General features: G+C 46.9%; 5 protein-coding genes and 2 non-coding genes across 19 annotated transcripts; 4 read left to right on the forward strand and 3 right to left on the reverse strand.

Moving 5' to 3' along the window:
• The first annotated feature begins 6,892 nt into the window (after positions 1-6,892).
• On the forward strand, positions 6,893-59,758 carry CPNE2 (copine 2). 6 transcript variants are annotated; one of them, XM_062621297.1, is made up of 16 exons: positions 6,893-6,985; positions 24,370-24,566; positions 28,145-28,324; positions 32,016-32,090; positions 34,984-35,055; positions 38,771-38,854; positions 41,305-41,394; positions 41,632-41,730; positions 42,381-42,467; positions 43,172-43,231; positions 45,603-45,736; positions 46,508-46,562; positions 51,171-51,222; positions 52,433-52,566; positions 57,941-58,177; positions 59,167-59,758. In XM_062621297.1, exons 2-16 carry the CDS (start codon positions 24,399-24,401, stop codon positions 59,272-59,274), a joined length of 1,635 nt encoding a protein of 544 aa, XP_062477281.1. In that variant the 5' UTR covers positions 6,893-6,985; positions 24,370-24,398; the 3' UTR covers positions 59,275-59,758. The 6 variants fall into 6 exon arrangements, with proteins under 6 accessions (XP_062477281.1, XP_062477282.1, XP_062477286.1 ...); XM_062621298.1 differs by lacking the exon at positions 6,893-6,985 and adding an exon at positions 7,159-7,329; XM_062621302.1 differs by lacking the exon at positions 6,893-6,985 and adding an exon at positions 7,218-7,345.
• Positions 59,759-63,413: 3,655 nt separating this feature from the next.
• On the reverse strand, positions 63,414-77,901 carry PSME3IP1 (proteasome activator subunit 3 interacting protein 1). Of its 4 annotated transcripts, none has more exons than XM_062621311.1 (7): positions 77,751-77,898; positions 74,261-74,406; positions 73,974-74,072; positions 71,493-71,619; positions 67,255-67,383; positions 65,213-65,277; positions 63,414-64,140 (listed from the first exon to the last, which is right to left on the reverse strand). In XM_062621311.1, the coding sequence occupies exons 2-7, from the start codon at positions 74,388-74,390 to the stop codon at positions 63,923-63,925; spliced, it is 768 nt and encodes a 255-aa protein (XP_062477295.1). In that variant the 5' UTR covers positions 74,391-74,406; positions 77,751-77,898; the 3' UTR covers positions 63,414-63,922. The 4 variants fall into 4 exon arrangements, with proteins under 4 accessions (XP_062477295.1, XP_062477293.1, XP_062477294.1 ...); XM_062621309.1 differs by having other exon boundaries at positions 63,414-64,151; positions 65,209-65,277; XM_062621310.1 differs by lacking the exon at positions 77,751-77,898 and adding an exon at positions 76,141-76,198 and having other exon boundaries at positions 63,414-64,151; positions 65,209-65,277.
• A 12,345-nt stretch (positions 77,902-90,246) lies between these two features.
• Positions 90,247-117,637, forward strand: RSPRY1 (ring finger and SPRY domain containing 1). 5 transcript variants are annotated; one of them, XM_062621303.1, is made up of 16 exons: positions 90,333-90,710; positions 92,192-92,316; positions 92,804-93,301; positions 97,048-97,100; positions 98,533-98,645; positions 101,362-101,488; positions 103,276-103,334; positions 103,683-103,749; positions 104,429-104,560; positions 105,817-105,932; positions 107,032-107,175; positions 109,926-110,037; positions 111,038-111,140; positions 113,261-113,413; positions 114,984-115,088; positions 116,104-117,637. In XM_062621303.1, the coding sequence occupies exons 3-16, from the start codon at positions 92,955-92,957 to the stop codon at positions 116,198-116,200; spliced, it is 1,728 nt and encodes a 575-aa protein (XP_062477287.1). In that variant the 5' UTR covers positions 90,333-90,710; positions 92,192-92,316; positions 92,804-92,954; the 3' UTR covers positions 116,201-117,637. The 5 variants fall into 5 exon arrangements, with proteins under 5 accessions (XP_062477291.1, XP_062477290.1, XP_062477287.1 ...); XM_062621306.1 differs by lacking the exons at positions 114,984-115,088; positions 116,104-117,637 and adding an exon at positions 111,218-111,312 and having other exon boundaries at positions 90,322-90,710; positions 113,261-113,397; XM_062621304.1 differs by lacking the exon at positions 92,192-92,316.
• A 1,525-nt stretch (positions 117,638-119,162) lies between these two features.
• Positions 119,163-130,299, forward strand: ARL2BP (ADP ribosylation factor like GTPase 2 binding protein). Its single transcript, XM_062621315.1, has 7 exons — positions 119,163-119,183; positions 119,983-120,096; positions 122,614-122,675; positions 126,485-126,591; positions 127,242-127,327; positions 128,772-128,868; positions 129,991-130,299. Exons 2-7 carry the CDS (start codon positions 120,059-120,061, stop codon positions 130,069-130,071), a joined length of 471 nt encoding a protein of 156 aa, XP_062477299.1. The 5' UTR covers positions 119,163-119,183; positions 119,983-120,058; the 3' UTR covers positions 130,072-130,299.
• Positions 130,300-131,582: 1,283 nt separating this feature from the next.
• Positions 131,583-136,234, reverse strand: PLLP (plasmolipin). Its single transcript, XM_062621314.1, has 4 exons — positions 135,837-136,234; positions 132,844-133,017; positions 132,304-132,423; positions 131,583-132,225 (listed from the first exon to the last, which is right to left on the reverse strand). The coding sequence occupies exons 1-4, from the start codon at positions 136,068-136,070 to the stop codon at positions 132,112-132,114; spliced, it is 642 nt and encodes a 213-aa protein (XP_062477298.1). The 5' UTR covers positions 136,071-136,234; the 3' UTR covers positions 131,583-132,111.
• An 813-nt stretch (positions 136,235-137,047) lies between these two features.
• On the forward strand, positions 137,048-137,131 carry TRNAL-UAG (transfer RNA leucine (anticodon UAG)). Its single transcript has one exon. It is a non-coding gene; the product is annotated as a tRNA-Leu (tRNA).
• Positions 137,132-137,270: 139 nt separating this feature from the next.
• TRNAL-CAG (transfer RNA leucine (anticodon CAG)) lies at positions 137,271-137,353 on the reverse strand. Its single transcript has one exon. It is a non-coding gene; the product is annotated as a tRNA-Leu (tRNA).
• Between the last annotated feature and the right edge of the window lie 2,136 nt (positions 137,354-139,489).

The raw sequence follows: 139,489 nt of genomic DNA on the forward strand, positions 1-139,489 counted from the left end.
TTGTTTAGGAGTCACAATATTTTGTTTTCATAGACTCACAGACTGTGGTTTGGGTTGGAAGGGACCTCAGAACTCATCCAGCTCCAACCCCCCGCCACAGGGAAGGGAGGGAAGCTGAGAGTAACCAGGAATGCTTGCTCCTGGCCCAAACTGTGCAGCGGCCTTGAGCTTCACCTCTACCTCATGAAGGAAAGAAGGAGGCCGTTAACCTGGGAAGCTGGGAATTAGTGACAAAAAAAAACAACAAAAAGAAGAAGGAAAAGGACAAACAAAAGCAAGGGGCTTCCCCCTAAATCCGCTGTCCCCACGCAGAACCGCTTTGCTGTCCTGCAGGGGGCTAATGAGGAAACGCACTCGAGCCAGAAACAGCCGGCTGATGCACTGGTAAAGAAGATCTCTACTGGTGCTGCTGGGAAAAAGCGGCGGGTCGTAGTAGTAGGGGACTCTACACTGAAAGGGACAGAAGCACTCGTCTGCCGGCCAGACCCCGTCTCAAGGGAGGTGTGTTGCCTACCGGGGGCACGGATCAGGGATGTGGCAGAGAGGCTGCCTGCTCTAGTAAGTCCCACGGACTATTACCCACTCCTGGTGATACATGTGGGTGCTAGGGATATAGATAGTAGTAGCCTGGGGAACATAAGGAAGCCCTGGAGGAGGTGGTTAGGGGTTCTGGAGCTCAGGTGGTCTTTTCATCAATTCTCCAGGGTACAGGGGAGGACCTAAAAGAAGCTAGGAGGATTAGCCAGGTTAATAACTGGTTAAAAGGGTGGTGTCACAGTCAGTGGTTTGGGTGCCTTGAACACAGGACCCAAGCTTGTAGGCCAGGTCTAGCGGGGGCTGGTGGAGCTGGTCCAGTGATAAAGAAGGGAAAGAGCAGTTTTGGTAGGAGGCTTGCCAGACTGGTCAAGGAGGCTTTAAACTAGATGTGTTGGGGGAGGGGGGCATCATTCCATCCCAACACACCCAGTCAGTTGCCAGAACCTATAATAAATGCTTGGAGCAATGCAGATATATCCCAGCCGCTCCAGCCAATGAGCCGGCTTCATCTGGAGCTCGGCTCAGATGCCTCTATACAAATGCCCGTAGCATGGGGAACAAAAGAGGAATTAGAGATGTGTGGACGTCTACAGGGGTATGATATAATAGGCATCACAGAAACATGGTGGGATGGCTCCTATGACTGGAGTGTTGGAATGGAATGTTACAGGCTCTTTAGGAAGGACAGGCCTGGCAGGCGGGGAGGGGAGTTGCCCTTTATGTTAGGGATAGGCTGGAGAGTATGGAACTCTGTCTGGGGACAGGTGAGCAGTCCACAGAGAGTTTGTGGGTCAGGGTTAAAGGGAATATAGCTATGGGAGACATTACTGTGGGGATCTGTTACAGACCACCTGATCAAGGAGAACCTGCGGATGAAGCACTCCATAGACAGATAGGAAAAGCCTCACAGTCGCGGGCCCTTGTTCTCATGGGTGACTTCAACCACCCTGACATCTGTTGGAAGGACGGTACGGCCCAGCACAAGCAATCCAGGAGGTTCCTCGATTGTGTGGAAGACAACGTCCTTCTGCAAGTAATAGAGGAGCCAACAAAGAGAGGTGCCATGCTTGACCTCGTGCTCACCAACAGGGAAGGGCTGGTTGGAAATGTGACTCTCAAGGGCAGCCTTGGATGCAGCGATCATGAGATGGTCAAATTTGAGATCCTCAGGACAGTGAGAAGAGCGTGCAGCAAGCTCACTGCCCTGGGCTTCAAAAGAGCAGACTTTGGCCTCTTCAGGAACCTGCTTCGGAAGGTTCCATGGGATATAGCCCTAGAGGGCAGGGGGGCCCAAGGCTGTTGGTTGATATTCAGGGATCACCTGCTACAAGCTCAGGAGTGTTGCGTCCCAACTAGAAGGAAGTGCAGCAGGAGGGCCAGGAGACCTCCTTGGATGGATAAGGAGCTCCTGAGGAAAATTCAAATGAAAAAAGAGGCTTATAAAAGGTGGAAGCAAGGACAGGTGGCCTGGGAAGAATACAGGGATGTTGTCCGAGAAGCTAGGGACCAGGTTAGGAAAGCTAAGGCCCAGTTAGAATTAAACTTAGCTAGAGGTATTAAAAATAACAGGAAGGGATTCTATAGGTATGTAGCGAATAAAAAACAGACTAGGGAGAATGTAGGCCCCCTCAGGAAGGTCTTGGGAGAACTGGCTACACGGGATTTGGAGAAGGCTGAGGTTCTGAATGACTTCTTTGCCTTGGTCTTCACTAGCAAAGGCTCTGACCAAACCACCCAAGTCTTGGAAGGCAGATGAATGCAGGGACTGTGAGAATGAAGACCTTGTGCCCACTGTAGGAGAGGAACTGGTACGAGACCATCTTAAAAATATGAACGTGCACAAGTCCATGGGTCCTGATGAGATCCATCTGCGGGTCCTGAAGGAGCTGGCAAATGAAGTTGCAAAGCCGCTGGCCATCAGATTTGAGAAATCATGGCAGTCAGGTGAAGTTCCCGATGACTGGAAAAAGGGAAATATAACCCCCATTGTCAAGAAGGGGAAAATGGATGACCCGGGGAATTACAGACCAGTCAGTCTCACCTCTGTGCCTGGCAAAATCTTGGAGCAGATTCTCCTGGAATGCATGCTAAGGCACATGAAAAACAACAAGGTGCTTGGTGACAGCCAGCATGGCTTCACTGAGGGGAAATCCTGCCTGACCAATTTGGTGGCCTTCTATGATGGGGCTACAGAACTGATGGACGGGGTAGAGCAGTTGATGTCATCTACCTGGACTTGTGCAAAGCGTTCGACACTGTCCCACACGACATCCTTGTCTCTAAACTGGAGAGACATCAATTTGATGGATGGACCGCTCGGTGGATAAAGAACTGGCTGGCTGGCCCCATGCAAAGAGTTGTGGTCAATGGCTCAATGTCCGGCTGGAGACCAGTAACAAGTGGTGTCCTTCAGGGATCAGGGTTGGGACCGGTCTTTTTCAACATCTTCATCGCTGACATGGACAATGGGATTGAGTGTGCCCTCAGCAAGTTTGCCGATGACAGCAAGCTGTGTGGTTCGGTTGATATGCTGGAGGGAAGGAATGCCATCCAGAGGGACCTCGACACACTTGTGAGGTGGGCTGATGCCAACCTCATGAAGTTCAACCATGCCAAGTGCAAGGTCCTACACCTGGGTGGGAGCAACCCCAGGCACAGCTACAGGTTGGGCAGAGAAGAGATTCAGAGCAGCCCTGTGGAGAAGGACTTGGGGGTGTTGGTAGATGAGAAACTTAACATGAGGCGGCTTCAGTGTGCGCTCGCAGCCCAGAAAGCCAACCGTATCCTGGGCTGCATCAAAAGGAGCGTGACCAGCAGGTCGAAGGAGGTGATCCTGCCCCTCTGCTCTGCTCTTGTGAGACCTCACCTGGAGTATTGTGTGCAGTTCTGGTGTCCTCAACATAAAAAGGACATGGAACTGTTGGAACAAGTCCAGAAGAGGGCCACAAGGATGATCAGGGGACTGGAGCACCTCCCGTATGAAGACAGGCTGAGGAAGTTGGGTCTGTTCAGCCTGGAGAAGAGAAGGCTGCGTGGAGACCTCATAACAGCCTTCCAGTATCTGAAGGGGGCCTATAGGGATGCTGAAGAGGGACCCTTCACTAGGGATTGTAGTGATGGGACAAGGTAACGGGTTAAAACTTAAACAGGGGAAGTTTAGGTTGGATATAAGAAGGACATTCTTTCATGTTAGGGTGGTGAGGCACTGGAACAGGTTGCCCAGGGAGGCTGTGAATACTCCATCCTTGGTAGTGTTCAAGACCAGGTTGGACGAGGCCTTGGGTGATATGATTTAGCGTAAGGTGTCCCTGCCCATGGCAGGGGGGTTGGAACTAGATGATCTTAAGGTCCTTTCCAACCCTAACGATTCTATGATTCTATGATACCTTCCAATAGACCAGGTTGCTCCAAGCCCGATCCAACCTGGCCTTGAACACTGCCTGTGATGGGGCATTTTTATCTCTTTTATCAGTGTAAAATATGCTTTCTTGACTGTTTTTCCTCCTTTTTTTTTTTTTTCATGGGGAAAATGTACTTCAACTGAATAAATGAGAATGCTGCTCTGATGAGCATTTTTTTCCACTTTTTTTCTCTCTTTTGTTTCTGGGTGGTGGGTGCTGACCCTACATGGCTGTCTTGGGTAGAGCAGCCACTGTAGAGAGATTTCTTGGGTTTGAATTATGTCTCTGTTTCCCCTTGCAATAAAATGTGCTACTTAAAAATAGGTGAGACCTCAGATTCCCTGGCTCCTGAACCTAGGAAGTGTACATGTGCACCATGAGGTTTGCAGGAACATGAAGCATGCTATAAGTGCTGCTGTAGAGCTTCTCTTGACTTGGGATGATCAAGAGGGCCTCCGAAACCTAAGTGCACACATCCATTTCTCAAGCTCTTCCCCAGATTCAGCTCCCAGGTACGCATCTGGCCTGAGAGAGCCGCCACCCCAATGCATGCCAGGGCAGGGACTCGCGGGACGTTGCAGTATCTTTTCCGGAACACCGGGTGTCACCCTAACCCTAAAAACGGGAAGAAGCCGCTGTCGCTTTCGGCGGAGCTCCTGTCTGCTGCGTTTTAAGAGGCGTGGGTCGCGTTTGTGAAAAAGAGAGGTTTGGATTGAGTTGTACCCGAGACACAACACTCCAGCCCTCTCTTTGTTTCTTACACCGAATGACAAGGACTTTTGGGCCGCCCTCCCACAGCCTGCTTCCCATTCTCAGTGCACTTCTAATGTCAGCGCTCCAGCTTGAGCCTGAAACTTTCCAAGAGGAACCTGGAAACTTCATACAATTTTGAGTGATGAAAGGAATCTTCTGGTTTGCAGGAAGATGTGAGGCTGTTGGATGTTGTGTGTGATGGTTGAATACCAAACCAGTTCCCAAACAGCTGATCAGCATGGGCCTTCTTTAGAGTTGTTATTATTGGGTTTCAGATTTATCACAGCCCCAAAACGGAAATGCACTGGGATGCTCCAGACACCCATGTTGTTTCAGGCTCCTGCAGTCTCCAGAAAACAATGTCTGAGCTGGTCATCACTGATGACAAACACGGAAGAGATTTTGCCCCCGAGACCAGATCTTTAGCAAGAAATACCCTGCTGTTAATAACCATGCTGCCGGAGGGCGGTGAGGACCCCGAATTCTGTGCTGTGGAGCAGCCAGAGCCATACTGGGCTGGGCTTTGAACACCATGGCTGCTGTTCTGAAGAGCTGGAAATGCAGCCGCTGGTTATCCTTGCTAAAACCGGGTCCAGGTAGTGCTGAATCTGCTGCGACTCACAGACATCACTCTGAGCAGGAGAGTAAACACAGGGAAAACTGATAGTGGAGAAAACAGGCACATTGGCATTCATGAAAGACTGCCTGACTCTCCCTTTTCTCCCTCACTCCCAAGTGACAGTTTAAGCCACAGGCATGGAGGGAGGAGGACAGGGCTGGTGCAGACCCCACTTTTCCCACTTAAGTCCTCTTCTAGGTGCAACCTTATCCCTTCCTGTGATGTTTTCTGGCTGTGTTAACACAGGAAAAAAGGGTTTGTGCCTAAAAAACTAGGCTCAGCTTTTAGCTGGAGGCTGCCTGTTGTGGCACTGCGCTGAGCAGGAGCATTTGTGACCTGTAAGCCCACCCTGGTCCCCTACCCACTCCTGGGGTGCCAAGAAGGGAGCGGGACTGGCAAAGGGGGGGGGACCTTGTTCATGTCAAAATCCAGTTTGCTGCCTTGAAACTCTTCCAGCTTTAACAGCTGAAGCTGCAGGAGAGGGGAAGGCTGTCCAGGGGGAAGATGGGACTTGCTGCTTTTGCCCGTGATCTTTAAAAGCATGAGCAGAGCCCATAGTAAAGGGCTCTGTACAAATAAAAATGGTTTGTTTGATCTGAAGCCTCAGAGGGAGGCTTCCAGTATTACTATTACAGAATCCCAGACTGGTTTGGGTTTGAAGGAACCTTAAAGCTCATCCACTTCCAACCCTCTGCTATGGGCAGAGACACCTTCCACTAGACTAGGTTGCTTCAAACCCCGTCCAGCCTGGCCTTGAACACTGCCAGGGATGAGACAGTCACAGCTCCTCTGGGCACCCTGTGCCAGGGCCTCAGCACCCTCACAGGAAAAAACTTTGTCCTAAAATCTTCCTAAAATGCCAGATCTGCTCCTGGTGTAAACTTGATGCCAGCAGAATTAGGTGGAGGTAAACCTGATGAGCCTGTAACTTCCAAGTTATTATGTCGATAATAAGCCTGGCATTAGGGTATGGGGGTGAAAATTAAGGGACAAAACCCTCCGTCAGGTTAAAGCCATTCTCCCTCATCCTGTCCCTACAGGCCCTTGTCCAAAGCCCCTCTTTTGTATCCCCTTTAGGCACTGGAGCTGCTCTAAGGTCTCCCTTTAAGGAGCCTTCTCTTCTCCAGGCTGAACAAGCCCAGCTCTCTCAGCCTGTCTCCAGAGCAGAGCTGCTCCAGCCCTCAGAAGCATCTCCATGGCCTCCTCTGGACTCACTCCAACAGCTCCACGTCCCTCTTGTGTTGTAGCCCCAGAGCTGGATGCAGGACTGCGGGGGGGGGGGATGTCTCCCCAGAGAGGAGCAGAGGGGGAGAATCCCCCTCCCTTCACCTGCTGCTCACGCTCTGGGGATGCAGCCCAGGACACCCGATATTACCCTATCTCCACATCAAAACTCTCTCTATAAATATCCCTGACGCCTGATGATGTGACCGTCAAGCGTCAGCTGAGGTTGCTCACGGTACGGTGGGTGGAAACCGCTGCAGTTCCAGGCTGGAAGGTACGACTGCTTGGATGGAGCAGGGGAGCGTCGGTGCGATGCTGCCAGCCGCGTGCCCTGAGCTCTTCGGACAGCTCTGCGGACAGCACCCGCACCCGGGGCTGGATTCGGCACCAGGAGCACCCGCAGCAGCCGGGCTGGATGAGACCCACCGGCCTCCAGGCAGCGCAGAAACCGGTGCGTTTGGTTCAAAATTATCCACCGAAGTTCCGTGTTCGCTGCTGCCGGGTGGATAACGCGGAAACGCGTTTCCCAGCCGCATTGCATGGGTTTTTTAAAAAGCTGCTTGCTGTTGCGAAGAGCCCAAGAGCCATCTGGGAAGTTTTGGGGTGGATCCTTGTGGGTTTGTTTAATTCGAAAGGCAGGATGCTTCTCCGGGGGTGGCCCAGCCATGGCCGCGCCCCCTCCCCCCGGCATCACCGCCCTCCCTCCTTCCCCCGTTACCGTGGCCGGGGCGGCAGCGGGAGGCTCTGAGCCGCGGCCCCGCGGGACCTGCTCGACCCCGGCGGCGGGTACCGCGGGTGAGTAAGAACCGAGGTGGGTGAGAACCGGGGGTGGGTGAGAACCGGGGGTGAGTGAGAACCGGGGTGAGTACCGCGGGTGAATACTGGGCGCGCCGCAGAGGTACCGAAGAGGGGAAGGGGTCAGGAGCGGGACCCGCCGGTGTCTGAGCCGGGCCCGCGGCGGGATCGTCCCCCGTGAGTCCGGTGGGTAGTGACAGCCGCGGGGAATGCACCGGCGGAGACCGGAGACCTCGGGCATCCCAGGGGGAGCATGGCGCTGGCCGCCAGAAATCCCTGGGGACCTGCAGCGCAGTGTGTGTGTGTGCGTGTCCCCGGCTTGTCCTGGGAGTGTGTGGTGTCCCTTCTGCCTTCCATCCCCAGGGCAGAACTTCCATCCCCTGGGACAGACCTTCATCCCATAGGACAGACCTTCCAACCTCTCGATCACAACCCCCACCTGCTGGGACACCCTCCCTCATCCCCTCCTCCCAATCGCTTCACACCCTGCTCCCCAGCCAAGGCCACTCCGTTTCTGCACTGTGTAGAACTTGTCCCTCCCATTCCCACTTCCCTCTGCATCCGCTCCTAACGCTGCCAACCGGGCGCACAAAGCCTAGGCGAGCGCTGGGGCCACGTGACTTTGCTCCCCGGGCCTGGGACTTCTGGTTGGGGTTTCTCCTGGCAGCTGCTGCTTCTCCTCTGGCATCGAGTTCCAGAGGCATCCAGTGAGCTGATGGCTGGGAAGTGCAGAAGTGCTTCTTGGGGGACTGTTTGCAGCCCAATGTTGTTCTGCCTGGTGATGATACCTTTCATGCAGTGCAGTTCTGAGGGGACTGAGGGGATTCATGCTCGCAGATGGGCTGCCCCTCACTCCTCCGTGCCCGGCAAGACCTCGTCCACCACGACTGTGGTAAACAGAGCACTGCTCTCAGCAGCGTGGGGTGCCTGGAGCATGGCAGGCAGGGAGGTGTTTTCCCATCAGCTCCACCACCCTGAGGACCTGATGCAATAAGTCTTTGGGTGAGTAACCCTTATTTAGGCAAGTGGCTGGATTGAAGCCAGCCAGGCTGGAGGACTTGGTGGGCAAACACACCCTTTGGAGCAGGTCATTGCAGGGAGGGTGGAACACAAGTTGGTGGTGAGATGAGAGCTCAGCTTTGGTAGCAGAAACGTCTCCGAAGGGTTGGGTCCTTGCTGCTGACTCCCCAGGAGTCTCAGCTGCTTCTTGGGAAGGAATTAGAAGGATCCCTGTGAACCTTGAGCCCCAGGTTTGAAGCTTCCTGGAGATGCACTTGAACCTTGCTGGAGGAGCTGGAGTCAGGAACAGGCCAGTGCAACCACAGCCCAGGGGTGCTCAGCTCTGATATTGTTCCCCTATCACCAGCACCAGCCTCCTCCTGCAAGCCCAGGTGCCAGGCTTTTATGCTGGCATGTGATGCCACTTGGCTTCTCTAGGGTCACAAAATGTTTTATTATGGGCCAGAAATCCCACTGAAGCCTGTTAGGAAGCAGTGAACGGAGTGATGGGAGGAGAAAGGCTGGAAACAAAAGCTCTGGGCGTGTGGAAAGGATCTGTTGTGAAGAGCTGATTCGGTGGAGGATATTTTGCTGGAGTAGCCTCAGGGAAATGCTGCATTTGCTTTGATTGCAGCTGGATGATAGCTTGGGACATACGTTTTCTGATGATGTGAATGTCTTTCTCTGTTGTTGCCTCTGGAGCATCCTTGCTGGGATAATGTGAAGGGAAGGCACTCCATGAGGCTTCCCAGTGTCCCCAAAATTGCACCTACTTGCAGTGTAGACAACCTCAGCAATTGCTGGGGATTGCTGGGGTACACGAGCAGTCCTGGAGCTGCTTTCCTGGTTCCTGGAACCCCTTACCACTCGGAGATGGGGTTTATTTTCACTGTCGGCATATGCTGCACCATTCCCAGGGCCTGCTTAGTCAGGGTGACAGTTCACATCTCTTTAATGCTGCAGACATCAGGCTGTAGCAAAGTGAGGGTGGCAGTGCCATATAACTGCTAGTATTTGAGATGTGGCTGTGATGCTTCTCACTCCCCACTGCCTTTCTGAGCTCAATCTCAAGAGAAATTACTTCATCCAGAGTTGCACCAACCTGTCTTGCTACAGGGACACCTTTGCTCCTGGGGTCTGCACTGGTGGACAGTGAGGGACCCTGTGCAGGGTGCTGGCAAGGCAGTGCAGTCTGTAAAGCCATTGGTTGTGGGGTCGGATTAGGGTCTGTGCTGGGGGAGGAGGGCACGAGTCCTGGAACCTGGGGTTTCTAGTATGGAAAAATACAGTTAGGGCTGAGCCACAGGAGTTGAGCTGTGGGTGAAGCTGCTCCTTGCCCTGGTCTCTGCTCGTCTGTCCATGATCCTCTTTCCTCACCCCAGAACAGTGGGGTTACACAGTGCTGGTGACACGTCATGACTTACCAGCGTGCTCTGGTTGTGTACTGGAATTGCACTGGCTTTGTTCGCCTTTTAGCAGTCTCATCATGGTGTGTGAAGAGTCTGGGAGGAACAACAACTTCTCTTGCTCCCGTTACACCCAGTGGAAAGAGTTTCCCACTGACTACAGTGGAAACCTCTCCCTGGGGAACACTGGCCAGAGCCACTCATGCCGCCATAAATCAGGACTTGTTCTCCAGGAGCAGCCAGCGTGCCGAGAACGTAATACCAGGTAATTGAGGAACAAGCCATGCTTGCAGTCTCCTGTCCTGGTTCAGGGCTGTCAGCTCTCATAAGGAACTCTTTATGTGAGAGTCTTGGATGGCGTTCAGAACCAGGGTGAGGGGAGTGGAGAAGAAAAGGTAAATTTTCTGGTGTGGTGGAGGAGCTGGGCATCTGAAATGATGCACAGGGCACAACCACAAAACAGCAGGAAGAAAGAAGGACTGGATACTTCCACCCCTGAAATCTTACAACTTGTATTTTAAACCTCTGTAAAATATTTGTCAAGGGACCTAAGTCATCACTTTTTGCTGCTTTGGCTCAGTTTCCTGGCTGCTGCCTTTGCAAGGTTACTTGTCCGGATCACAGGAGCAGGGGATAAAGTAATTCCTGGGAACTCAGCTGGGTTTGATTATAGACATATCATTAAAGTGTCAGTAAAACAAACAAGTGTAGTACTTAGCAGGAAGGACTTCACTTTTTATTTGTCTGCTGCCTTTGCTAAGGCTTTGGGTTTGGGCTGTCAGATTTTCTGCCTGTAGCCAGCAGGAAAAAAACTCTGTCTAGAACAGTCTCCTTCCCCCCAGCCCTGGATTGCCTGTCATTGCATGATTCCAGAAGCCGAGGATTTAGGAAGAAACATCAGCTGTCATAAGCCTGATTTTAAAAATAAGACAAGCTGGGAACATAAGTTCTGCTGTTGAACAGTAAGTCCAGGGCTGTGCAGCCATTTAAACGCAGGTTTATAATCCCCTGAGCAGAGTCTAAAGCTGTTGGGAAGGAGTTGAGGATTTATCAGGCATAGTTCTCATTATAACCCACCACATTTTGGGGACGGGCTTTGGACAAGGGGCTGTAGGGACAGGACAAAGGGGAATGGCTTTAACCTGACAGAGGGGAGACTGAGATGAGATCTTAGGCAGAAGTTCTTCCCTGTGAGGGTGCTGAGGCCCTGGCACAGGTTGCCCAGAGAAGCTGTGGCTGCCCCATCCCTGGCAGTGTTCAAGGCCAGGTTGGACAGGGCTTGGAGCAACCTGATCTAGTGGAAGGTGTCCCTGCCTGTGGCAGGAGTTGGAACTGGATGAGCTTTAAGGTCCCTCCCAACCCAAACCATTTTATGGTTCTGTGATTCTATGAGATTTTGTTTCACTGGCAATACAAATCCATCTAAGGGTGAAGCTTCACACATCAAGGGGCAGCACCTCCCTGCTGCAAAAGGAGGCCTGTAAAATTCTTTAGGAAAAGATAGGATCATCACCTCCATGCAGGGTGAAGGTGGCCTCCAGCCTGTGGGGACATCAGTGATATTCTGTGTGGCTTGGTGTCAACATGGCAGGTCAATGAGCATTACACATAAGTACACATTAATTAATATTTAGTTATGTTGTCAGGGGATGGGCTATGGGAATGGAATGATGCTTGGGGTGGAGGGACCTGCATGCTGGGGCTGCTGGTAGGGCCTTTCTGGCTGGCACACATGCGATTTTGGCATGTGTTTATGTTAGAAAGCAGTTAAAGATGTTTCCCATCCCGTAAGTGATGATTTTTTAATCCATCTCTCACTTGCACTATGTGGTGCTGTCTGTAAATAGGAATTCAGTTAAAATTCAGAAAGCCAGCATTCCTGTTTTCAGTAACTCCGAAAAGCCTGTAACAGCCAGAACACATCAAGTATGTTGTGAGTGCAGGAGGTTCCCCTGCACCTGCGTGGGAGCCGTGCTGCCTGGGTGTCCCTCAGGGCCTGCTCTGCTTCCTTCCACTTCACAGGGTCTGCCTTTAATGAAACCAACTCTTTCCTCCAAATCTGGTGGTTAAAACAAATACAAACCCCCCCCCCCCCCCGTTATAAGACCATGCCTTGTTCTTCTTGCACAGCTGCCCATGCCCAGTGGGTACTGTGGTTTTCAGCTCTGGCATGGAGAAGGAAACTGGCTGTTGCAGAATGTGGACCTTTTCTGTGGGCGGTTGTGCATGGGGTTTGATGTCATCACCAGGATGCACAGTGACAACATGATCTTTTCTGCCCTATATCACAAATTTCCCTAAATTAGGCCCTAGAGGAAGTTTGTAGTCAAGGGGAAATGTGCAGTCAGCCAAATCTGCTCTTGCCAGTGGAGATTAGGATGGGATCTCCCTGGGTGGCTCATCCATTGCTCCTGCCCTGCCCCTCTCTTGCCCTTTCTCTATGTCTGAGCAGCAAGACCAGAGCTGCTGCTGCTGCTCTGGAAACCACAGATGAATTTGTGAGCAGGGTGCAGGATGTGCAGTGAGCACAGGGAAGCCCTGACCTCTGTGCAGCACTTGGCTCTCCTGCTCTTTGGGGTAACGATTTCTCACTGGTAAGTGGTTTTGGATATTAAGGGACAGTGTAATGACATTTTCAGACTTCATCTGTTTGGAGAACAGAATCCTGTTGCCCTTTGTTCCTTTCTGCTAGGGCAGCTCTGCTGGAGGACACTGGGTCCTGGAGCAGTGACCAGGCAGCGACTGTGTCCTTGCAGTTGCAAGGGGACTGTCCCCCACCCTGGAGGGACCACTGAGGGGCTGTCACTTTTCCCAGTGGAGAACAGAGCACTGAGGAGTGAGGAGGTTTGTAGAAAGCAGAAAATGGGATGTCTCCATCCTCTCTGGCTGTGGCTGGATGGCTGCGTGCCACAGCTGAGGCTGGAGCCACGGTGCCAGCAGAGCACTGGAGCCTGTGAGGTCTTCACAAGGGCTAAATGCCATTGTTGGTGATGCATGAGCAGCAAAGGAGCTCACCCAGTGTGGTGGACTGTAAATAATGATGTCTCGTAATCCCTTTTCCCTTGAGAGTCTCATGTGCTGGACCTGCTGATGTGATTACAGTGGTATTACAGTGTGATAGATGATGTTGTTATGGTACCTGTCTGTCCTGATTCTATGGAGCACCAGTGAAGCTGATGCTACAGCACCTTCGTTATGAATGGAGAGGACCCTGTTGATCCCACAGCATGCACTGGGAAATTGCAGTCTGGCCGGGGATGCCTGTGCCTGTGCCCCCCAGTGAGTCCTGCCCAGGTTCTCCTGGCCAAGCAGGCTTTCAGGGTGGACACCCCACCAGGGTTGGGTTGCTAAAGTGCACCCTGGGCCATCCTGCAGTGCACCCATGGGTGGGACAGGCTACTCCATGGTTCCTTTCCACACACCACACAGCTCCTTGCCACCAGCCGACTCCTTGAGCAGGGACAGAGGTACTGCTGGGAAGTCCCTGGAAGGTTTTATGGCTGCTGTGGGTTCCTTTTCACCCATCAGTCATCCCAAGCAGAGAAGCAGTGGTCTTTTCCCCTTCATCCATCTGGAAAATCTGGGTGGGGCTCCTGAATCCCTGGGTTGGACATGCATATTGTAAGGCTACAGGGGAGCAACAGCATCTCCATGGGCAAGTCCTTCTGCATGGGAAGTGCTCCTTTCCCCAGGTTATGACCCCAGATTTACTGATGTGTAGATGTGGCTCATATGCCGTTATCCATCTGGTTGCTCTCTGGAGAGGGATCTCCCACAGGGTGAAACTCTCTGCATGGTCAGGGTGGGATCCCGGTGTTCCTACCCACCTCGTGCTGGGGCTTGGGTGCTAGGATCAAACTGGCCTAACTTCAGCCACTCGATATCCACAAAGCTGTTTGCCACAAGTGTCCTGGGAGCTGGAGGAGAGGATGCTGCAGCCTGTTTGAGATGTGGAGAAGCCCTTAGGAGGCCGGTCTCTCTTGGGACTGCTGAGGGAAGTGGGGCTTCTTCTGCCTCATTTTCAGGTGGGGATCTGCATCCCACTTTCTTCCCAGTTGTGCTGCAAATCCTGTCTCTCTCCCTTCCCTTCTCCTTCACTGCCCCAGCCTATCTGTCCGGGGTGCTCGGTGGTATTTATACCTTCTTTGATGATCTGGATGAGAGGATTGAGGCCACACTCAATTTGCAAATGACACCAGGCTGGGTGGGAGTGTTGATCTGCTGCAGGATAGGAAGGCTCTGCAGAGGGATCTGGACAGGCTGGATCGAGGGGCCAAGGCCCATGGGATGAGGTTCAACAAGACAAAGTGCCAGGTGCTGCACTTGGGTCCCCACAGCCTCATGCAAAGCTCCAGGCTTGGGGAAGAGTGGCTGGAAAGCTGCTCATGGAAAAGAACCCAGGGGGTGCTGAATGACAGGGCTGAACATGAGCCAGCTTGTGCCCAGGTAGCCAAGAAGGCCAACAGCATCCTGGCCTCTATCAGCACCAGTGTGACCAGCAGGGCCAGGGCAGTGATGATCCCCCTGTACTGGGCACTGGTGAGGCTGCACCTTGAATCCTGTGTTCAGTTCTGGGCCCCTCACTACAAGAGAGACATTGAGGTGCTGGAGCAGATCCAGAGAAGGGCAATGGAGCTGGTGAAGGGCCTGGAGCACAGGTGTGATGGGGAATGGCTGAGGGACCTGGGGGGTTTAGTCTGGAGAAGAGAGGCTCAGGGGGGCTCTTATCGCTCTCTACAACTGCCTGACAGGAGGATGGAGCCAGGAGGTGGCTGGTCTCTGCTCCCAGGGACTAATGTATAGGACAAGAGGAAATGGCCTCAAGCTGCACTAGGAAAGGTTTAGACTGGAGATTAGGAACAATTTTTTCCCCAAGGGGTGCTCAGGCGTTGGAACAGGCTGCCCAGGGCAGTGGTGAAGTCACCGTCCCTGGAAGTGTTCACAAACCATGTCGATGGGGCCCTCACTGACATGGTTTAGTGGTGGCCTTGGCAGTGCTGGGGAATGGTTTGACTCAATGATCTTAAAGATCTTTTCCAGCCTAGCTGATTCTATGACTCTACAGGTGGTTCCTGGCCCACTTGTCTTCATCCCTCCCAGGAGTGAGTAGTGGTCTGAGGTGGAAACTTCATGCAAATGAAGCTTTGGCCTGATTCAGAGTAGTCTTTGGAAACTGGTGTGGGGTCTCAAGGGACACCTGGGCTTAAACAAAAGGTTTTACATGCCAATAGAAACTCAATGTTTTTACAGCCCCCGGAGCTTCCTGATTTCAGTTTTGAAGGAGCACTTCACAGTTACGTTGTCAGCCTGGCCCCACATCCCTCGAATGGTGTCATTATGGAAGTGCTACTAGTGACATCTTGGACAGTGGTAGGGAGACACCAGTGTATGCGGCAGGATGGGCTTGTCCTCACTGCTGACAGCCTGGGTGACCGCATCAGCTGGAGCCACACTGGCTTGGTGGTGGGTGGTTGGCCTCGTGACCAGCTCTGGCACCCACCTGCCCTGACCTCAGATGCTGGAGAAGCCCTGTCCCCAGTGCCTGGAGGAGCCCACATGGATGTGTTTGCACTGAGGATCAAAGGAAGGGCAGGGGCTGTTTTTTGGCAGGTGATGGCTGCTCTACTGTGTCAGGAACAGAGGGAATTTCCTCATCTCCCAGCCGTGGCACACCCCATGAGTCCGAATGTGGTTTGGAAAGGTCTTCCTGGAATGGGACCTAAGCATCACGGCTGTGGGACAGGAAAGGGTTGCCTTTTGCTGAGCGATGCCCTCCAGGGTAGGAGGATCTGGCTGCCTGGGTCAGGGAGCACACAGGATCAGTCCCACTTTTTGGCCAGCCTTGATCTTGCTGAGAAGTGCAATTCACCCCCTGGGGACCCCAGGGTTAAGGGTTAGGGTAATGCTGCAGCTGTGTGGGTGTGTGGAGCTGGGGACATGGGGGGAAGCAGCCCTATGCTTCTTGCTTTCACCAACTGCCTTTAGAAAGGGTTTTGGGGATGCTGGGTCAAGGATTGTGTTACTCCTGCTCTAGACTATCTCAGCTCCTTACAGATGCCCTGTAAGCAGCCCAAAGCTGAAAATTGAAATTCAAATCTAAATTCAAATTGACATAGAGCTATCAAACCACAAAAAAAGGTGTTGGAACAGTGTTCCAGACCATTAAACCTGCCTTTCACTCACTCCCCCATGATAAATTCACATGGCTATTGCCAAATGGCATTGTACTATATTAAAGCAAAGCAGAGATCACAGTGGGGAGGCACATAATGGGACATTTCAACCCACTGAAGACCTCTTTCCATCCAAAACCTTTTTCTCTTGAAAATGCCTGAATGCAAGAAATGCCACTGGGATGGAGTTGTGTTTGATGCGTTGGTCTGGCACTCTGGCTTATCCTCCTTTTCTGCCTCAGTTTATCCCTGTTCTCCGCAGAAGCTACAGGAGAGGGGCTTTGGACAAGGGACTGTAGGGACAGGACAAGGGAGAATGGCTTTAACCTGACAGAGGGGCTTTGTGGCGGATGAGCCATGAGGACTTCTGCTTCTGCACATTTGTCCTCAAAGTTGCAGTAAATTGGTGGCTGCCCACATGTGTCTCCATTTTGGTGTCACACTATCACTATTCTGGTGTGGATGTGAAGTGATGGCATGAGATGGGCTTGGTCTAGGCAAGGGGAAACAATGCTCAGGGAGAAGTCGTGGGACCTGCTTCAGTGATGTACATGTGTGTGCAGCCAAGGATGGGGATAGGACAAGGGGGAATGGCTTTAACCTGACAGAGGGGAGATTGAGATGAGCTCTTAGGCAGAAGTTCTTCCCTGTGAGGGTGCTGAGGCCCTGGCACAGGTTGCCCAGAGAAGCTGTGGCTGCCCCATCTCTGGCAGTGTTCAAGGCCAGGTTGGACTGGGCTTGGAGCAACCTGGTCTAGTGGAAGGTGTCCCTGCCTGTGGGAGGGAGTTGGAACTGGGTGAGGTTTAAGGTTCCTTCCAACCCAAACAAGTCTGGGATTCTATGACCAGACCTGGTGTATGAGGGCTTTTCTGAGGACAGCTGCAAGGAGGAGGAGATGGGCATTGTGGGTGACTATTCCCTGAGCACAAAATGAAGCAGCAGCTACTGTGGTACTGAGGCAGCCACCAGCCATTGTCATGCCTCACTTGCGACAGGTTTTCACAGCACCTGTGTGACAAACTGGGCTGTCATGAGCAGCGTTACCTGATGAAACACTATTAGGCACGGTTTCTGTTGGGAAGGGTTAACTGGGGAAATGATTTAATTAGGTTGTTCTGAAACTCTCTTTCTCACTTTGTCAGGCCCCTAAAATAATTCAGTACAGTCCCTGTGGCCTCTTGCATCAGGCAGGACTGTTTGATTTGCTCACAGCATGCCAGTGTGGAAAGCAGAACCCAACCTGGGCATCCCCCTCTGCCAGGTCTACAACAAATCTCCAGGAATTTGTGAATTTGAGCTCACTCCCAGCCATCCCACCCATGCTGGGATGCTCAGAGGCAGTTTTCAGCCTTTTGCTGCCTGTGGAAGAGTTGAAGATCCTCTGATGATAGTGGGTACCCAAGATACATCCTTGCAGGGAGTTTTCAACTACAAGAAGTTTCTGCCTCCCCTAGGCTGCTCAGCCCTGGCAGAGGCATTTGCTGGGAAGGGGCCATGAACATGACTAATTCCACATGCATCCAGAAGGAAACAAGGCTGTTATTAAGACCAGATGCAGGCTGGTGAATCCACGTGTTGCCTGGGCGAGACTGAAAGGCAAACAGTTCTGCTCTGCAAAATGATTCTGGAGATGACTGTATTTGTTGACAAGAGGGAGCAGAGCGTAGGGAGCTGTGCCATCATCCGTCCCAGTGCTTCCTGGCTTTTCCTGGTGCCGCCAGCTCTGCATGTGCTGCATTTCACCGTCACTGCTGCTCTGGGCAAATGTTTTCTGCATCCTTGTGCTCTTCCTTTCCTTTGCTTCAGTCTTCTGACAACTCATTTTCACCAGCTCTTTGTCATCCTGTGGGTACCACTGCTTTCTGCTGTGTCTCCAGTGCTGTAAGCTCAGCTATGTGCCTTATAGGAACCCAAATTACCTGTTTGACACTCATCTCACTTTCCCCTCCCAGAAAGGACATTTGCTTCTGCAATGAGGTAGCTGTAGTAGGATAGCCTGAGTGGGTAAACTGAGCCGTGTGTGACTCCTGTGTGGTGTTACAGGAATCACAGATCATCCCAAAGAAGGGCACAGACATTCCCAGGAAGGACCCAGGGGAATTTGCGTGGTATTACTGGTGGATATCAGTACTTCTGTGGCTGTTTCAAATATGTCTGGTATTCCCTGTGCAAATAAATCCAATCTCTTCAAGGAGAGGGGATCACGGAAGTTTGGCAGCAATATTAATACACCAAAATGTTTCACTTAAATTATATCTTCATTTTTTTTTTCTTCTCTATTTACTCCTGTTAATGCTTAAAACCGGGCCTTAGCATGGTCCAAGCAACTGCTTCTTGTGCGGCTTCTCTTCTGTGGAGGGAAGGGAACCTCCCAGGGCAGAAGTTAGTTTGTAAAACAGAAAACTCCTTCCCCTCCTCCTCTTTCAGATAAGAGAGAAAGAAAAGATGCCAGGGCTTCCAGACAGCTGTGCACATGGTTTGGGGATCTGCTGTACAGAGTAGGGGGCCGTGGGGTGAAGAGGAAGAGGAGAACATCTGTGTGCACTACTCTGGGGATCCCAGATGTTCATCTCAGATATTCTTGGTGGCCCCAAGTCTTCTGTGTGCCCCCAACCAGCAAAACCCCTCACTGCAGGAGGTTGTGGACACTGAGCACCTTGGAGGTGACCAAGTACTTGCAGAAATGGCTTTAACCTGACAGAGGGGAGACTGAGATGAGATCTTAGGCAGAAGTTCTTGCCTGTGATGGTGCTGAGGCCCTGGCACAGGCTGCCCAGAGAAGCTGTGACTGCCCCATCCCTGGCAGTGTTCAAGGCCAGGCTGGACGGGGCTTGGAGCAACCTGGTCTAGTGGAAGGTGTCCCTGTCCATGGCAGGGGGTTGGAACTGGGTGAGCTTTAAGGTCCCTTTCAACACAAACCAGTCTGGGATTCTGATATTAAGTCATAGAGAAAAAAACACTTGAAGTTTATGAAGCACAGAGATGATTCTGGTTCAGGAGGTCCTGGAAGCTGGACCCTAGAAAGGTTTTGGGGACCATGTTTCTCCACCCTGGTCTTACTCTTGTGACTCTTCAGGCAACTGCTGTGGCTGATGGTAGATGAGACCATGGGGATATCAGACTTTCATGCTTGTCCCTGAGACCTCTCATCAATATCCTGGCCGTGTTTAGGCAGGAGACCATGTGTCCATGTGATGGGTACAAAGCCTGCAGCCGGGATTGTACATTGGGAGAATATTTGGCCGCAGATGCTGAGTGAGTCACAAGACTTTGTTCAGGAGCAGTGAATGCAGGGAGAGAACAAAGAAAGGAGGAGAGACTGGAATACAGATGGTGGCAAGTTGGCTTGTCTGGTGCCAGCTGAAACGCATCCCTGAATTTAATGCATTTGATGGGTTGTTAAAATGCTGCTGGCTCACTGAAGCCTGGCGGTTGCCTCAGATGGTTCATGGCTAGTGAGCCCTCTGGCTAGGGGGACCTGCTGGGGATGATTATGCTCCTATGGGGTTTATACCAGGACTGGAGCTGGGGAGGAGGAGTAGGTTGAGCCATGATGGGAGAGCTGCCCGCCAATTTGGCATTTCCATCCCTGGTGGGCTGGCTGGACCAGCAGCTCCTCAGTGGGAAAATCATCTTCACTGTGATGGTGGCGAAAGGGGTGACAGCATATTCCTGCTGCCTTTTGCCTTCTTGGGAAGGTGGCAACTGCAGGATTTTGGCCTTGGCACTCATGAGATGGAATCAAGCTCTCCAGGTTGTTACCTGGGGGAGAGGCCAGTGCCCCTGATTTTGGGTGCAAGGGAGGGGAATGTTACATGTGTCCCTGCAGGTCTCTGCCCTCAGCTGGCCCTGGCTAGTGCTGGCCACTTCTCTTCCTCATGCCCATCTTGGCTTTGTGTTTTCTGAGGAGCTTGGCAGGCTGAGTGCAGGAGCTGGAGCATGGGTGGAGTGCAGTGGCAGAGAGGATGTTCTGGTGCCTGTCAGCCCTGGGAAAATGCTTTTCCCACTGAGTCATCTGCTATCTCTGCTTTTTGTGAAATGGTGCTGAGATCTGGGGGAAAGGGAGCTGGAAAAACCCACAATCTCCCTGCTCTGGGAGGACCAGGTCCACACCAGCACAGCTGCCCTGTGTTTGCTTCTCAGAGGGAGTGGCAGACAGACAGCAGCATCAATAGAACAGGCCTGGCTATTCTGAGACATCGATTACACAGAATCATAGTCATAGAATAGTTAGGGTTGGAAAGGAACTTAAGATCATGAAGTTCCAACCCCCTGCCATGGAGTAGGGACACCTCACACTAAACTATGTCACCCAAGGCTCTGTCCAGCCTGGCCTTGAACACCACCAGGGATGGAGCATTCACAACCTCCTTGGGAAACCCATTCCAGTGTCTCACCACCCTAACAGTAAAGAACTTCTTCCTTATATCCAACCTAAACTTCCCTTGTTTAAGTTTAAACCCGTTGCCCCTTGTCCCATCACTACAATCCCTAGTGAAGGGTCCCTCTCCAGCATCCCTATAGGCCCCCTTCAGATACTGGAAGGCTGCTATGAGGTCTCCACACAGCCTTCTCCAGGCTGAACAGCCTCAACTTTCTCAGCCTATCTTCATACAGGAGGTGCTCCAGTCCCCTGATCATCCTTGTGGCCCTCTTCTGGACTTGTTCCAACAGTTCCATGTCCTTTTTATGTTGAGAACACCAGAACTGCACGCAATACTCCAGGTGAGGTCTCACAAGAGCAGAGCAGAGGGGCAGGATCACCTCCTTCCACCTGCTGGTCATGCTCCTTTTGATGCAGCCCAGGATGCAGTTGGCTTTCTGGGTTGTGAGCGCACACTGAAGCCGGCTCATGTTCAGTTTCTCACTGACCAACACCCCCAAGTCCTTCTCTGCAGGGCTGCTCTGAATCTCTTCTCTGCCCAACCTGTAGCTGTGCCTGGGGTTGCTCCGACCCGGATGTAGGACCTTGCACTTGGCATGGTTAAACTTCATGAGGTTGGCATCAGCCCACCTCACAAGTGTGTCAGGGTCCCTCTGGATGGCATTCCTTCCCTCCAGCATATCAACCGAACCACACAGCTTGGTGTCATCGGCAAACTTGCTGAGGGTGCACTCAATCCCACTGTCCATGTCAGCGATGAAGATGTTGAACAAGACCGGTCCCAACCCTGATCCCTGAAGGACACCACTTGTTACTGGTCTCCAGCCGGACATTGAGCCATTGACCACAACTCTTTGCGTGGGGCCATCCAGCCAGTTCTTTATCCACCCAGTGGTCCATCCATCAAATTGATGTCTTTCCAATTTAGAGACAAGGATGTCGTGTGGGACAGTGTCAAACGCTTTGCAGAAGTCCAGGTAGATGACATCAACTGCTCTACCCCTGTCCATCAGTTCTGTAGCTCCATCATAGAAGGCCACCAAATTGGTCAGGCAGGATTTCCCCTCAGTGAAGCCATGCTGGCTGTCACCAAGCACTTTGTTGTTTTCCATGTGCCTTAGCATGCCTTCCAGGAGAATCTGCTCCAAGATTTTGCCAGGCACAGAGGTGAGACTGACTGGTCTGTAATTCCCCGGGTCATCCATTTTCCCCTTCTTGAAAATAGGGGTTATATTTCCCTTTTTCCAGTCATCAGGAACTTCACCTGACTGCCATGATTTCTCAAATCTGATGGCCAGCAGCTTAGCAACTTCATTTGCCAGCTCCTTCAGGACCTGTGGATGGATTTCATCAGGTCCCAGGCACTTGTGCACATTCAGATTTTTAAGATGGTCTCAAATCAGATCCTCTCCTACAGTGGGCGCAAGGTCTTCATTCTCACAGTCCCTGCATTCATCTGCCTTCCAAGACTTGGGTGGTTTGGTCAGAGCCTTTGCTAGTGAAGACTGAGGCAAAGAAGTCATTCAGAACCTCAGCCTTCTCCAAATCCCGTGTAGCCAGTTCTCCCGAGACCTTCCTGAGGGGGCCTACATTTTCCCTAGTCTGTTTTTTATTCGCTACATACCTATAGAATCCCTTCCTGTTATCTTTAATACCTCTAGCTAAGTTTAATTCTAACTGGGCCTTAGCTTTCCTAACCTGGTCCCTAGCTTCTCGGACAACATCCCTGTATTCTTCCCAGGCCACCTGTCCTTGCTTCCACCTTTTATAAGCCTCTTTTTTCAATTGAATTTTCCTCAGGAGCTCCTTATCCATCCAAGCAGGTCTCCTGGCCCTCCTGCTGCACTTCCTTCTGGTTGGGATGCAACATTCCTGAGCTTGTAGCAGGTGATCCTTGAATATCAACCAACAGCCTTGGGCCCCCCTGCCCTCTAGGGCTATATCCCATGGAACCTTCCGAAGCAGGTTCCTGAAGAGGCCAAAGTCTGCTCTTTTGAAGTCCAGGGCACTGAGCTTGCTGCATGCTCTTCTCACTGTCCTGAGGCTCTCAAATTCGACCATCTCATGGTCGCTGCATCCAAGGCTGCCCTTGAGAATCACATTTCCAACCAGCCCTTCCCTGTTGGTGAGACGAAGTCAAGCATGGCACCTCTCCTTGTTGGCTCCTCTATTATTTGCAGAAGGAAGTTGTCTTCTACACAACCGAGGAACCTCCTGGATTGCTTGTGCTGGGCTGTACCGTCCTTCCAACAGATATCAGGGTGGTTGAAGTCCCCCATGAGAACAAGGCACATGATCCGTGAATTAAAGAAAAAAAGTAAATTAATTTTTTATTTCAGCTACAACTGGCAGCATGGGCTCAAGAGGAGCTGGGCAGCTCTGGCAGGGACCCTGATGACCTCAGGGGCTTTGTGGTGGGTGAGCCATGAGGACTTCTGCTTCTGCACATTTGTCCTCAAAGTTGCAGTAGATTGGTGGCTGCCCACATGTGTCTCCATTTTGGTGTCACACTATCACTATTCTGGTGTGGATGTGAAGTGATGGCATGAGATGGGCTTGGTCTAGGCAAGGGGAAACAATGCTCAGGGAGAAGTCGTGGGACCTGCTTCAGTGATGTACATGTGTGTGCAGCCAAGGATGGGGACAGGACAAGGGGGAATGGCTTTAACCTGGCAGAGGGGAGATTGAGATGAGCTCTTAGGCAGAAGTTCTTCCCTGTGAGGGTGCTGAGGCCCTGGCACAGAGAAGCTGTGGCTGCCCCATCCCTGGCAGTGTTCAAGGCCAGGTAGGACAGGGCTTGGAGCAACCTGGTCTAGTGGAAGGTGTCCCTGGCTGTGGCAAGGGGTTGGAACTGGATGAGTTTTAAGGTTCCTGCGGCTACCCCATCCCTGTCCCCTATCCCCATCCCGGCTTGGAAGCTGAGCTGCAAGAGAAGAGAAGATGGTAACCAGCAGCTCCTCGCAGTGCAAGTGCTTGTAAATACTCATGCCCGGGCAAAACAAACAAATACTATTAAGTGGGGTTTTAATGCCAAGCAGCAGCAGACAGCTTATCAAAGTGGAGGAAGGAGATGTTTGGGGTTTTCAGATAAATTTGATGAGCCAGGAGGGAGCCCTTCTTGAAAAAAAGGGTGAAAGTTGTTGAAGGAGCTGGTGAAAAGAGCTCTCTTTCCACCAGAAACCCCAGCCATGAAGATTTATTAGTATAGCTTAATCTGAAAATGCTTTTTCTACTCTTTTTTCCCCCTTTTCTCTTGTTTGCTGAAGACCACTGGTGGTTTTTACCAGGTAAACTGCACATCAGAAAGCAAAGCTGTCATGTGGGATGAGGTTTTGAACTCATAATGGTATAGAACACATTTATCTCTGCACAATGGCTTTAGTAGGAGACTTTTGGCAAGCTGTTCTTGTGACAAAGGGTTTTTCATCAGGGTCCTGTAAATCATCCCATCCACCACCAGGTCATACAGTGATTGTCACAGTTGCCTTGTACTTCTGTGAGACAGCTATTGCCACCTTTTGATTGCTGCCAGAGCCTCTGCTTTCTGATGGCCTCATGAGTAGAGCTGCAGCTGTCCTCCACCCCACTCATCCTCCCAGACTCACCCCTTTCCCTGTGATGATTTCAGAGGCAGAGCTAAAGTTTGGCCCTGGTAGCTCAGGTCCATGAGCCATGGCTTGTGACCAGCTCGATGACGACCAGTTTTCATGCAGAAAGGTGGTGTGGAAGTGTAGATCCTCCCCACAAAAGCCCCACAGCATGCTAGAAGAAGAGGTTGGGGATGCTTTAACCCTTTGGAGAGGGGTGAGCAGAAGACATTACCTTTCCCTGAAAATCTCTTATTTATGAACAAAACCCAGGCAGGTTGTAGGTGCTCTGCTGGGCATCTCAGAACATCTGCCTGGTGTGGTGGCCACATGAGGATGGTGGCTGGGCAGGGTTAATGCTTTGAAGCCAGCACAGCCTCATAACTTATGAGGTGTAACTTAGAGGATGACATGGCCCTCTGCCTGTGGCATCAGAGTGGTTTTGGCCTTTCTGCTTGCACTGAGGTTCCTCTCCATTTCCTGTCCCACAGACCGCCTGGAGCTGCTGCCGCTGGAGTCCATGGCGTACACCATGACTCCCATGCCGACAGGGCCTGTCGGCTCCCAGTACTGCGTATGCAAGGTCGAGTTGTCTGTCTGCGGCCAAAACCTTCTGGACAGGGATGTCACTTCCAAATCTGACCCCTTCTGCGTCCTTTTCATGGAAGTCAGTGGGAAGTGGGTCGAGGTAAGTCCTGAGGTTGTGTGCATTCCCTCCTCCAGTGGTTTGCCCTTGATGGTGTCTTCTCTGTGCTCCACTACAAGGCTGGTCCTTATTCCTTCAGAGGTGGAAGTTCTTCTGGTCCTCCCAAGGCTGTGTGCATGTCACCAGTGTGTTAACTATTCTGTGTTTTGCTATAAGTCCTTTCCCCATTGGTGCTTTTTGCTTCATGCTGGGAGTCAGATTTAACTACATATCTCAAAATGCCAGCCTCTGGTAAAGCACATGGCAGGCATGAAAGGATCTTGCCACTTTCAAAGTGGTCCCAGCCCCTTCTCATTATGCTGTAAGTTTTGAGTGCTTTGGATTCAAGTGCCTGAAATGTCAGTCCTGCATGATAGTTGGGTGTTGTGAAGTCCTGCTTGCAATGGGGTGTTTCTAAGTGAGACAAGCTGGTTCTTGGATCATGAGTTGTATAGACAGCTGGTCTTCGGATTTCACTTGAAGAGTGGCTATTTCTAGGGGCCAGGAGTCTGCTGGTTGAGTGTCTTGCAGGTCAGTCCAGTGGGGAAATGCTCATGCTCTTAATACCTGTGGCCTCCTTCAAGAAATATTTCAAAGTCAACAGTCTTTAAGCTGGGCGTTTCATGGACTGGGTGTTTTCCATGGAGAGGGATGAACCATGGGATGGGATGGAGACTGTTGGGAGCAAGGTGTGTGGGGAGGTTGGATCAGTTCAGCTGCAGGCAGACAGCATCCAGATGGTAAATCCCAGATAAATTTTTTGCAGACATTGGTCTTTTCTCCTTAGTAGAAATCTCATAAATATGTGTTTCAACTGCTGTATTTGATACCAGGAGCCCTTGATAAGAAACCTTGATAAAAGATCAAGAGACCTTGATAAAAACCTTGATAAGGTTATCTTGTTATTTGCTTGGTTTCAGAAGCCAGCTCCTTACAAATGAGAAATGTAATTCCTAGAGGAAGAGAGGAGGGGAGGGATCATGATGTAAACAGTGGGATGGAGTGCACCCTTGACAAGTCTGCAGGTGACACCAAGCTGACTGTTGTAGCTGATTTGCTGGAAGGAAGGGATGGGATCCAGAGGGACCTTTTCGGGCTGGAGGAGTGGGCCCTTGATAATCACATTAAATTCAACTGGGTCAAGTGCAAGGTTCTGCCCCTGGGCCAAGGCAATCCCTAGTACCCATAGGCTGGGGGATGGACAGATGGAGAGCAGCCCTGTGGGACTTGGGGATACTTATAGGTGACAAAATGGACATGACCCTGCAGTGTGGCTGGCAGCCCAGAAACCCCCTGTGTGCTGGGCTGCATCCCCAGAGCGTGAGCAGCAGGTCAAGAGAGGGGAATCTCCACATGTGCTGTGTCCAGCTCTCGAGTACTCAGTGCAGGAAAGACATGGACCTGTTGGAGCAGGTCCAGAATTGGCACATGAAGATGATCACATGGCTGGAGCACCTCTCCTATGGAGACAGGCTGAAAGAACTGTGATTATTTAGCCTGGAGAAGAGAAGGCTCTGTGGAGACATTGTTGTGGCCTACTTAAGTATAAGGACACTTGTAATAAAGATCAAGAGAGACTTTTTACAGAGGTCTGTAGAGATAGAACAAGGGGCAACAGTTTTAAACTGGGATAGGTTTAGCTTGGATATAAGGAAGAAATGTTTTCTCGAAAAGGCGGTGAGGCACAGGTTGCCCACGGGAGCTGTGGCTTCCCCATCCCTGGCAGTGTCCAAGACCAGGTTGGATGAGGCTTGGAGCAACCTGATCTAGTGGAAGGTGTTCCTGCCTGTGGCAGGGGGTTGGAACTGGATGAGCTTTAAGGTCTTTTCCAACCCAAACCAGTCTGCCATGCCATGACTCTCTTTCCTGCCAGCTCTGTGTGTCCCTGCTGCACTAGATACCCTGCTCAGCAGATGTAGGTGCTGCTCACAGCCTGTGGGCTGTGGGCACTGGGGTTCTGGGCACAGAGGAACACGATGGCACACTCCTGCAGCTCAGGGCAAGGTGGCTTGTGCATATTTTTATTTTTCTTGTATGTGCCAAAGAGCTGAGAGCTGCATTCATCTCCTCTGCCCACCCACTCCAACACAGACTTACTCCAGGGTAACACCCTGCTGATAAAAGGCTCTTTAAAGACAGGAGGACTTTCCATGGCTGTGCTGTCCTGGCAGTGACAGGATGCAGACAGTGCACAAGGAGCAGTTGTGTGTTGTTCCCAGCCCTCTGCTTCAGTAGGATGAGGCTGTCTCTATCTAGTCTAATGGAGCATGAGAGAATTGACACTCAGCAGTTGTCTGAATTATTTTGAAGCGTAAGTAAAATATTGGCTTGATCCCAAAAGCCTGCTTCCTAGCATACCCACCAACTGGATGTGTATTCCTCCTTCAGGGAAGGGGCACACAAATGCCTCACCAGGGAACGGGAGTGTGTTTGCTGCTGGCACCATAGTTCATCTAGAGGTGCCCAAACTGGCTTTTCTGCAGCACAACCTTGGTCATCATGACCACGAGGATGATCAGGGGGCTGGAGCATATCCCATTTGAAGACAGGCTGAAAAGATTTGGGCTGTTCAGCCTGGAGAAAAGAAGGCTGTGTGGAGACCTCAGAGCAGCCTTCCAGTATCTGAGGGGGGTCTATAAGGATGCTGGTGAAGGGCTCTTCATTAGGGACTGTAGCACTGTAGGAGAAGGGGCAATGGGTTCAAACTTAAACAGGGGAGATTTATATTGGGTATAAGGAATAAATTCTTTACTGTGAAAGTGGTGAGGCGCTGGCACAGGTTGCCCAGAGAAGCTGTGGCTGCCCAGTCCCTGGCGGTGTTAAAGGGCAGGTTGGATGGGCTTGGATCAACCTGGTCTAGTAGAAGGCATCCCTGCCCATGGCAGGGGGTTGGAACTGGATGAGCTTTAAACTCCCTTCCAACCCAAACCACTCTGATTCTATGAAAAGGGGCAACACAGGAGCCATCTGTGTCCCTTCACTGATTCAGAGGATTTGGGAGGAGCTCTGCTTCCTGGAGCATGCGACTCTGCTTCCTGAGGAGGGTCTGTCTGTAACTGGCTGTAGTTGTCACACGAATTGAAGGTTGCTCCAGCATTCATTCCCCACTGAACATCACCAAAATCACTAACCAGGATCTCACTAGACTAACAGACTAACCAGTTTGTGATTCTATGATTGTATGATCACCAGCAGTGCTGCTGCATCAGCAGGTCTCTCTGGGGTGGGTCTCCCAGGCAGATGCATGTCTCAGGATGGTTCCAACCCCCCTGCCATGCGCAGGGACACCTCACACTAAACCATGTCACCCAAGGCTCTGTCCAACCTGGCCTTGAACACCACCAGGGATGGAGCATTCACAGCTTCCTTGGGCAACCTGTTCCAGCATCTCACCACCCTCACGTTTTCCTTATCTTCAATCTAAACTTCCCCTGTTTAAGTTTGAACCCATTACCCCTTGTCCTGTCACTACAGTCTTTAGTGAAGAGTCCCTCTCCAGCATCCTTGTAGTACCCCTTCAGATACTGGAAGGCTGCTATGAGGTCTCCACACAGCCTTCTCTTTCATTTTGTTCTTTGCAGCTCGACAGGACAGAGACAGCTGTGAACAACCTCAACCCAGCTTTTGCCAAGAAGTTTGTCATTGACTACCACTTTGAAGAAGTTCAGAAGCTCAAGTTTGCCCTATTTGACCAGGACAAGTCAAGCATGCAGCTGTATGAGCATGATTTCCTTGGTGAATTCTCCTGCACACTGGGCGTGGTAAGTCTCTGAGGTCCTACAGCTTGCTGTCCTCCAGCAAAGGGACCCCAAATCATATCAGCCACAGGGACATGGGAGGATTAGAGCTGTGGCTCTTGGAAAAGTTGATTTAATTTGCTTGTCACACTTCAATTGTTGAGGTTGCACTGTTCCACATTAGGGCTGTTAGCTGCTTGCTTGAGCCTAAGTTAGTCATAGTGGGAGCTTCTGCTGGTGCCTGCAGAGAGATACCAACTGGAAGTGTTTGAGGTACCTGTATCTTACCAGGGGTTATAGAAAGCACCCTGAAGAACATCTTGGATTTGGACTTGGGAAACTTCCAGATGTTTAAAGTTAGGATGTACTGTGGTCTACCTTTCTATCTCAGTTTTGCGGTGTTTTTTTTTTTTATCATTTTTTTTATTTTTTTGGGGAGAGGGTAGGTTTTTAGGAGGTTATTTGAAAGCTGTGTCTATTGCAGTGTGTAGCAAACCATCTCTCCTACTTTAGTGTGCTGGTGCAGGAATGTATTTTCTGCTCATGTGGAAAAGCTTTCAGGACACAATGGGATTCATAAGCCTTTGGAAGGTCTTTGCATTCATGAGCCCAGATCCTGTCAGGAACTGGCAGCTATATTCTTCAAATGTTTCTGTCCTCTGAGCTTGCACTGACTCAGAGGCCGGGAATGAGGGGAAATTCCTCCGTTGTTTTGCAGGATCCATCAGCTCCGGGCTGATGCGGTACCCAGCACAAATGTAGAGGCTGGGAAAAACTGTCTCTGCTGTGCTTTGTGCTGGGAACAGGAAGGTAAGGAAACATTGTAATAAGTAGGTTGGTACAGAGAGCCAGCCCAGGGTGTTCAGGGGGTCTTGTGAATATGATTGTTTTGTTATACAGACTGCAATATGGCACTGTATATGGCAAGGCAGGGTAAGTGACCTTACCATTGCCAACTCAAGAGCCTGATGGGTTAGAAAAGCACTGGTGTTTACAGAGCTGTGGCTTAACCCTGGGTTTTTGGAAGTGCTCTGAGATGACCTAATTCTGCTCCTGCAGAAATTAAGAGACAGTGCAGGCAACAACTCAGGCTGGTGTGCAGTGATTTAGGCCAAACCCATCCTTTACTGTTAGCTCTGTTGTGGAAACACAGCCAGCTCTGGTGTGGGGCAGTTCAGCAAAACTCACTGTAACAGTCCTGATCTTGATGGAAGCTGCAAGCAGGGAATTCACTGACATAAGGAAACGGAGCTTAAACCTTGCTGTTCCTAGATGTGGCTCTGCAAAAGTTCAGGGCTCTGCAGGCTCATGCCAGTGAGAAGCGTTATCTGTACGTACTGGAGAAGAAGGTGGAAGAGTCTTGTTCGGTCTCCCAGAAAAGCTCAACCTTTTCTAGTGCTTTGCTAGCTGATTAACTCAAAGCATGAGGCTGGACAGACCATGCTGGGGCTGTGGTAATGGTGGGAATGGGCAGCTGTTGGCAGGTCTCACTCACATCCAAGGTTGGTCATTTAGCCATAGTGGCTGACAGATATGGAATAAGTGTCTCCTGTGTCTTTAGGCACAGCTAGTGGGCTTAATCTATCAGAAAAAAAGAGAGCTCTGAACTTTGGTAATCTCATGTAAGTATTTACACCTTGCAAAGAGCTCAGTTTATGCCAAGTGTGTGTCCAGTTTTTGCAGCAGTTCCCATGTGATCTTCTTGATGACCTGTAGTCCACAGTGAGACACCAGCTTGGCATGGAGGAATCTTCTCATTTTCTCTTTTCTTCCCCAAGGTTCTGTTAAACTCCTCTCTCTGTGGCCAGCATGGGCTTGCAGCACAGTCAAGCTGCGGGGCAGAGGTAGACTGGAGGGGTAGCGTGTGCGCAGCATGTACCGTAGCATGTACAGTATGGGTAGCATTCAGGGTGCCTGATGAGGACAGGGGTGAAACAGGTGGATGGGGCTTGTGGGTTCAGCCACCCTGCTGTGGGTGGCTGGATTTTGTCTGGTAAGGTGTGTCCGTAAGTCCTTCCCCAGTTCTGAGGCACCAACAGCCCTTGGAAATGGAGGAGAGCAGCTGTGGGCAGCAACAACCGCACAGTGAGCATCTGACTCTTCAATTTTGAGTTAGCATTGCAGCTCTGTCGGATTAGCCAGATTGTTTTATTGCAGCTAATTATGTCTGGGGTGAGAGTTAAAAAGATGGTTGGATGATTCGCGGGCTTGTCATGACCTCTGTGGCCAAACGAAATGTAGCAGGCATCACACTGCAGGCTGAAGGGTGTCCATGGTTTCTGCTAGGCAGGGTGGCAAGGAGATTTTGCCTCCCTGGACACAGTGTGCCACAAATGTCTAGTTACGCTGGCTAGTGATACCTATGCATTTATGGATCAAAAGCACCATAGGAAAAGCAACTGAAACTCTTTCTGTTTAAAACCATCACCTGTTGTCCTATCGCAACTAACACCTTGCTAAAAAGTCTCTCCTTATCTTAGGGACTGCAGCGATCGGACAAGGGGTAATGGGTTTAAACAGGGGAAGTTCATGTTAGATATCAGGAAAAAGTTCTTTACTGTGAGGGTGATGAGACACTGGCACAGGTTGCCCAGAAAAGTGGTAAATGCTCCATCCCTGGCAGTGTTCAAGGCCAGGTTGGATGGAGACTTGGGTGACATGATCTAGTGTGGGGCCTGCCCATGGCAAGGGGGTATGAACTAGATGATCTTAAGGTCCTTTCCTTCCCTAACTGTTCTGTTATCCTATGATCTTTCTTATAAGTCTCCTTTTAGTACTGAAAGGCCACAGGAAGATCTCCCAGAAGGGAGAAGAACATTTCTGGGGAGGAATGGGAGGAATCCAATCATGGCTGGGTCACCTGAATGTCAGGAACAAGACATTTCATTGCATGTTTTTTTATTGTCACTATTATTTTCTGACTGTGTGACATAAGACCAAAGGTGGAGGCAGAAGAATGGGTGGGACTGCACATTTTTAAACTGCAACCTCTAGATCTCAAATGTATCCCCAGTAGGTACGGGAGCAGAGCACAGACAGTTCCGGTAGGTTGCTAGATCCCCATGTGAGGGTCCATGCCTCTTGGAAGAAAATTGCAGGATCCCCAGATCTGGAGGGGACTGAAACTCAGTGAGCTGGGAAAAATCTCAAGGGGTTACATTCAGCTCCTGTGTCACCCTGTCTGACCTCTCACAAGCAAAAAGTGAAAGGGAGAACATGCCTTCTGGGGATGCTGACCTCTGTGCCTTGCTTGGCAGCTGCTGTGTAGGGTGTCCAGAACAGTGATGGGGGAGAGCATCTGGCTTGTAATCAGGATTCAACAATGGGAGTATGTCCCAAAAGAAAGTTGGTGGCAGGGTCACGTTAGAAGTATTTAAAATGGGGTCTGAAAAGTTGAGTTATGATTTTGCTAGGAGCAAACCACAGTAGCTCTGGTTGTGTGAGGTTCCACCGACCTCTTCCACACAGGAGCTGGTCCCTGGATTCAGCAGAAAGTAGTGCTTCAGCCTCTTGTGCTGCTCTGCACTGTTCAGCTGCTGCCCTGTTCCCTGTGGGCTCAGGTAATGGTGGTGATATTCACAGTATCATGGTCATCTCCGAGTGTGATGCCTTTCTTCTACTCCTGTAAATGCTTAATCAGAATTAAATGAGTCGCTTATGAGACTGCTTTTGATCATTTGTACAATCATGACTTTATTTTCTTTGGCTTCCCTAGATTGTCTCCAGCAAGAAAATAACAAGGACTCTCCTTTTGGGGAATGGCAAGCCAGCTGGGAAAGGGATGATAACGGTACAGTTACTCCTTTACATTACCTACTGTATGCAAGGGCGGATAATAACCTGGGGGCAATGCAAGGCACTCACCTGGGGTCCAGGAGACTTGACTTTATCTCATGAACATTTTTCCCTCCTGTTTTTCTGCCCACTTTGGTCTCTTTGGAGCACTGTGTATTCTAGGCAGGGACCATGTTGCCTAGTGTCTGCCTGGTGCCCAGGGCTGTGAGTCTTCAACCTCTGCTTCAGTCTCTGAAACAAGAAAAACCTCAATCGGGAGAATTATAAAGTAAAAGCCTGCTGCTGCTCTTTGTTATCTGGTACAACATGACTGCTCAGCCCTTGCTGGCACTGTGGGAGGTGAGAGGGCTGATGCCTTTGCTGTTCATGTGTGGTTTTTTTTTTTTGTAGGAAGAGGATGGGAGCTGTGCCGTAGCAACAAGTCTCATAGCAACAGCCGCTGCTTCTGATGCAGACCCCTTTGGGCAGTGGCCTACCCACTCTAGATCTCTTTAGCAATAGGGTTTTTTAAAAGAAAAGACTAAATTTAGGTGCATTTCTCTCCCGCCACATTGTCCATCCTTTTTGATCTCTTTTGTGTTCTGGGTTTTGTGAGACAAGCAGCTGGGCAGCAAAGGTGTGGAGGAAAAGGCAAGCAAGGAGTTAAAATTCCACCAGGTTTAAAAGTACTGGAAGGATTTAAAAGCACTGGAAGGGTTTAAAAGCCCCAGGACCTGGCTGCTGCATGTGCATCTCCATTGCTGTTTGCTCTAGAGGCTAGGAAGATGCCGCCAGCTTTTCTCTCTTAATCACCACAGTTAGTCTTTAAAAGAAATAGTAAAAACCATACAAGCACATGTGCCAGTCCCAGGATGTGCATTAGTGACACCCAGTTCAATGCTCAAGGAGGAAGAACTGGACCGGATTAAAAGCTTCCAGTCAAGTTCAAAGGTTACGTATGTTATAAAAAAGGAAGGTCACGAATGTGTCACTAAAAATCAAAAGGTCTGAGACATCTGCTTAATTTTGTACCATCAATATGACTTTCTGATCTGTGGGTTTTGGTTTTTTTTCCCTGGCTTGGGCTGGGTGATGACAACAGGGTTTGTGTGGTGGGCACCTTTACCTACTGCTTGGCACAGCACACTGCTATAGCATGGGCTACGGACACTATTGGAGGAGCAGGCTCTAGCTTTAGACTGACACAGACAAGACATGGAGTTTGGAACAAAAGCCTGCCTTCCTCACCCCTACCGTCTTTAATCTTGTACAAGTATCTAGCTCCTTAGCTGAGATGCCACAGGGGTGAATGCAACAGAATAACCTTGGTTGGGTGGATAAGGTTGTGTGAGGGTCCCTAGGTTTGAAGAGGTGGAGGAAAATCCCAAAGCAACTCGCTGTGTTTGTAAAATCAATCCTGAGACCTTGCTCCATGCCTTTGCTGGGCACAGAGGTGGGGATGTTGTTACTGTTCATGCTGGCTAAGAGAAAATGCCACCAGCAGCCTGCAGCAGCGTGGCACAAGGATGTCCCTGGCTGTCTGCACAGTCCAGCTTTTTTGTAGCCTGCAGTGAGCCCTAAAATGCTGGACACTGGCTGAGTGTGCTTTTGTGGGGATCAGCAAAAGGCAAATTTCATCCACTTCCCTACAGCTCCTCTTCAGCCTGCTGGTTGTGGTGACTGTGCATGCCCAATGAGGACTAGGTGGGAGAGAAACTCAGCGCTGTGCCTTTGCAGTAGGGAACTTTTGACTTCCCATCTATACAGAGCAGAGGAGAAAATTGGGGTTTGCATGTGGTGAATGGGTCCTTTGTGGACAAAAGAGTTGTGTTTGCCATGGAAAGGCTGGCAGGTTGTTCAGGATGTTAAAGAGCTGCCCAGGCAGATTCAAAAGCTGCATCTCTGCAGACTCGCTGGCTCTCCTAAGTGCCAGTAACCCCCTGACTTCTCATTCTGCAGAAAATTGTCCCCTTTATTTCTACAAGTTTTTCTACAAACCTTGCTGTGATTACTCCACATACCTCCAGAGAGGAAATACCTCCCTCCAGGACAATCTCCTTGGGAGCCAGCAAAGAGCTGAACTTGGGAGCACTGTGTGTGAGGGAATTGTCCACCCCGTTTTCCCACAAGGGAGGATGCTGCAGCCGAGGATGCTGCAGCCAAGGGTGCTAGGGAACGGCTCAGCCCACAGCAGGGAGTGGAGGAGGAAGAGGTGGGGAGCAGATGCTTGGGCAGGACACAGCCTTGAGGAGGTAAAATACAAATGATTCAGAAAATGGCTGGTAACAGAAGTGAATAAATGTGAGGTGTTTTTTTTTTTTGTTACAAACATTCATTTTCTTAAAATACCAAGATACTCATTAGACCACATTCCAGACAAAACTAGCCCACTGGTGGCTGGCAGCTGAAGCCCTTCTGGAGTGTATGTGAATAAAGTCTCTTAAACTGAAGTAATCTGGGCTGTACTCCTGACTGCTACAGTGCCTCAGGAGCAGTGGTGGAGTTTTCACTCTTGGGGCTGCCTCTTCAAGTGATTGTGGGGATATGTGGCTCAAGATCTTGCTCCCACTGGCAGCTCCCCCAGGGGATGGGGCAGCTGCATTTTGCTGTGCTCAGCCTGGAATATGGAGGATGAGATGGCACATCTTGCAGGTAAGGGGTTCTATGGCTCCTGCCTCCTCATGGTTCAGTCCTTGGAGGCTTCTCCAGGTCCTGATGAGCCCTGATGCAGAAAAGTCTTGTGAGACCAACTCAGGTATGACACACAAGAAAGGGGCTTCATTTTAGAGCCAATAGTATGGGGGAAGGGGCTGTCTGGGGACTCCTGGCACCTCATTCTCCCTTCAGATTGTCCATTCAACAGGCTTAATTGTACCAGAAAATCAGTGCAACCTTGCCTTGTCTTTCAGATAGCTGCCCAAGAGCTCTCTGACAACAGGGTGATTACTCTGAGCATGGCTGGCAGAAAACTGGATAAAAAGGTGAGTGGGGTTCTGACTGGGTGATGCAGTGTTAAACTTCTGACCCTCATAGGCTAAAGAAATCTCTCTTTTGGACATAGCAGTGACATAAAATACTCCTGCTGGAGCAAGCATCAGGATAAGACTGGAGGGGTTCAAGTCCTGGCAGTGCCACTGAGTACACCTGTGCCTCAGATTTCTTATTGGCACATATTTATTTCTTCTTCATGCACACTGAAATGGAAAGATAATGTGTGGCACACGATCTGCATACTTGTGTGTCCTAAAGGCAGCAGATACACTAATTTAGTGGCTGTCATTTGGAAATGTCTCCTGATGTGTTGATGCCCCTTGAACCTCAGAAGTGCTGACAGCTCCTGGCTCGTTGACTTCAGCCCCTCTGGAAATGGACTGAACATCATCTTGTGTCTTGAACAGTAGGGCCCACCTTTTCTGAGGAAGAAGTATTGACCTCATGGTGTCAAGTAGTGTCTGAGTTTTGCTTTGGATATGATATGCAGGAAATCAAGAACTTCACTGAACAAAGCCATCTGACCTTATTTACTAGGCAACTAGTGATATTCCTCTTAAACCAATGCTTTTGCTAAGTGATCGAAGGGAATATTATTTTTTCCTTCTTCCTAGTCAGAGCTTGTGTTACTGGCAGGATAGCTCTCAGTTTTTAAACTGGGATAAAGCAAGCATCCAGGCAGAAGGGTATTTGCTGGGGCAGAAGACATTGTTTGTTCAGTCCTGTTGTCCAAACCGGATGGATGCCTGGTTTACCCAAGTGTTCTTTCCACTTGCAGGCAATAGCTTTTTTCTTGCCCTCCTGCTTACCCTGCCTAGTGCAGAGAACCAAATGCCCCTGCTAGAAAATCCCCACATAACTTCATAAATGGTCTTGAAAATGTCTGGGATGTGCCTGAGGGTCAGTCCCCATGCATGTCAATGAAGACATCTGTAACGCAACAGTTTTCTTCCAGCACTCCAAGAATAAGCCTCTGCTCCCTTGCAAAGCAAGGGATGGGATTTCACAGCAGGCTTGGCACCCTTCCTTCAATATTCAGGGTTTCTTTGCAGCTGTGGCCACTGTGAAGATCACAGCCAAGGACCTGGGTCCTCCCTGCATGCCTGAGGCACACCTCCACTTGTTGTATCAGCCACTTCCTTGGTGGCACCATATGCTCCATGGGCAGGAGTTGCCTTTCTAACCAGGTTTGCAACCAAGCTCCTCTACCAGGCATAACCTATTGCATCTTCTGATATTCCTCAGCTAGAACACAGTACCTGTGCGTCTGCTGCTCCTCAGACCCACAGTCAAGGTACAGAAATTCAGCAACTACCTGGTTACACAGGGATAAGGACTGTGATATTCTTTCTTGGTCTCCATCCAGCTTATCAGTAGGTGTCAGCAGAAAGCTCCTTCCTTAGTGAATACCTGCTGATGGGGTTTCTGTGCGGACTCACATACCACACAGCACAGCACTGCTCAGAATCCTGCTTATATGCAAAGGATGTTCATGTCACTTCACAGAAATTAAAATAGTCTCTGAACAAGGAAATTGGATGATACACAATTCTTTTTGGACATTATTGGCAGCTCCCACCATGAGCACTCAAAACCTGGGACCTTTCTCAGGCTGTGAGCAGGTCCTCCTCCCCATTACATGTCCATGGTTTCTCTACCTACAGCTCACCACCTTGCTTTACACGCCAAAGCTGCACAGCAAGAGCATGTCAGCAGCAGAACCAGCCTGAGGCTCTTGTTCCTTATCAGGAACCTGATCAGAGCCTGGCCAGCTCTTGGGAGAGTTGTTCCAAGGAAATATCTCTTGCAGAAGGGAGGCACTTTCACATGGTATCAGCCCTGGTGAACTCAAGAGCTGTGTGTGCCACCACAGCCATGGGGACAGCCAGAGGGCAGCGATGCTTCAGCATGGTTCAGGAAGAGCAAACACTGTGAGCTGGGACTGCTGCTGGAAGCTGTGGTTTGAAGATGCACCTGGTGGAAGTGCCACCTCCACCCTCCTCATCCGTGGTGTGCAAGGACTGGTTTGGATGATTTAGATTCTTGGATCAGTTTGCAGACCAATCTGGTCTGCTAAGCTTCTGTGGTTGCTCAGCTTCCATCTCCCGCCAGGTTTGCAGGAGAGAGGTGTTCGTTGTTTTGATGTTTTAAAATAGCAGCATGTAATCCTGTGGCTTGGAGGCATCTCCCAGCCCCTTTTGAATGGAACAATATCGACTGGGCTTGCAGACCACTCTGGTCCACATGAGATGGCAGCTGACATCCTTCAAAGTTCCCTGCTGCCATCTGAGCTGGTGCCTCCACTAACCCACGCTGGGCTGCCTGTTGAAACTGCACCGGATTGCAGGTTAAGCTAGCAAAAGCAGGGTCAGGTACCCATTGCTGGTTCTTTAATCCATCAGTGAAGCTTGAAAGTGCCAAGGCCAGGCACTGTGAGTGAGCAGGATCAGAACTGTGCCATAACCCTAACCCTGCAGAAAAAATGGCTTGGGTTTCTCTTCTGGAAACATGTGAAAAAGGGTAAGAGAAAATAGTCCCATGTTACCAGAGCACATCCCTGTGAGACTTTTTGGTCTGCTCTTCTGACAGAAGAATTCTGACTGAAGCAAGTTTTTGTTTCTCCAAGCCCAAACACTTGGCAGTGATTTACTTTTCTGGCTGGCTTTGGAAGCAGGATTTGGATACAAATGTTAATGGGTTTTCTGCTGGAGCCTCACTAGAGCCTGTGTCTGTCCCAGCTGCCGCCTCCCATGCTGGCTGTGGACAGCAGCTCCTGGGGCGTCCATGCTTCCGCCTCCTCCATGAGCAGTCCCCTGCATCCCTGATGCATCACTTGGAAGCCCAAAAGCTCCTGTTCAAACTCTTAAGAAGTTCCTCCAGCTTTCTGCAGGACTCAGGCACCCACATCCCTCTGGGAGGAAAAACCCAGCTGCAATGGCTTGAGTTCCCAGTAAATAATTTGGGATATTTTAGGCTGGTTTTTTTTTTGTTCTTCACCTCCTAGTCTTGCTGAACGGGAATGAAGTCCTGTGTCGGAATGCTGTAGTTTCCCTGTGTGGGTGCCACCAGCGCTGTCCTACTCCTCTGCAGATGACCTCATGTGCGGCAGGGATGTGTTTTTCTCATGGGACATGTATTTCTTGTAACCAGCAGCCCTTTAGTATCTTTGAATATCTGAGGAGACAGGCAGGAAAGGCAGTACACACTGACTCAGGGCTGTGTATCTCGGCGGGTGTTACATGATCTCTGTCAACACCAGGGCAGCTTGCTTCTGAAAGATTTGCTCTGCTTATACTTCACAGCTGTGTGGAGGAGGGTATGTTTTTTTTTGTTTTCCCCCAAGGCACTCGTGCACTTCATAATTCTGTTTTTCTTTCGGATCTTTGGATGTTTTTCAAGCCCAAATGCAGCTGCCTCCCATCTGGGGCTGTTTTCCATGGTATCTCCATCCAGAGAGCTCACTGGTGCCAGGGCACCTGCTGGGGTGCTGACTCTCCTGCAGCATCAGTGCCAAAATGTGGCATGGAAGTCCATGGGATCATGTGGCCAGGGCACAGAGGAGTGGCTGCCCACAGGTGCAGCTGGTTTGCTGGCCACTCTCTTGAGGACATGAGTCTGTGGGGTTGGCACTGCTTAGGGAAGGGAGGTGTCTTGGACTGGCTGCTTGCAGAGCACTGTGCGACCCATCCTGCCCTTCTTCCCCAGGACCTGTTTGGAAAGTCAGACCCTTTCTTGGAGTTCTATAAACCAGGTGATGATGGGAAATCTATGCTGGTCCACAGAACAGAGGTGAGTGCAACTCTAACCCAAGCTGCAGAGACATAACCATTCCTTTCAACAGCTCCTCTTGCCCTTCATGGCACTATCTCCCCAATGACCATAAAATGTGGTGGGATCCAAGGATTTCTAAAACTTACGGCTGCCTTCCTGGTACACAGTCGAGGCTGCTGGACTCCAGTGGATAAAGATTTACCAAGGCTAGCAAGGACCTGAGATCTGTTCTGTATTATTCCCTCCTGTATATACCAAGCAGAGATGGAGATGGTTTTCTAATCCATGTTAACCACTATGCTCAGCTTGGCCATGGGCTGAGCCCTGGACCACTCTCCCTCCACTTGCAGGACAGCAAGACGATCTGTGACCTGGGCAGATGGTGGCAAGAGGTGGCGGGAGGTGGCCTAGGGAGTAGCAGTGGGGAAAGGTTTAAATGAGCTTTTGCCAGATCCTCAGCTAGGAGGATGCTCAGGTGTCTCCAGGTGTCTCCAGCTTCAGAGCACAAGCACTTGGCTCATGTGTAGTGGAGCTGGAGCCCCTGCCAAGAAGGCTATACATATACCAGGGTGTTTGTTTACCAAGTCTTGCAGTAGGTTGCTTTTTACCACTGTTGTGCAGTGCATGAGGATTTCCCCCACCCACACCAGGACGTGTGTAACATCCCATGATCTGTGGTCCTGATATGGGCTGACCCTAGCCCTGCTCTTTTTTTTTTTGTTTTGTGCTTTCCCACACACATTTCCATGTATATTTAATTCATATAAAACTTAATATTTCTCTTTGTATTTCTGTGGGAGCAGGCTGGGACCTTGTTTGGTTGTTTCCTCCTGTTTTAGTGTGGGTAGCAGGGCTTTGACTCACCGAGATATGTTTCTCAGACACATGGGAATTCAGAGTGACCTTCAGCACTTCCTCGTGGAAGAGGCATGGGAATTGGTAATGTGTCTTTGCACCAGCCATCACTGTTAAGCAGATCAGGTTTATGGGGAGCACATGTATATACTGGTTTTCCCCCTGTGTTGCTGCCCAGTTTCTCTCTCTGTTTCACTGGAAAAGGATCTAGCCAGGTTTTGTTTCAAGTAATGGGTGCTCTAACAGTCTCCTCCTTACCAGCCCCAAATGCATCCCATTGCCCTCAGAGGAATCCCACACCACGTGACCATCTATGTGTTTTGAGGCTGGATATGAAGTAATAAGGTTCCCCATTCTTACAGCTTTTGGTGTGGAAATATAACCAGCTCTTGGTCTGATGCTGGTATTCCCTGTGCCATGATGGAGGTACCTGGCAGGGAAGGATCAGGGTGCTCATTACAGGTGGTATTGAAGCATCAGTGTGGATGCCCAGCTGGCTGCCATGCAATGGAGGTGCCAGATCCTTCTCCAAGCACTGCAGGGCATGGCTGGCAGCACAGGCACTATCTTGGAGTGCATGGGCTCCCTCTGCTCTTCCCAGCCTCCTGCAGGACGAATTTACATATTCTTGACTAAACTGTGCTTGCAGCATCAGGGTTTCTTTCACCTGGTCTCATATCAAAGCCTGTCTGTAAAACAAGATGCCTGTTTCAGGTCCTGTGTTGCTGTTTGCCTGCAGCACAGCCATGAACCTCTTCCATCTGTGCTGTTGCTGCTGCAGCTGCAAAGGTCCACAGTCCTCCAATCCCTGTGTTTGCCTTGCACACAGAAGGGTTAATCTGCCACCCATATCCAGCTTTCTAACACTCACATGAATCTCTCTTTTAAAGCACCACACCTTCATGAAACAGGGTCTTCACCTGCCTGCAGGCATCTCTAAGGTACATGGCATATTCCTGGAGCCTTCCAGTGTTTGCTTTGTTTCCACCAAGGAAACCTAAGCAAACAATTGTATTTTCTCAGGAAATGTTAAAAAGCTTCAATTAATATTTCTCCAGCTGAGGCAGCAGATGTTACTCAGATGAGGCAGGAGAGCTGGATGTGCCCAGGGCTGTTTGGCTTTCCTGGCTGGTTGCAGCATTCTGCTGCTCCATCTTCGTGGTGGTCAGACCCCAGATGGATATAGGCTGCCCTGCAATGCTGGGAGAGAGTAAGCAATGAGTAAGGTGCAAGCAGTGGGAAGCAGAGGGTGTAAATAGTAGCTCCTGGCCTTGGACTGGTGGGGTAATTGGTTGTGCCCATGCTCTGGGCTTGGTTGTTCCCATGCTACCCAGTCTGATGCAGCTGTTTTCTCATGCAGGTTTGTTTAATTGCCTTGGAGACATAATGTAAATGAATCTGTTGGAACTCACAAGTGCTACAGCCTGAGAAGGAGGGGGGATGCTGTGTCTAAGTTAGGAAGGCAAAAGAGGGCTGAGATGGAGCTTCTGCAGCTTGCTTGGCCTGCCCCACTGAGAACCTGGTCCAGGGTTGGAGACTTGTCCCTGCTTCGTGCCAGTCCCTCCCAGCAGATGTGTCTGTTGTAACAGCATCCCTTTGTTCCCACCCTGCAGGTGGTCAAGTACACGCTGGACCCCACCTGGAAGCCCTTCACTGTGCCTTTGGTGTCACTGTGCGATGGAGATGTGGAGAAGCTGATAAAGGTAAAGGGGGCTTTAATGGTGGTGGTCAGCCTCTGGGATTGATCATTAAACATCTAAAACCCCATGGCTGGTTTATTCAAAAACAAACAAACCAACCAAAGCAGAACAACCCCCAAACCTCGCAAAAACCCTACCCTTGTTTGAGGTCTTCAACAGGAAAGGTTGGGAACTTCAGCAGACCTCCTTGCAAGGGGTAGTGTCTGTGTCTGAGGCTGGTTTGTGCTCCCTTCACCCTAGGTGGTGTGTTACGACTATGACAGTGATGGAGGACATGACTTCATTGGGGAGTTTCAGATCTCAGTGGCCGGGATGTGCAAAGCCCAAGATGCCTTTCCAGTAAGTGCTGACACACTTTCAGGGAAGAACAAGGAATGAGCTCCTTGGAGCTGACGGTGGATTTCGGTACTAGCTCTGAGACCCTCAACCTGTTCTGAGAGGCCAAGTCCAGCCACCTTTCTCCTTCCACCCACATCATAAGTGACCAAGGCCACAGCTGTAGCTAAAGCATCTGGGCTAGAGAGAGAGCTAAGGCTGTCCTGGGCTCTGCTGAGATGTCTGAAGCAGTACCTGTGATTTGGGGGTACCCTGTGGCTTGGGGGCCTGAAGGTGACGTGATATGCTGCACTGGTTTTGTGGCCAAAGGTGTCCCCATCTTCCTCTTGAAGTTTTGGACAAAAGCCTTGGCAGAAGCCACCTGATTTGAAGGCATGTTGTGAAGACTCATGGATAAGCAGGTCTGCTGTCATTGCTAGGAGTACTGCCTGCCCTAATTATTCATGTGTTTGAACCACCCCATCCCCAGCAGGTTCTGTGCCTGCAATTCCATCATTAAATACCTGTAACTCACTCTGATTCTTTTCTGTCTCGTCAGCACTTTGAGAGGCATGGAGGGAGGGTGCCCTTGGGATGTGGCTGCTGGTGGAATCTGCAGTCCATAGCACAGACCAGCACCACTTTCACACGGGTGTCTGCCTCATGTGTTACAGCTTGAGATGGAGTGCATTAACCCCAAAAAGCAAAAGAAGAAAAAGAATTACAAGAACTCAGGGATCATAATTGTCAATTCCTGCAAAGTGAGTATGATGCTGTGATGTTTCTTTCTGCTCCTGTCTGGGCTTGGCTCTTCCTGAGCTCCCCCATTCCTTCTGCCTCCAGCACCCTTGCATTTACAAGTGCAGGTCCAGCAGAGCATGAATCAAAGTGTGATTTCCTTTCTGCCTGGGTATCTTGTCACTTGGAGCACCCAATGTATCAAATTCCTGGTGCCACCCTATGCTCAGGTAGGCACAGACCCAGGAGGAGGTGTTCAATATGGGCAACACCTGCACGAAGCCCAAACTTTGGGTGCTTACCAACTCCTCTGTGTCAGGTCAGGTGAGAGGGGTCTTTGTTCTGAGCTAAGATCTTGAAGTCAGCTTTTCCCACACCAGATCTGCAGGTGGCATGAGACTGTTTTGGCCGTGGGGAGAGGACTTTCCATTCATTTCACCATGACAGACACTTCCAGCTCTCAGTGACCTCTGTCTGGGCCTCCCAGCCCAGCTCTCACCCAACATACAGCCCTGCTTGGCCTCATATGGCTTGTGAACTGCCAAAACAGTGCCATGGGAGTCCCAGGTGGTTTTCCCATTGCTCTGACAAGTGGCTGAATGTCCCCAAAGGCCCAGCCTCACAGTGACACAGGCTTGGGCACTTTCTGTGGGTTTTCTGGTATTTTTTTGTTCTGCAATGGTGAAGATGCTGAGACACTCCTTGTTTTGGTTTGGTTTTCTTTCAGATAACCAGAGATTTCTCCTTTCTGGACTACATCCTGGGAGGCTGCCAGCTGATGTTTACTGTAAGCACTTTTGCTCCTCTCTGCCCAGTAATAGTAACACGTATCTAACAGTCAAAACCAGGGAGGGAGGTTCTGTATGAGATTTGGCGCCAGCTTGGGTGGCTTTTCATGGCAACAAGGAGCTGCCTTGTTTTGCTGTTAAACTGCATGGGTTTGGGGTGTTTGAGGGTCATTACTGTAATGCTCAGGTGTATCCAGTAGCCTGGAGGGAGCTGGCTAGACTCTGGCTGAAGGTCAGACTTACACAAAGACCCCCTGCCCCTTCTCAGAATGTTACCGGCTTTTCTCCCCATTGCAGGGGTTTTTATAGAAGCTTTCCTTATTTTGAAGCCAGCTGAGAGGCTTTGGGCTGTTAATGAGATGGTTTTCTGCATTTTTACTGCCATTTCCACCTTCTTTCAAGCTGGACCATAGCTTGTCAGGAGTAACTAACTGAGGACATTACAACCCTGAGCGAAACCACCACAACACAGAAGCGGGGTTTTCAATTTCTCCAAACTTTTCTGGTGCAGTATGCAGAGAGCTGTGAGCACGCACAGGATTTCAGTTTGTATTTTGTTGTTTCATCTAAAAACATGGTGGAGTGGGAGAGTAGGAGGAGAAGGAAGAGTTGTCATAGGAACAGGAGAGATTGGGAGAGCTTTTGTGCACTGTTCTGCCTCTGTGTGCTCAGGTTGTGGTGCTGGAGAGTGAAGAGAAAATCATTAACTTTGTTGTTAGCATAGAGCTCTTGTGTGAATTAGGCTTGAATAATGAAATCTCCCCACACCCCATCTAAAGATCTGCCGGTTACTGGAGGGCTTCTCCCCTGCCCAAGGCATCTTTGGTCCAAAACCCCGGGTGGGTTTGCGATGGGTGCAACACTTCAGAAACACTGGAGCTGGGAGGAGGCAGCTGCTGCACATGCTCCTGCTGCACATGCCCTCTGGAAAGGCAGCTGGTGTCCTCCTAAGCGTTGGGGAGAGAAGGGCTAAAGCCACAGAGGAGAGGAGCATTGTGTCCAGCCGCTTGCTTCGTGCTGCAGACAGCTGCATCCCTCTGGAACCTGTAGCCCCAGTGCTGCTCTTTATGCCATTGCTTGTCTGACTCCTCTGGGCCCCCTTATCATGCTTCCCTTTCCCTCTTGCTCTCCAGCCATGCTTGCGGTGGCTCAGCAGGAGCTTGGCTCACAGGCATGGGTGTTACAACATTTTTGGCAAAATTGTAAGGTTGTTTGATGAAGAAGTTGGGTTTTCATAGAATCATAGTTTGGGTTGGGAGAGAACTTTGAAGATCATCAGTCCAACTTGCCCTGCCACAGACAGAGACACCTTCCACTAGACCAGGTTGCTCCAAGCCCCTTCCAACCTGACCTTGAACACCACCAGAGATGAGGCAGCCGCAGCTCCTCTGGGCAACCTGTGCCAGCACCTCACTACACTCACTGAGCAAGTTTTCTCTTATCTCCAATCTAAACTTACCCTCTTCCAGTTTAAGACCATGTCCCCTTGTCCTGTCAAGCCTGTTTTATCAGCCAGCCTGGCACAGAGTGGTGGCATGTCCTGGGCTGTGACTATTTTCTTGCCCCAGCCAGGCCAAAGTCCTTTCTCATCGGGATCACAGTTCATCCTCTCCCATTACAGATACAGAGCAAAATCCCGTGTGAATCCCCTGAGCTCAATTTAGCCCCAGAGTTATTCTGGGTTTTGCATATTTGCTGAGCAAACAAGGTGAGCGCAGTTGCACCTCTCGCTTGCCTATTCCTGGCTCTTCCTTCCCAGTCATTTCAAATCAGGTGGTTCAGCATCTCCTCTGTTGACCAGATTTAACTGAATCTGGGATGGGTATTTCTACACGTCTTTAAATAGCAAGCCTAATTGAGGAGGGAGAAGGAGTGCCTTGCCAACAAAGTCCCCTGAGAGCTCAGTATACACTGGTCCTCAGGAAAGCCCAGTGAATTCCCCAGGGAAAGATGTGCTCAGGGTTGAGACTAGTTCATCAAAGACCTTGAGATCCAGATGCCCAGGTGGCCCTGACTTCTTTAGTGTCCATGGAGCTACTCAGTTCCCGAACTTAACGCATGGGAGATGGGCAACGAGGATCCTGAGCTGGAGATGGTATGGCCTGCTGCAGCAGCAGGGGCTGTTTCAGGACATGATTTGTGATGCTGGCTGGTGAAAAATGTAGGTGTAATAGTGAATGGCTTTGCCTAACTTAGTATTGAATCAGCTTTTTTTAGGGAAGGTGAAGAGCTGTTAAACTTTTTCAAGTTTGAGGTTTGGATCTTGATGGGGCTGTGTGTTGACCTCAAAGTCAATGAAGGCTTGGTTGCCAAGTCTGTGGTGATGTCTGCTAATGGAGGACGGGTCTGTGCTTCTTTCTTGTCCCCCAGGTTGGGATTGACTTCACAGCCTCCAATGGGAACGCTCGAGACCCCTCCTCTTTGCACTACATCAACCCCATGGGGACAAACGAATATTTGTCAGCTATCTGGGCTGTTGGCCAGATCATCCAGGACTATGACTCGTAAGCACCATGCCCCTCTGCCTCCTCCCCGTTTTGTGGATGTTTTCCTGACTTCCTGGGGGGCTGATGGGATGCAGCTATCTCGATGTCCCAGCTGCAAGGCTAGGATTAAATAGTACCTTAACTTTGAAAAGCTCCTTGGAGAAACTTTCCATATACATTGGGGTGCAGGAGGAGGACAGGGTAAGAACAAGGCTTCCCCTCTCCCCCCATCACTGCTGTTGAGAGAAAGGGTGCCTTAGAGAAGGTGGGGCATCCACTTGGTGCTTTCTTGGTGCAAAGGCAGATGCCCTCAGCTTGCTGGTATTTGCCTTGCTCCCCAGTCACCCTGTGGGTACAACACAGAAAAACATCTTCTTAGACATCAACAAAGAAGACAGAACAGGAATCTTGGTCTTGCCATAGTGGCGTCTGTGGACAAAATGGATAGTTAATTTTTGTTTTAAATCTCTAGGGTTACATGTCTACAAGAGATACAGGTGTTTGGGCAAGAGGATGCTCCTGATCCCTGTGGGTAATGAAGCAAAGCTGAGATCTTAGTTTTCTCTAAGGATCAAAAGCCAAAGGCAATCATATATTCTGTCTCTGTTCAGCTCCTGATTTTTTAAAGTCACTGTGTTCTGGGGGAAGGGAAAGCTGGCTCCTTCTCTAGCTGTCACTCACTGTAGCTGCATGTTGGGGAGCTGGTAGCATGGGGAGGCCATGGCAAGAGCTGTGCCAGCCTGCTTCCTGTGTGTGAATACACCCACTGTTTTGCTTCTTCTCTTTCAGAGACAAGATGTTTCCTGCTCTGGGATTCGGCGCCCAGCTCCCGCCAGACTGGAAGGTGAAGTGTGGCTAACTGGATGTCTGAGAGCGGTTTGTCCTGATATTGCCTGGGCAGAGCGGAGCTGGCTCGATCAGGGAAAAGCTGCCGGGCAGAGCAGGAATGGGCAGATGCGGAATTTCAACTGGTGGAGAGTGAGATGTGACAGTGTGGGTGGACCTTGAGGTGGGGATGGGGTACGGGCAGCCTATTCCTCTCTTCTAAGCTGGTATGAAAGCAGCAGCTCCCTGGCATTAATGGGCAGAGTCAGGCATTGATTCATTTTCCTGGCAAGAGGCAGGAACAAGACCAGCCAGGGGAATAGGCCACTGGATGAATGTGTCCAATGGTGGCAAAGCCTGGAAGGGGTGTGGGATCTAGTTAGCCTTGACATGATGCAGCCCCCAGAGCCAGCAAGAACTGGAGCAGAGGAATTTTCCCCAAAACCACCATGACCTTTTTTTGGGGATTAGGCACCAAAGGAGTTAAAGACACCCTTGTCCTGCAAGGGCCTGAGTTGGAGCATCCTGCTCCTCAGGTGGGCAGGTACTGCTTTGCCTGTTGGGGAGCATGTTCTCCTGGCTGAGAACATGTGCTGGGACACCCCTGTCATTCATTACTGGCTGGGTCTTTTGTCTGCTCTTTGCTCATGCCCTTAATGTGCATTTTCTTTCTGCTTGTTGTTTTTGAGAAGTTCCCAGCTTCGTTCTGGGGTTCAGTCTCAGTGAGCCTGCTGTGTTCTTTGGGAGGGGAGCTCTGCTCTGGGCTGAGAACAGTGGTCACGTTAAGTCACCGAGCTGGGGATATCCTGCCTGCTCTGGCTTTGCACTTTTCTCTGCTTTCACAGCAGCCAAAATTCATGTGACTCAAGTGGGAGCTCTTGCTGTTTGCTAGCCACAGGAGGAGACCCCTCCATGTGCACTTTGGAGCTGATTCATCCTCCTTGGCCGGCAAATGTCTCTGGTCTGTCATTTCACAGCTTTCAATGGGAAAATCTTGGTAAGCAGCTTCCAAGGACTTACAGCCATCAGGGATGTATTAGCTGAGGAGAGAAATAGCAATGGAAAGCATAGTGGGGATGGAAGGGGTACAGTGGCTTGGGCTGCTGAGGGAATGGGTGAATAATCACAGTGAGCATCCTGCTGTGCTGCCTCTGTGTGTGGGTCAGTGCCCATGGGAAAGGCATTGCTGGGTTGGAAGTACCCCTTACTGCAAGGCTGGAGGTGGTACTGGGATGAGGATGCTGGCTAGGGCCTGTGGGGCAGAGGGATGCTTCTCCTCTTCTCCCGCTGTGTCTGCCTCTTGCAGCCTGCCACAGAAATGTTTTGGGCTGCTCCCATAGGCCTGGGGATACTCCGTAAGCACTACCAGGAAAAACACCTCCTTTTCCCCCAGAATGATGTCTAAGCCCATGTAAGCTCCAGCAGAGAGCAGCTCTCCCTCCCCACGTGCTTGGCCTGTGCCTAAAGGTCACCCACCCAAATGCCCAGAGTGACCCATCTGTTGCATCAGGTTAGCAGTGGAGGCATCTCCAGTGCATCATCCTGCACCACTCCAGCCTGGAGCTTCAGCCCTGCCCAGCTCACCTAGCATCACTGCCCAATTCCCTTGTTTGGTTTTTTGATCACAAAGCTCATTGAGTAGTTTCAAAGCCAAAGCAGTCACTGAAATCCATGCCCTGTGTTACAGCGGGCAGGAGGTGTTACAGTGGGCAGATGGCGGGGAGCAGCGTGGCCGATGCTGCTCCCCAGGGGCATGACAGGGGGTGGCTGTTGTACCCACAAACCTGAGTGAAACAGAAAAGATGATTAAGAGCAGTATAAATCACATGTTGCCATGGCTCCCCCAATGCTTCCCAGGCACTCATCGCAGCAAGATGTTTTGCGCACAAAGTCTCATTGGAAATGTCAAAGAACATCTTGCCGTGTGTCAGCTCTATAGAGAGCCTCAAGCAGTTTCCCAGCAAAGGAACAGGAGAGGGAAGCAGATGAGTTTTGGTTTCTGGGGGATGAGCAAAGGCAAGGCAGCAGTGGAGAGGGTGATGGTTAACATTGGAACCCCACCGGTCACCCCAGGTTTGGGAGATGGGGTTGACCAAAGTGAGCTGTTGTCTTTGCCAATGTGCCATCCTCAAGGCTTTGCCTCCATTTGCTTTTTATATATATATATAAGGAAACTGAGTCACAGGAGGGGTGGGATCACTACGGGAAGTGGCAGACAACCCTCTGCAGTGTCAGTTCTCTGGCATAGGCTCTGGTTGTGTGTCTGCAAGACACATCACTAATTCCTGATGGTAAAGGATGGAGCTACGGCTGTCTCCATCCTTCAGAGGAAGAAAGCACAGGGTGGCTGCAGGTGAACGTCTTACCCTTTGGGGTGGTTTGAAAGAGTTTCTCCCTGTGAGTTACTGGTGAATGTGATACCTGCAGGTGCTCCAAATCCATTTGCCTACACAGAAACTGTTTTTCAAAGTATGAGCTGGATAGGGAACAAGATCACTTTTTTACTTTTTTTTTTCATTTTCTTCATTATTTTGAAGCCCTCCTGTTGAGTTTTCCAACAGATATATATATATAATCTGTAAAAACTCCATAGGAGGTTTTGAAACACTTCTGCAGGGGGTCTGCTGTGTAGACAGTGAGGAGCGCAGCTCCAAACCATTTTGTTGCAGCTTAAAAGAAAGAGAAACCCCTCTTTTGCAGTGCAAAGCATGAAAATATTTTTGCTTGCCTCATCTATAAATACTCCTATGGCAGAATTTTGAATACAAAATTGAGCCCTTTACAACTGAAAACCAAGAGATTGGAATTTGGATATTTTGCCAAAATTGAGGCTGCTACAAGAAAGGGTGTATGCAAAACACAGTCACATATTTCAGACTCCATCTTTTCTCTAACCCAGGGTTACTGGTGGCTGGGAGTGTTACTGGTTGTGCTTAACAGGCATGGGGAGACCCAAGCAGGCTGTTGACGTCCGCCGGGCCGACAGCTAAGCAGCTCCGCAGCATGGGGAGGAATTCTGGTTGACCTACTTTTGTTTTGATGCTGTTTCCCACCCTACAGCCTCTTGCAAAAATAATTTCTGCTGCTGTCGACACAATGCCCGGTATAATTGGAAAGTCTGAATCAGATGAATGCTGCTATTGAAGTCTCAGGCGGACTTCTGCTTCCATGGCGCCTTAAAGGACAGTCATTTTGCCAGTGTTATGAATACGCATGTCCCCAGCTGCTCCCCTGGCTGAGAAGCTCAGCAAACCTCCACCCTTCTGAGAGGGAGAAATATCCTTGTTTTGTAACTTTGGCACAGACAGTGTGGGAGCTTTTTGTTTCAGAGCCCTCGAGCTGGTGGCCTGAAAGCCTAGATTGTCCCCTTCAACCTTCAGACGTTCTGGGAGAGGCAGTTGCGCATCCTTGGTTCTCCTTAGAGTCCGTTTGCTTCTTACGGTGCCTAAACTGAAGGTAGCAGAGTGAGGAATGCCCAACCCCCCCCAGGTCTGATGGTTGTTCCCCAAGCAAGCTGTTGACCCAAGCCAACACTGGCGAGATTCATACGGAAGGGCAGGAGCCTTGACCCTCTCTTGCACCCAGGCCATTGAGCTGCCCTGCCTTTGCTGGCAGAGAGGGGTTCAAATCAACTGTTGACCAGCATTTTGTGGTTTCTGTCTGCAGGTTCTTCCCATGGAAGCAGCTGAGGGAGGTGTTGTGATTACAGCCAGCACTGCTGTTTGGTTTTGCTGGATGGGTTAGTGCAATGCGCTGCAGATCAGGGTGTGCAAGGCTACTTGCTGGTGCCGGTGTCCCACAGGGCATCCTCATGAGAGCATCTCCTTCAGCCTGAAAGAAGGTGGTAGAAGGATTTTGAACCTACCTTGGAGGCCAATGAAAACCAGCCCAGATTGTGCTGGCACTTGCCGTCCATCACACCCAAGCATTTACGTCACCTCTGCTGTGCTGCCTTTCACACTCATGCAGACCCAGATGATGAAGATAATCATCTGCTGGCCTTGCCATGATGATTATGCCATGGATTTGCCATGATGATTTGCCATGATAGCTGGCATGCCAGATCAGGTCTTCAACCCATTTTGCTCTGTGCCTGCATCCCTTCTGCTGCATCAGACCACTTGCAGAGAACTGGGGAACTGGGATGCTGCCAGAACTGGGCCTCCCTGTGATGTTAATTGAGTTTTATCCCTTTATAACCTGCAATAAGATGAAGTAATTCCTCCTAGTGATTGGTGAGAAGGCCCAGCTGGCTGAGAACATCCCTTCTGCATGTTTTCCCTCTAGGCAGCCAGTAGGAAGCCACATGGGCAAACCTGCTTTGATAGCTGTAGAAGAATGCATGATGTAATAATTTCAGGTGGCTCCTGATGGGGGGATTAAGGAACCAGTTCATCCTCAAACACTGATCAACCCTGACCACATTCATATTTGCTGCTACTTCCTGCTTGGGTGGCAAAGGGCTCTAAGTGTTACTGACCCAGAAAGATGGACTGTAACATCTGTGACCATGGGGTCCTGCCCCAAGGAAGCACTAGGCCCAAACCAGCTTTGCAGCACCACCTAAACTGATAGTGAGCAACCTGCTCTTCACTCCATGTTAATTTAGGCCTTTTCTTCTCCACAGGTATCCCATGAATTTGCCATTAACTTCAATCCCACAAACCCATTCTGTTCAGGTAAGCATCTTTAAAAATCCTTAGATACCTTCAGTGTCTTCTGTCTTTCCTTCTGCATTTGCATTTCTTTGTAACACCTTGGACATTTTTCAAGGTGCATTCAGACAGGAATTGACAGTGAAGCAGAGCACATACTAAGGGTGTGCTCAGAGGAAAGCAGAGAAAATTTGGAGGTGTGTAGGAATGCTCAGCGTAAAATGCAACTGGGTTCAGGCAGCATAAAATCATCCTTCATTATGATGTCTGTTGTGTTCTACCAGCCGTCTTCTCCTCCAGCAAGCCTGCAAGAAACTAGGCATTTTTAGCAGATGGGGAATTCAAACCTAATGCTTCATTTAGCAACTGGGGGCTAGTCTCAGTCATGGCTGAAGAACTGCTCAGATCCTAAGTGGTTAGGGGCCACCATGGACTCCTAAAGTCATCTGGTTTGACCTACCCCAACAAAATGGGGGCTCAGGCAGCCCCCAAACCTTGCTGGCTCGCCAGTTCATGGAAGCTGGCTGTGAACATCTGCTCTTCTGCTGCCTTGGCTTTGTTCAGCTCCTCTCCAGTAGCTGTAAAGAATTCACTGGATGTGATTTGTTGCAGGAATTATGGGATGCAGAAGACACGTGCAACTCTTAGCTGTGTCAGGTCCTTCCCAAAGGACTGGCTGTCAGCTGGTTAATTGTGGAATTGGTCATTTCTGAACTACACACTATGCATCCTTCCAGGAGAGCAGCCATTTACCTTGTTCTGGTGTGGCAGAAACAAAAGGGTCTCTGCCCTCTGCTCCCAACACAGTCTGGGAGCTCAGAGGGTGCTTGCGGGATTGTTTTGCCTCTCTCCACAACCTCAGCCCCACATCTGTCTGGGTTTTGGCTCTGCTCAGAGACCAGGAGTTGCTTTTCTGTTTGCTATTCCTCTTTGTCTGATGCTGATTTCTGTGGAACCCCAAGGAAAGCTTTCTTTGGCTGTAGGCACCATGAGAACACTCTTACCTCAGAACTCAGAAGGTCTGAGGACCTACTACAAAGTAACTAAGAAGCAAAGCCCTGATATTAGGAAATTTGAGTTGAAGTGGATAAAACCTGTGGATCTGGATGGGCAGGAGGGGAATAGGTCTGACTTCAGCTCCCATGACAGTATTAGCTCATGAAGCCTAATTGGACTTGTGGTGGGCCTGAACTGTGCTGAGCTGTAATGCTTGGTTTTTCTGCTTTCCCTGAAGGTGTGGAGGGCATTGTCCAAGCATACTCGGCCTGTCTGCCCCACATCCGCTTCTATGGACCCACCAACTTCTCCCCTATCGTCAACCACGTGGCTCGCTTTGCGTCTCAGGCCACCCAACAAGAAGCTGCATCTGTAAGTCTGTCAGATCCCATAAGGCAATGGCAATCCCCATGGCTTTGGGCAGGGCAATGCAAAGCCTTTCATATCTTTCAGGAATGGTGAAAAAGTGATTGATTTCTCCCTAATTCTGACAGGGAAGGGCTGCAAGCCCCCCCTGGAATGGCTGAGTGATGGGTATTGAACAGGTCAGTATGGAGTGGAGTCAGGGACATGAGACTGTCCTGGGAAGGGCACCTCAGAGGAGCTTGAGGACTGTGATGGTTCAAAGAGGGAAAGGCTGTATTTGTGGCAGACTATTCACCACTGCACCAGTGTGAGCTCAGGCTCAGGAGTCCCTGCCATGTGCTGGGCAGTACATGGCAGGAAACAGGAAGGACAGCTTTGTTCTTTCCTAATTTTTTTCTTAAAACATCTTCTGAGCTCCAAGGGGCTTTGTTCTAAAGAGACATCCTCTGTACTTATGGATGGACTAATAGTCCTCAGGAGCATGGTTCTTCCTTTCAAAACAGCTCCTGAATGCTGCAGGACTGTCCTGGTGCAGGATGGACCAGACAGTCAGGGCTGGGGGGTGAGCCTGGCACAAGAATGGTGATGCTGCTGCCCTGGCACATATGGAAAACATGAGCCACAGGGAAGAGGCTGAGCATGACTTCAAACCTTTGGCTTATTTTCCTTGGACAACAAATAGCTGGAGGAAGATCTCTCTGGGGGTGCACGTCCAGCCCTGCAAACAACGGGAGTGAGCAAGCCTGAGCCATGGTGTAAACCATGATGCTTCTGACATGGCTGATGGCCAAATTCAAACCAGAAAACCTTTCTGCTACTCCCCTTTGAAGAGTTTTTTATATTTAAGGGGGAATTGCTGAAAACCACAGGGAGGCTCAATTTGATCCTTGCTTTTTTACGCCACTTGGACAAGTGGTAGTGGGCTCAGGGCCAGGCTTGAGGTTTTTCCAGGCTCTCCAGCCTCACAGCAGTCCTGGAACTCCCTGTTAATAAGTCCATCTGAGCATTCACATCTGTATATCAAAAATCTTCTAGTCAGCCCTGGGGCCCTGTGCAGCCATGCTCAGTCATGCTGGGTCACGTGGGAGCCAGAACCAGCCTGGTATTGGAGGAGCAAGCTGGTGGTGAAGGGGTGCTGGGATGCCCTTGTGTGCTGGGAGCTGCAGCCGGTGGTCCAGCCTTGCTGGAGGTGGCTGGGGTGTCCTCTTAGGGGTACAAAGATGCTGCAAGGGCTGGAGCAGCTCTGCTCTGGAGACAGGCTGAGAGAGCTGGGCTGGTTCAGCCTGGAGAAGAGAAGGCTCCTTAAAGGGAGACCTTAGAGCAGCTCCAGTGCCTAAAGGGGATACAAAAGAGGGGCTTTGGACAAGGGCCTGTAGGGACAGGATGAGGGAGAATGGCTTTAACCTGACAGAGGGGAGACTGAGATGAGATCTTAGGCAGAAGTTCTTCCCTGTGAGGATGCTGAGGCCCTGGCACAGGTTGCCCAGAGAAGCTGTGGCTGCCCCATCTCTGGCAGTGTTCAAGACCAGGGTGGACGGGGCTTGGAGCAACCTGGTCTAGTGGAAGGTGTCCCTGCCCATGGCAGGCGGTTGGAACTGGATGAGCTTTAACGTCCCTGTCAGCCCAAAACATTCTGTGAGTCTATGATTCTATGAAGACAGTAAGATGAAGCTTACTTGGGTCTCTGTGGCAGCAGGCTGCCTATGAAGGACACCAAGTCTGGTCCCTGGGTTTAGATGGCCAAAAGCAGCTCAGCTTGAGCATCAGCATGTGTGTGGCAGGAGCTGCCTCAGGGTAGAAGCTTCTCTGATTCCTGCCTGGAACAGAGCTGGATCACACCTGAAACCTCCTCTTGGATATTTTCCAAGAGGATATTTTCTAGCCTTCTCTTGAACTCTGTTACTCTTCCCAGCTGCGGGCACAAGGAAATACTGAATTTGGTTTAATTCAGCAAAAATCCATGTCGCTTTTGGGTTTTTTTGTTGCCTGTCTTGGCATCAGTGGGGGAGGGAGAAGCCCACGGGCTCCGTGCTGAGCAAAGGCACTAATCGTATGCAAATTGCACCCCTCCGCTGGCACTAATAGTTTGATCAAGGGAGATTTTAAATAACAGGCACTGGTAGTGCCAGCAGAGGCAAGCCTCCGGTGACTCCTTAGGGTTTTATGGAAGCACAAAGTGTTACTGATGAGTAACTCCCCTGGGGTCGTCTTCTCTTCGGTCTCATCTTCAACACGTGCAGCAAAGACCCCCTGATGCTGCTGGCTACGGTGGCTGCCGAGACCTGCCTTCCTCTTCTTTCCACTCTTGCTTGTTCCCAGCACTTCAAATAGAACCAAAGAACCTTGTCGTTTTACCATGGCAACACACATCACAAACACAGGAGCTGTCTGCTCATAAGGGATGGCAGTACTAAAACATGTCAGTGTTGGGGGGGAGAGGCAGAGGGATTACACACAATTTCACTCTCAGGGAAGGATTAATAAACTCCCAGGAATTAAAATACCTTTCCAGCAGGGTCACTGCATTCAAACCTCCTCTTTTCTTACTGCATGCTGTTTAATGCTGCTTAATCCCTTCAAGTCCTGCTCACACGTGAGCCTCATTATTCATGTCTTTAGCAGCCTGTTCCAAGCCGCAGAAGCTCAAGGTGGTACCTGGCTGTGAGCTGTGGCCAACCCTCATCATCAGCTCTTATCCCACTTGGCCTCTGAAATATGTTGTGATACACATTGGATAAACTCTGTTGTCCCCTCTTTTCTGGCAGACTTCCCAGCATTTTTCTCTGATCCCATTACGGATTTTGCATTAAAAAGGGAACAAAGGGAAATACTCCTTTCTGGGTTTCCTCTTTTTGATCACACATAGAGGCCAGGGAGAATCAGCTTAAAGGTGTTTCTGTTATCAGCTGCCCTCCACAAGATTCTATTCTTCTTCCTGTACTGGTTCCTAGAGAGGGTCAGGCTGCAGTCACTTGTCCTGGCCACATTGAAGAGAATGCAGGTCGTCTCCCGGTCTTACCCTCCAGGCTTGGATGACAGGGTCCTGCTCTTTAGACCTACATCTTCCCCTAATTTGCTCTGAAAAGTCTGGATTTAGGGCAAAAGTAAACCCTGAGGGTGCTTCGTAGGCAGAGCTAATAAATCAAAGGGGTTGGGAATGGGCTATCTGTCTGCTTGGGAAAATCTCCTTGCCCACATTCTTGGGTTATGTTTAAGCTCAACCCAGCCTTCTTTGTACTTGGGAGTGTAGCACTGAAGAGTGTTGAGGCAAGATGATGCTTAAGGGAAGGTTTCAGATGTGGGCTGGAGGAAGACCAGGAAAATGGGCTTTTCTGGGATGGCTGCACTAGTGGTTTTCAGAGGAAATGGAAAGAATGAGGAGAGGAACAAAGGGCTTTAATGCGCTTAAGTGCTTGTTTTTGTCATTTCTCCAGCACAATCAAGATGTGTAACATTGTCGTGGTTTAAACCCAGTCAGGTAACTCGTTCTCTCACTTCCCCCCCTTTTCTTGCCCTCCCCCTGCTCTCGGAGGGACGGAGAGGAGAATCGAAATGAATGCAACTCCCACGGGTTGAGATAAGAACAGTTTAGTAACTAAGGTATAACACAGATCACTACTGCTACCACCAATGATAATAATGATAAAGGAAATAACAAGGGAAGAGAATACATCATCTCACCACCAGCCGACCGATAACTTGCCCCCCCAGCCCGATCAAGCTCTGACCGATACCTCCTCCAACCCTGCAGTCTCCCAGCCCTTCCGGCTAACTCCCAGTTACATCCTGGGCATGACGTGCTGTGGTATGGAATACCTCTTTGGTCAGTTTGGGTCAGGTGTCCTGTCTCTGCTTCCTCCTGGCTTCCCCTCCTCCCTGGCAGAGCATGAGGCTCACAAAGTCCTTGGCCAAACCTAAACATCACTATCAGCTCTGTTCCCAAGCTGAAAGTCAAAACACTGCACTCCACCAGCTACCAAGAAGGGGAAAAATGACTGCTACTGCTGAACCCAGGACAAACATGCAAAAATTGAACCGTTTCCCCAGAGGCAGAGGAGATAGGCTTTTTGGAGGTCCCCATTCCCCAGAATTGTTTTGCTGAGTCCAGCAGGATGCTCCATTTGTCCATCTGCCCATCCTCTGCCTGCTCTGCAGGACCGGCCTCAACCACTCTCCTTTCACCCTGGGGAGTGGTGCAAATGCCGCTGCTGTGGCATCCCCCCCCCCGGCCCGTTCCACCCTCTGCATCCTCCCTCATACCTGTAAGACCTATAGCTTTGTATGAGGTACTGGGCTGGGATTCAGGGGATGCTCCCCATCTGTGCAACATGTCGATGAGGACCCCGTAACCTGAGCTTTTTGCCCCACGCTCAAACTTCTCCTGGCTGTGACACAGAAGGTCTGCACAGATTAGCCTTTTTCTTCCGTCATTAAGTACATTCAATTAGTAAATCAGCAAAACATTTTGGGGTGGAAGTTGGCTTGTTGTTGGCTTGATCTTTCAAAAACGGGGCGAATACCTGAAATGTCTGGGAGCTGCTACGCGGGGTGATGGTGGCTGCCCTGAGGAGCAGTAAACCTTGTGCTCCCAAACCAAACCTCATAGTTCAAAGACAGGTATAAGATCCTGCTCCTGGGTCAGGTCAATTGCCAGTACAAACACAAGCTGGGCAGAGACTGGAAGGGGCAGCCCTGAGAAGAAGGACTTGGCACTGTTGGTCAATTAGAAGCTCCCCATAACCTGGTTTCAGTGTGTGCTTGAGCCCAGAACTTCCTTGTGTGCTGGGCTGCATCCCCAGAGCGTGAGCAGCAGGTCAAGGGAGGGGATTCTGCCTCTCTACTGTGCTGTGGGGAGACCCCCCCTGCAGTCCTGTGTCCAGTTCTGAGTCAACAACGTAAGAGGGATGTGGAGCTGTTGGAGTGAGCCCAGAGGAGGACACAGGGTGCTCTGAGGGCTGGAGCAGCTCTGCTCTGGAGACAGGCTGAGAGAGCTGGGCTGGTTCAGCCTGGAGAAGAGAAGGCTCCGGGAGAGCAGCTCTCTTCTTAGAGCAGCTCCCACTGCATGAAAAGGCTACAGGAAAGCTGGAGAGGGGCTTTGGACAAGGGCCTGCAGGGACACGGCAATGGGGAATGGCTTTAACCTGACAGAGGGGAGACTGAGATGAGATCTTGGGCAGAAGTTCTTCCCTGTGAAGGTGGTGAGGCCCTGGCACAGGTTGCCCAGAGAACCTTCTATGATTCTGTGATTCTAAATCCCCAGAGAACCTGCTTCCCCCCATGTATGAAGTATCCTGTGTGCTCACACTCCATGGGCTCTGGCTTCAGTGTGAAGGTGCACCTGCATCCCACTGAGTTTGACCCTCTGCCCTCCCCTTTGCAGCAGTACTTCATCCTCCTCATCATCACGGACGGGGTGATCAGCGACATGGATGAGACGAGACACGCCGTGGTGCAGGCATCCAAGCTGCCCATGTCCATCATCATCGTGGGGGTCGGCAACGCTGACTTTGCTGCCATGGAGTTTCTGGATGGGGACAGCCGGGTGCTGCGCTCCCACACCGGCGAGGAGGCTGTGCGCGACATTGTCCAGTTTGTGCCCTTCCGGGATTTTCGCAACGTGAGTGTGGGCAGCGGCAGGTAACTGCAGGCAGGAATGGGGTCTCAAGCCTGGAAATGACCCTGGAAGTGGAGCAACCCCTGGAGAGGCAGAGAGAGGGAAGAGCCCACCTTACCTTGGCCCTGGATTCCATATCCCTCCAGTGCTGCTCTGGTGTGGACCATATAAATCAGTGCTGCAGGCAAGCACAGGCAGGGGCAACAGTGATCTGTATATCCATAGCGTGCTCCACCTGAGCATTCCCCCATCACCGCCACCCCTGTCATTGCCAGGCAGGTCAGACCAAAAACCAGTTCACTGCAGCAGGTTTCCCACAGCAAGCCAGGCCAATGCTGGGCTCATGTCCCTCACCATGGTCCTATGTTGGTGTCTCCCACCCAGGCCTCTTCTGCACCCATCATGTGCCATGTGCTGAGGGCTTAATGCTGGGGTGAGCTCCTACTCCCCCCCATCCTCTCCCAGCGCCTGTGGAAAGGGGTGATGCTGGCACTGGCCCTGCATGGGTAACCTCTATGGGATGGTGGCCCAGGCCAGCCTTGTGTTTTGGAAAAAAAGCTGATCAAGGAGGAAAAAAAAAGTCAAAATGAGATGCTATTGCCTGCCCATCATGATCAGCTGGGAGTCAGCCCTGGGTCAGATGCTGTTGCTGGCACAGGATTGCCAGAGGGTGCATAACATCAGCCCATATTTATCTTCACTCTTTTTGCACCTAATCAGTGTTTTTCCATTTCACCTGGAAATACTCAATACCAGTTTGTTTCTAACTTAACCAGGATGTTTTATTCCTTCCTACCACTGAATTACCTCCTGGAGGGAAGGTGTAGTATAGAATGTCATCTTCAGAGGTGTATAAAATGCTGGCTGCCAGTAGACTTGAGGGGGCATTAAATGAAGTGCCACACTCTGGAGTCAGGGACAGCTCAGCCACATTTGCTCAGGCAGTCCCCATGGCTGTTCTTACAATGGTGTTTGCTCCCTTTTGCCTGCAGGCCCCCAAGGAGACCCTGGCCAAAGCTGTGCTGGCAGAGCTGCCCCAGCAAGTCGTGCAGTACTTCAAGCACCAAAACTTGCCACCCATCAACTCGGAGCAGGCATAGAGCTCTGCAAGGCTGCGCCCCCTGCATGTTGCCGAAGTCCGTTGGTCCTACTGGAAATGCATGTTCCACATGCTTTTAAGAGAAAAATACCCCCCCAAAACACTTTGTAATTTTTAATTTAGTTGCTAAGTTCGTAAAACTCATGTCAGAGAAACATCTGGATTCATTTTGTACAGTCCCAACCTGAGGTGACATTGAGCAGCCCGGCCATGCCCTCATCCCACTCTGTTGTGTCACTTTTCAGTATTGAATGTACTTTGTATCATTTCAGTGGAACAGGATACAATTTTTACAATCAAAACTTGCTTTTTCCAAGTAATGAAATGCTTAATATATTATTGTCATTCAATGAACTGGTCATTGTATAGTTCATGTATCTGTATTGTACCTGTACATCTGTCACTCTCTGCATTCATTTTTATACTGTGTACATGTTATATTTGTTATACTCAGGTTAATAAAGAAACTTGGACATTTAAAACAAGGGTCTCCTAGATGGGAAGGTCTGGGAGCACCTTACGAGGTCAGCAGTGCAGGGTGTTTGAGTCACCCTGACAAGGCAGTCCTGGTCCCCAGCCACTCCACACTGCACTGAGTGGTTCTGCTCACTGTGCCCTGGAAATATCCCAAAGCCACCAACAGCAACATGCTGGAAGATGCTTTACTGGAGGTGGAGGTGAATATGGATGTCCAAGGGAGAGCAACATCCCCACACCCTCCCCCCATCAGCTCTCATATTGAGAGCAGGCCTAAGGAGGACTTGGTGGTTTTGAGTGAGGAGAAGCTCCCCATGACCCAGCTTCAGTGTGTGCTTGAGCACAGAACCCACTCCCACCCCCTCCCTGGGTTGGGCTGCCTCCCCAGAACATGAGCAGCAGGTCAAGGGAGGGGATTCTGCCCCTCTACAGCGCTGTGGGGAGACCCCCCCCGCAGTCCTGTGTCGAGCCCTGGGGCAACAACACAAGAGGGATGTGGAGCTGTTGGAGTGAGTCCAGAGGAGGCCACAGAGATGTTGTGAGGGCTGGAGCAGCTCTGCTCTGGAGACAGGCTGAGAGAGCTGGGCTGGTTCAGCCTGGAGAAGGCTCCAGGAGACCTTAGAGCAGCTCCCAGTGCTTAAAGAAGCCAACAAGAAACCTGGAGAGGGGCTTAGGACAAGGGCCTTTAGGGACAGAACAATGGGGAATGGCTTTAACCTGACAAAGGGGAGACTGAGATGAGATTTTGGGCAGAAGTTCTTCCCTGTGAGGGTGGTGAGGCCCTGGCACAGGTTGCCCAGAGAAGCTGTGGCTGCCCCATCCCTGGCAGTGTTCAAGGCCAGGCTGGATGGGGCTTAGAGTAACCTGGTCTAGTGGAAGGTGTCCCTGCCTGTGGCAGGGGTTGGAACTGGATGAGCTTTAAGGTCCCTTCCAACCCAAACCACTCTGTGATTCTAAGATTTGGTGCCTGCCTGAGCCAAGGGCAGCAAGTTAGCGTGCACACACCATGTGTGTGGGGCAAACGTCAGTGAACCTACAACCAAGTGGCAAAGGGAACTTCATGGTTCACTGCTGCTTTACCCCTAGACATTTTTCCAAGTCTGAGTAACAAAAGCTCCCTGCTGCCTGGGAGAAGATGGGCTGGATAATGAAATCCTGCTTTCCAGCAGCTCCCTTGGGCTGCTCATCAGCAACATGCTATCTCCAGTGCTAATTGCTGCTGCTGTTGTTAATTAGATTAAGGGCTTTTGAAGCTGGCAGGTAGAAAGTTGAATACAGTGCAGGGATCACCAGCCTCACTCCAAACTCAGACTTGATCTCCCTTCTCCCCCTTAGCAAATGCACTAGGGTGGAAGGTTGGCATCTGTGTGAAGCCTACAGCTCATCTGCATGCACGTGAGCTACTGGCTGTGTTCATTGCCACTGACCACCGCTAGGAAAAGTGTGGTTTCCACCACTGCCACTGAGTTACCAGCACACAGGCTACACTATGAGGCCCACAACTCAACCAAAGCACAGAACCAAAGCTGGTGGTGCAGCTGCTCTGAGCATGGCACTGGTTGAGACCCTATCTCTTGGGAGAGGTGGGACTGCTCCTTGAAGTATGTGCCTTGCAAAGCCCTCTTGAATGGAAAAAGCCCAACAAGCATTGCTCTTTCTCAAATGGAGAAGCAGCCTTTAAAGGGTGGCTCACTTAAAAATGATGCTGTACGCACAGTTCAGCTTCCATATTGGAGTCTGTGGCTCTGGAAGAAAATGTGTTCTTTTTTTCTTTCCACAGGAGAACCTCCCATGCAGCTGCACCAGCCAGCAAGCTCTTCTGCTAGTAGAGTGTACTTTTTTTTTCCCCACCTTTGTGAAGCTTTAACAGCTAGCACAGACAACATGCCATTTACAAAGCTATCCCTGGGGAGGGGGTGAAGCACATACTATGCAGTCATGGTTTTTCCTAAATAATAAATCCACCACCGACTGCCGGCATTGTTGGAGCCAGCTCTTCTCCAGCACATCAGCCCTGGGGCAAGGTTACTGCCACAGCTGATTTATCCTCTACCCCTTGCACTCCTCATGCCCCAGCGTGCCTCTCAGAGCCCTTAAGTATTTTATCAGATGACTTCTGACTGCAAGAAGGCAAATGGGACCAACTGACAGAACAAGGAGCTGCGCCAGCTCTGCAGTTTGTTGACACAGGCCAGGCCATGAGAACAGCAGAGGCGGCTCACGCAAAGGTTTATGTGAGTTCCCCAAATGCCTTATTCCTGTTTCTGGAACAAGAGGAAAACAGGGGGCTCCCACACCTGCTTTTACTGAATTACATCTCCTGGCTTTGCAAAGGTCAACATCCCCTCCTGATCTCACCTGCAGTCCCTGTGGACCACCATCATGACACCTGCTGCAACTGACTGGCAATTCCCCTGAAGAAGACATCCAAATCAGCCCTTTTCACAGCAGCTGTGTGAAATGTCACTCAGGAAAATGACCCCAGCATGTTCACAGCCAGGCCAGGCTGTTCCAACTCTCTCAATAGAGATTATTCATACAGCTTAATAATGCCAGGGAGACACCTTCATCTCTCACACCGACTGCTCAAGGCTCCTACAGATTCAATTTTCACGAGAAACAGGCATTTTTTGGTGCACCCTTTCCATTCCACTCCATAGCTAAGTACGATGAAAATCATCAAAACCAATGGATTAGGGAGGCAGCAAGAGCTCTAGCTGTGCCATAATTATAGTAGCTACAGAAGAGGTAGGAGCAACTGGAGCAAACACAAGAGGCGATGGGCAACCCAGAAGAACAGGGGAGGAATTAGTGTTTTAAGGATCTGATTGTGGAACAGTGTTGTCAAATAAAAAGGGTGTTTGGCTAAGGATAGCTTCACTGTGAGCATAACTCCCCTTGTTTCCTCTGTGGAAGTTCAACACTCAAGCTAAGATGTCAATCCAACTAAAGGCCTTCAGCTTTCCCTTCTTTTATCCCAGCTGCTCTTACCAGTTGCTCAGCATCACACTCAGGTAACTCCTCACTAGTATGCACCCATTGGCTGTCTTCTCAGCATCACATACACCAAGTGCAGTACCAAGAGCACAACAGCTGTGAGTGAGACTGTCACAAAGGCATTTTCACCTCCAAGTGCCTCAGCTGAGCTGTTCCAACCCACTGACCTCCCACCCACGCTGTTTGCATACAGAGATTAAAAGGATGGGCCCTCAGCTTCCACAGCCAGTACTTCTCACTCCTGCCTGGCTCCTTGGTCCACAGCACCCAGAAACATGCCTAAGTAAGGTTTCTTAAATCCAAAACAAATTCAAAACCCACAGACTGCAAAGGAATGTGGAGTTCCCAGCTTCTGCACAAAGAGATTTGGCTGCAATGGGGAATCGCACCTACTCTGGACTCATGCTGGTCAGGATGCTGCTGCATAAAAGCTGACCGACTTGTCAAATGCAGGTGCAGGAGCAATGGCCTTGGAGCAGAACAGTCAACTGCAGCTCCCACCAGTTCACTCGGAACAAGAGCTTCCCCTCACCCTCTGCACTCACATGAGGCTGGCTTGCACCTCTCCTGGAGGTTGGGTTGAGGAAGGGGCTGGCTGGGTAGTGCAGAAATTGATTAATGGAATGGGGAACAATTATGAATGGCACAAGCCAAGATAAAAAAAAATGCATTCAGAATATCTTTAATGATGTAACACAAACTTCTTTACAGTGTCATGGCAATCTACACTTCACCATCTGCTTGAATTTTGTTCTTCCCCCATTTCTCTAATACAGAATAAAACCAGCATTTTAAAACAGAACACATGGCTCTTTCTACAAGACTTCACTGCTTCAAGTGAGTATTTTTTGCCTGTTAGTCTTGTGTAAACTTCTTAGATCATCAGAGCTCATTCTTTCTGTAAAAATTTTAAAGATAAGACTTTCTCCTCCCTACCCGCAGGCCTTCACTAAGTTACTAGGTTTAGGATTGCAGCCCTTCTTACAGGCTCAGTATACACCCCAGAAATGGAAAGGTGGTGGTGGGGAAATATTATGAGTTATTTTAGGAGTAGCTGAGTGTATTAAAGTTGAGAGGTTAGCTATAAAGATTATATTTGGGGCAGAAGGATGCATCAAGCATCCATCAGGGCTTTAGAAGATACACTGCACTACATTACACACGGAAGGATTTCATTATGGACCATCAAAGAAATTGTTGCTACGGAAGACAGAAGACACGATCTTCCCAGTGGAATTAATAGTGCCTTCACTATCTGAGCTGGACTCGGAGTCACTGCTGCCAGAGTAGGCGCCCAGGCCAGGTAGGATCCCAATGCACACGGCTGCTGAAGGACAGTGGACTGTGGAGCCTCCCGCTGAGCTGCTCCCCAGGGGAACACAGGATGGTTTTTCTGAAAGAGAAGTACCCAAGTCAAAAATGAGAGTGCAGGAAAAGGGCTTATAATCAGCCTCATGTCAATCACCTGCTACTGTCACAGCAGTAGATGATTGCAGGATTTAATCAAAGCATAAGGCAGCTTTATGTTGCAATGAAGCTATTCTGACAGGAAGAACTTGCTGTCTCAGGGGATTTTTTATTTCCCCCCCCCCCCATCACTCATTTAAGTCCAGATCTATGCTGGCATTACAGATTTTCATTCTAAAGCTGTCAGTTTAATGCTCATCAAGTACCAAACCCACTAAATGAGAATAAATAGCCCTGCTTTGTGTAATTGAGGATTTTTCTGTGATGTAACAGCATAGTTGAAGAAAAAGCTATAGTCCATCATTCTGTAGTCAACATCTCTCATCTTCCACTGCTAACTAATTATTTCCAGTGTTCTGAAAGTATACTGAACAGACGGAGATTCAGGAAGCACCTTGGATTGCTATTACACAATTGCAGCTCACCCTATTTGTGTCAGAGTATCTTGACAGCAGGGCAACTGCAGCCCTGACAGCTAAGACTGAAATGCAACTCAATTTTCTTCTAATTAATAGCTAATAGTGGATATATACAAATACATCAAATGCTGCTGTGAACAGGAAGGGAATGATCTGCTCTCCACATTTCCTCTTGACAGAGCAAGCATTAGGCTCAAAATGGAGCCAAGAAGACTCCTATCAGCTATCAGGTAGAACTCCTTAAAGGTAGTATCAGTTAAGTATTAGAATAAACTGCCTAAGGAGGGTGAATAAACTCTTATCTACGGAGATTTAAGAGCAGCTATCAGGAATGGTTTAGACAGGGGATAGAATGATGATCCGTAGAGGTTCCCTCCAGCCCTATTTTCTATCAAGGCTGCTGTCAGCACCTACAGTTACTGTTTCTGCTGCTTTAAGAGAGAATATGCCAACTGCAGCCTGTGCTGTCTTGCATAATAAAGGACCAGACAAGCAATTCCTCTATCAGATTTAACACCAAGTCAGTTGCTGTTCAGGTGAGAGACAGCCAGCTTCCCACATGCAGAAATCAGGACGTACCTTGATTCTTTTCATCATGATCAGTATCTAGTTTCAACCTCTTCACACTGTTACCACCATCTGAACTGTGGACAAAATAAAGTATCTTGTTCTTCATAAGGTAACCATTTAATTACTGTGAAGTTAAAGTTGCATCTTTGCCTCAAATGCTATAACAAATGCCAGTGGGATCCCCTGATGACCATCACCACTTCTAACTGCTGTTAACTGGGGCTTCTCAGGGAACATGCAGGATCCTAGACAGAGCCAACACCTACGTTGCAAGTAGGTTAACCTGGGAAACAGACACACTTGGACTCTGGGAGTCGAAGTCAGACCTCTTGCACAGAAACCCAGAGCTGCCTATTCACCTGGAAGTACCTCAAAGGAGATCAAGAATGACAACCTGAACTTCAGCCACCCCATGTGCCCACAGGCTAGCTCATGCAGATGACTACCACAGTTGCTGGTGCAACACCTATGTCTCTTCCCTTCCAGGGTTTCCTTCCCCTCCTTCAAGCACCTAGAGAACCTGTTCAAAAACATCTGGAAGTCTTGCACCCAGTAAGAAGCCCAGAAGGGTTTGCAGCAATTCACAATGGCAGTGTCTGACCTAAAAAAGAAAGGGGTCCTGTTGGGAAAAGGAGCATGACTTCGACTTGGACTCTGCAGAGCTTCTATAGGTCTTTCTTGTCACTGCTCAGCTTCTTTTCCCCGCTCTTGCATGTTCCCAGTCCTAAGCCATTCACATAAACAAATGCTTCCCAGCTTCAGCTGTGATGAATCAAAGTGATGAAGCATGAGCATCCTTACGCACTAACTCTTTGCTGTCCTGTCAGAGCGTGCAGTAGAGATGAAGGTTTTAATAACAATACATCCTTTCCAGGAAACTACAAAGCTCAGAGAGCAGATGCTGATCTCATGCTACACTTGATTTTGGACAGTTTGCAATAAAAGATAAGACAACAAAAACAGAACACTGCACACAGTGCAAGCCTGTGATGGCACTGACATGTCAGTTAAGCTGCTCTCTTCAAACAGATGCCACCTGCAGACTTCAGATGTGCCATTAAGCACATACCAGCTCTTTCTCTACATTCTACAGTGTTAAGTATTAGTAGTTACATGAAAGGAAAAAAAAAATTAAAAAAAAAAATCCAACTCCAAAACATTTTTGGCTGCTTGTTATTAGTTCAGGGCTTTTCTTTTCTGCCTTCTGAAAACCCAAACAACTACCCAATCCCACACATATTAGGTGGTGGAAGTGCTTACTTCAGTTTTCAGACATGCAATTACTGCTGTACAGGAAGCTAAACATCACCCTACAAGATAAACTTCTAAAATAATCTCTCATTCTCTGGGACTAAAACATTGACTGAATTTTGAGATCTCAGTAATCATCTGAAGTATTAGATGATTCATCTGTGGAAAATAAGCCTAGTCCCATGTGCCTAATTTTCCATAACCTGTAGCACACCAGCAGCTGCATTTGCAGACCATGATCAAAACAGCAAAGAGGTCACAAACCCAGCTGCCATCTCCCTGGTATGGAAAGGGTGTTGATGTATCAGTGCTAATCAGTGAGGAACAAGGGAAATTTGCCTGATGTCCTCAAGATCAAATTGGTACACCAACCTCCTTTCTTGTAACCTCCGTCTCCCTCACGATGCCCCCAGCAGCAATTATAACACAGATAAAATCAGCTGATACATTATGCAAACCTGAATGAAATCACATAAGTGAGCCGACACTGATATCTATAAATAGAGATGTAAAGTAGATTCCCTCTAGATCCCCAACGAGGATTGCCCAACCCTGGCAGTCTAGAATGAAGAGCCTACCCACTTGCTTTTACACATGCTTATCTATTTAAATTGCTTCATGTTTTTCCCACAGTTTGGGAGAGCCTATGGAAACAAGGCTGGTCTTTTCTTCTACCTCCCCCCTTTTTTCTTTAGGGCTAAGGTTCACAGCTCACTCTCTGAAGGCAGTTTTGGCCTGCCTCCCTTTACACTGCTTTCTGGGTTCTGTTCCTCATGAATTTATAGAGGTGTGAAACTAACCTTCTGTGTTTCACAGCTCCTGCCAACAGCTTTGCCTGAGAGAATTTGTTCTTGTTTTCCACTGACTTCATGGGCAACTTCTTCTCAGTTTCCTTCTTTGGGTCCATACTGACTCCCACTTTGGTGAGAGTGCTGTGAACTAAGGGTTAAGGATCATCCAGGAAGGAATGGAGAGAACAGATACTTCCTCTCTTGATATATTTAGCCAGCTCTGCTGACAGCAGCAACTAAAGTTCATTCACATATTCTATCAAAATAACCTTATTTGTAATGACATTTAGCTGACACCTTCAGCCAAGACAGCAGAGACTTCATCCTCTGGGTTTGGAGCTCTCTCAGTATCAATACCATCTCTCCCTGAAAAGACGTTCAGGCAGCAGATCACGAAATGTTTTTCTGAAGGAAGAAAGGTGCAACACATGACACATCCAGCACCCATAAACATACCCAGCACCCTCCCTTTTCCTAAAGATCTTAGAAAAGCAAAAAGGTCAGACTGGACCAATGGGGGAAAGAAGAAGAAAAAAAAAGGCAACACAATACTTCCCCCTTCTATGGGGATCAACACATTTGTAATTAAAGTTTGCTGCTTCAACCTCTAAACCCTTAAAAAAAAAAAAAAAAAAAGAAGTAGCAATATGTGGGCTCACTTTCACTCCTCCAACCCTTCTTTTGCTGAGCCCAGCAGACATCAGCCGGCCACAGCAAAACGGTTCAACTATCTCGTTGAACTTTAACTTTTTTCTTTAACTTTTCAGCTCATCTAAGGGCCACAAGGCTACTACTGCCAGTTTGAACAACAAACCCAAACAAAAGGAGGCACATCTGACTAAAGGTGCATGGGGCTCAAGATTCAACCAAAAAGACTGTGACAGCATAGAAAATCTTAAGTCATGTAAAACAGTGTTAGAATGGTGGGACAGCTGAAACCTATAATGAGGTGGAGAAGCTTAAGCAGGTTCTCAGACAGGATAAGGAGGAGCTTGATCTGTTATTAAGGCACACTCACACTGCACACATACCAAACAGGTCTCCTTCTGTGCAGGACCTACTCCTGTCCCTGACAACTGTTCATGTCCAGCTGTTCCTGATGAAGCAATATCCTGTTTGTTAATGAGCTTCTGCAAAACTTTTAAACTGCAAACATAGCAAAGGCAAATCGAGCCAGTTTAAAAGGACATTTGTTTATAATCCTAAATCTAACCTGACCACAATTCTACAAGACATCACCACAAGCTGGAGTTACACAGGTGCCCCAGTTACTGCAGACAAATTGAACAGTGAATTTCATATAAATGGACCATATATTTGACATCAATTTTTTTTCCCCACTGAACATCTGCAAATCAAAAACCCCTTACAACTTCCTTTGAAGTGACACACTCAAAAACTCCAATCGCTTTACAATTAACAGCATTCAGGTGCCATTCCTTATTGAATTTTCCTAAGGATACAGCAGTAACCTAGATTGCTCCCTACCTCAACTGAAAGCTGCCTCAGCCAAAACCCCTGCTCAGATTTATTTTAGCTTGCACAGGAGTGCCATCCCGTGGCTATCAAAAGCAGTCTGAAAGCTCATTGTGTCAAACATGGTTTGATGTTGCAATACATGATTCCACACATCAGTGATCAGCTTCCACGTGTCTGTTCATTACCTTGCTGTATTCTAACACTGCACTACAAAAGCCAGGCTGAGGAACCCAAGGACTTTTCTTTCCAATGATACCAAACTACAGGCTTTCCACTTCTATCCAGGAAGTGTTCTCCTGACACTCCTCAACTACCAGAGTCAACACCATGCATTTTTAACAGAGATCTTCTATGTGCTGCTGCCATTAGCAAATGTAACACTAAACAAGAAGCATTCCCTCTCAGGAAGTCTACATTAGAAATACACCTCCTGATCCTAAATATAAGTGCATTTAAAAAGCTGTTCTACAGTAGAGCCTGCTTCTTGGGAGTCGGACTTTTCCTACATTTGGACAGGATTTAAGACAAGAGAATGCTGTTCTCGAACACTTCTTTTGAACAGCTTAAAAAAAAAAATAATTAATCTTTAAACACTGTCAAACCAGTGGGGTCTGGATAGGGCAAGAAGTAAAAACCTCTAGTTGTTCATGTAGTAGAAGTAAAATTCCTATGCATCCATGCATAGGAATTTCTAATGCTTGAGAATGCATTAAAATATTCCAAGGCATGTTTATTCTTTAAGATACTAGATTTCATTTACGTTGTTTTTGCCCTGAAGTTAATGCCTCTGGGTAGCTTAAATTGGGTGTTATTCCAAGCAAAAGACCAAATAATCAAACCCATGGCGTTGACATTCTTCTTACTGGTTTGGAAGAGCCAATTGGTTTGAGCAGTGCCTATAGATCCAGCACATTTACCTAGCATCCACTGGTTTTCATCACTGATAAACCAATACTAAAAACCTGAAGATATAAAAATGCCTTTTCTGTTTCAAAAGCATACTACCAAGCTTTCAAAACACAGGTGAGTCATTTTGCAAGTTTCCTTGAGGTTGCTTGAAATAGAATGCTTGAATTTAAAAAAAAAAAAACAACAAATGGAAAGGAACAAGCAAAACTCCTCAGTTGCTCATGAGATGAGGTGGCTATAAAACATTCTCCCTATGCCCACTCCATCAGCAATAAGTTCTGCAGTTCAATTTACAGCAAGACTGCAGATACAAAGCCAAACAGTATTTCTAAGACTGCAAAGACTGAGGTTAGGTGGCATGTACATCTTGAACAGGCCCTGCTCAGTAAATTCAGGGATCCATGTGTTATGTGGCTAATTCAAGACAATGTAAGATTCCTTCTGGGCTGGTACGGTTCACCTCTGATATATGTGACCTAACTAGAGCTGTCAGCTGCTTCCACAGCACAATCTTATATGGCACATCTCCACACCAGCCAGACCTCCAAGCAACAATCACCAAAACTAAATATATCCCACATGAACATCCCATCCAGCAAATCAAGAAAACATTCCAAGTCATTCAATCAACTACAGTATATTTCTCAAGTGAAAAAAATGCACAAGCATTGCCAAGTTGGAGGCGTCTTGGAGCAACCTGTCCTAGTGGAAAGTATCCCTGCCCATGGCATGAGTTTGGAACTTTAAGGTCCCTTAGAACTCAAACCATTTTAGGATTCTAGGATCATTGCTTTTTCATAATCACAGTGCTGAGGTAACTTAGGTGCTCTTCTCAGAACACATGCTCTAACTTGTACATCATTAACAGATACAAGGTAATGCAGATCTTTGTTGCTTTGGTACTATTCAGCTTCACTTGCTGACTGCTTTTAGTTACCTCCTTGTGCCGAAAAATTCTTTCATTTATACTCAAGCATCCTGGAGAGCTTGTGCTTTGCTCACTGATGACTTAAAAGCAATGGATTTCATCAGGAGGCAAGACACCATCAGGTTCTGCACAGATTCAGTAAACCTCAAAAACCCAACACTTAGCTTAGCACAGAAATCCTCAAATCATTCCAACCTCCCCTAACTGGCATGCTCAGAGAGGAAAAGCATCTTGTATAATTTTCTAGCACATTTTCATGAAAGTTTGGCATTTAACAGCAAAGCCAAGCCATCCTGCTCTTAGTACTGCCTGAAAGTCTGTATTACCCAAAGGAGCTGAGTCTCCATGGGCACTGACTTCCTAGAAGAAAGTTAGCACATCTGCACAGACGTATGTAATTTCTCATCCTGCAGTTATTAGCAAGGGAGAAAGTAGCTAAGACTTCAGAAAAAAATAACACAGACATTCAAACATTATTTCAAACAGCCAATGTTAAATTTCAAACAGCAAATGTTAAAAACAGCCGATATACAGTTAAAAAAAAACCAACCAAACAAGGACATTTACTTTTCAATAAGAAGGCAAAACAAAAAGATTAGAAGTAATAGGCTGATCTTCCTCTATGTTCTTTTTCTCTTTTTAGCTATGGTATTTCATGCCCTCCATAACAGGGAAAACAAAACCAAAATCCCAAACAACTTGGAGGGAGAGAAGAAAAGTACCAAAGACATGTGGGGGTTGAGGGGGAGGGAGGATCATCAAAAGTTACAGTGGGAGATCCAAGTTACAATGAAAACATTAAATGTTAAAAAGTCTATCACAGTACAGGTTCTCTAACGCAGTTCTATAGAAACAATGTCTATCACAGAATAAAACTACTGCCCCATCTCTTCTCCTCCTCTATACAACCACCAGCCATTTTAATGTAAAGGATATTCTGTATTCGTTTAGTTCTTTCAGCTCTTCTTCTCTTCGTTGCTTTTCTAGTAGCTCCTGCTGCCGAGACACCTCATCAAGGAAATGCGTCTCATCTTCATCTAAGCCTCTTACCATATTTTCTGAGCAAAGGAAAAGCATGCATGTTGATAAGCTATAAAACCACTTAGGAAGCAGCTGAATTCTGCTGGATTCTGTAATTAAGGAGTAAAAATACTTCCCTGTGAATGATACTGGATGTTAACAAACTGAAACTCTTACACCTTCAAGCATATGAACTACAACAAACTAACACAGTTTGAACACAACACTATTACTACAGAGGAAAACAAGACACAATTCATAGGAAACCATTAAATGCTATTAGACTTGCTGATACAACTAAGGAAAATCAATCACTGCAGGTCTGGAATGCCATCTGGAACAGCTTTCACAAAACAAGGAATAACCACAGTAAGCAATATCTTTATTGTTTTGGTTTCAGGCACCAAGTTTAAGCCTGTCTCCTCAGAATCTGTTCTTAAGCCATCAATAACTGGAAAAAAAACTCACATAACTCTCTCCATAAATCTTACCTCAAAATAGGAAGTACATTTCCTTAGAGCAAACAATTAGTATCTTCTCTGAGATTAACATCTGTGGTTTTGTTTTTTTTTAAGTAGAACCAGGATAATTCCTAACTTCCAAACAAAAATAAATTCCTTAGCTGCCCTAAGGATAGTGCACGCTAGGTCTTTAATTTTCTGTCCTGTAAATGTTCGATGTCTTTCAATCAAATGATTTAGTTGAAAGGTAATAAAAAAATCTTTTTTAGAAAGACCAAGGCTTGCTGTCTGTAGTCATTATTCCCTACTAAATACTGTACAGTACAGTTTGTCCTCCAGGTTACCAGATATGTTATTCTGCAGTGGTTGCCTTAAAGGGAGCAGTTGGTTTACCTCTCAGTTACTCCCTCTCAGGGATGCTTTTGATTCCAGTACTTGGTTTATAGGTTTCCTGAACCAAAGGGAAGACAGTACAGATCTAATATAACTGGGCAAGGGTAACAATCAATTTAGACAGTTACCAGAAGTCTTTCCCATCCAGGTTGCCAGCAGTCAGTTTCCTGGTGGCTACCTGGACAAGAATTGCTTAGTCACATCACCAACAATGACCTGGATCAAGAGTTTGCTTCAGTAAACTGGAAACTCTCCAGCTGGAAAGAATCCTGTAGGTATAGTTGGCGACTTTGATGCATTCATGCTCCTATCTGTCATTTACACTTTTCACCACCAAAAATAAAAATTACATTTGAGAGACAGGAAATAACTTCCATTTCTCCTTATTTTAGTTACATGATCATTCAGAAAGAAAATTTTGAAAGTTGCATTATAAAGAATGGAAAAAAATTCTTCCCTGTGAGGGTGGTGAGGCCCTGGCACAGGTTACCCAGAGAAGCTGTGGCTGCCCCATCCCTGGCAGTGTTCAAGGCCAGGCTGGATGGGGCTTGGAGCAACCTGCTCTAGTGGAAGGTGCCCCTGCCCTTCGTAGGAGGTTCTACTGGATGAGCTTTAAGGCTCCTTCCAATCCAAACCAGTCTACAGTTCTATGATTATTCTTCATTTAAAATGCTGTTAACAGTCTACTAAGATTACTTTACTTTGAAAAGGAAGACACTCTTGCGATACTGAATAACCCAGCAGAAAGAACTGCTAGTCTGTGTACCGGTTTTTATCTGCACAAAAAGTTTAGAGCGTAGCTAAATTTGCCTGTTTATGCAAACACAACTCTTCAGCATTAATATGTTTCTCTTCCCACATCCCATTATCAATTCTGACAGATAGGAATGACAGCACACCAAAATAATTTTCCACTCTTCCAAAATTCCCATGGATAGAAAAATATTTTATGAACATTTTAAGGCAAATTCAAGCATATTAGCGGACAAATTTTGTCACAAGTGGCCAAACTGGGCTGAAATCTGATAATGTAAACTAGTGGTCCACAGTCAACCCAACACTGATCTTTAGTTAGTCAGTTCCTCCCACTCACCTTCTCCCAAAGAAATTTGGCTACAGGAATAATTCTAAAAGCATCTAGTACAAAACAGAAAAGGCAGTCATGGTCATCAGCGCCATACTTGATAGCACCTGCAGAGGCTGGGAGCGTTACCTAACAGAACTCATATCATCCCACAGATAAAGATAAAACATGATTTTGTCACATCAGATATACAAGAAAAATTCTAGACTGGATCCAGCTATGCAAACTGAAGCTTAAAGAACACAATCATTTAAGGGTAAGGCTTCCAGCCAAAGAACCAAAATGGATCAGAATCCACCTTAAAAAGGACTTTCACAGTATCCTCCTCACTTCTCTTTAGATAAGAGCCAATAGCAATAGATACATCCCTCAGTCAGATGTTGTACACAGCTGTTGCACACAATATACGCAGCTTGCTGGGGTTTGTTTCAAAATATGAACTACTGGTGCTTACTGAATTTAAACTGCTCCTCAAACTCCTGCTGCTTTTTTTCTCTCTGTTCCTGCAGTCTTTCATACAAGGAACGTGGGTCATATGCCTCCTCTGGGCATTCTGAAAGGAAGGAATAAATTGGGAAATGAGACCATATCTTAGGAATACTAAATCACAAACAGATCTTAGTTTTTTTATGTAGAAACCTTCTGAAATTGCAGAATACAAACTATTACCTTTTATTTCTGTTTTCCATGAAAGCAAAATATTCTCAGATCACCTTCCCATAATTAAAATCTATCCCATACCTTCTGGATCCCCAGGTTTTCGGACCTTTTCCCATTCCTCTTGCCTCCTCTTCCGTCGCTCTTCTAGCTCTGATTCAGACACAAACCTCTTGTTAATCACAAGGTCAGCAGTACCACCTGCCCCATCCATTATGGAACAGCCCGTCCTAAAAAAACAGTACAAAAGACATCAGAGGCCTGTTTTCACTTGTCAGTGAACAAGACATTACTACACTACATCCTGAAAAACAGGCCTGCAGGACTTGCAGAGATTTCAGTTCTCAAAAGACCACCACACAGTAAGCACTGATTGAGATACCTACTCACTGCATAACTGCAATAGCACCACCTGTTACTCCTTCTTTACTTTTTTTTCCTAATTACGTCTCAGGCTGCTTTCCTGAAAGTCATATTTTAATGGACTTTTCCCCACTCCACTTCTGATTTACCTCGCTTAAATATATATATATATATATATACATATAAATCCCCCTAAAACGTTAAAACCCACCCCTACACTCAAAACCTTTCATTTCAGTTCTTGCAACTTTCTGTTCTGGAGAAAGGATTTGACACTCTGCCCTCACTTTTCCCAAGTTCTTTTCACCTACTGAGAAAGCTGGCCTGTTTCCAGTGTCTTGGATACATGTATTTACAAGTGGTTAACACTGAGATTTCAGAAGTTAGCAACCAATCTCTCTAACCTTCAAAAGCATGCTGCACCTCTTTGCAGCTCTGGGGTAAGCTAGGCTTGGACACATGATGCTGGGGGCTGTCTGTCAGGGTTACACAGAGCTTGAGGTAAATGAGAGAGGGAACTCCCTTGGGCTAAAACGGAGCTGGAAACAGAAAACAGGAGCAGCCCTTGTGACCAAGTGAACACAGCTCCTTCTCTCTGCTTCAACAGATCCTAGTACTGAGTACTGGCCAGGTCCCTATTTCAATACTTGGCAAAGGGTGGAGATGCTCCAAGGAGTCATCCTAAGAAGGAAACTCAAAGTCTTGACAGCTGTAAGCCCAGGATGAAACAAACTGCTTCTGCCAGTCTTATGTGGCTTCTTTCAATATTTACCCTGAAAGTTCCATGCTATAGAACTTTCCTGTTTTGGCTGGAATAGTTACTTCTCTTCCTAGTGGCTGGTACAGTGCTGTGTTTGGACTTTAGCCTCAAAACAATGCTGATAACACACCAATGGTTTAGTTGTTGCTCAGTAGCACTCACCCTGATCAAGGACTTTTCAGTCTCACATTCTGCCAGTGAGGAGGGGCACAAGAGGCCAGGAAGCAGCAGAGACAGGACACCCAACCCAAACTAGCCAAAGGGGTATTCCATATCACAGCACATCATGTCCAGTATATAAACTGGGGGGAGTCACCTGGAAGGGACTGTTCACTCCTTGGGTCCAGCTAGGTATCAGTCAGAAGGTGCTGAGCAATTGTATTGGGCATCACTTGGGTTTCTTGGGTTTTACTCCTCTCATTGCCCCCTCCGCCCTTACTGTATTTTACTTTATATCAATTATTAAACTGTTCTTATCTCAACCCCCAGGTTTTACTTTTTTCCAGTTCTCCTCCCCAGCCCACTGGGGTGCAGGCAGGGAGTCAGAGTCAGTGAGCAGCCTTGTGGTACTTCGCTGCCAGATAGGGTTAAACCACGACAAGAATGGAGCATTAATGCCTATTTTTGCTTCTTACGCCAAGCCTGTATAGGCAAGTACAAGGTAAACACAATCTAAAGCTGTTCATTTAAAGTCATGCTAATGCTATTTTCTTCTACTTTCTTATTTCCTTGTTATAACTTCAGCAGACACCTCAAGGACTACAGACACTGCCAAGAATTATTCACTTAGGATATCAGCTGCCTGCATTTCAGCTCTGGAAGAGAACCCAGGAACACTTACTCTTCCAGAGAGGGAAGGATGCAGTAATCCAGGTAATGGAAAGACTCAGTTTACCCCTCCTTTGTACCATCAGGAACCACTCCTGCAGGAAGCAGAGTCTCAAAGTTCCTACAAAAACTGGCACTTTTGTAAGGCATTGTTTACAATACAAATGACGAACAAACATCTCAGAATACATCCAGCTTAAGGCACTGGACAAATATTTGTTACACGAGGGGGCATTCTTAAGATGGGAATTATTAAGAGAAGACAAAAGGATCCTCTTAAATGTTAGGGAAAGGAAGGTCAGGCCAAGGACAATTTTTTTTTTCTTTCTTTTTTAATAGTTAACAAAAATTCACCCAGTCCCTTTTCCAGAAAGCACAGAACACCCACACTTTGAGTGTCATTTCTGAAGGTGGTTCAAGCTGGAAACATATACAGAAAATGAGAACTGAATCTCCCTAGAAGTCCTAATCACACACAGCCAACTTTCCTGCTCATGCGCTGTAAAACCAAGATAACCTGGTTCTCCACGTGTGTCACCTAAGCCAGTCCATTTAAAGAAGAAATAAAAGGTTCCAACGCAATTGTGACAGAAAGTCATAAAAAAAAAAAAAAAAAATGGAAAAGAAGGATTCAGCAAGAGCACAGTATCATCTCGGACTACAGCCTTCAACAGCAAACCATCTGCCTCCTGGATCAGCCGGTTCACTTAGACATTGTATTTTAAGACACCTAAAGTGGATTAAGGTTTTGACATACTGTTAGGATGTTTTCACTGCGGTCCTGGGAACCAGTCCCTGAACAAATGCATTTCAGCAAATAACAACTTAACTGACAACCACCTGTTGGAGCACAAAGGTGTGGGGGAAAAAAACAAACTTGCACTTAGGACTGTGTTCTAGCGAGTGACACCCTGTCAGGGTGAATGACGAATGTTCACGTTGCACCAGTGAACTGTTTCCAGGATCAAAACAAAACAGAACAAAACCTGTACAAACCTCGCCACTGCTAAGGCTGGAAGGGATCTGGAGCCGTTGCTGGGTAACCCTGTGCAGCTCCCGACACCCTCCGAGCTTATTCAACAGCAGGGCCGCTGCCCACCATTGCAATACAGCCGGCGGCGCTTCCTGCACCCTGCCGCACATCAAACCCGGAGCAACGTGCCGAGCTTGGAGGCACCGCAGAGCCAGGACGAGGCGTTGTTCCCACCACGGTGTACCCAGGCCGAAACCCACCACCGGGATCCGGCCTCGCCGCTGCCGGTACCGCTCGGAGCTGGTGAGCCCCCCCCAGCCCAGGCCTGGTGTGTGGCGCCGAAGCCTGCTTCAGCCTCCACCGCCGAGCCCTCACCGCAGCCTCCTCTCCCCACCTTCCTCCCGCCGCCACTGGCTCCGGAAGTGGCTACCCCCACGGCGCGACCCGGCCCACCGCGCTCGCAAGGCCCGGGCCCGGCCCTCTCCACCCCTGCACCCGAAGGGCCCCGCAGCCCGGGCACGGCCGGCTCCCTCGCTCTGCCCGCACTGCCCCAGCCCCGCCGCAGTTCCTGCCGCGCCCGCAAGGACCCGGCCCTGCCACAGATCTCGCCGCCACCCCCCGGGGCCCGGGCCGCAGCCACCCGCACGTACCGCAGCCACCGAGCAGTCACAGCGAAAAGCGCGGCCCAACCCAGCGCGCCGCCATTGATCCCCTCTTGCAGCCCGCCCCGGCTCGCTATCTGCCGCCGGCCGCACCGCCCCTTCCACCGGTAAGAGCCAACCGAATAAGCTCTTCTTTAAGCGTCTCCTCCCCTCCGACAGCCAGTTCCCCGTAGCTCCTGCGGAAGGAAGAGGAACACGCAGGCGACAAGTGACATCAGGGCGGCTCCGCGCCCCGATTGGGTAAAGCACTCGTGCCCGGGGTGTGGCTGGTCGCCGGGGAGACGGCGGGGGGCGGGACTGGGAGGGGCGGGGCGGGCCGTGCGTCGCCTCCATCTTTTCGCCGTCCGCTGCCGCGGCACAAAGGAGCGGTGGAGCTGTGCTGGGCTGGAGAGTGTAGGTTTTGCTGCACTTCGTTAGTGCTGAGGTTAGCTGCGTGCGGGACTGCAGTGGGGTGGGGAGAGCCGCGCTCTTGGGCTGTACCGGCGGGATGGAATTGTTTGCCTGCTTGCGGCGGGGCTGAGGTGGAGTGGGGCGGCCAGTGGGCTGGTGCTGAGGGGAAGGGGCAGCGCTGGGTTGGGCTGTGGTCGTGGCGGGTCTGGTATGCTGGAGCCCGCCTCGGGTTAATGGGGGGAAGGCACGGTGCTTGTCCCCACTCCGCCCTCCGCCTTCCCGCGTGTGCTGCTGCAGCTGTCGGGGCAGGGTCGTCGGGGAGGTAACGTTGAGGACTGCAACCTGGTGCGAGGTAGCGGCCGGGTCTGAGGCAGCGGCTGCGCTGCGCCTCCCTCGCTCTTGGGGCAGCGTGCTGCCTCTCCGGGGTCTCCCGTAACCCCCGGGAACGGCAGCCGTTGGGAAGAAACTGCTGCACGCCAGGTTCTTCTCGTGCTAGTCGGGGAGGCCCTGGAGCCGGTGAGATCGGGGCTGACGTGCAAGCAAAAGAAAGCAGCGAAACTGGCATGAAAAGGGAGTTTGGTGGAATCAGGCGCCCCGGGCACGGGGGCGTTTGGTGTTATGGCATGTGCCGAGAGCTCGTCCTGGAGCCTCAATGACTTGCAAATCACGGGCTTTGTTGCAGCAGTCCCGGGCGGGCTGGGGGCGAGGTGACCCGCTCTTCCGGGATCTCCTGGGAGCTCAGAAGAATCATGTTGAGTCCTGGGATTTTCTTATGTCGAGGTAAAAAGTCAGAATCCTATAACTTTTTACCACTATCACTGTAAAAATATTGCTGCAGAGCAAGTTACGCTCTTACAGAGAAAATACGAAAATGTGGAGTGAACTACCACGTGCAGCCCTTTAACTTAGGGGTTCTGGTTTGGGCACTGGGTTGGGCAGCAGTAACGCCAGGGTGCTGCTTTGCCCTTAGTTCACAGCTTACAAAGCAGGTCTTTGCACCGCCTGCATTGTGCCGATATCAAGCATGGATTTCTCTTTTAAGCCCTTTGATTCTGTCCTGCTGATCACTGTTTCTATTTCGCGTATCTTCATTGCTCCTGTTTCTTTATTATTGCTGTTTCTTACCTTTTGTTGTGCAGGAGTAGGTGTAGAGTCTTAATGTCAAGGAGACATTACTGAGGATGACTGTAGTTATCCTGGGTTTCATTTTGTATTATGTTATTGCAAAATCTTGCTCTGAAGCTCTTGGTATCCACCCGACCACAGAGCTGGTTCTGTTTGCAGCCTGCACTTGTCAGTGTTTCTCACGCAGGGGAGCTTTGCTCCATGGGAAGCACCGACAGAAGAGCTGCCTTTTCTCTTCTGAACTTACTCAGCCTTGTAGATAATTGCACTGTTTTCTGAATGCTGGTGTGTTTGGTAGCTTGTTTTTTCTTTTTAGTTTTGTGTCAATGTTTGTTTTCTTCAACATACGAGAGGTTTTTTTTTCTGCTTAGCACTGGCTTTGCCTCATATTTTTAATTTTTCTGTTATTTGTCTCACAGTGAATGCATTTGTACAGGTGTGGGGTTTTTTCTCTCATGCTGGTCCTTGATTCAGTTTTTCCACCTTAAAATGTTCTGTACATGGATCGGCAGTATGAGATTATTGTCACTTGGAGACCTGCATCCATTTGATTGATCCCCCATTTACTTCTCAGGCTTAAAACTTTCACTGTTTCCCTGCTGAACTGTAGAAATCTGTTCACAGTGGATGTTGTCAGCACCTACGCGCCATTGGAAATATTCACTCACATCTTGTCTCCTCTTTGTCACCAGTATTTGACTGTGGGTTTCTGCAGGACTGTGCAAAAAAAACAACTTAAGTCTCATACTTTTTTAAGAATCCAGGATGCTGCTAAATGTGTTTTCCTTGCATTTATCCAAATGCAAAAATTGATCTCTTTGAGCTAAATCTGGCCCTTTCTTCTGCAGGTGCTTTTATATGTCTGTTCTCTGAGGAAGCCCACTCAGCAAACGAGGCCCCCTCTCTGCTGGCACCTGTTTTAGGACGTTAACTGTTACTCCTTCGTGCACTAATCTCTGCTATTTGTTCTCCTAGGTCTGGTTGAATATACTGTGTATTTCTCCTGGTGTGAGTTTGGCTTATTGGGTTCTTTTTTATTAGATGCATGAAACTCTTGTATTTACATGAGCATTTCTTGCTGTCTCTCCCCTTTTCATCCAAATACTCTCTTGAGGTTTCTGCTAACAGAAAGTGTTCAGCATGTGCTGTCACCTGCCTGGGAAGCTCCTTCAGGATCTTTTACTGCAGAGTCTTGCATTCTGCACACGTCTTGCCCTTACTCTTACTATTGTTGATTGTTAGCTTAGTTTCTGTTCTCTACTTGCTCTTAGATTGCTGATACTCAGCTAGTCCCCATGCCTCCCTCAGCTTTGGTACTGATGTATGTTTCTGTGTAGGTGGAGTGATTGGTTTGCTTGAAGCCTGTGAGTTTCCTTTTTGTTGGCCTTTACCTCCTATTTATGGAGTTTGGCTGCAGTGCTTCATGTTGGTCACTCTGGTATACTCCATAGCCTTGGAATTCAGTGATCTGTCCATGGCTCCCTTCATCTTGCTGTTAACTTTGTTCTGTGCTTTTAATAATGCTCCTTTTTTTTTTTTTTTCCTCTTAGAAGGGGTGTGATAGTTTTCTGCACAATTTCAGTGCTCTTCCTTGGTTGTTTTTTTTTTTCAGTAATTTCACACTAGAGGTCTGGCTCTCTGCATGCTTCATTTGCTGTAAGCCTAAAAAATAGGCTGAAATAGATTACTTACAACATTTTGGTTCCCTCCTGTAAAGTAAGACATCTTTCGTACTCTGTCCATAAAGTGATACCAATGTCTATTTCCCTCAAGCTTTCTGCTAGTTTGTGAAAATTAAGGAATAAAAGGTGGATATTTAGTGGTGTAAGCAATAAGTTAGCGTTATCAGTAATCAGTGATTACTGATAAAGATGGTAGTTTGTCATGATATGCTACCTCGCATTCTGTTCATTAAGCTTTGTTCAGACTTCCTTTCACATCCATCTCCTTTAGCTGCCAGCATACTGTGTTTTAAAATGTCTCCTCTTGGTCTCTTAAGTCACTTCAACATGTGTTGCTACCTTCAGAGTGGAGCAGAGCTTATCCTATGCACTGCTTGGTTTCCCTGTTGACACAGGAGCATCAAGCTAAAACGCTGTCACCTTGTAGTAAATTAAAGGCAAACTAATGTGATAAAGTTTGACCTGTTCTGCTGCGTCATCAACATGTTGTGTTCAGCATTTTAAACTTTTTGGTTTTGTGGTGGTGGTGTTTTTTGGTTTTCCCACTCCTGAGATCATGATTGCTCAGTAGACTTTGAATTTATTCCTTGGTTTAATGTAGTGCAGGCAGAGGTACTGTGCTGGGATTTTGTCTTTATAATTCTAATTAAGTTTGTGTTGTGTTGCTCTGTTTTGTGTTTCCTTGTGTCCTGCCAATTCCCAGTTTTTATGTGGGGGCTGTGAAGCTGGTGTGTCACAGCAGCACCTGTGCCAGCATAATCTTTATTGTATTTTCTATTATTCATTATGGTGTTGAGGTCTAATGGAAGTCAAATGTTCACGTGTGACTGACTGATACATCGTCATCTCTCTTCAGCCCTGCTTGTAATTACTTGAAACCTTGACCTACTGTTACTGTGGCCAGGCTTGTGCTTTAGAAGCACACCTCCTCCAAGGGAACTCTGTGTTTGATAGGTTTTATCCATTCTGGAGAAGAGAAGGCTCTGGGGAGACCATAGAGCAGCTTCCAGTGCCTAGAGGGGCTACAAGAAACGTGTAGAGGAGCTTTGGGCAAGGGCCTGTAAGGACAGGACAAGGGGGAATGGCTTTAACTTGACAAAGGGGAGACTGAGATTAGACATTATTCAGAAGTTCTTCCCTGTGAGGGTGGTGAGGCCCTGTCACAGGTTGCCCAGAGAAGCTGTAGCTGCCCCATCCCTGGCAGTGTTTGAGGCCAGGTTGGGCAGGGCTTGAAGGAACCTGGTCTAGTGGAAAGTGTCCCTGCCCATGGCAGGGAGTTGGAACTGGATAAGCTTTAAGGTCTCTTCCAGCACACACCTTTCTAGGAGTCTGTGGAGATACCTGACAGTTCAAAATCTGGGGTGCCTCATTGTTAATGTATGCTTATTAATGGGAGTTCAGCGGCTCACCATAATCAGTGACAGGTAGGCCATCCTTTATCTGATACATCTGTGCCCTTGGGAGAAGATGCATGCAAAACACTTGCAACTGTAGTTATTTTTCTTCCTTTCTGAGGCTTCTTTTGCCACAGGGAATACTTTACTCTTGCTGTTAAGTTTCTGAATATCTTGATGTTTTGCCTGGCATGAGGAGAAGGACAAGAACTGAGGATATTTTGGTTTGAAGTATTGGTGTAGCTTTTGGAATTGCTTGCTTCAGTGCTCATGCACAAACTGATATTAATATAGCTTTAAACACAGGTTCGAGGATAGCCAGTGAACCACATGCTGGAAGGCTAGGCCACTAGTTTGTATTTTATGTGCTCTTGTAGACAGTGGGATGTGCTAGAAAGCGATACTGGAAAATGATATACTGATGCTCTTTTTTATTTAAAAGCAAAGCTGTCTGGTAGCATGCAAAAAGCTTAGAGTTCTTCAGTGCGTCAAAAAACATTCACCTAATGATGAGTGAAGAATCGTGTGTGTGTTTGCACCCAGACTCTGGTCAATGTATCAGTCCTGGAATGAAAGGTTAAAAAGTATTATAAGACCAATGGGTGAGTTGTTCTCTTTAAATTTTTAACCCTCTGGAACACTTAGTAAAATAGCATCTAAGTGTAATTATCAAAAGAATTTAGTCTTAATTCTCCTAGAAGTCCCAAATGATGGTGACTTTATGTTCCTTATGTAGTTACAGCTTTTTGAAATCTGTTTAAATTGCTTTGTGCTTTCTTCCTTTTTTGATGTTCAGCAATAAACTAAATGGCTACACACTCTTGTTTAAGCTATTTTTTAGATTGTCTTATGAAATACATACGTGTTTGTCTTCATCCCCCTTCCTAACCCCTTTGCTCTTGTCCAAGTCTTGGCCAGTCAGTCCCCTTCCTCTTCTTGGCCACGGGAGCTGTGAAACCTATTGACCAACTTCCTCTGAGTTTCTACATACCAATGGAGGCCTTAGAACACTAAAAAAATAAATGCCCCAGCTCAGTGGTAGGAGCAGGATACCTATGAGACCTGGAGTCAGTGGCTGTGCTGCTGACGGAAGCACTTGTCACGCATGGTTGGCTATTCCACATCAGGATCCTCCTTCATTTTGCTTGCCTGGTAGACTTGCAGCAGGGCAGAGAGAAGAAGTCCCCAAGGCAGAACCTGAAGAGACAAACGGGTAGAAACAAAACTGGGCTCTTTTGTGGGTTTTTGTTGTATTTTTTTGTTTTGTTTTGAATAGATGAGATAAGGGGTTTCAGTGACCTGCCCAGAGTTGTGCATCAAGTTCTGTAGACTTCAGCTTTAGAAGCCCCAGACAAATTGGTACACCCAACACCAGACTGAGCCATCCTCCAGTGTTGCTTCAGTTAATCAGGAATAGGAGTTTTCTTCAGCCTGTTTCCTGCTGCACTGTTAGGTTTTTCAGGTTTGATATCACCAGTGTCACAAAGTGACAAATTTGATGAGGCTGAGAATAGGAGGGTGTAGACATTGCTCTGCTTAGCTCTCCAAGGCAGTTGTCAAACAGCTGAAAATGCAGGCTTACCACTGAGGCATCACTGAATTCTTCAGCAACGTTATCAAAGTCTTTCACACATTCAAAACTGTTTTCAGTGTTTTATGCACTCGTAGTAGCTTAGTCATGCTGTCTAGTGGGGTTCCTTTCTGCGGTCTACAGCAGGAAGCTGTTCTGCCTTCTGCAGAGTAGTTCTGTACCTGACTTCCTTTGAAAACAAGCCCAGCTCTGACTTAGAAGAAACAAAAGCACTGAGATTACTTTACAGACAAGAAACAGCTCAACTCTGGGCTGTCACTGTTACATGTTACAGCTTCAGTTACATGAAGCTGGTGGTTTGCTGACAAGGATCTGCCCCTGCTTCCGGCGCACCTTGCTTGTAGCAACTTTCTGTAGCCCATGGGATGATTACCTGGGTGTCAACCCAAGATCTAGTTTCCACAGCAGGACTACCCTTTGTGACTGAGCTGCTTGGTCTCTTGATTTGTCCCTCCAAAATGTTTTTATGGTTTATATTTTATTAATGTATGAGGTGCTTTAAGTATGTATTACTGCAGTTTACTACAAGGAGTTGATCTCCCCATAATTTGAGAGAACTTTCATTGGTTTTTGGGTAGTAAGATAGGTAAAGCCTTATTCTTTCTGAAACAGACTATTATTTAAATTTACTAGAAAAAAAACTTAAAAGCCAGTGGATTGTGTTTGCGGTGTTTCTGTGTGATTCTACGCCTCTCTTTGGTACCCAAAGTCTCCACACTTTCCTCCCATCACTGTCTGTTCTGAAATGTCGTGATTGTTATGGTTTTTTTTTTTCCCTTAAATTTTGAATGCTGGTATTGGAGATCTTTTTGTCAATGTTTAGCTAATTAATTTATTGTTAAGGTCTGTAACCTTCAGGGCAGCAAGAAAGATTAACTTGAATTAATTGAAGGATTTATATTTAAGCCTCCAAATGAATGTGCCAAAACTTGATATGGTATAGCTTTCAATTTTATTCCATGTGCTTGTATCCCTTAAGGCTGTCAGATTACATCTGCAGGGCATTATCCTTATTCTCCTGCCACTTCTGAAGCAGTGCATTATACTCTTTCCTTGGGTAACTGCTGGGATCATACAGCTTTTCCACACAATGTCAGCCTGCTGGAGTCAACTCTTGTTCAGTTGCACCAGAGCTGTCAAATACCACTATCTGGTTGAAAGATCCTTATCTCAGAAGTGTAGTAATCTGCCTCAAAGCATAACCCCCACACACACACACACAGAAGTTTGAGTTGGAAAGGACCTTAAAGATCATTTCGTTCCAAGCCTCTTGGCCTGGGCAGGGACACCTTCCACTAGACCAGGTTGCTCCAAGCCCTGTTCAACCTGGTCTTGAATGCTGCCAGGGATGGGGCAGCCACAGCTTCTCTGGGCAGCCTGTGCAAGTGCCTCACAGGGATGAAAGTCTTCCCAGTATCTAATCTAAATCTACCCTTTTTCAGTTTAAAGCCGTTCATTCCCCTTTGTCCTATCCCTACATGCCCTTGCAAAAAACCTCCCCAGAATCAAGAGGACTGAAGCAGATGAACAGCTAAACTTTGAGCTTTGTCTCTGAAAAGAAATATAATGACCTGTGGATAGCTTGGGGAGATAAGAACCTGGAAGCATGACTGATACGAGCATTGAATGGGTGACTTAGACATAAAGCGAAGCTCAGGTTTTCTGGAGGCTGGGGTACACAGTTCCACGTAAGTAATTGTGAGGAGACAAATTAGGACTCTCAAATGGGGAAGCTCAGAAAGTGATAACTGCTTCAGTTTCTTCTTTGGAAAGAGCTGTAGCAGAACAGTCTCTGGTGCCTGTGGAGCCCTGAGCATGGGTGTCTCTGTACCCAGGGAAAACCTGGCCAGGACAGGAGTCTCTTTACTACGCCTGTTTTGGAGGTACCAGTTTAAGAGATAAAGTGAAGTTGACTTTAAATCCATGTTGCATTTTTAGCATTTCTGTACCAGCTTAATAAATGGATTTAAGGCAAGTAAAAAGACAAAGTAGTACAGTGTACAGGTGATGATAAACTCTGACTTTCACAGTGAGTCTACATAGGAAGAATCACAGAATCCCAGACTGATTTTGGTTGGAAGGGGCCTTAAGGCTCATCCAATTCCAGCCTCCTGCCAAAGGGAGGGATACCTTCCACTAGATCAGATTTCTCCAAGCCCCGTCCAGCCTGGCCTTGAACACTGTCAGGGATGGGGCAGCCACAGCTTCTCTGGGCAACCTGTGCCAGTGCCTTACCACCCTCACAGGGAGGAAACTACTGTGGTGGTACTTGGTGTCTACTGCATCTTCCTCCTTTGACTGTTAAGTCAAATGAGAGATCAAATCCTTCAGCTACTTGGTGTTTCTGACCATGCTAGAATCACCTAGAGGAGACTGCAGGAGTAAAGCCCTATTAAAGAGTAAGCCCTGCACACCCCTTTGGGGTTTTACTGACACATACCTTGGCAGAAGCTGGAAAGTTTCCAGATATGATCAGTCTCTTTATGTGAAACAGGCATAGTCAGTCTGCTTTCAGTTTAGGGTGCTCTGATTACAGCAGGGGAACAAATGATTGTGGTAATGGCTTTGTGCGTCAGATGGTAACATACCGCTCGCCAGTAAATGCTGTCTCCCATTGAGTTTTTATACCAGCAATAACCCTCCAGGATATTTGAAAAGAAATAGAGTTGAATTAGGGATTTGCTTCCAATTACACAATCCAGTGTTTGGTTACCGCATGCACAAGGACTCTCACGGCATTTACTTGCTCCCCCTGAAGGCTGTTGTCCACTTACACGTGTGCTGTGTGATAGCCACGTTGGATGCCAAGTAGTTACTTCTCTTTAGTTGCACAAGTCTTACAATTGAAAGGTTGACCTCTGATGTCAGTGTGATCTTCTGAGAGAGTCTCAGTTTCACACTATAATTACAAGGTCCTGTGCCTGAGTTGGGGCAATCCCAAGCACAAGCACAGGCTGGGGAGAGACTGGATGGAGAAGGATTTGGGGGTGTTGGGTGGGGAGAAGCTTCCCATGACCTGGCTTCAATGTGAGCTTGAGCCCAAATCTCCCCCATGTTCTGGGCTGCATCCCCAGAGTGGGAGCAGCAGGTCAAGGGAGGGGATTCTGCCCCTCTACAGTGCTGTGGGGAGACCCCCCCCCCCAGCAGTCCTTGTAGCCGTGTCCAACTCTGGGACAACAACACAAGGATTTGGAGGGAGTTTAGAGGAGGCCATGAAGATGCTGCGAGTGCTGAAGCCCCTCTGCTCTGGAGACAGGCTGAGAGGGCTGGGCTTGTTCAGCCTGGAGAACAGAAGGCTCTGGGAGAACTTGGAGCAGCTTCAGTGCCTAAAGGAGCTACAAGAAATCTGGAGATGAGCTTTGGATAAGGGCCTGTAGGGACAGGATGAAGGCGAATGGCTTTAACCTGACAGAGGAGAGACTGAGATGAGATCTTAGGCAGAATTTCTTCCCTGTGAGGGTGCTGAGGCCCTGGCACAGGGTGCCCAGAGAAGCTGTGGCTGCCCCATCCCTGGCAGTGTTCAAGGCCAGGTTGGACGGGGCTTGGAGCAACCTGGTCTAGTGGAAGGTGTCCCTGCCTGTGGCAGGGGTTGGAATTGGATGAGCTTTAAGGTCCCTTCCAATCCAAACCAGTCTGGGATTCTATGGTTCTATGGTAATTGTATTTATTTTCCTGGAAATTCTTGGTTTTCATCACCTCCCCAGTCATTTCCACCCTGATATCCCTTCCATGTTCTAAAAGCTTCTTCTTGCAAACAGGCTTCTTCCTCCTCTGATTCCTGTATTGAAGACTATTATCTTGCAGCAATTCATCAGCTATGTTTCCTTCTTGGTGTTTGAACTTTTCACCCGGTGTCACAAGTATTTCCATCTTTTAACTTGTAGGAGCATTGTGTCTTTGGGAAAGAAGTCCTCAGGAAATATTTCTAATTATTTTATCTCTTTAATTGGAAGCTGCTGACCGAAACTGCTTTGCATTTGAAAACCTGTTAACTTCAGTATGTGGTTTGCTGACTGAGCTCCTGTGTTACTTCGCTCTTGAGAAATTGTTCGTCTTATTCCTGTAACAGTGGCAGAAGCTGGAAAAGCAGTTCTGGTGGCTGAAACCTTCCCTATTTATTTATATGTGTGAAGTTCTTTTTGTTTGCTTGGCAATACACTCCCATTTCATGGAAAGGAAAGGCATTTTCCATCATGAGGCAGTATTATGGTTGGCTGTAAGCAAATATTTGAGGGGATGAATCACTGGCTCTTGGACTGCACATTGCAGAGAGAAGGAGCTTAATGCCACTTGGAGCTGACTTCTCCATGGATGTGCTCCATGGCCTGGTGCAGAGGAGGCCTCCTTTGGGTTGGCTGGGTATCCTCACTGCCCTGCAGGTGCAGATCTGCTCAGCAGTTGTTCTGCTGGAGGATGAGCTCATCTTGCCCACTTGGGCTTTTTGCAGTAGCAAGCTCATCAGTCTGTGCAGATTGCAGCTCCTTCATGCATCCGTGTATGTGCTTGAGCCTTCCAGGAGAGCGGTTGCCTTGTTGTGGCAGGGATGCTCGCAATGGCTGGTAGCACAAGTAGCATCTTGTGATCATAATTCAGGGTGAATGGATGGCCCTGCCTGTTGGAAAGCAGGCAGTGGCTGCTGCTACCTTTACTGTTTTTGCGCTTCAAAACATGGGTCCAGCTTTTTTTTTTGCTTTTTTTTAAGAAAATGGTGCTATTGCTTAGTTGAATCATAGCTGTCAGCTCACAACGTTTGGGTTAAAGTGTGTTTGGAGGGGATGTTCAAACATTCAAAGTAAATGTTGCAAGCCACACAAATTTCTCCAATAGCATAATTTATGAGGAAACTGGTACTCTTTGGTTAACAGTAGGTCATGGTCTTATCATGGAAGACTGATGAATTTTCAGAGCAGTTGCAGAGACTCAACTGTGTAACTGCTGAACACTAGGAAACTGCCTGTTTATTAGCATGTGCTTGCTGTTAAGCCTGGCTTTAAGTGTCTGCTGCTGGGTAGGATAGGAGGCTTTTCTTGGCCTCTCTTGATGCTACTTTTGTAACATTCTTTCTTTGCTCCTTGAAATTTTTTTCTTCTTCTAGACAATGTCTTTAAAAAAAACCTCATATTTATTCCCACAGTATTTGCAAGTGGACTGTGAAGTATTTTTAGAATTAAAAGCCAAAACAAAACATTTTTTGTGTCAAAATTTTACTGAGAGGAGAGATTTTTCAAAAATGAGGCTAGAAGTTAAATTTTAAAATTTCTTTCCATCTCTGTATGCAAAGATTGTTACATCATATTGAAACAATAATATATTTCATCTTTCATGATGTACAAAATGTTTTTGGTTTTGTGTGTTTGCAGTGTCTCTGAGCTTGGACAGAAGCAGAATTGTTCACTCATCACTTGCATCTCCCTCTCTACTGTATTTCTCCCTCTGTTCCATCCTGCAGCTGACCTGAAGTTTGATGCATTCATCATCTTCAGTTGGGGTGAGGGAATCAGGATGGCCTCTGGCAGCCAAATGCTGAAGTTCATTATGTTGTAAAGCTGCCTGAGAAAAATGCCACAGCTCTAATGCAATCCAGTACATCACTGTTTTAAAAGCCTTCTCTTGGAAACCTTTTCCTGTGCACTTCAGAACCTCTCCTCACACATTGGTACTGTGTTGCTCATTTGCAAGGCAGATCTGTAGCAGTCTTTTCTTCATAGAATCACAGACTGGGAGGGATACCTCCCACTAGACCAGGTTCCTTCAAGCCCTATTCAACTTGACCTCGAACACTGCCAGAGATGGGGCAGGCACAGCTTCTCTGGGCAGCCTGTGCCAGGGCCTCAGCACCCTCACAGGGAAGAAATTCTGCCTAAGATCTCATCTCAGTCTCTCCTCTGTCAGGTTAAAGCCATTCGCCTTCATCCTGTCCCTACAGGCCCTTATCCAAAGCTCATCTCCAGCTTTCTTGTAGCCCCTTCAGGCACTGGAAGCTGCTCTAAGGTGTCCCCAGAGCCCTCTGTTCTCCAGGCTGAAGCAGCCGAGCTCAGCCTTCTACCTTATGTTCCTGATTACTGAGCCTCCTAGTTTGTCTGACACTTTACAATTAACTCCTTGTACATGATGGTAAGCAACAGCCAAGGGAGCGTTGTCGAGCTCAGTTTCTACTAAATAAGGGAAGCTTACCCTGTCGTTTCTCTCTTCCCCTTCATCTAATCAAGTTTTATAGTCTGCTTGCATTTATGTTCTGCTGTCCCTACTTGAGGGTGAGCTGGAGCAGATACTATTTTGCTCCTCTTCTTGTAAGCAGTGATTTGAAGTGAGGAGTTGGTCACTGCTGTGCACTTGGTGCTGTGGTGTCTGGAGTACCAAGGCTGTAAAAACAGACTGTGCTTTTCTGTAGCTGTGCCTAGTCCTAAAGCTAGTAGGTGGCAAACTGGTTTTTGAAGCCTCAGGAGCATTTATCTTCTAAGGCTGAATGTAGCTGAAAGTAACAGCATGGCTTGATGTCATGGGGGGTGTAGGGAGGAGGTTGAAAACATCTACCTTAGAGGCAGTTTCCAAGTGAATTGTTTGTTCTTTTCCATCTGTCTTCAGGGACTCTTCAGCGTAGTTCCTAAAAGTGAAAACAGAGTCAGCCCTAATGACTCACTTCTCGCCATAAAGGCTTACAGAGTGCTGCTTCCAGATACAACTGCATCTGCACCCTGAAGTACAGTCCACTCACACAGCTCTGTGTGAGCAAGCCCATCTGTTCCTGAGCCAAACAAACCTAAGGGTGAGTTGTCCAGAGCCACTTGTTCTTATTCATGCTTTAAGTTGTTGACCAGAAAAAACTAGGTTTCACTTAACTGGTTTTGATCTTGTCTTATGTCTGTTTTGGTCCTTAGGTAGGTTCTTACTGCTAATCCATAAAATACAGCTTTTCCTTGCTCATTTTGATGAGAAGGGATTCACTATGTTAGTATTTTTTGTAAGCTACAGAACAGCTTAATTCGGATTCTAAATCTGTAACCGTTTTACATTTTAGTATTATGTTACTAAAATGCCCTTAAATGATCTAGATTCATAGATCCATGCATATTATTTTGCTTGGGAAGACATATTTCATGTTTAATATAACTAGTCCATTTTAAAAAATAACTCTTACCAGATACCCCCCATCCTTTCAAAGTCATCTGAACCTGTTGTGATCTTGTACAATTCTGTTTAAGATCCATGCAATCTTTGTTGGATCCCTCACATGCACTTTTGACTGGCTGACTATGAAGCCGACAGCTGTGTAGGCTCAGGTGGAAGGGCTCCTGAGCCTTGTGTCCCACCACTTGTTGTAGTCCAACTGCTTAAGAGAGTAAGGCAAGCACATTGTGGTGCCAGAACCCTTCTAATGATCTGTGGTTTAGGCATTTCTTGAACAAGTTGTCCAGATCTTGTAATTTTTTTGCAGTTGATATCCCTTGAGGGATTTTTTTCTTCCCTAGTTAGCCTTCAGTTAATTTCCTAATACAGAACCTTTCACTGTGCTAGAAAAAGTTAACATAGCTCAAACTAGAAAAGAGTCTGAGAGCTTGCTTGCAGTGCTCTCCAGTGACATCTGGACATCCAGAGACTTGCTTATATGACCAGTGTCTGGCTTCCCAAGTAATGTTGTTATGATCTTGTCCCAATGGCAGCCTTTCATGTTTGAAAGGTCTTTGCCTTTTTTTTAACTTTATGGTGCCACATGCGTACTGTTAAATTATTTAATGATTGTATAATAATAATAACCTGTTACAGGATATTCAGCATGACTTCTACCTTAAATCAGTTTAAACTTGATTCTTAAAAGAGTAACATGTGCTTAGTCTTAAAGTTACTTATTTATTCTGGTATGCCTGAAGTGCTTAAGTAGTGAAATGATGTCTTTTGTAAGGTTTTATTTTAGGTGAAACTTTAATGATCTATAGAAAAACACCCTATGGCTTGAAAAATCACTTCTGATGAAATGGGGGTCTGAATCTTCTTGCTCTTACTAGCATTCTCAATGTATGGTTTGGAGAGACTACCCTACAATCTTGGTTGCTAGTGGGCCTGTATTTGATCCAAACCAGTTGAATAAAGAACAAAAGAATGATTGAATTAGTTTTTGTTCCCAAAAAGGGAAGATTGGTTTGACACTAGATCTGAACAAGCATAAACCTGCATGGAAAACACCCCGTTCAAAATTCCAGTTAGATCTGTAGGCATTAAAATGTTGTCTGTAATTCCTGTTTATTTCAGGGTCAGTACTTGGTGCTGCTTTGAGGATCCAGTTGATGTAGACACGTTCCAGAAGATATGTTTATGCACAGATGGACTAAACAGTTCACTGTTAAATCTACAGTTTGTTGAGATATGCCATTACTGTAAGTTCAGCTCTTCACAATTTTGGCTATTTTGTAGACTCTTTCTGGAAATGATATTGAATAATCCTGATAAGAAACAAGACCTTTAAGAGTTCAGCCTTTATTTGGGTGGCCTAAGCATTATGTCTTTATAAAGAACAGACGAAATTGGTTTGGTAATAATACTTAGTACTTAAAGGGTAGCAGTGTGCTCGATTTAAAGTGTGCTAGGCACTGCTAGACAAAGTTGTTCCTCTGTATCCAAAAACCGTGGAAGAAATGGGAAATAGTAGGTAGTATAGAAAAGAATAATGTGTGGGCAAGAGCTGCTTTACCCAGGGCACTTCCTCTTCCTTCCTTTCCCCCTCCCTGCAATAGATTTCAGGTACAAACTTTGTTTCTGAGGTGCTTTATCCATCAAGACTGATTCTGTTGACTATAATAGGAATTCTTCTGCTATTCATTAGAAGCAGAAACACTGACTCCTGTTTTGGATTTGCTTTTTCAGACCTCCTTCTGGATGACCAATGTGTATTTTAACTGATCGTAACAGAAACTAAGTCTCCGATTTCCCATTCAGTCCATCTGGTAACAACACTTATAATGCAAAAAAAATCACGATTCAGGATCCCACAAACATTACTCTTAAAGCTTTCTAGATGATTGTAGTTGCTTTGGTTGTGTTCTATGCTAGCAGAAGCCTTTTTCAAGGTTTACTGTTGACTCTAGAGCACCACATTCCCTGTTTACTGGGAGCCCTGAGGGCTGGCAGTATGGGAAACTCGTGTGTTTGCCGCGATGACAGTGGAGCAGAAGACAACGTGGAATCTCGGAGTTGGCAAACGGAGAACAGTAGAGTACACGTTCCTGAAGCAAGAAGCCACCCAAGGGACCCTGTCCGTCCACCCAGGAGGGGTCGAGGGCCTCATGAGCCAAGAAGGAAAAAACAGAATGTGGATGGGCTAGTACTTGACACGCTGGCTGTAATTCGGACATTAGTAGATAAGTAAGTACCTCCTCAAGGAATAATCCAACATGAATGAAAATGTTCTTGTCTCCTCTCAAACTGTGGCTCCATCCTCTCACTGATCTACACCTGACCATCCCTGAAGCAGTCACATGTTTCCATCTGGAGACTTTGGAGAGAAGCACCTTTCCTAGGTAACAGAAGTAGCTCCTAAGTGTACAGGTACAGACTCTTCCAAGAGCTGAGAGCTTTTTCACAGTTCCTGTCTGGTGCTACACCCAGGTGGGATGAGGAATGTGCTCAGTGTTTCTTATGTGGCATAGATACACAGTTTAGGAAGCAACAAACACTCAGAGTTTGGGAACTTCTGTCCTAAAAATTGGTGGTTGTGCAAGATTTTTGTTTTCAGGCTGTATTTACTTCTTTGGAAATGGTTAAGCAAAACTAAGAGCTTTGATCTTTGTTAGCTTGTATAAACAGACTGAGGTTTTCTCTCCAGTTTTAAGTGACTGCATGTTGTGACTGTTCAACTCCTGATCCCACTATTGTGTTCTTTGCATGCTCAAAGCATCTATTAAGGGTGTTGGGGATATTTATGGTTTAGTCCTATTTTGTTTGTTTTGCATTGCTTTCTACGAAGCTTTAAAAGGACCTTTCAAATGATAGGATAAATTAACTCATCATCTTTTGGGTTAGGTGCAGGCTAGGAATTGCAAGGCCAAAACAGAAGGAAAAGAACTGTTCTAGCTTCACAGCTGGGGTTTGAGTTTAAGGTCTGTGAGGATCAGAATGTGAGCCTTGATTCATACACCTGCTTTTTACTTTGGAATGTGCCTGCAGAGGAGGAGGTTGCCTTCCTGCTGTAAAATGCCTTAAATGGAAATACCAGCATTTTTTTCCTGAACATGTAAATCTGAAGGCTTTGTTTTTTTTAACCAGGTTTTATTTTGTGGTCTGTCTTCAAATCATAACGGTAAAACTGTTTTGAAAGCCTTTCCCTAATCTCGCATGCTTTTGCCTCAGTTCAGCTTCTTAAGTTGTTTCACAACACTTCATGCATAGCTGATCCTGTTCCTGTGGATCTTGCAATCAGGTCTGTACTCTTGTAAGTGCTTTCCTACGCTACTGAGGGACAATAAGCAGTTATTTTGCTGATCCTGGAGTCCTCTTTCTGACAAATTTCTGAAGCTGTGTTTCTTATTTAACACAGGCTCCAGTGAAATACTTTCAGACTCCCATAACCATGTGAGTGGGACCTCATGAAGCTCGTCCACCCAGTCTCCCACTTAAAACCCAGGTCTAGCAGGAGCAGGTGGCTCATGATTTTATCCAGTCAAATGCTGGAACATCTTCAGGATACAGAGAATCCTCCACCTCTTTAGGTCCCAGTTCTAGTGTTTGACCATGCCCATGGCTTAAATAGTTTTAAAAGCTGGAATTTCCCATATTCTAACGCATGCTGTGTGCACTCTGGAAAGCCTGACTCTGCTCTTTCTTTCCTATTGCACAGTTGCAGACAGCAGTATGATACCTCCTCCTTTCTACTACTCTCCCTTAAGGATAAGCAAACCTATTTCTCATAGCTTATGTTTCTGTGTCATGTTCTTTAGCCACCAACCATCTTGGAAGTCCTCTGCTAGACCCATTTCCTTGTATGATATCTGGATGTGGGGAGCTCAAAAATGAGTTTCACTTGGTTTGTATTAAGGCAGCTGGTAAGCCCCAGCTGGTTTTATAATGCAGCTAAGTATTACAAGCTCTTGCAGAAAGACAGAAAGCTATGGCTATGAATAATGGAGGAGTCTGTTCATAAGGCAAACTCTCTAAATGTGTCTGAAAAAATTTAAGGAGCTCTTCTGCTGGACTTGAAGCTGATGATAAGCCCTTGTTAGATTAATAGGAATGCTTGCTTGGGGAAAAAAAAGTCACATCTGGAAGTCTTGGTTTTCAGTGTAGGTGCAACACTGTAGGAGTAAGTATGTTCTGTTGTCACCTGTTCCTCCTAGAACCTGATTTTTTCAGTTTTGAAAGCACTACAATGGAAGGAAATGGTAGGGAAGCTGACAAATCTCTTTGCGTGTCAAAAAATGTGCCAGAATAAAGTCATGCTAATGTGAAACTATGTAAATAACAGCAGGTTGGAAATACGGGTTTCAGTGTGACAGTAGAGCCTTGGAAAGCAGAAGGCAGCAGTCCAAAGAACAGAAATCAAACCCATTCTTCTGACATTCTTTTCCAAAATCTATACTCAAAGTTAATGCATGGAACACTCTGAAATGAAGTGTAAGTAAGTTGTTACCCTGTGATCTACAATGAATTCTGGTTTGCTTCAGTTTTATGTTAGCTTTCAATCTCAAAGTTTGGACCTAAACCATATTTGACAAGTGCTATTTTTCACCTTGTGTCTAGAGATACCTCTTTTCTACAAGGAAAGAAGTTTCATTTCCTAGCCTCAGAAGAATAAGTGCTAATTTTTTGGAGTTTATACGAAGTGCTGCTTTGCAAATTAAGAAATTACAAGAATGACTGCTCTGTTTCTAAATGAGGAAGCTCATCTGGAAAAAACTCTTCCCCATAAGGGTGGTGGGACACTGGCGCAGGTTGCCCAGAGAAGCTGTGGTTGCCCCATTCCTGGGAGTGTTCAAGGCCAAGTTAGATGGGGCTTGGAGCAACCTGGTCTAGTTGAAGGTGTTCCTGCCTGTGGCAGGGGTTGGAACTGGATGAGCTTTAAGGTCCCTTCCAACCCAAACCAGTCTGGGATTCTGTGAAACTTCATTTTAGCCTTGCCTTGTGGAAATAGTCAAGATTGTGTTAATTTGCTTGGTACGAAAAACATGTGCTTACAGTGAATCTCTTTAGTCACAACAGATTTTTCTCTTCTAATTAATCTCTCCAAAGTAGGTAGTTTTATTATCTGCATGATTAATCTGTGTTGAAAGTGTCTAAAATTCTGTATTTCACATTTCCAATTTAATTTCAGGCCTGTATGATAGAAATTGAGTGTGGCAGGTACCATTCTAAGCCTGGGGTTAATCCACAGTGCCCAAATAAGGTGTTTAGGGCATGCTGCAGTGTCTGATTTCTGTGCTGCTTACTAAGTAAGATTTTGAGATCTTGCTTTAGGTACTCCCAGCAGCAGTGCATGCTCAGATGGACAGACCTGGCCATAGCTTCTTGTCCTTGGTCCATCACTGAGCCTCAGGAACTGATCTAATTTGAACTCTTTATGGTTTTCATGTTTGAAAGGTGACTGGGTTAAATAGCTTCTATTCAACTGCCTTCCTTCTTAACAGCTTGTTACTCAGTTTGAAGTCTGTGATCCTCGCAAGTGGCTCACCTTTCAGTTTTGTGGATGGTTTTTGTTTTGTTCTCTTTTAGTATTTATATATTTAGCAGAGAATTTCTGGGGGAAAGTATGTTTAAGCTGCGTCCCTTGTGCACTGCTCTTGGCTCACTTCACAACCTCGGACACAGTCTCTTGCTTCATACTCTGAGGAACCCTGCTGAGCAGCACTTAGCCTAAGGATTATGTTCAGCCTTTCAACATGCAGATACGGATCACCCTTTTATTCATCAGCTATTGTGGATATGCAGATGTTGACTTTGAGCCAGAGAAAGGCTCTGTTCCCATCTGTGTTTCAGATCTGAAAGTGGTATTAGCAGTCTGCAGCCTATGTAACTTCCTTTTGTTAAACACTGGAGTCATTTTCTGTCTGTGTATTATCATTTGGTGTATTATGTTGATAATTGTGCATAAATTTTGACCTGTGTAATATCTCTTTCAGTGACCAGGAGCCTCCTTATTCAATGATCACGTTGCATGAAATGGCAGAAACAGGTATCTAGGCATTGTGTTGGGCATTTAAGTTGTGATTCCAAAGCAAACAAACAAAAAACAAACAAACCAACAAAAAAAACCCAAACAACAAAATAAAACCAAAACAAAACGAAGAACCCACCAAAGGAACAAAGCCACAACTCTCCTTTTCTTTGCAAAGATGAATGCATGTGAGCAGCATGAGTTAGGGAGGTGGGATCCAAAATACAGTTCTACTAGTTCTACCCTCAGAAGCTCATTGCATTTGCCTCAGCTTTGAACTCTGTTAAACTTTCCATGTGAACTCTCCAGAAGCAGCCAATGATTGTCCACAAACTTCTTGTAATTGCCTTAAACCATAAGCCACAAAGCATTTTCATCCGCAGCAAGGCGGAGCCAACCTAGATGCATATGGTAGACATGGTTTAAACCCATGTGCTCCCATACAGGCAAACAGTATGTACATTTGTTTGGGGTTTTTCTATCCTTACCTCTGCTTTATTGATGTAGCCGTTCCAACCCTGTCCCTAAGTTCTCAGGCAGTATGAGCTGTGTCAACGTGGGCTGTTTCAACTTTGTCACAGTAGGAGAAATTCTCCCATCTCAAGATCTCCACTAAATTTCTGATTTAGGTGATTTTTTTGTCTTTTGGTAGAGTTGCTACTGGTCTTAGGAAATATATTTCTAGATCATAATAAATTAATCAACCTGATTAGATATTACAGCACTTCAGAAAAATGTTTTTCAGGGGAATGTGCAAACAAAAACTCCAGTGTATGACCTATTTACTTGTCACTGTTGAAGGGAGCACTAGGTCTTCTTAACCTCACTCTTACATGCAGACACTTTGAAGGGAACTACGTTCTTGTAAATCCAAATGTTTACTTTGTTTGTAGTTTAACGTCTTTTATGTGGCTTATTGTATACTTTCATATAGAAGCTGTTGTCTACTCATTAAGCAATGAGAGCTGTTCCTTAGGAAAACACATTTTCTTCAGACCACCAGGCATGGGACAAGCTAATATAGTTCCTCAGAGGCCCATGTCTTCCCATTTGAGGGAACTTGGGAAGAGTCCTCCAGTTCTGGCTGGAAGAAATACTTCCTCGGTGTCATCAGGAATGCAGCATATAACACTTAAGAGTTGACACTGGACACTGAACTCTTGAGTACCACAGTGAAATAAAGTGCTTGTCCATATTGGTTCCCTCCTAATACCAGTGGGAGCTCACAAGTGCTCTGGCCTGGGCTAGATTTTTTTCCAAATAAGAGAGGGGTTCACTAGTAGCTAAGCTGCTGTAAACTTTTTGCCCTGAATTGAAACTTTTTAAACAACAGAAGAAGAAACAACCAAAACTGTTGGGTTGTTCTTCAGTTTATATTTAGGGATGTATTTTGAGCACTTCAGGATTGCAGTGTTAAGTCTGAGCGTTACTTCTGTTTTGTATTTGACAGATGAAGGCTGGTTGGAAGTGGTCCAGTCTTTAATTAGAGTTATTCCATTAGAAGATCCCTTGGGACCAGCTGTTATAACTCTGCTACTTGATGAATGTCCACTGCCAACAAAAGTGAGTCTAAAGCAGATGTATTTATCTGTGGCTGAATTTCAGTTACTCATGGTTGTCACACCCATTGACAGCTCCTGGGAGGGTTTCATCAGTGACACAAGACTGTGAGTTGTTCAGAAAGTGGCTGTGACTTGCAATTTGGAGTATTTTGTGGTGACTTGATATATAATTGCCACTTAAGGCTAGAAGCTTGGGAGGGGGAGTGGGTGGGTGGAGGGTGGGGGGGGAGATGGTGGGGAAATGTGGCCCGTGGAGAAGAACAGGAGGCCTTTGGTCTTTAGCTGGTTTTCTTGCTGTCATCTCCTGCCTCATGGTACATGCATGCTATGCAGATGCCATAAAAGTAGTCCAAGTTCTGCCTTTTTGTTCTCCAGTTCTGGAAGCTGCACATTTACAAGTCACTACTGAATTTGTTCTTGCCCTGTGCATAAGAAATGCAATACCAGTGTGTGTTAAGTTAAATACATAAGGTGTTTTTAACTATGAAATATCTAGTTAGAGTTTTGGCAAATTTCAGTACTTTTCAGTGACCACTGATCTGTTTTTTTGATGAGAGTGTGACCCTAGGTGTTCTTACGGCACTTTTGTGGGTGTTTTAGTGGGGGCCTCGGGATGCTAACTGCTGTTGAATCATAGAGTCACAAAGTGGCTTGGATTGGAAGGGACCTTAAAGCTCATCCAGTTCCAAAACACCCTGCCACAGGCAGGGACACCTTCCACTAGACCAGGTTGCTCAAGGCCCTAAATACCTTTAAATGTGGTGATTGTACAGAGAACCTGTATGCTTGTCATGATGTAATTTCATCAGAAGCTGATGATGCCCTCACTGCAGTTTTCGTTTAAGGATCTACTTATGCTGTCAATTCTAGTTGTTTGTTGCCATTGTTAGGGATATAAGAAGGTTGTAGCTTTGTCTTGCATAAACGTGTGAGTGGCTGGAGAGCTAGTCAAGTGATTTTGTTTCCTCTAGCAAATATCCTAGAGCCATCTGAGACTTCTGATCAAGTTAAGCGTTGTATGATGGCTGTCACATGAACTGCAAAATGATTTTGAAAACAAAGCTATGACAAGAAATTTTGCCGCCTTTGAAAAAGTCAGGCGGTGGAGACACTGAGTGTGCCACGTGAAGAGTGGCTTTGTATTTTTGGTTCAGCTGTACAATGCAGCTAGGGATCAAATGATTTAGTTTTTGAAAGCCACATGACTTCTATTAACTTTAAGGAGTTAGCTATTAAATAGTTGACCTTAACAAGACAATTGAAATAAGATGTTTCTAGGGCACACAGAGCTTTTTATTCCTGTAGAATCTCTGTATGGCACAAGTTGTGGGATCTGCTGGTCACAGGTAGCCTGGTAAACTGTTTGCTGCTGTTTGTTTTCTTTCTGTTCAGGTTAATTTAAAGATTTTGTTCTTAAGGGTTTTAAGTCAGTGCTCCATTTCTGTGACAGCTGCAGAACAGCAGCAAGTTGTATTTAATTTTCTATTATTCTAGGCTATGAAGTCCATGAAGTTTAAAATGGCAGTGTAGTAAACTGTTTATAAAGTCTTTGTTTAACTCAAAAGAGTTGCTCTCTGTGACATTTCTAGTAGTGGCTGAAAGCAGTATCAGTATGTCGAGAATCTAATTTTAGTGAAGCTTTTCCATCCGAGGCTTGTGGCTCAGTCGTCCTTTCTCTGTTCCTTCCATGTAGTGTCAGTCCTGTTCATCGGTTCTGGATTTGTGGTGTTTCCTTTGGGAACAGAACTACTTTTCAGTGTGATCTCCGTACAGACCTCAGGCCCTAACACAGTAAACTGATTTGAGTGTGGCTCAGTACACAATTCAAAAAACCCATACATATTCAACTTGAGCAGTACTCATTTTTCTCCAAATGGCCTGCTGATGACTTCAATATGAACAGTTATTCTATTTTAATTAGATCTTAGCCTCAGATTGTGCAATTTCAATCTGAATTAGCTGAAACTTTCATGAAGTCTGGAAAGTTGAGGGGCATTTGTAACTTTGGGGGTGGGGGTTCTCCCTGTGGAGAACTTGTTCTGGCTCTAGATTAACCCCTAACTACTCTGAAAACAGGGTATTTCATAGATCTGTATCTTGAACCTTATCCATACCATACTGCCTGAATGAAGCAAGTCAAAGTATGGCATTTTAGATTTATTACCCTCAGTGGTGACTTACTAAATCAGTGTGACTGCAGAAAGCCATTTATGCTCTCAAGAATACCATTTATGACATCCTGCAAAGCTGACAGCTTCCTAAATTTATGATGGGGATTGTGGCCTCTTTTGTGGGGAGTTTATATCTTTAGTCCTGAATTCTATAGTCTAAAACTGCCATTTTAGCTTGGAAAGGGTGTGAATTTTAGGGCACTGGAAACAGAATAGATGGTGTGCCACATGTGCTGGTTGGTAGTTTGCCTTTGTCTACTAGTCTAGTTCTTGCTATATAGGTAGGTCAGTTGTCTGTGTCCAGAGTGTCCAGAACTGTTGATCACACTAATGACCAGCCTGGTAGTAATTGTAAAGTTAAGTTGAACTTTTCTTCCCATTTGGTCTTTGTTATATTCTTATCTTTAAAGATAACCATCCTACGCTGTCTGTGATGTGATGCTGACTTTAGCAATACAGTATAAAAATAATTGGTGGTATTATATTTAGTTGGGAGGAAAGCTCTATTTGTCAGTGACGGTGAGAGTTCTGATTTTTCTTTTTCAGGATGCATTACAGAGGTTAACTGAAATATTAAACTTAAGTGGAGCTGCTGCTTGCCAGGATGCTTGTCAACCTGCCAGACACCGGAATACAACGGCCGTGCTGGGCTGCTTAGCAGAGAAGCTAGCAGGTAAGGCAGTGGGATTCTTCAGGAAACTTGCACTTTGCTCACTGAGGCACCGTCTGCTGTAGCACCCACTCTGCAAATAAGTTCAGAAACATTCTTAGAACTGAATAATGTTTTGCATTGAGGGGAGACCTCATGTGACAGTCTACTGTGTAATTAGAACATTGAGTGCTCCGTAGCTTGGGTCTGAATGAGATATTCACAATCCCACATACTTAAAGCTCAAATCGTTCTGATGCATAGTTAGTAATGGTGGATTGGTGTGTATTTATGGTATATTGCTTCAGCACTGGTTACTAGTCTCTTCTGTGTACCTACTCTGGCTGTGCATGAATTACTGAGGACAAGTAGTTCTTTTGCCAGTAGACAGAAGTATCAAATTAGTAGACTTCGAAGCTATAGAGAAACAAAAAATACATGTTTCTTTTTTTTTTTTCCTGCTAAACATGTATTGCTCTGTTGTAGGTCACAGAAAAGATTTTCTCATCTATGTTACTTGAAAGAAAATTGCGGGTATGCTATTTAAAGGTGTCTTCTCATATAGAAAAAAAGTTTTATTCCCTGCCATTTCTAGTACCCTGCTGGAAACTAATGATTAAGTTTCCTTCCCACTGATGGTTGGGTTTCTATCTAGTTTTTTGCTCCTTTTCTGAAAGTGGACAGGAAAAGGAGCAAAAGTGGTTGTCTGGTATCACCTACTGGTTATTAGAAAAATACAGTATTTCTGTCAAAAAAAAAAGTAAAGAAATAGGGCAGGAAGCTTTTTCATACAATAATACTTCTACCCTGTTATACGAAGTCAAAATGAGATACTATCTCTGCTTTCATCTTAGTGGACAGAGATCTTTATGTATCAGCTCAGGCAGCAAATCCGTTAATGCTGTGTTGGAGCCCACTGCAATTTGTTTGAGTTCGTAGATATCAGAGTTGGATTCCCATGTACTTCTCTTGATAAAGGAGACAGTATTTCAGGGTTGGTTTTTTTCTTTTTTTAATTGGTTGCTTGCTGCGGTGCTGCTGCAAGTTGTCAGGTAGGCTACATTAGATGCTCAGTTTTACTTACTTTGGGCTGCTGATCAATAGAGCTGATCTTTATATGTTGATTCTGGAAGTAAAAGGGAGCCAGTCTTTTTTGAAAAGTAATGAGCATGAAAATACTAAGCAGAGGCTGGTGGAGTCTTTATTTAAAATCTCAGAAGTATGGATAGAACTCTGCCCATTTACAGCAGGTAAACTGAATATGTTTGTAATTTGTCAGTAGCTGTGTAATTAAATGTATACCAAATATTTGTCTGGAAACAATGACAGGCTGAGAGCTGGGCTTGTTCAGCCTGGAGAAGGCTCCTTAAGGGGAGACCTTAGAGCAGCTCCAGTGCCTAAAGGGGCTACAAGAAACCTGGAGAGGGACTTTAGACTTTTAGGGACAGGATGAGGGACAATGGCTTTAACCTGAGAGAGGGAGATTAAGATTAGACAGCAGGTGGTGAGGATGGTGAGGTGCTAGCCCAGGCTGCCCAGAGAAGCTGTGGCTGCCGGTCCCTGGCAGTGTTCAAGGACAGGCTGGACAGGGCTTGGAGCAACCTGGTCTAGTGGAAGTTGTCCCTGCCTTGGACACCTTGGGCATTGGAATAGGATGAGCTTTAAGGTCCGTTCTAACACAAGCCATTCAATGATTCTACATTATAGTTCTGCTTTGGTGAAAAGTTCTTTAATTTTTGTCTTATGTTTAAAAGATCTGTGCCGTGAAGAGTAGTTCCCATGGATGTGTTTAACTTTTAATGTTCTTGTAGGTCCTGCGAGCATAGGCTTACTCAGCCCAGGCATATTGGAATATTTACTTCAGAGCCTGGTAAGTGTCTTCCATCTTTTTGTATGTATCCATACATAGCAATTATAATGCATTTTGTTGTTGTTATTGTGAAAAGTTAGGGTCATATGTAGTAAATACTGGTGATATATGTTACAGAAAGTTGAGATTCCAGAGAGTCCCTAGGATCTCCAGCCTTGGAGATAATTAGAAGTTAACAGGACAAAGCACTGAGCAGCCTGATCTCAGACCAGCTCTCCACAGGAGGCTGAACCAAAGGAGCTGTGGAGCTCCCCTTCAACCTAAAGCATTCTGTGACAGACTAACAGGTTCTCCTACCCATCTGTGCTGGGTATTTATTAAATAACTTTTCTTCCTGCCCATGTTTAGAACTTCCAGTCCCATCCGACAGTGATGCTTTTTGCACTAATAGCACTGGAGAAGTTTGCACAAACAAGTAAGTATTAGCCTGATACTGCTCATAACAGCCATACTATGGCTTCTACTGTGTAATTGTCAGTTGGGAGCATGAGAGGCTGGGTTGGTGTGAACACAAACACGGAAGAGAAATGTTTGTCCACTTACAGACAAGAAGTAGTTATTGCTTTAGTGACATCCCTCTACCCCTGCAGACTCTTGAGATATTTGCTGAAACTCAGTGCAGTACTTTCCAGTTGGAAATTGCTATAGAAGGACTTAGGCCATGAGGCCTTTGTCACTGAAATAAATCTATTACAGGTGGAGAACAGGTACTTGTAGGCATGAAAAAATACTTATTGCTTTAATGACACCCCACCCACAAACCGTTAAGAGATTTGTGGAAACTCAGTCCTTCTCAGCTTAGAAATCGCTGCATAAAGACTTAAGACATGAGACCTTTGTTATTTGAAAGGAAATAAATGTCTATTAGAGAAACGGAGAACAGCTGTGATATAATAGTCTCTTGGTGCAGCTCTGTGCTGAAGAGTGGTATATCTGAGCACAAAGTTAATTCGTGTCTGCTTGGTGAAAGAATTTCATGCTGTTTGTAATACTGAGGTTTAAAGGGGGGATTCTACTGTATTTGCAGAATGTTGCTGATTTTAACTGAACTTTTCACCAGTTTATAGCATTTATTCTTTTTGCTGTCATTGCAGGTGAAAATAAAATAACAGTTTCTCAATCATGTATTAGTGACCAACTGATCCTGCTCGAGAAATGGGCAGATAATCCGGACTATTTAAAACGCCAGGTTGGGTTCTGTGCCCAGTGGAGTTTAGACAATCTGTGTAAGTATAAGAAAGGGATGGATTCATTTAATATTAATCAATTCTCCAAAGAGATGGAGGACTACTTTTGTGTTTTTTTATATAAGCACTTACTGTAGATATACCAGATTGCATTTGTAACCACTCTCCTTCAAAAGGGGAAAAAAAAAAAAAAGAAAAGGGGGGAGAGGGGATAGGGAGGTGGGCAAATAGATCCAATGGAATTGCATAGAAAGGAAATTTTGGCAAGAAAAATTTTTGTGAAAGGAAGTAGTTTGAACTCTGCAGGTTGAAGCTGCAATGAAAATTCTTCTTTGCACCTTGTTTTCTGTAACCCATGCTTCAGCAGATGTGCTGAATAGCTAAGTAGTGCAACTCTCTCTCTGGAATGGCAGGATTACTGATGTCCTGGTGACCGTCACTAGTGTGATCACATCCCAGCAGTGCAGCCTCAAAGCATTATTAAAGACATCTTAAAGTAAAGATACAGTCTTGTGATCAAAAGTGAAAAAGTGTTTGAGAAAGCACTTGATGAGATCTGCCCTTTAGGATGATGAATAATCATCAGATTTGCTTGTTTAGTTGTAATTTGCAGGGTGCAACTCTAAAGACCCTGTAGATTCTAATGCCTTTTGGGTAAATTTGAGTAAAAGGTCTTGTTGGTCTTTAACTAGCATATGGAAGGCCAATGTCAGTTGTGTTTCGTAAATGTCGGTGTAAGTGTGTAGCAAGCTTGGGACATCTGAAGTGTCTTAGTTTACAAATCTGAGATCTTACTGTGCATGTGTCAGCAACTTGACACCTGGCAAGGTAAATACTTCTGATACTTCCATGTGAAAAGGGGATACAGGGAGAAAGAGCTGCTTTGGCTCAGTTGAAGTTTCTTGTTTTCCCTTTTCTGTCCTTCGCCATGGCCAAAATCTTGTCCACTGGTGAATCAGAAGAACTCTGCCCAGCTGAATATACAAATACAGTTCTAAATCCTGAAGCAGTGGCTCCTTGGTATGAACTTGGATGCCTTACAGTTGCCTGTGTGTTTCCTGAAAGTAGGAACTACACAGTAGGAACTCTAGTCAGAGGTCTAGGTTGTACACTCATGTTTAGAGTATATTTAGCATGCAGTTTTTTGGAAGTGATACTGTTTTCGTGTTGGCAAAATGTCAATATCTCATTCAGATATGTTAAAAATTAACTGGATCCTAGAGAGATTGATTGCCCAGGTGTGAAATAATTAAAGGATTGCTGCAGCTGTGATTAAAACAAGCGTTCTTTTGCAGTTTTAAAAGAAGGCAGGCAGTTTACATATGAGAAGGTTGACTTGACCAACATTAGGGCTATGCTGAACAGTAATGATGTCAGTGAATACCTGAAGATCTCTCCACATGGATTAGAGGTAGGATATATTTTCATGATTCCAAGCTAAAAAGGAGCCTGAAGAAAAAGACAGTTTTAAACTCTTTTGGATTGCTATTTGCTCCTGTTATTTTCTGGAATGAATTAAAATTCTCTGTTTAGAAAGCTTTGTTTAGAACCTTTGCTTTGTCAGACGGCCCTAACATTGCTACACTGATCTCAGCTGGAGAAATGTTCGCACTAAAGTAACACCTGTATCTGTGCCCCAAAACTTTGGAAGAGTGAGGACGATCCTAAAATCCCAGATTGGTTTGGATTGGAAGGGACCTTAAAGCTCACCCAGTTGCAAACCCCTGCCATTGGCAGGGACACTTTCCACTAGACGAGGTTGCTCAAAGCCCCATTCAGCCTGGCCTTGAACGCCAGGGATGGGGCAGCCACAGCTTCTCTGGGCAACCTGTGCCAGGGCCTCAGCACCCTCACAGGGAAGAACTTCTTCCTAAGATCTGTTCTCAGTCTCCCCTCTATCAGGTTAAAGTTATTCCCCCTTGTCCTGTCAGTAGAGGCCCTTGTACAAAGTCCCTCTCCAAGGATGCTGAAGAGACAGCTGGCTTTTCATGCATTTTGATTAAAATTGTTCATAAAATACAATTCCTATTGTTTGTCCTGTTTAGTCTTGAAAAGCCCATAGCAGCAGGAGTTTTGGCTCAGCCACAAGTTGTTTTTTACCTTCCACCTGCCCCCACCTTTTTCTAAGAACTTGTTTGACTACTTACAGGTGGATCTTCATGCTTTAACATTCAATACCTCTTTGTCTTTCATACCAGGAGTCAGCTAACAACCAGTGACCTGGGTCTTCCTGTCCTGGCTGTCTTAGTCTTAAAATGGACTCTGTCAACTTCCTACTTTTTTTTAATTTATTTTTTTTTTTTTATTTCCTTTGTGGCTTACCACTGAACAGTTCTCAGTTTTGCCTATTCACGAGTTCGTGACAATGATTGCTGTAAAGAGAGATCACTTTCTGTCTGAAATGCCTCTAAAATTATGTTGGTGTGTTCTTATATGCAAGAAACCTGTTCCAGAGAAGAAAGAGGCTTGCTAATTTTGTAGAAACTTAATTTTTGGTTTGGTTTTGGTAGGCTCGATGTGATGCCTCATCCTTTGAAAGCGTTAGATGTACATTCTGCGTTGATTCTGGCGTTTGGTACTATGAAGTTACAGTTATTACTTCAGGAGTGATGCAGATAGGATGGGCTACCAGAGACAGCAAATTTCTCAATCATGTGAGTACACGTAATGTTGTCTAGCTGATGATGTAACTTCTGTATTTTCCTATTTACACTAGGGAGCATAGCTCTGGTTATTCTGTGGCAGTACTGAACATTCGTTCATTTCCTTTGATACTTCTGTACTTTTGTGAAGCTTTCTTTTGCTGAACACAGCGGTACAAGAGAAGGCTATGTTTTCACTGACTGAAACTGTTCATACAAGTCGCACATAGCTGCTAGCAGTGGCAGCATGTTACTGACTTGCTGTTGTCTGAAAGCTTCAGGAAAATAACTTCTTGTGGCTTAGTCTCTTGGAAATTCTTTAGATAAGTGGTTGTTGCTGTCCTTTGTTTTTGGAAGTAAACCATTACTCATGTGGAAACAGCAGATTACCACGTGCTTTGCCTTACACAGGTCATCAAGCAGCCATTTCATTACCCTCTTTAACGCAAGGGAAATCATTATTTCAATGCATGGTATCATTGGATCTGTTGGTAACAGCAATATGATACGGTTTGGCTTTTTTTTTTTTTTAAGAAAATAAGGATTAAGAAAAGATGAAACCCTTCTTGCCTTTATTCTGATAATACAGCTTAAGTACACTTAATTTATAGTTCGCTTTCGTCTTCCTCTCATCCAGATAACTTAGTATCTTATTCTAAGTATTCTTCCTACTATTTTACTTACTTTTATTTTACATTTATTTATTTATTTTATTTACTTTTATTTTATTATTTATTTTACTATTACTTACTATTTTACTTATTTTACTTACTTTTAAAATCAAGTACTTATTAGCATTAAAGCAAAATGTGCTACGTGCACATGGAAGCCCAAGCCTGTAGTCAAAGAATAATCTTGACTGTTAGTAGAGATGTAACTAGGACTTCTTTCTTCGTAAGTCTTCGTGATAACTCTGTATGCCTGTTGTAAACTCAGTATGCTGTAGCATAATTTACTTCAGTATTTCCATAATACTAAGAAAGTGTAATGACTGCTACCCAAAAAACTTGTCTACTTCAGCTTAGGGAGGACTTCCCCTATGATCAGCCTTCCGAACTTTAATGGAAGTTCATTCAAGTGCAAGGTAGAATTGTAGTACAGAAAGCGAGTATGGCCAGTCTACCACCACTGAGCACAGTGGAAATATAGTGCTGGGACTTTAAGTTGACATTACTACTGGCTGAGCTTGAGTAAGAAATGTACCTGTAGCCTTTTATTGTTGTAATTGCATAGCTGTCTACTCCTACTTGGAATTTAATTTAGGAGAAGAACTACGTTTATATATTTAACATGGAGATAAGCAGTTAAAACTGCTCATTTCTGATTATTATAGAAAAAGTCATTCTGTGTAGCTGGGTCAAATGCTAATATGGCTAATATGAAGATAGGCTAAAAGATACATATGAGTAAATACTGATGGTGGGTGTATATAAGAGAAATGCATCATGGACATGAAACAAACACCAGTGGGAAGAAACCCAAGGAATGAGAGAGTAGCTTTTCTCACCATCTAATTTCAGGCTTCCTGTGAGTTCACTTGTCTTGCTCCATCTCTCCTAGTTACTCATGTAAATAGCATTGTTCTCTACTGGTGTATGACATGTACATCACATCCACAGTCCAGTCCTGCATTTCTAGCAGCTTCATACAGACCTGCCCTGAGCACAGACACTGCAGATGTTCAGTGTAATAGAAACTGAAATAAAAGGTGATGTGTCTGCTTTAGACTGCTAAGAGGCTTAAAAGATTTTTCCCACTTACTGGTAAGGAGCTTGGGGTAGATGCATTTTTCTGTCTGTGCTTCCTGTACATGGTATGAAAACAGAAAGTGTCACATCTGAGCAGGAGGATTTTTCTCTTACTACAGCTTGTTGGCTAAATGCTGTTGTTTAAACTCATTGTGTGTCTACCTGAAATACAGGATATTATCTTCTGGGTATGTTGCACATACAGTCATCAGACTAGCCATATGCTCTTTATTTAGAGCACATGTAACAAAAAGACTAGTCCTAAAGATGACAGTAAACACCCATTAGCTAGGCTGAGCTTTAATTTGGGACATTGGAGGCTTGTGTAATCAGATGCTTTCTAATACTTGCGCTCCAGACAAACCATGCTGAGCACAAGGAAATTATCTTCCGTAGTGCTTTTGGGTTGCGTATTTGGGTTTTCCTACATGACAGATTCTTCTTCCACTCTGAAACTTCTACTTCTGCATTTGTCTCGGACCTTGGCACTATCACATGATAACTTCTTCACAAAATGAGCGAGGCTGGCACTGAAAGAGCTACACACAATATGCAGTAGATCCAGTGAAGGGACAGTGGATTTGTTCTCTGTGTTCTGTATGTTCTGGTGGCACTGGGATATCTTGGGTGGGAAGGTAATAGAGGTCTGGTAGTGGGATTTCAAGGTTAAGAGGGTGGTTACAGTTCTGTTTGATGTTTTAACATGCAAAAAATTAACCTAGCTATTTGGGTACTAGTCTTCTGATTTCTAAATATTTGAATAAACATGACTGATTTGAGCTCAGATAATGAAAAACACTTGGGAGACAATATCCCCTTCCTCCCCGCTGCTCACCTCAACAAGTCCTTTTGATGTGAAAATGAAACTTAAGACTAGGTGGAAAGAATTGTCTTTATGTAGGTGGGAGAACCCTTCCTGCTCTGGATGAGTAGTGTAGCTAAATAAAAATACACTTGACCCCTTCTGTGTGAGGACTGCTTGCAGATTGAAATACTCTACTTTTTTTTCTGAAGGAAGGTTATGGCATTGGGGACGATGAATACTCCTGTGCCTACGATGGCTGCCGGCAGCTGATTTGGTATAATGCCAGAAGTAAACCACATTCCCATCCCTGTTGGAAAGAAGGTATTCAGCCCATCTTCTGCTGTAGATCCTAGCTGGATTGCTGCACAGGATGTGCAGGTGTCTAAAAACCAGTTTGTTAATAGGTGCAAACAGAGCAGTTACTGCCTAATCCCGATGATACCAAAAGCTTAATAATTATTGTGCCTCTACTAGTATTTGCAGTGGCTTAAATGTACAAAGCAGCACCACGCCCTTGCTCCACAGTCTGTTTAAAGAGAACCTGTTGGTTAAATGTTTTGGGTGTTTGTTTTTTTTATGGGCAGAGTACAAATCATAGCACCAACTGACTGCTGGATGGGCATTTAATCATAAGGCTTCTGTCCAGATGTTTGTAGCCCTACAAAATAGGGTTGAAATCTTCCTTTCTGGGTTGAAAGGGTTATTTTAAAGAAGGGGGAAAAAAAAACAAACCCTTATCTCTGAATTAGACTTTTGTTTGTCTTAAGGAGGTGTTGCACTGTCTTGCTTACTTTAAATTCTTGGATAACTACTTGGACAGCAAAGTTCTGTTCTTGATCTCAGCTTTAAAATCTTGGTAGGAGTCTGCATGCCATGCTTGTGTGAACTGTGCTGCCTTCTCTTCTATTAAAAACTTCTCCCAAGGATGGCTAAATTAAAACACCTCTTAAATAGCACAAGTATGTTAGAAACTTAGATTTTGACAAGTATGTGTTCAGAGGATATTTTCAACAGGTGTAAACAGCCAGGGAGAGACAGAGTGGAGCTTTTTTCTGGCTTTGGCAAATACCCTGCAATACTTCTACAACTGTGTAGTATTAATGCTCTGGCAGACTAAAATATGCTAATTTTTTATTTTTTTCTCCTGTTTTTATCTGTCTACCCATCTATCTATCTATTTCTGTCAGTGTTTCTTCCATATACTTTTGCAAACAATTCCTTTTAAGTGAGACACCTCATAGTGAGGTATGTGATATTTAAAACAGTAACTTTCAGCTGTTGGTATTTAACAACTGAAATCTTTCTTTGCTTTGCATGTGAGGAGACACAATAGGATTTCTACTAGACTTGCACGAAAAGCTAATGATCTTCTATTTAAATGGAAACCAGCTTCCTGCTGAGAAGCAAGTATTTTCATCTGCTATGTAAGTATGTGCTCACTTGGTAGGACAGTGACCTGCGTAATAATTGTTTTAATTACATGAAGTGTTTCCCATTTCAGATGTACATTCATATTTGCTTACTTGAAGCCATCATTAAGCAAGTTTCCCAATTGAAAGTTGCTTAGAAATCAGTGAGAAGGATATAATTTTACAGGTGGGTTTCAGGGTCCAAAGTAAATACTTTGAACTTTCCAAAGGTAGGCTCAATTTGATGTTTTCTACTGTCAAGCTAGCACAGCACTGAAATAGAATGCAGTTGTAGCAAAGATGAATGTATTTCTAGTAGTCCTTGAGGATTTTTTTATCTTTTTATATATATATATGTATATATATGTATATGTGTATATATATATATGTGTGTGTGTATATATATATATATATATAAAGCCTCAGTCCCGCAAGTGCTGAAGAATGTCTGTTTACTTACTGCTGCTCACCGAGACCAGTTCCTGCAGTAACATATTGAATATTCATGGGAGGATGTCTTTTGGTATCATTACAGAAAGGTGTTAGGCTTATTTTGACAGCTCTGTTAAAATTAACACACGGCGAACTCCTGACACTCATGGAGAAGTTCAGCCTTTTAGTTCTGAAAAGATAAGCTGGTGTGATACTTGAGAAAGAAGCTTCTTGTGTAGCTTAAGTAAGCATTACAGTACTACATAAAGTAATATTGAGCTAATAATTTCATTCATGTTTTCTCCTTAAATTTTAAGTATGAGACGCAAGCATAGTTCGGTTTAAGAGTTGCAGAGTGTCTTATCTATTCACTTGCAGTTCTTCATGTGGATTATGTCATTTATATACTCAACCGATTCTGTTACTTGATTAGAACTTAAGGTATTACTCAGCTCGGGCCCTTTCAGTAAATAAAACTGAAAGAAGTGATAGTTGTGGTGTTTTTACAAGGTGGCTGTGAAGAAAAGATGGCTGTCCTGAGGTAATCCTTCATGGGCAAGGAGGACCAGATGGGCATTGTGCTAAGAGTGGTCAGACCTGGATTCATCCTGTGCAAGTTCCACACAAGTGTGTGAGCGTTGCAAGCTCTCCAGTTCCTGCCCACTCATTTAAAGCAGAGGGAGTGGTGGATACGGAGGTGTCCCTTGCAGCTGGTACTGCTCCTCACAGCTCTGCTAAACAGCAGTTGTTTAGAAGAAAAATGCTTCTGTCCAGTGCTGAAGGAGATAGCTGAGCTGATCAGTGTAAAGAGGATTGGGCTGTAGGCTGTTCAAATGGATGTATCCGCTTTTAGTGCGACTAATGCTAACTGTAGAGTAAGCAGCCTTTATTGGCTGACTCAGAGTAAATTCAGCTAAACTCTGATAGTAAATTCAGAAGTTGAGAACTAAAGTGAACATGTGCAGCTGTAACTGGGTATGTTAGAGGCTTTTCTGGCAATTAGCTGTAGAACTGCCTATTGAAGTAACTTCTGTCTTTGTCATGGTTTAAGCCCAGCCAGTAATTCAGAACCACACAGCTGCTCGCTCACTGCCTGCCCTTCTTTCTCCCCCTGCTCCCGAAGGGATGAAGGGCAGAATGGAAAGAATGTAACTCCCATGGGTGAAGATAAGAACAGTCCAGTAACTGAGGTATAATATAAAACCACTACTGCTACCACCAATAATAATAAAGATAAGGGAAATAACAAGGGAAGAGAATATAACCACTCACCACCCACCGACTGATACCCAGCACGACCTGAGCAGTGATCTCGCCCTTCCGGGTAACTCCCCCCAGTTTATATACTGGGCATGACGTGCTGTGGTATGCAATACCCCTTTGGCTAGTTTGGGTCAGGTGTCCTCTCTGCTTCCTCCCGGCTTCCCCTCCTACCTGGCAGAGCATGAGACTCAAAAAGTTCTTGGTCAGAGTAAACATTACTGAGCAACAACTGAAAACATCGGTGTTACCAGCACTGTTCGCAGGCTGAAAGTCAAAAACACAGCACTGCACCAGCTACTAAGAAGGAGAAAAATGATTGCTACTGCTGAACCCAGGACACTTTGTTTCAGGGTATATTTTTTGTCTGGTAATAGTAGTAACATGTCTGGAAAGCTCTCCTATTGTTTGTTACTCTAAAATGTCTGTTTCTCATATTGCAGATCTGGCTTTTTTGCCGCAGCTAGCTTCATGTCCTATCAACAATGTGAGTTCAACTTCGGGGCAAAACCTTTCAAGTACCCACCATCAATGAAGTTTAGTACCTTTAATGATTATGCCTTTCTGACAGAAGAAGAGAAGATCATTTTGCCCAGGTAATCCTGTCTAGTTTGATTGTGTTTGCATCTGGAGAAATAAAATGCATAGTCTTTATAGTTCCAAGTTGCATAGTCTTTATGTTATACTTGGCAATATTAATCTTACAGCGTCACACCTCCATAGGTTTCCTTTGGAAAAGGCTCCACTGCAACCTAATGAGAAGGGTAGGAGATACACAGCCAAAATCCATTAAATTACACACACACAAAAAAAAAAAAAGCTAAACTCAAGTGGTCTAGTACTGTATAGTAAACTTCTTAGTGAAAGTGCCCCTTGCTGTCTAAGAACTATTAGGTTGGTCAAGAAGGTATAGTCCTAATTAAAAAAAGACGTGTTATTTAAAATTGACCTAATTCATGATGTTGGCAGCATAGAGGTACTGAATGACTGGAAGTCTCTAAGTTGTCCTTTTCTGATCCAGATGAAAATGTCTCTATTTGTGAATGACAGTGCTGACAAAGGTTACTCAAATTTAGAAGTACTTTCCCTAACCATAAATCAAGGTAGATAAAAACAGGTTTGGATATATTCTTCCTTAATGTACCAAATTTCTGGCAGGAATGCAAACTAATGGCTTTTCTGGTTTAGGCTGTTAGTAATGAAATAACTTACTGGAACACAAGCAGTGTACCCCAGATTTGCTACTTGGATTAAAGCACTGCCTCTACAGTGGTGCTGAGGTTTGTGGTTAAAAAAAATAAATCTTGTTGTTACACTTAAGGAAGTGTAACAACATTTCATCCAGTTCCCAACACCCTGGAGAGAAACCAGGGAAAACTCATTCCCTGTTCATGCCTGATAAAAAAATTTGGCCTCTTGTGACAGAGCCTGTTTGCTATGTGATAGCACTGAAAGACTCCCTTCAAGGTGGGACGCTTGTTCTTTGTTTACACGAATATCGCCCCTGCCCTACAGCCTGAACTGTTTGGAAACTATAAACCAATCCTAAATTAAAACATAGCATTGATCTTAAAAGTGATAGGGAATTAAAAAAAATCAAGGGCCTGAGTGGACCCAAGTTATCCATCACAGGACTTAAATTTGTGTAGAGTTGTGCAGAATTTAATGTGTCCAGTGTTGGGGTATAGTCTGGGTTAGACACTCACCTTGCCATTGAACAGTTCTGATTGTGCAGTGTGTGTGTTTCACATCTGAAATGTCTTATTTCATCAAATGGCGATTTTTTTTTTTTTTCCATTTAAGCAACCCTGGGCTGTTGGGTTTATTTTTAATTTCTATTCTTTTAAACCGCTACATCATTGTAGGGTTTCTGAAATTTGTTGATATTTTGGTTTGTGTGGTTCATTTGTGGTTTTTTTTTCCTTAACTCTTAAAAGTACACAGATGCCAAAGAACAATTTATTTTAAGTGTTCAGCTCTCTTTGTCCCCTTCTGACACACCAGAACAGGGAGTTGAAGACTCTTTCGAACATCTCTGAGTGTGTTAAGCTTTCTGGGGGGAAAGTTACGATTGATGTTTATCAGCAGTAGTGTTGAGTAGCACAGTCAGAGTAAGTGTGGATTTATTGAGTCAAACTAATGGGGGGGTGGGGGTGTCTCCTTCAGACACAGGCGTCTGGCTTTGCTGAAGCAAGTGAGTATCCGAGAGAACTGCTGCACACTTTGCTGTGATGAGGTAGCAGACACAGAACTCAGGCCGTGTGGACACAGGTAAAACATTAAAAACAAACCAAACCCAAAGAAACAGGAAAAATGTATGTTTGACATTCAGCTTAGGTGAAATCAGATGCAGTCCCTCCTTATCTTGATTGACTTCCAAGAGTAAAGGAAATAACCCCTTTTCTTCCAGATGTGACGGGGGTTAAGTATAGCATCCCCACTATTTCCCTCACTGTACACCTGAGATACAATCCCTAATTACATGTGTCTGGGGGCAGGGAAGTACTGCAGCAATGTACGTATGCTACCCCTGGGCTACTGAGTCTTTATTCCCTGATGTCAAAGGTTTATTTAGAAACCTAGAATGGCTTGGGTTTGAAGGGACCTTAAAGCTCATCTGCTTCCAGCCCGCCTGCCATGGACAGGGACACCTTCCACTAGATCAGTGCCTGCTTAGTACGTGTGTAGTACTGGTGCTGTGAAATCCGGATCACATGAGGAGAGCAAAAAATTCATTATATGCCCAAATACTCATTAAATGTTCAACAAGTGGATTGTTTTAAGTAACAAATTTCTCTTAAGACATAAAAATGGGACAGCAGTGTGAGTAATATGATAACAGCATTTTCCTGCCTTTAAGGAGCCTACTACGAAAATAATTTAGCTAAATCCAGTTCCTTAGTGTTTTTAGAGCACTTGTGGATGGAAGCAGTCTTGCCATGCATCTGGATGCTGGAAAGTTAAAATGAGGTGTGCCCTGTGCGTGTCCACAAGAAGTGGCAACAAGCCCCAGCAGGGCACTGGGACCACACTCCAGATCCAATGTCCAGATGAACAAAGTGTAATCCCAACCAATGGCACTGGATCTTTAAGATGCTGAGCAACAGGAGCTCCACTCAAAGCCTGTAGATCCACAGCACCTGACTTGCAATTCCTGATCTCCATTCTGAAAGACTTGAGTGTGTTTCTAGGAGGCTAACTGAACTGCTTAGTGCTTGGGTTTTGTCTTATTTTGTTGAGTTTTTCACACTGTAAATGCAGGCTTTAACTGATTTTTCTTCTGCAGTGACCTGTGTATGGAGTGTGCCTTGCAGCTGGAGACCTGCCCTTTGTGTCGACAGGAGATACAAACCCGAGTCAGACAGATCTCTCACATATCATGACACCTGTGGAGAAATACCACAGACTTGTTTTCAATTAACTCAAACCAATGCTGAAAGGGGAAAGAATCTCTGACCAATCTTTACATGCATAAAACCATAGCCACAGCCAGATTTCATGCTAACCTGTTATCTGTTAATCTTAAAAATGAAATCTTTAATATTTCAAATTGCCAGCAGTGGGAACTGATTTCAAGAATAAGGAGAGCTGGTAGGTCAGTGTGCTATGGCTGTTGGTTCCTCCAAGCAAGACCATAGGAGGGTGTCTCTCTTCTTCCCCCTTTCCTTCTTGCCTGTCAAAAGTGCTGGAAAAATTTGCACTGGAAGTACACATACAATGCATTTTAGAAAAGAAGAGCAAATAATTATCTCCTAAACCAGGGCTGTTCTGTCTTGTGCTCGAAAGTCTTATTTTTGGCAGAAATCAGTACTAAAAAGAGAATGCCAATGTTTTCCTGATCAATGTAGCCTCCTACTGGTCAGAGACTGTATTTTCCGACAGTGAATATTAAACTGCTCAGACTTAATCTGTACACAGTGATTTGAAAAGACAGTGTGGAGACCAGAGAGAAACTCACATTTTAATAACCTGGTGATTCCAAAGAATGTTCTAATTTGTCTTTAAACGTTAAAAGATTGTTGGTATTTTCGGGTTTATGATGCTTTTAACTTCAGTACCCACATTTTTTTGTAAGGATATAATTTTCAGGAGGTATTACTAACTAATTGTAACATTGGACTGGAATTAATTTGATATTCTGGGTATTTTTTAAGATATCATCAAACATCTTTTTTTAATCAATGTTGGTTTATAAAGTTATATTCACTTTGGAAATATTGAGCTATCTTAAAAGATTAGAGGAGAATTTGGGGCCAGTTTATTTTAAAAAATGTTATTTGGACAGGAAGTTGGGTCTTACTCTGCAACTCTTTAAAAATGCACCTTGCTTGCCACATGTCAGCCCTGCTCTGAGCACGTCTGGGGCCACACTTCATGTTTTGCTAGGGATCACCTGCTGGGAATCTGCTCCAGTTCAGTTACACACTTGTGATGTTTGTATGTTAAGAATTCATTTCAGCAGGCAGCTCTTAAGTGTTTTACTAGGTTCCTAGAAGGAACTGGGGTTCACAGGTGGTGTGAGTGAAGTAGCAAAAAACCTGGTGGAGTTACACTTCTTGGCAGTGATTCAACAGCAAAGTATGTGGCAGTGAATTCTCATACTGCGATGTATCTTATCTTTAAAATCATGTATCTTTACTGTCAAGTAGTAACACAGCAGAGCTGAGCCTGCTTCTTCCTCTTGAGCACTTTTGCTTCCTACTAACTTAAATAAGAGCAAAGAGGTCTGCACGCAGGTACCATTCAAGCTCTCTGTTTCACCTGCTGCCTTTGCTAATGCAAGGGTGCTGAATTTTATCCAGAGATACACATGGGGGAGGAGGGGGGGGAGGAGTGTTTGTTTCTCTTGAACCTCTGGAGTACAATGTGTGAATTAGGACAGTTCTGTCCATCATTTTTTTTGTTGACTTTTTTCCAAATATAGATTGAATCCAAAACTGGAGTGCTGGTTAGTCTTTTTGCTAAAATGAGAATTATGTTCTGCCTAGGAATGCCTGTTTTGATTAGTCAGACTGGCAAATCTGTGCTGCAGGGACCTTATTTCCTTGCTGACTGTACTTAGAAAGGGTTTGCTGTAATCCATAGTGCCAGTCATGGCTGAGTACCTCCCTCCTCACTGCTGAATGTGCAAATGTGAGACCATCACTGCCATGAGGATGTTAGGATTTCAGAACCACTTGAAGTTTTTCAGTGCTTCCAAATGCAATGATAGGTTTTTATACCTAAGGTACGAAGAGACAAACCGTGCTTTAGGGAAGAAGTGGGACAGACCCATTTTGAACTCTGCCTTAATTGATTTTAGGAACTTCAGGGCTTTGGTTTCCCTGGCCAGGATTAACTGAGGTAAATTTTTCAGAAGCACAGAAGTGCCTAGGACTCCACATTCCGATCAACTGCGGTATGACATTAAGCATTTAAGGCCCAGGTCCACAATGGCTTCTAGATGTCTGGTATCCCCTTGAAATGGAGGTGACCGAAGAGCTTTGCTGCCTCTGTGGACACAGGACTAAGTGCCTGCGTTCTTTGTTGGAAAGATGTGAATGCTTTGAAAATTGTGCCCCAGATCGTCTTCCATGTAGCTGGTGCTGGGCAGAGAAAGCCAGTGGAGATGGAGGAGGGAGCTGTGTCCCAGAGAACTGTCCTGTTCATTTCACAAATGGAAAGATTGCACCGCTCGGCTGGCTTTCTGCTGGAATTCACTATGGGAGTGTCTTTGTAAAGCTCAATCCTCCACCACTGCTGCATTCTCTCCCCCTCGGTCCCTGCATTAACCAAAGGCTCTGGGACTGGGAGGGGAGGTGGTGGCTCTAGGTGCTCAGGAAGGGAAAGAAATTGTAGTGAAGTCGTCCATTCAACAATAAAGTCGTGAAAGCCATTTGCTGTTCTTTAATTCTTTGCTGCTGGTAAGTGCCGGGCTTCTAACTGCTAAGGTGCTGGAGGGTGATGCAGGCAGCTCTTGCACAAGGAGATGGCTCTCAGGCAGAAGGCCGAGGCCCGTGCAGAGCAGGGAAGTGGTGGAGCCCGCGGGGCACAGCCTTCTGCCAGATATACTGAACCCTCAGCTTAAGAGTGCTGCCCTCAGGCCCATGCTTTGTTAAGAGAAAACCCGCGTTAACACTGGCGGGGGAGCTGCGAGCACCGCAAGAAAGCACGCTCTGTGCGTGCTTTCGTTTCTAGGGCACTCCCTTGCCGCACGGACACCTCTTGACGCCACACGGCCGCCATTGAGGGGGGCACCGCTTTCCCCAAGCGTGGGTGGGCCCTCCGCGGCCGCCTGCACTCTTCGATTGGCTGAGGGCGGGGCGGAAGGAAGTGTTTCCGTGGAGACGGCCGGGCTGGGCGATGGTGGTGCTGTGACGGCGGGAGGTGCGGGCATGGCTGGGGCCACACTCGGGGCGGGTGGAAGGTGACGGGGGCCCGGGGAGAGGGGAGCTGACCGGAGCGGGTCATACGGGAGTCGTTTCAAGAGGGAAGGGGAAGCCCGGCCCCCGGGGCCTCCTTGAGGAACGGTGAGGTAGGCGGGATGCCCCAGGGGGGACGGGGCTGGGGCTGTACTGAAGCCAGGACTGAGAAGGGGGAGGAGAGTGCCGCGCTCTTTCTTCCTCCTGTCCCATGGGGTGATGCCGTAGAGCTGCCTCCCGCCCTCGGCGCTGGGTCACCCAGCGGCGGGGAGAGGGAGAGCAGGGTGTCCCCGCGCCAGCCCGCCGGCGTGCAATGGTCGTGGGGCGCCGTGTGCCCTGTCCTGCCTGTGTGAGGGGTTAGCGGCCGCTCCCAGCCACGTGCCGAGGGTCTGGCCAGGGCACAGCCCCTCGCTGGCCAGGTCTGGTCTGCGAGCTCCCCAGGAGCCACCGGGTCAGAGTAGCGTCTTACCTGGCTTCATTTCCTTGTATCTTTATAATAGTCATAGGCTCTTCAGGAGAAAATGTGTAAAGGTCACCTGAAACCCCTTTATGGAGACTAACTGCAGGTGTGTGCAGTTCTGAGCCTGTTCTCTGGGGGACAGAGTTCCTGGAGAACTCGGGTTACTACAGAAAAGAAGAAGCAGTAACTGGAAGAACATACCCTACCTCTAAAATTTCTGCCTCTGCAATTCTGCTTTTTGGGAAGCATTTGGTAACTTAACAATTGAATTTGTATTAATGACAAGTCATATGTTGTTTCTTAGCACTTTATCTGAAAAGAAGAAATAACCGGTAACAGCAGCAAGATTGTCTCTCCCCCACCCAGGCTATGCAGGAGCAATGGAGGATTCTGATGAAGAAACCTTTGATGTAGCCATGTGAGTATGCTATGATCTGCGTCAGACTTTCAATAAGCTTATTACTAGTTAAAAACTCTCCATAGGAATATAATTACACAAATGAATTTACACCCCACTGGTTTGCTGATTCTTCCTCTAGAAGAACAAGGGTGCAGAATGTCAAGCTGCAGGAGGGAATATCATCAGTTCAGAGTTTAGTTGAAGTCAAACTAAAAGTAACTGCAATGGACATAGCGCTAGGTCTTTCTGGCTGAGTGATCAAAATAAGCACTACAAGGCTGAGCTGCTTTTTTTTTATGTTCACTTTAAAATTTCTGCCTCCTTTTCAAGAGCATATGTTGTCTTATGTCATAGATTCTAAGAAACTATTCCTCTGTGTTTAAATATGCTCCTTCTAGACATTTGAGACCATTTACAGCTGACCTCTGCTCTGGAGACAAGCTGAGGGATCTGGGTTTATTTGGCCTGTAGAAGAGAAGGCTCCAGAAAGACCTTAGAGCAGTTTCAAGTGCCTACAAGAAACCTGGAGAGGGGCTTTGGAAAAGGGCCTGTAAGGAGAGGACAAGGGGGAATGACTTTAACCTGACAGAGGGGAGATTGAGATGAGATGTTCTTCCCTGTGAGGGTGCTGAAGCGCTGGCACAGGTTGCCCAGAGAAGCTGTGGCTGCCCCATCCCTGGCAGTGGATGAAGCTTGGAGCAACCTGGTCTAGTGGAAGATGTCCCTGCCTGTGGCAGAGGTTGGAACTGGATGAGCTTTAAGGTGCCTTCCAACCCAAACCAGTCTGGGATTCTATGACCTGAACCAAGTTTTACACTGATAAAATTTTACACTGCTTTGCCCCACATTTGGCTGACATACTCTTTTCCTGAGGCTTGTGGCAAAAGAGGATGTGTGCTTGTGCCTTGGTCTCTCTAGTTTGTTCTTTCAGTGTACAGACTGTCACAAATGGCCACATGCTGGGGCTGCTGCAGCAGCCCAGGTTGTGGTGGCCTAGTTGTACACAGTAAGGCTTAAACCACAAGATTGGTGAGCCTGTGTTTCTTTCGTATGCAGATGCACATGTGTTGTGTAGAGAGATGGAAATGCTGCTTTTTTGAAACAGATAAAACTCCCATTATTTGTCTTACAAGATTTAAATTAATACTTTAAATTTTCTATTGCTGTTAAATTAAGTTCTATAACTAGTAGTAGTTTTCATTTGGAGTAGGGAAAAGAGTGGAAATTACCTGTAGCAAAGTCCTTTTCTTGAATGTAAGCTAGAAGGGATGAGCCCTTTTGCCTGAATCCTTGATGTTCGCGGCACCGTATGTTTCCACTGTTCTGTGCCGGCACCTCTCCTGATAGTGGTGTGCCCCCTCGTGGAAAAAGAGCCTTTTCAGTCTCTTGCCTTGGCTTTGCTCATCTCCCAAGGTTTAACAGATCAGGAATGGTGCTTCACTTGGTAATCAAATGCCTTTTTAAGTCAAATAGAGTTTTGTTTTTCCTGGTCAGAATGAGCCCTATGTCTCATTATAGTTGGTTGAAATGTTATTCAATTAATTTCACTAGAAAAGTAACTGTAATGAGTTTTTTAAAACCTATCCTGAAAGAGTGTTCTGCTCTATTTACCAAAGAGAAATTTGAGAGAGGCTTTTAATTTAATTTAAATGGTGCTTTCACTGATCAAAGCTATTTTTCTTCTTAAAGACAAATGTCCTATGAGTCTTGTTTCCCTCATATGTGAAAAAAACCCTGACTTTCATCTCCTGGAGAATATAGGAAGAGTTCATCCCCCACTAAAGGTGAACTGTGAATGCCAAGGAGATCCTGTGGATTATTTACTGTGACTGAACAAGCTGTGCAGTAATAGATTTAGCAGAAGGATCCAGAGTCCTGCAATGCTGGTACCAAAGGTTTCTTCCCTGGATTACTTCAGATCCATAATGAGGTTTAGTTTTTAAATGTACTCACTACAGAATGAGCATAGGAGATTAGGCCATTTACTTGTAGTGTGTAGAGATGTTTCTTGCATAAGAAGAATATTTAAATTGCTTCTGTTGTGTGGTATTTCTGTATCTATTGAATTTAAGTGCTTCCACAAGATCAGGTATTTCAAAATATTCTCTAGAATGTCTAGGCTTCTGTGATCACCTTGCAGAGTTTACACATCGAAGTCAGCAGAAGGAAAGCTTGTGGTAGCAGCTGGGAAACACTGGGCTGGAAAACGCTTAATTTCTTTTCTTCTAATTTCACTTTTTACATGCTTCTGCACCAGAACTGGAATTACCTTGGTAGTAATGCCAGTGAAACAACATGGTTTTTTTTTTTTTCAATTAGGCACCTTACTGGGTGAAATAGAGTAGAGGCCTGATGAGAGTCCTATAAAGCAGTCTTATCATCAGTGCTGTGGATTATTTTGTAGGTTGAAACCAGGGAATTATTCAGTAATTTTTTAATTGCTACTGAAGTAGTTTTTAATTATAACTTTTAAACTTTTATTTCTGCTGTGCTAGAAATACAGCTTTATGCAGTATGGTCTTTCTTTGCTTTCAGCTCCTCCTTCTCTGATGCAGAGTTTGATGCAATTGTTGGGAATCTGGAGGATATCATAATGGGTAAGCTCTGCAAGTACTTGTAGACAACAAGATGCATGCTTCACATATTGCAAGCTGCTCTTCTGTTAGGAGACATACAGAACTAAAATAGCCCCTGCCTGCTTCATGGGAGCTTTTCTTCTTTTGTTCCCATGATCCCTAACTCGGTAGAATAGGAAAAATATACGCAAAATTCTTTTGTGTGTTGTTTGCACAACAGTGCACTTATTAATCTTGAAAGTTATTCTCTGTACAACTACAATATGTTGCTTCTTAAATAAGCAGTAAAGATAGTTGTAAATCTCACATAGAAAACAAAGCTGCCAGGGATTTTTATACTCTCTTCTAAAGGGGATGGCAGAGGCTGAGATGCAATGTTCCCTTCCTCAGCTCTTCCCAAACCTCTCCTACCTTGTTTGTTGGAATAGTCTTAAAAGCTGCCACAGTTTGTCCAGACAATTTGCTGTCATGCCTAGCTGTTGCTGCTGTAATCTGGAATATAAAGTGCCTGCCCTGCAGTTTTAACATGTTCCATGTTCTGTCTCTGCTGAACGTTGGGAACAGTTTATTTTCTCTGTTTCTGCAGCACCCCTGCATAGCTGGAGATGGGTGTCATCACATCTTGTCACTTTCCTCTTTTTGAGACTGTTCTTCCAAGTTGATTGTGTTGCCTGTAACTTATATGCATGCATACAGTCGTAAGGTGGCAGGAGCTGTTCACAGCAGGAACATGGAATGGTGTCAATCTCATCATGTTAGCTTAGGCAATTTAGGTGCTAAATTCTCAGAACTGTCATGTTACCTGAGAAGTCAGTCTGCATGGAGGTACAAGATACCAAGACACAATTTGTGCCAGTCAGCCACCAGCTGCTTTATGAGAATAGCACATTAGCTTTCCGACCACATCCTTTCCAGAGAGAGGTAGATTCTGCAGCCTCAATTGCCTAGTGATGTGGTTGAAACTGGAGAAATACTAACAAACTGATTTTGAATGTGCTAAGGTTTAGCAAGCTGAGACTGCTGTGTTTTAACACTGTGTTAAAGCAGTAAGCTCACTGCCCTGGACTTCAAGAGAGCAGACTTTGGCCTCTTCAGGAACCTGCTTAGTAAGATTCCATGGGAAACAGTCCTAGAGGGCAGAGAGGCCCAAGACTGCTGGTTGATACTCAAGGATCACCTGCTACAAGCTCAGGAGCATTGCATCCTGACTAGAAGGAAATGCAGCAGGAGGGCCAGGAGACCTCCATGGATGGATAAGGAGCTGCTGAAGAAACATAGAGGGGAATAAAGAAACTTATGAAAGGTGGAATCAAGGACAGGCGGCCTGGGAGGAATACAGGGACATTGTCTGGGAAGCTGGGGACCAGGTTAGGAAACTGAAGGCCCAGTTAGAATTAAATCTGGCAAGATTGTGAAAGATAACAGGAAGGGCTTCTGTAGGTATGTAGCAAATAAAAGACAGGCTAGGGACAACGTAGACCCCCTCCAGAAGCAATCAGCAGAACTGGCTACCCTGGATTTGGAGGATGCTGAGGTTCTTAATGACTTCTTTGCCTCAGTCTTCACTGGCAAATGCTCTGACCATACCACCCAAGTCTTGGAAGGCAGGTGCAGGGACTGTGAGAATGAAGACCTTAGGCCCACTGTAGGAGAGGATCAGGTTCAAGATCATCTTAAGAAACTGGATGTACACAAGTGCCTGGGACCTGATGAAATCCATCCGCAGGTCCTAAAGGAGCTGGCAAATGAAGTTGCTAAGCCACTGTCCATCATATTTGAAAAATCATGGCAGTCAGGTGAAGTTCCCAACAACTGGAAAAAGGGAAATATAACCCCCATTTTCAAGAAGGGGAAAATGGATGACCCGGGGAATTACAGATCAGTCGGTCTCACCTCTGTGCCTGGCAAAATCTTGGAGCAGATTCTCCTGGAATGCATGCTAAGGCACATGAAAAACAACAAGGTGCTTGGTGACAGCCAGCATGGCTTCACTGAGGGGAAATCCTGCCTGACCAATTTGGTGGCCTTCTATGGTGGGGCTATGGAACTGATGGACAGGGGTAGAGCAGTCGATGTCATCTACCTGGACTTGTGCAGAGTGTTTGGTACTGTCCTGCACAACATCCTTGTCTCTGAACTGGAGAGACATCAATTTGATGGATGGACCACTCGGTGGATAAAGAACTGGCTGGATGGCCGCACACAGAGTTGTGGTCAGCGGCTCAGTGTCTGGCTGGAGACCAGTAACGAGTGGTGTCTCTCAGGGATCGGTGTTGGGACAGATCTTGTTCAACATCTTCATCGCTGACCTGGACAGTGGGATTGAGTGTGCCCTCAGCAAGTTTGCTGATGACACCAAGCTGTGTGGTTCGGTTGATACGCTGGAGGGAAGGAATGCCATCCAGAGGGACCTTGACACGCTTGTGAGGTGGGCTGATACCAACCTCATGAAGTTTAACCATGCCAAGTGCAAGGTCCTACACCTGGGTCGGAGCAACCCCAGGCACAGCTACAGGTTGGGCAGAGAAGAGGTTCAGAGCAGCCCTGAGGAGAAGGACTTGGGTGTGTTGGTCAATGAGAAACTGAACATGAGCCGGCTTCAGTGTGCGCTCACAGCCCAGAAAGCCAACTGCATCCTGGGCTGCATCAAAAGGAGCATGACCAGCAGGTTGAAGGAGATGATCCTGCCCCTCTGCTCTGCTCTTGTGAGACCTCACCTGGAGTATTACGTACAGTTCTGGTGTCCTCAACATAAAAAGGACATGGAGCAAGTTCAGAGGAGGGCTACGAGGATGATCAGGGGACTGGAGCACCTCCTGTATGAAGATGGGCTTAGAAAGTTGGGGCTGTTCAGCCTGGAGAAGAGAAGGCTGCGTGGAGACCTCATAGCAGCCTTCCAGTATCCAAAGGGGGCCTGTAAGGATGCTAGGGAGGGACTCTTCATCAGGGACTGTAGTGACAGGACAAGGGGTAATGGGTTTAAACTTAATCAGGGGATGTTCAGGTTAGATATAAGGAGGAAATTCTTTACTGTGAGTGTGGTGAGACACTGGAATGGGTTGCCCAAAGAAGTTGTGAATGCTCCATCCCTGGCAGTATTCAGGGCCAGGGTGGATGCCATTGAGTGGCATGGTTTAGTGTGAGGTGTCCTTTCCCGTGGCAGGGGGGTTGGAACTAGATTATCTTAAGGTCCTTTCTGACACTTATATCTGTTCTATTGAATTTGGTGGTCACCTACAACATTAATTTTTATTCTTGCTTCCTTCTACAACTGGAAGAGAATTCCCTAGCAATCAAAAATGAATCTGGGAATTCCATAAATATTTTTAATTCAAGAAAAAAAGAATTTTGAGATCTTGTAGTGAAGAATTTTAGTAATTTTATTAAAAAATACATATGTTTTGCTGACTTGAGCACCTGAACAAGAAGGTGTTTAGAATAAATAACCTTATTAATGAAGCATAGAGTAGGAGCACTTCTTTGCTAATACTAAATGTAAGTGAAACTTCTGAGAAGTAATTATAGACCTTGTTAGGTGGATGTGTTGGTCCCATTCCATTCTGAATGCTGTCAGAACACAGATGTGCTGCTGTCCTGTTGACGCCGCTCTCTAGCTGGAGCAGCTCTGCTCTCCACCAGCAGTCTCGTGTCTTCTCACAGATGGGTCAGCAGTGGTGGCTCAGTAGCAGCTGTAGGACTGGTGTGCCGGACCCCGCACGTGTGCTGGGCTCTGTGGGTACAACAAGGGAGCAGAGGACTAGTGAATGTGGGGTTTGTGTTCAGAAAGAATGACTGAACTAACTGTGTGATGCATTTTTGTTGTGGCCCAGATGACGATTTCCAGCTAATGCAGAGGACTTTTATGGAGAAGCACTACCAGGCATTTGATGACTCAGAAGAAAATAAGCTCATCTATACTTGTATTTTTAATGACTATGTAAGATACTATTTTCCTATTTTTTGCATGTATTATTTTTTACTTTTCTTGAGGCCAGTGTCAGTTCCTGTATTTCCCCCTTTATGAACTACTGGTTTTATATGGAGCAGAGCCAACATGCTGCCTGCTGTCTCCTGAGACAGTCATGATCTACAAGCAATATGTTTTCTGGAGGCCTGGTTCCTTGCGCTTTTTTTCACCTGAAAATTTCTATAGATATTTTAGAAGTCGTATAACTCTCCTAAATAGGAATCTAGCCTGTTGCTGTAATATGTAATGTGTGCATAACAAAGTTTGTTCTTTTCCAGTAGCAGTATTTCATGTACTGGACACTTCAGTTGCATTCTTCATGCCAAGCATAATTATGAAATTATACCAGCCTACTATTCAGTACTATCCAATGAGTTAAAAATAATTTGTTGCTGGTACATATAGCATTTGTTGTCAGCAATATTACCAGAAAAAATGTTCAGCTCTGCCTCAGTGGTGGTCTAGCAATTCCCAGCCAAGGAATCTCCAGTTGTTTGCCCAGTGAGGGTAATACAAAGTGCCAGTAAGGTGTCATTGTAAGGAAGATGTGCTGTTTTGGAATCTGCTCCTGAAATTTGTTATGTGATGTTATAGGGGTGGTTTGTTTGTTTTTTTTTCAGATCCGTTTAGTAGAGAAATACATTGAAGAAAAGTTGCTTGAACGGATTCCTGGTTTCAATATGACTGCTTTCATAATGTCACTGCAGTAAGTGTCTGCTTTGCTTTTGATTTGGGGATGATTTATGAGACTCTTAATTCTTTTTATCTACATTAAAGCTGTGGTTTCAAAGTTCTCCCTTTAGAAAGAGGTTCATCATGAATTAAAAAAACAAGTATTCATGCAGGCAATGACTGACCACTTTTCTTGCCTTTAGCATGTCCTGCTACTCTGAATCTCTGAACTGTCATGCTGAAATATATCAGATTTTAAGGGGTAGGAAGAGAAATCAGAATGAGAACACTGGAGGCTTTTCATAATCACTGTCACTTTGAAGACAGGCCTTGAAAGGTTCCCTCTTGTTTATCACAGCTATAGTGTGGGACACTTAAATAGCCTGGTAGTCTTTTAAGAGGCTTGTGCTGAAATGCTTTTACTGAAATATTTCTTGTACAAAATATGCAGAGAAGACTTTGGTTTTTCTTAATCATTGCATTTGGTCACTTCAGTTTAACCAGCTTCATGAAGAGATCACTTCTGTAAGACCACTGGTTTTCCCCTTGAATAAGAGAATCAAATGTAGGTGAGAACTGAATATCTTAAAATATTAGATTCTTTTTTCTTGTAATAGGACATTAAGAAATTACTATGAGCTCACTTAGACTGTTTAAGTTAAAGCTCCTTTTAAATAAATTAATTAAATTTAATAAAGTATTAAAAAAAAAAAAAACAACAATAAAACAATAAAAAAAACCAGCCTTAAACTATTAAGAAAGTCTTGTTGAAATATTTACAAGGGCCTGTAGGGACAGGACAAGGGGCCATGGCTTTAACCTGCCAGACGGGAGATTAAGATGAGATCTAAGGCAGAAGTTCTTCCCTGTGAGGGTGCTGAGGCCCTGGCACAGGTTGCCCAGAGAACCTGTGGCTGCCCCATCCCTGGAAGTGTTCAAGGCCAGGTTGGATGGGGCTTGGAGCAACTGAATGAGCTTTAAGGTCCCTTCCAACACAGACCAGTCTGGGATTCTGTGACAAGCTGAGAAGGGAGCACAAGAGCTTTCTTCCAAATGTTTTCATCAGAAGTCCTCTACCAAGTAGCATCAACGCAGTCCCTCACTCTTAAGGGATGTGTATGATTCTATGCCTCTCCCCAACCTTTCCCACAGCTAAGGTGCTGCCTGGCAGGTTCAGGGCTAGGTAAAGGCTAGTTGAGTGTTACTTCCGTTGACTTACAGGTCAGTTCCTTTGTCTGGATTTCAGGGACTGATGTGAAACAGTTATGTCTTGGATTTAGATAAATATAATGTATTAATGTACTTGGATGTGAAATACTGCAAGATAATATTTGGCTAAAGTTTTGCTTTATTTTAGACATTCTTGTTTAAATTTTGATATTGTCTACTCTTCCCAGTATCCCCTTTTACCCTCAAGCCATTTTAAAATAACTATCTCTCACACAATTTTCTAATTCCCCAAATTCTTCTCTCTATAGACAGCACAAAGATGAAATTGCAGGTGACATATTCGATATGCTTCTCACATTTATTGACTTTCTGGCTTTCAAAGAAATGTTTCTGGATTACAGAGCTGTAAGTATGTCACATTGTTTATTTTCATTGGTATAATGGCTGTTGGTTTTGTGTAGCTCTGTCTGAGAGTACCGAAGGTCATGTTACTATAGTAGGCAGCAGCATTTATTCAAAGGCTGTATCAGGGTCAAAAGGAAAAGAACTTCACTGAGTGGCTGTTTAAACACAAACCGCACTTTTAATGATTTCTAGAAAACATGAACGAAGCCGGTATGTGGAGCAGTTCTTCAGAAACACATTCTTTGTACATCTTTGAACATTGATTTCCAACTGAATTTCAGGAGACACTTTCTCACTGTGAGGGTGACCGAGCACTGACAGAGGTTGCCCAGGGAGACTGTGGAGTCTCCATTCTTGGAGATACTCAAAAGCAGTTTGGACATGGTCCTGGGTGGCCCTGCTTGAGCAGAGGGTTTGGACCAGGTGACCTCAAGAGCTCCCACCTTGACCATCCATACTTTTCTCTCTTCTTCCCACTCCCCACTCATCCAAACTTAGTTTTTTAAGCTTATTCCATTTGTATTTCTCTTCCTTTCTGTCCAGGCTGGAGAAACAAACAAAACAAAAGTATTAAGATTTTGGGATAAGCTTTTTCCTAGGGAAATGCAATACATGTAAAGGCTCTCCAGTCACACTACATGTCAAGCCACATTTGACAAAGGAGCAAAAGAGTCAAAGTTGCTGTCAGTTAAGCCTTCTGACGCCTCCTGCACCCCTTAAAGTGTCATGAAAATGAGGGCAGGTTGAGGAGGAAGAGGTAGTCCATGTCTCAGCAGCAGGTGTAGCTTCAGCTGGGGTTTGCACCTTTGAGGTCTCCTGAGAGGCAGACCGCAGAAGCAAGATCTACCTTGTTCCCTGAGTGCTGCCTGAGTGTTCTTGACTGATGTGGACAAGAATCTGCTCTGCCCTGGCCAGCAGAGCAACAGTGACCTTGCTCCAGGGCTTCCTGCAGAAGCTCTTCTTGAAGTTTGGATTCACATTCAATGTCAGATGCTCAGGTAATGTGTAATTTTATACTGATTTGGTGCAGCCAACAGAGTGTGTATTGCCCATTTTAGTTTTTGAACTGCTTATTCCAAAACAGCACTGAGTCACAGATTTCTTTTTCTCCCATGTTTCTAGGAAAAGGAAGGCCGAAGTGTGGATTTAAGCAGTGGGCTAGTGGTGACTTCACTAAACAAATCATCAATGTCCTCCTCCTAGAACAGTTTATGCAAGACTTTGCTTCTGCAGATGAAGAATCCTGGAACTTTAAAGGAATCCTGTTGACATATTTTGTAATTGTAGAGCTAAAGTAATGGTTTGCAGCTAAAATTGAAAATATCCTGTCATTGTTTTTATTGAAGTACATTTTCATTCTTTTTCTGTTGCAGTTGTTTCAATTAATTACTTCAGTCAATGGCAGTGTGAGTAAGTACCTTGGCAGTTACATTCTGTTAGGAGTTCTGCTGTATTTTAAACAAGGCCTCTTCTTAATTCAGAGGACACAAGGCATGGCTGGGGGTGAATTCTTTTGATGGGGAATTGTATCTTGGTGATCCCTGCAAGACCTGCCTGCCTCTGTGCTGCTTTCTCCTGTCTGTGTTCCTATGGCCCTCTGTTCCCAGGATAACTCGTCCCTCTGTGACACTCCTGTTACTCATCCCTGTTTCAATGTGCTTTCAATCAGGCAGAGATAATTCGTCCCTCTGTGACACTCCTGTTACTCATCCCCGTTTCAGTGTACTTTCAGTCAGGCAGAGGGGCTTTTTTAAAGAGATTAAATGTCTCTATGTATGAACTACCTGTGTGGAAGCCTGGCTTCATGTTTAAGAGTTTTAATGTTGTCATAATAATGCTTGCAAAGGCTAATTTTCTTACTGTTACCAATTTATATATATATATATATAGTTGTGGAAATGTGACCCTTCATTTCACTCACTGAACACCAAGCAGAGACTGGTGTATCAGGGACTGATGCAGTTTGTCCAGTTCCTTTTCGGTTCACACCTTCCATTAATGCAGTTACATTTTCTGAGCCTACCCCTGTTCAGGAGCTGTTAGACTTTCTGCTGTGTGGCACATGCAGTGCATTTTGCAGTGTGGCTGACTGTGCTCCAGCTTTCCAGTGTAGCAAGATCTGGAAATAAATTGAACTTGTTTCATCTATTTTTATTAGCCTGTACGAGGAGGGTGTGAAGGGAAGAGCTGCTGTATTTGGCTGGGCATCACTTCTAGTTCTGACAATCACCAGCCCATGTCCCCAGAAAGCGGAAGGTGAATTTGTGATCTGCAGTGCAGGGGAACAGTATGGCTCTGTATTCTCCCAAGCACTGATCTGGGGTATGTTCCCAGAGCAGCTGCATGCATGGTTTTTATATTTGAAGACCACCTGCACCAAGGGGCAAAACTGACTTGCTGGTTCATAGGTGGTCCTGTGAGCTCCAGGCATGTGAGCGGTGGTGAGCCTAGACGAAGGAGTGCATCCAAGCCTTGGCACCTCTTCCACATTTTTGTGGTCTTGTATGCCCACTACATGTGTGTGTGCATGGATGTGAAGCAAAGCAAGGTGAACCACATGGGCCTTCCTCCTCCTCCCTTGGGGCTGGGCTATAGGAAGGGGCAGTCCCCTCTTGCACTAACATTCCTGGTGCCTGCTCCATGCTGTGCTGTACCTGCCACCTTCTTACAAGAAAATGTTGTCCTGAGAGACTCCAGTGCTGGATTTAGAGATGTTTTTATTTAAAGATATTTTTTATTTAAGTAGATTTTAAAGATTTTTTTATGTAGCAGATTTCTTTGTTAAAGATTTATATATAATTTGTGCTTCAAATTGTTAGAAATCAATACAAGAACAGTTCACACTGCTTCCTTTGCTTAGGCTTCATCTTCCAGCTCTGCCACTGTTTATGTACCGCATTAATTGTAATCACTTACACTGTATCTGGAACCAGAGCTTGATTTAGTGAATTTTAGTATGGGAATGACCCCTCCATGGAGCTGCTCCAGTGAGGATGAACTCAAAGGACAAGCAGGAGCTTCAGCCTCCAGCAAGTCCATGCTTTCCCAGCAGGGCTGTCAGTGACAGCACCAGTGAGTTTCTGCTATGGGTGCATCAGCAGGAAGCATCATCAGAGACCACAGAGCAGCATCCACGTGACCCAGTACTGACCATCGCTGCTCCAAGAGCGAGACCTGCTGGCATGTGAAGCTCCAAGCCTGGCACAAGCCAGAGTGGCTTGTGGCTGGGCTTTGCTGTCCTCCTTATGCGTGGTCAGTCACTTGGCTGGTGGCTGCATTGCTGCCAAGCCCTTTCCAGGCACGGAAGCTGAAGAAGGTACTTGCTCCATAGGCAACCATGGTGAGGCAGGCGAAGAACTGGAAGAGGAGCAGAGGCCATGGGTGAGTGCAGCGGCTACCTAGCCCTGTGGCCTTCCCCTGCCCACTGCTACTTACGGATGCCGCAGCTCTTCGGTTATAATCCCACTGCCGCCAGGATGTTGGCTGAACCACAGCCGCGCACGTTATGAAGGCGGTGATGTATAGGACAGTTGCCACAGCGTTGAAGATCATCAGCTGGGAAAAGCAAAGAGGAGGTTGTGAGGTCTGTGTGCTAGGATGAGGGCAAAAGGCTCAGTTTCACGTTCCTCCCTCATCCCCAGGAGAAGCTGAAGAAAAGGGTTCAGCCCCTCATGCTGGGAACAAACCAAGATAACATCTCATTACATGCACCCTGCACTGTGCTGAGAGATTTCTGGTTGGCATCATGCCTGCAGCAGCAACATGGTGGCTGTAACTTTCTGGATTGATTCAGGCCTCCCTGTTTTGAACATTTTCTAAGCAATCGAGGGGCAGAATGAAACAGTATCATTGTGCAAAGTGCAGGGGGCTTTGTTCCACCAGCCCAGAAGAGAGTGAAGTCCTCGCTCCTCTCTCAGCATCTCCCCAGTATGTTTTTCATTTAGGAACCCCACTCGCTTCCTCTTGGCTACGCACCACGAGGGACCAGGGGACCACGTAGAACTTGAGGTGAAGCTGTAGAAGGTAAGTCATGAAGAAAAGGACTGTTACTATCCAGAAGAAGATGGACACAAACATCACCCAGCTGTAGGCAGCGTGGAGGTAGTAAGTCGTGTCAGCGATGAGAGTCCACACCAGTAAGCCCAGCACCTGTGAGGTGAAAGAGGGAAGAGTTCAGGTGATGGTTCCTGCAGAGCATTGCCCAGGAACCCTGGCTCACCTGCACCTCTGGCAGCTGGGTCCCTACAGTCAGCACAGCAGGGCTGGACTGAGGGACAGCTCAGGGCAGGGAGCTCACCTGGGACCCTCCTCACTCACAGGTGAGCTCATGGTGGGTCCTGCTGCCCCAGGAGCTGCACAGGGATGTCCTGCAAGGCAGGAGGGGTGAAACATGAGCAACCTCAACACCAAAAGCCCCTGCTCCACCAAGAAGTCCCTATGCACAGGGCCAGTCTCTGCAGGGGCTGGCTCAGTGTTAAAGACAGCTCGTGGGCTGGATGAGAGCTGGATGTGTGAGGGCTCAGCCTTGAGCTCTCCCAGGTGCAGGAAACTTCTGGACTTTCTCCCACTGCTTGGTTTAGTCAGGTCTGGTTTGCACCTCCCATGTATGCTGCTCCTGGGGCTTAGTTTTCACTGTTCAACAGGTTTAACTGCATAGCAATTGCAGCCTCGAGTGCCTGCAGAGTGATACACAATAAAACCCTGGGTAGGTGAATCTGTTAGTGCCTTGCAGAGCCATGTTCTCCCCTCCTGGCACAGCTGGTGGGACAGGGAGCAGATCTCTGCCCTTGGCTGGCAGGTATGGAAGAGCCCAGCCCTGTGCTGTGTCCACCCCTGATCTTTGGGCTCTGGAGGAAATGCTGCTCTGCTTTACCCCCAGCTGCCCTCTCCACCATCCCCTTCCCAGGAAGCTGCCTGAAGTTTGTGTGTACTTTTTTATTTAGAAAGCCTTTAACCCATGATGGAGCAAGCAAAGGATGAGACACCATCACACAGCAGTGGGCCCTAGAAAGGAAAGGCTGTTGCAAACCAAATGGCACTTTCTGTGATTTCTGCAGTCTCCAACACAGCCTGTGCACTGGGATGCAGAACTAGGGCTCTGGCACCCAGAGGGGTGCTGGTGGGCCCCGCTTCACCCTCCTTCATCACCTCCTGGCTGCACCAGAGCAAAGCAGGATCCCTTCACACACACCTCCTGGGGAGATGTGAGGCTCCAGCCCTGCACCCTTCATGTTTCCCAGCACGACCAAACATGCCAGGGAGATGCCCATGGCAACGCTGGGGTAAGATGTGCCATAAACACAGCCACGACGTATTCTGGTTCCCAGCTGGGGTTCGGATCACATTCAAAGAATGGTTTGGGTTGGAAGGGACCTTAAAGCTCCTCCAGTTCCAACCCCTGCCATGGGAAGGGACACTTTCCCCTAGACCAGGTTGCTCCAAGCCCCATCCAACCTGGCCTTGAACACTGCCAGGGATGGGGCAGCCACAGCTTCTCTGGGCAACCTGTGCCAGGGCCTCAGCACCCTCACAGGGAAAGAACTTCTGCCTAAGATCTCATCTCAGTCTCCCCTCTGTCAGGTTAAAGCCATTCCCCCTTGTCCTGTCCCTACAGGCCCTTGTCCAAAGCCCCTCTCCAGCTTTCTTGTAGCCCCTTTAGGTATTGGAGCTGCTCTAAGGTTTCCCCAGAGCCCTCTCTTCCAGGCTGAACAAGCCCAGCTGTAGAGCCAGGTGAAGCTGCCAGAACTGCCTGCACAAGCCCACATGGCTTATTGTCAGGGGAGAAACACAAGAGGCTTTGTCCTGCCTCAGGGCACTGCCCTGGTGCTCACTGCTGTGACAATGCTGCCTTGTCTGGCACATCCATTTCTAATGCTTGTGATCACAAAATATGCGCAGGGGAGAAATGTGTAGGAAGTCCAGCTCTGGGAGCAGGAGGTGGCATGTGCAAGGTGCCCTGCCCTGGCTGTAAGGGGGGTGGAAATCATGAGCCTGTACAAATAGGTTCTGGGGAGCAGTGAGGTTCAGCAGATGGGAGCTGGGTAAGCATGTTTAATGGTATGGCCCTAGTAATGGGATCAGGTGTGGGGTTGGAGGGTCCCTTCTGCTAATATTGATTCCACCTCTCTTTCCTGATGCTCCTGCAAGATTCCCCCTGACAGTGTCCTTCCCATGCCCCTCCTTGAGCATTTGTTCTTATGTCACAATCATGCCCATACCCAGGGTAGAACTCTGGAGCCAGGGAGCCAGCAATATGCCAGCTGCTGTGCATACTCAGTGCCCCAGGGAGAGGGGATGGGTAAGCCGGACCTCAACCACAGCAAGGCAGCTCACACTGGGACCTTTGTGCAGCTAAGCACCCACTCCTGTGCACACGGGGCATCCAAAAGTCCCAGGAGGGAGCAGCAATAGAGTTTATTCTGCAGCTGCCTCCAATGCTGAAGCCATGGGAAGGTGACACTGCTGCTGCTCAATTTGAGGGTACAAAGACCCTTCTGCTTTTTTTAGAAAAGCCACCAAAGCCTGACACAGGGGAGGGCAACCGGAGGGCTGGGAGGGCCCAGGGAGGATGAGAGCCCTGGGGAACTCCGGGAGCACTCACAGCACCCCACCTCAGTAGGGGCACCGTGCTCCCTAAGGCTTCTGGCCCCTCTGGCTTGTGCCCCGCAAGGATGCCCACGCAGATCAACCGAGCTGGGCGCTGGGACCTGCCCGGCGTTGAGCAGAGTTCCAATTCGTATAAGAGTAAGGAGCGGAATTTTCCTCTGGCTTTAGAGAGGGAAGGAGGAGAGAGGGGGGCCGCGGTGTCTGAGGGTCAGAGATTAATCGGGGTTAGAGAGCGAGCACAGGGCAGAGATGGCAGCCGAAGGAAAACCGGGCAGTATCCACCCAGGGCAACGAAGAAAAGCATCAGCCTCCACGCGCGTGTCGCCGTGCGCGCACCCGCCCCAGTGCCCCGCGGTACTCACGGCCTGTGCGCACATCAGCCCCCCGAGCGGCGAGAGCACGAAGGCGCCGTCCAGGGCTGGCAGGGCGGTGACTCGCGGGAACCCGCTGCGGGACAGCCCTGCCATGCCGCTGGCACTGGCTGCGCGCGGCCCCGGGGCTCCTCCGCCCCTCCCCGGGCGGGGCAGGGATCGGCGCCCCGTAACGCTCCGCGCCGCGCGGCAGCCCCTGTGAAGTGGGCTGCTGGCCCGGGACATGGCGGGTCTTCTCTGCGCTCCCTTTTGTGGCCTTTCTGTGGCCCAGCGTGTCCCGGTGCCGGGGGCTGTTACTCCTGGCACGTCTCCTCTTTGAATCCCAGACTGGTTTGTGTTGGAAGGGACTTTAAAGCTCACCCAGTTCCAACCCCCTCCACGGGCAGGGACACCTTCCACTAGACCAGGTTGCTCCAAGCCCCGTCCAGCCTGGCCTTGAACACTGCCGGGGATGGGACATCTACTGCTGGTTGTCCCGAAATCACGGTTCTTCAGCCAGTGTGCAGAGAGGTGAGTAACACAGAGATTTGAGATACTGGAGCAGCCCTGTTCTGGAAACAGGCTGAGAGAGCTGGGCTTGCTCTGCCCGGAGAAGGCTCTAGGAGACCTTAGAGCAGCTCCGGTCCCTAAAGGGGCTACAAGAAACCTGGAGATGGGCTTTGGACAAGGGCCTGTAGGGACAGGACAAGGGGGAATGGCTTTAACCTGACAGAGGGGAGGGAGATTGAGATTAAACCCTGGCACAAGTTGCCCAGAGAAGTTGTGGCTGCTCCATCCTTGGCAGTGTTCAAGGTCAGATTGGACGGGGCTTGGAGCAACCTGCTCTAGTGGAAGGTGTCCCTGTCCATGGACGGGGTTGGAATTGGGTGAGCTTTAAAGTCCTTTCCAACCCAACCCGTTCTGTGATTCTATGATATGACATACGTGCAGTGTGAAGGCTCCAGTGTTTCCTCACGCTCCTGTCATGCAGCTGATGATGGCCCAGCATGTTATGCTGCCTGACGCTTCGTGTTATCGGCTGGCTGGGCCGTGGCCTGCTCCCGTTCACCCCATCCCCTGCCCCTGCGGCCCCTTCCCCGAGTGGTTCTGCTGGGAGGTGGGAGCCCCCCCATGCGCTCTGCCCGGTGCCCCGCGGGTCGTGAGCAGCGGGGGCAGCGGGTTCTATAGTGCGGGGACGGGGGGAGGCAGCGCACCACGTTGATGTCAAGGTGGCCGAGCGGTCTAAGGCGCTGCGTTTAGGTCGCAGTCTGCCCTGGTAAGCGTGGGTTCGAATCCCACTTCTGACAATAGGTAACTCTTTTGTGATATGATCTCACGTGTACCTTTAATTACAGTTAATTAGCTAATTCCGTTTAATTGCGGTGGGCCATCTTTATGTCCTCCCTTTCAACCAAAACGGTGTCACCAGGCGGTGCAAAACGTAGCTGTCAGAAGTGGGATTCGAACCCACGCCTCCAAGGGAGACTGCGACCTGAACGCAGCGCCTTAGACCGCTCGGCCATCCTGACCTTCTCTCTTAATCGTCTAGTGACCTCCGTGTTGTCACTTGCCCGGACTCACCACTCATTCGACTGCGATAGCCTCGGAGTGATCGTGGTGTGAGCAGGAGAGGTGCCCGCGACACAGCGGGTGTCACCCCCACTGACAATGGGCCGCCAAAGAGCTAGGGGCCGGCCAGCCTCTCACCCACCCCGGGAGTCATAGAATCAGAAAATCGTGTGGATGGGAAGGGACTTTAACGCTCATCCAGTTCCAACTCACTGTCATGGGCAGGGACGCCACTGGAGCCGGTTGCTTCAAGCCCCGTCCAACCTGGCCTTGAACACTGCCGGGGATGGGGCAGCCACAGCTTCCCTGGGCACACAGCCAGCAGTGTCCCCCGGAGGCTTTGACAGAGGCCAACTCTTCACTATGCAGGCCAGTTGCAGGGATGTCAGTGCTTGGTCTTCACTACAGAAAAACACAAACCCTCTTAGCACCTTTTGGCAGCTTCTGCTGCTTCTCCAAACTATTTAATATTGATCAGAGCAGTTGTGCCTGCGCCGTGTTCTATGATGCCAATGTCCCATTCTGCCAACAAGTACATCTGTTAGTCCTCTCCCCATCTATTTATCCCCACCTCACTCTGTGTGTAAGTCCATGATCTCTCTTGAAGGCTGCTGGTCTTTAAATGGGGAAAAAAAAACCACTCACCCTTCAAATAAATTCCAGCATTTGCTCTGTTCCAGACTGCTCCTTGCTCCAAAGCAAGCACACGGGCTGACAGGGTGATGCTGAATCGGGGTTTGGGTGGTGGGGCAGTGCTTACATGACAGCTTGTTTGGTGCAGCAGTGTTCAGTCCTACCAATTTGGAGGCCACTCTGTACTGACTGGACTGCAGCCTCCTACCCCTTCCTGCCCACGGATACAGCTCAGAAGAGTTGTTTGTATGTGCTGTTGCTATGAAAGAAAGGTGGGAGAGCAGCCAGGCAGAGGAGGAGTGAACGGGGGTCAGAAGGGGAAAAGCCACATAAACAGCCAGCAGAGAAAGCTATTTTTTGAACAGTTCAGACAGCCCATTGTCCTGCAGTGAAAGTCCCAGCAGCCGCGGAGTGGAGATGTTTATCTGCATCCATCCATGTGCTGCATCTCAACAAGCAAAAAAATGATACAGCAGCACTGAAATCATCTCCTCCGCATGGCCTCTCGAGGTACAGAATCTGCAGGAGCCTGGTACCTCCACGGACTGGGCTTCTCCCAGGAGGTCCTTTTCCAGCGACACAGGAGAAGCCTGTCCAGCACTCACGAGAAGGTGTTTGGGAGCGCTGGTCCACCTATACCGGCTCTGAGTTACCAGCACCCACCTAGGGGATCTCCTATAGTATGGAATCATGTCAACAGGGCAGAGGGGTGTGCTAATTAACTCCAGGGCGGAAGCAGCGATTCTCAGGCTGGATGCTTCTACCGAGCAGGTAATAACCACCGCACGATGGCGTTGTCTGCTGCAGCAAGAGGCAGAGGCCAGTCCAGCTCAGGAAACCCTACGGGGGCCTTCCTGTCCCCACTTCATGGCCCCTGTCACCTTGGGGCTGACAGAGCCAGTAGCTGGGGGCACACTGAATGGGTTTGTCCTTTATCAGCCTTCCGGTGGGTACCCAGGGGAAGCGGCACATCCCGTGCTGATGGGGTCTTTCCTCTCGACGGATGCCTGTCGGTGGCGGCCGGGGTCTCACGAGGGCGTGCTGCACCGCCACCCTTTACCCCTCCCACAGCCAGCCTTTGCGCCAGCACTCGCCGGTGCTCCCCCATCCCTTCTGTCACAGCTCTGGGGGCCCTCCTCACCTCTGCTTTTTTAGTTCTCCTTTGCTGCCTCCTGAGTTGATAGGAGGAATCATAGCCCAGGGGGGTAATATCCCATATCCTTACCCCCAGCAATCCCTTTTTTAACTATCCCCTGGCAACACCAAAATGCTAATGACAAGCGTCTGTAGCCTGTTTCTTTTAGGAAACAAGACAGCTACACTGACCCTAAAAACACACCTCACAGCTATCAGAACTGGTCAGGAGAGCGAGAGGAGCTTTTGCAGCAGATGGTGGGGTAGGTGTAATGCTGTTACGGTCCCAGAAAGAAAATCAGAGGAAGGTAGAAATGTTGGGACCAAGC

The sequence above is a fragment of the Pezoporus occidentalis genome, unplaced genomic scaffold (assembly GCF_034315485.1).
Source record: "Pezoporus occidentalis ecotype Australia unplaced genomic scaffold, CSIRO_AGI_Poc_V1 ctg229, whole genome shotgun sequence".
In the NCBI taxonomy this organism is placed as follows: domain Eukaryota; kingdom Metazoa; phylum Chordata; class Aves; order Psittaciformes; family Psittacidae; genus Pezoporus; species Pezoporus occidentalis.

What these genes read in the sequence shown, in the direction of transcription:
- PSME3IP1 (XM_062621309.1), bottom strand. Translation starts at nt 74,390, where the DNA reads ATGGATGGGGCAGGTGGTACTGCTGACCTTGTGATTAACAAGAGGTTT. An exon ending in TGAGGAGCAGTTTAAATTCA is followed by an intron (nt 71,620 to 73,973) that starts GTAAGCACCAGT and finishes TCCTTTGCTCAG; the next exon opens with AAAATATGGTAAGAGGCTTA. An exon ending in CTAAACGAATACAGAATATC is followed by an intron (nt 67,384 to 71,492) that starts CTTTACATTAAA and finishes AGTTCACAGCAC; the next exon opens with TCTCACCAAAGTGGGAGTCA.
- ARL2BP (XM_062621315.1), top strand. Translation starts at nt 120,059, where the DNA reads ATGGAGGATTCTGATGAAGAAACCTTTGATGTAGCCAT. An exon ending in GAAACCTTTGATGTAGCCAT is followed by an intron (nt 120,097 to 122,613) that starts GTGAGTATGCTA and finishes CTTTGCTTTCAG; the next exon opens with CTCCTCCTTCTCTGATGCAG. An exon ending in CTTGTATTTTTAATGACTAT is followed by an intron (nt 126,592 to 127,241) that starts GTAAGATACTAT and finishes TTTTTTTTTCAG; the next exon opens with ATCCGTTTAGTAGAGAAATA.
- CPNE2 (XM_062621298.1), top strand. Translation starts at nt 7,200, where the DNA reads ATGGCCGCGCCCCCTCCCCCCGGCATCACCGCCCTCCCTCCTTCCCCC. An exon ending in CTGGGAAAGGGATGATAACG is followed by an intron (nt 32,091 to 34,983) that starts GTACAGTTACTC and finishes CTTGTCTTTCAG; the next exon opens with ATAGCTGCCCAAGAGCTCTC. An exon ending in AGCTCCCGCCAGACTGGAAG is followed by an intron (nt 46,563 to 51,170) that starts GTGAAGTGTGGC and finishes TCTTCTCCACAG; the next exon opens with GTATCCCATGAATTTGCCAT.
- PLLP (XM_062621314.1), bottom strand. Translation starts at nt 136,070, where the DNA reads ATGTCCCGGGCCAGCAGCCCACTTCACAGGGGCTGCCGCGCGGCGCGG. An exon ending in GGCTGATGTGCGCACAGGCC is followed by an intron (nt 133,018 to 135,836) that starts GTGAGTACCGCG and finishes TTCACCTCACAG; the next exon opens with GTGCTGGGCTTACTGGTGTG. An exon ending in ACCGAAGAGCTGCGGCATCC is followed by an intron (nt 132,226 to 132,303) that starts GTAAGTAGCAGT and finishes CTCCTCTTCCAG; the next exon opens with TTCTTCGCCTGCCTCACCAT.
- RSPRY1 (XM_062621303.1), top strand. Translation starts at nt 92,955, where the DNA reads ATGATTGTAGTTGCTTTGGTTGTGTTCTATGCTAGCAGAAGCCTTTTT. An exon ending in ATTCGGACATTAGTAGATAA is followed by an intron (nt 93,302 to 97,047) that starts GTAAGTACCTCC and finishes TATCTCTTTCAG; the next exon opens with TGACCAGGAGCCTCCTTATT. An exon ending in CTCAGGCCGTGTGGACACAG is followed by an intron (nt 115,089 to 116,103) that starts GTAAAACATTAA and finishes TTTCTTCTGCAG; the next exon opens with TGACCTGTGTATGGAGTGTG.